General features: G+C 33.2%; 5 protein-coding genes across 5 annotated transcripts; 4 read left to right on the top strand and 1 right to left on the bottom strand.

Moving 5' to 3' along the window:
* Positions 1 to 34,598: 34,598 nt before the first annotated feature.
* On the top strand, positions 34,599 to 53,331 carry LOC132760198 (RNA cytosine C(5)-methyltransferase NSUN2-like). The gene is made up of 10 exons (XM_060752114.1): positions 34,599 to 34,739; positions 46,405 to 46,488; positions 47,218 to 47,354; positions 47,864 to 47,965; positions 49,615 to 49,720; positions 50,145 to 50,216; positions 51,105 to 51,186; positions 51,857 to 51,978; positions 52,624 to 52,679; positions 53,207 to 53,331. Exons 1-10 carry the CDS (start codon positions 34,716 to 34,718, stop codon positions 53,304 to 53,306), a joined length of 885 nt encoding a protein of 294 aa, XP_060608097.1. The 5' UTR covers positions 34,599 to 34,715; the 3' UTR covers positions 53,307 to 53,331.
* A 1,519-nt stretch (positions 53,332 to 54,850) lies between these two features.
* On the top strand, positions 54,851 to 65,043 carry LOC132760200 (RNA cytosine-C(5)-methyltransferase NSUN2-like). The gene is made up of 11 exons (XM_060752117.1): positions 54,851 to 54,946; positions 58,384 to 58,511; positions 59,174 to 59,271; positions 59,565 to 59,805; positions 60,138 to 60,230; positions 60,826 to 60,958; positions 61,655 to 61,726; positions 62,270 to 62,408; positions 62,968 to 63,010; positions 63,897 to 64,021; positions 64,436 to 65,043. Exons 1-11 carry the CDS (start codon positions 54,851 to 54,853, stop codon positions 64,471 to 64,473), a joined length of 1,206 nt encoding a protein of 401 aa, XP_060608100.1. The 3' UTR covers positions 64,474 to 65,043.
* Positions 65,044 to 69,349: 4,306 nt separating this feature from the next.
* Positions 69,350 to 78,856, bottom strand: LOC132760196 (major facilitator superfamily domain-containing protein 8-like). The gene is made up of 10 exons (XM_060752112.1): positions 78,527 to 78,856; positions 76,855 to 77,011; positions 76,179 to 76,422; positions 75,242 to 75,355; positions 74,673 to 74,867; positions 73,847 to 73,955; positions 73,171 to 73,305; positions 72,138 to 72,256; positions 71,076 to 71,578; positions 69,350 to 70,382 (listed from the first exon to the last, which is right to left on the bottom strand). Exons 1-10 carry the CDS (start codon positions 78,619 to 78,621, stop codon positions 70,167 to 70,169), a joined length of 1,887 nt encoding a protein of 628 aa, XP_060608095.1. The 5' UTR covers positions 78,622 to 78,856; the 3' UTR covers positions 69,350 to 70,166.
* A 1,085-nt stretch (positions 78,857 to 79,941) lies between these two features.
* Positions 79,942 to 91,627, top strand: LOC132760197 (maltase A3-like). The gene is made up of 11 exons (XM_060752113.1): positions 79,942 to 80,465; positions 81,299 to 81,478; positions 82,848 to 83,011; positions 83,435 to 83,560; positions 84,253 to 84,360; positions 85,041 to 85,159; positions 85,697 to 85,883; positions 86,649 to 86,837; positions 87,170 to 87,301; positions 87,712 to 87,802; positions 90,767 to 91,627. Exons 1-11 carry the CDS (start codon positions 80,219 to 80,221, stop codon positions 90,994 to 90,996), a joined length of 1,773 nt encoding a protein of 590 aa, XP_060608096.1. The 5' UTR covers positions 79,942 to 80,218; the 3' UTR covers positions 90,997 to 91,627.
* Positions 91,628 to 134,184: 42,557 nt separating this feature from the next.
* Positions 134,185 to 140,188, top strand: LOC132760201 (uncharacterized). The gene is made up of 5 exons (XM_060752119.1): positions 134,185 to 134,332; positions 137,770 to 137,838; positions 138,333 to 138,436; positions 139,037 to 139,669; positions 139,760 to 140,188. The coding sequence occupies exons 1-5, from the start codon at positions 134,185 to 134,187 to the stop codon at positions 140,186 to 140,188; spliced, it is 1,383 nt and encodes a 460-aa protein (XP_060608102.1).
* The last annotated feature ends 3,991 nt before the right edge of the window (positions 140,189 to 144,179 follow it).

Genomic DNA, 144,179 nt, shown 5'->3' on the forward strand with positions numbered 1-144,179 from the left:
CAGTTTATCATATATTAGGTGATTGAAGCATAAGAAAAAAAAAGTCAATAAGTGGCCTCTACTATTTTCTAAGAACTCATTCACGATAATCCTCGCCTTTCCGATGTAAAAATGTAAAGTCGTGAATCAAGGGATTTGAAATAATTGGGTGCAAGGGTTGCCATATAATAACAAGTGTCGTACATAACACCAGGACCTCTACCATAGTCAATGTCAGACTCAGAGGTCAACCCTTTACATGGGTTATGTTTTCCATTTCGCAACTTCCCTATTTTTAAATAAGTTTGCACAAATATTCATCATGTTAAGGCAATTTACCATTCCTTACACCCATACTCCTACAACCAACGTTTATATCAACTTAAGACGTCAAAATTTAACATTGTCTGTATTTTCCTTGTCCAGAAAATAATGCCGAATGAGAGATTCAAATAAAACTAGAAATATAAATAGATTAAGTGAATGCAAAAGAAATATAACTTCATGTTATTTTCTTTTTAATTTTCTGAAAGGCCTTATCACTAAGCATCCGGTATATCTTAAAAAATAAGTGTGATTTCCTCTTTAAATAAAACGTCTTATTATTCTGGAAAAGACAATAACCAAACATCTAACAAAGCTTGCTAATTACATCCCAATAAAAGTCAGGATTGCTTATCCCTAGTCACAGAAAAGTTTTCAAATTGCTTTTGAATTTTGAAATTAAATCGAAATTACGATTTTAAATTTTAGTAAAATAGTTTCGTAATAAATGATATCGATAGCCCTGTTTGAGAACCTTGATATTTATGAAATATTCCGTTCGTTTAAATTGTTTACGTGGCTACAATCTTTAGAAAATCTTATTTACTGAGATACATATACCCGTAAAATGTTGCATTTGGTACGTTTCCATCGAAATGTGGATAATTTACTGACAAATCTCTTATCATAGATTTTCTTGTGAAAATAATTGTTATGGACTGTAATATCAAGATCCAAATATGATGTACTAAAATTTCATACCATTTTAAAATATCTTGAGAAAAGGTGAACTCTACCATTTTGGTAGTCGTTTTCAGAATATTCATGATAGGGATAATGTGTTTACAATGTGCAAGGACAAACAAATCTGAATCTTCGGACTACGTCATTAGAGAGGACTACACAATTCAAATGAGTCGGGCTTTGAATGCGAGACCTAGAATTTTCCTCTGTTTTGACTATAGCCATGCTGGTTTTCGCGTTCCAAGTTCGACGCAATTGATTACTGTAAAGCCTCGTGATAATGTGTCCAAAGATTCTGTAAATGGAGTAAAAACGTCGATAATATAGGTGTGTTTTGTATATGATGCCGATAATATTTAAAAGAAAACATACAATTTACAATGATAGGATGAAATAATATGCACTGCGTTGATGGATTAAAGCTACTTTGTGCCTGGAAGAATAAATCGCATTTGTACATTTTCGTTGTTCCTGTTCATTCCATTCCAAAAGTGTTTTATGTGGGTATGTTCTCTTAAAAATGTGTCTTAAATCTCAAACAATTTGAAAAAGAGGTGCGAAGATGGCCCTATGTCGCTCACCTGACCCATCAAACTCATCCGAGCAATTACCTAGACAAGCATCCTGATAGTTGAGTCAAAAATATGACCTCTAGAGTGAGTGAGCAGTGTGACCTAGTTTTGACCCCTTGTGACCCATATTCGAACTTTACCTAGAAATAACCAAAACAGACTTTTAGACCAATTTCTAGGATATTTCGATCAAAACCACTAAAGTATTTACAAGATTTTTTCTATTTTTAGCTCCTTTGACCTAGTCGTTCATCCGCAATGACCCATGTTCTAAATTATCCGAGCAATAACCTAGACAAGCATCCTGACCCAATCTGATGACAATTGAATAAAAAAAATGTGACCACTAGAGTGTTAACAAGGTTTGGCGCCTGTTACTTTTGTACTTTGTCGGATATGTGGCAAAAATCACCCTCTATAAAATGTAGTGCACACATTTATTCACGTGCAAGCAACAATCTACACTATGAAAAGTCTGCAGTCGAGTTGATTTTGCCCGAGACCTGGAGGTTAGACCGGTGTCCCTCCATTATGAAAAGTTAAGAAAGGAGCTTCCTTTTCAAACTATGCGCATGTTTGAAAAAAAAATAAAATACACCATGGACCCTGGCAACACTAGTAATGGACAATTTCGCGTGGCTGGTTTTCGCATCGCTATGCAAAGATATAACAAACTGTTTTAAAGACATGAAGAAGAAAAAGAAGAAGAACGTTTATTTTCACTTAAACTACAAGTTTCTCATGATTAACATATATACAAGCATACATATATAATGACATGAAAGTAAACATGATATATTGGATGGACGAAACAAAATATAGATGACAAGAATAACAAGAACTGTCGAAGGACAGTAACGCTCGACTATTCGAAAAGTTGTTACAAGGGTGTTTCATTGAATATAATAATTCTTACTTATATGAATACATAAAATTGTCCGAAATGGTACAAAGGCTTGTTATTAAGATCTTTTATCGAGCATACTATATCCATGAATAATCTTAAATGTGTATTTTTCTTTTTTAATATAACAAAATTCATATTGAAAAATGACATATACATGTATTAAATGGAAAGTTTGAAGCATGCTGTACGTATATAATAATTGTTTTATATCTTTAATCACTGCTTTATTATTATGAATGCATAAAATTGTTCAAAAAAAGGCACAAACCCTTCAGTAGTTATGGAGATACCAGCTTACACGCAAAAACTTAACCAAGAATTTCTAAGTCAAAAAAGGGCATCATTATGCAAAAACGCACATCAGAGTTATAGGATTTGTACCAATCATCTTAGATAATCACAGAGAACAAGTGTGTAAAGTTTCAGTCCATTCCATTTAGTAGTTATGGAGATACCAGCTTACACGCAAAAACTTAATCATCGAAAAAGGGACATAATTATGCAAAAAGCAAATCAGAGTAATGGGACTTGTGCCAATCATCTTAGATAATTACAGAGAACAAGTGTGTGACATTTCAATCCATTCCCTTCAGTAGTTTTGGAGATACCAGCTTACACGCAAAAACCAAAAACTTAACCACACACACACATATATTATATACGAGGGTTGTCCAAAAAATTCGTGCACTGATGTCTCCCTTTATATATACTTTATCTGTCTATAAATTCTTTGTATCCTACGGATCTACTTGAGCTTACGGGATCCAGTTGAATTTCGGAAATAGATATATAGTTATCTGGTCCAAATCAGTGAAGAAGACAATAAAAATGTCATCGTTGATTTGTGAACATGATAACAGAGAACAAACTCTATATATGCGAATGCTGAACCTGTTTCAATATGTAGAGCAGTTTGTGACTGTATATCAAGCTGTACTGAAACCATCATTTTTTGTGATGGTTGATGAGCAGTGGAATTTTTTTCTATATAAACAAAGAAGGCAGGAAGCGTGCATTATTCTTCAACAATGCACTCGCCGTTCTTATTATCTCTCAGTGTATTTTCAGACCGAGACACAAACTCCCAAACTCACAATGATAATATCCCTTTGCAGAATTTCTTTATTTTTCGATCATTATAATTTCTGTCTGGCAAAATATCTTAATACACTTTTCTTTGAATTGCAGTAACATTTCTTTTAAAAATTGAGCTAAACCGACTTGAACGGTTGATGTTGTGACCACTTAACATTAACCATTGACGGAAAGGTCTGATAAAATCCATCTCTTATGTGAATTTTTTCTTTTATTTTTTTTTCTTCATCACATCACTATGTACACTTGTCTTGTCACCACACGTTAAGAACTAATATTTCTCTATTCTAATCACAAGATATAATTATTTGAATAGCATTAACACAACTTCCTCAAAACAAACAAGTCTAGCCCACGTGCGAATATCCGTTAAACCTGAATGATTTTCTTGCAATTTTATGACACAATTTGTCTGACCCAGTAACCCGGTAACACTCAATTCATTTCAATATTCTATTCGGCAAAAACATATAAATGTTCATCGCCAATATAACATATATACAACAAGTAGAAAGAGAAAAGCATGAAGTCATATTAATTAAATCAATCAAATTCTGTCAAAGAGATACTATAGATGATCTATAACACACACAAGTTTGCTTCTTTAAAAAGAAGCATGCGAGAGGTATTTTTGCTGCTGTGGTAGATTTGTTTAATTCGAAAATATTTGGGGATATTATATGGCATAAAAGATACAATGATTGGTTATAAATTACAATTATTAAACAAAATAGAATTTATTATATATATTGCAATGAAAGTTTGTTTTACATTTCATCTTTTTTAATGTTTTAAAAAATTATATGCCGGAGAAATGGACTTTTTTCTTGGCGCATTAGGGATACTTTTTCTACAAAAAAAAATGTAAAATTACTTAATGTAAATTAAATGAAATATATCATTTACATTTGTATTTTAAATTCAGTTTCATTTGTAGAAAAAGTATATATACATATTCAAAGTAGTATCAAAATAAAAGTTTCTTGTAAAGTTCAATAAGCAAATTTTCGGTCACTGTTTTGTTAAATATAAGGAAGCATTTCCTCTACATTTTCCAAAACGGGTATAAAGTATGTTAATCAAACAATTTTAAGTCCAGGGTTTATATAAAAAATGTTAATATTATTTGATTGGAATAAACAGTATACACTGTTATACTGTTATATAATGTTTATTTCCCTTTGCGTTATTCAGACATACCGGTTCAATACACGGTTCACTCGGTCATATAATAGTGTTTGTTTGTTTCATTTTACGCCTTTTCCCAACAGTATTTCAGTCATATAGGCGGGTAGTTTCCTAACCATCGTTCCTGGAGAGTTACACCAGTACTAGACAACCTTCCTCCGCGCTAAACTACCAAAGCATCTCCTGGGGATCGAACCCACGCCAGAGAGGTAACTGGATTAGAAGTCATCGACTCTAACCCCTCGTTAGTGCAGCTATAATGTTCACTGTTACTATTTATCGGAACATGAAATAGTAAAACGTTATTCAGAAAACAATACGGTAATCGATTTATAAAGTTTATAAGATTAAACGGAATGGAACATCCACGTAGTGCTAAGTAACGTAAATGATATTTTCCGATTTTTCTAATTACCGATTTTTTCACTTCGATGTTAATTTTTCGTTTAAGTTAAGCCGTATTTTGAAACGGGGCATGCGCAAAACAATTTTTGTAGACTGCTCCTAATGATTTTACGCTTAAAATGAGATTCATTCACTACAATCAGATACGCCAAAATGGATGCCGCCAGCAATCAGTGAACACTATGGAGAGGTCTGATGAGCTCTCCAATAAGATAAATTCCATATTACACAAATCATGCCTGATAATATTCGCTCCAAAGATTAGCTTTGTAAACGTATTTGCAAGTTTATTAATATCATTACTTTGTTGACAATTTGCAAGAAATTTGAATTTAGACAAATTTGGCCAATGAAAATAATAAAATATTAAGTCTAAGCTGTCTGTTAAAAGGATATTTTAAGAGGACATGATACTCATTTTCTATACTATTCATATAACATTTAATGCATATTCTTTGACTTCTATTAATGTTTCTATATCTCCCTTCTTCAATAGCTAAATTATGAGCTCTGGACAAAGCAATTCTATAGCTATCATATTTTACACAACATAAATATTTTACTTATTCAAAACTGGAGCTAAATAAAACAGTAAGTATCAAGTTAAGGAGATACTTTGAGCTCTGAAAACCATTGCTGTAGATATTGGCCATAAATAGTTCTTATTACTGTTTGAATTAGTGTGTTAGTGATTTCTGTATTATCCCATAAATAAGAGATATCCTAGATTATCTAGTAATTGTTTAACACTTGCAGACCAATTATTCACTAATACTCCATGGTCATCACTAATATTAAATACTTTCAAAAACTAAAGAATTCGAAGTTTTTCATAATTCTGAACCAATATATTTTCAATCGCAACTTTTTTCGACCCTTTCCGTCAGTCTTCGGATAAGGAGCCCCGAACACAATAGTATGAATACACAGAACGGATAGGGTATTCCGGTCTAACCTACGCTAAGAAACTAAACATGTAAACAAAAAGTGATTTAATGCTGGAGTCGTTTATGGGTTTGTTTTCCAATATATAAAGTAAAAGTCAACTCAAAATAATTAATTCATAGATATAAATGTAAACAGTACATTATTATATACTTATTATTATGGTTGCAGAAACCGAAATTACAAAAATGTTGACGAACTTTCAAAACGTTTTTTAAAAATTTCAAATGATTTTTTTTTTATATCGGGTGCCTTATGGATACCCCAAATTTCACATCTATATTTCAGAATCGAAGTGATCATGGAATCAAATAACTGAACTTTTTCTTTAATGTCTCATGATACGGTTTCAAATAGTGAAGTAAGCGAAAACAGAGTTTCATAGCTTGTCTAGACAATGACTTTTGTGCTAAGAAAAAACTTCCATTAGCAGACAGAGTAAACACCTTCTTTTTTTTTTTTTTTTTTTTTTTTGAGTATACAAAAACATACATACATTGTGTATTGTGGTTTTCACATTAATTTTCGCACTCTTATCAGAAAGAAGAAACGCATTCAGCAGAGTTTGAAAATGTGCGCCATACGTTATCATTTCCGGAAAATGCCCCGCTGTTATTCTAGCCAGAATGGGCATGAATGCTCAGATGACGACATTTTACAACTTTCTTAAGTCAGTGTTTTTCAGTTAATATACATAAATGTAAACGAAAAAAGTGAATTTAGAGAAGAAGCCGTACGTTATCACAATCAAACCGGTGGAAAATTCTCTCGCTTCGAATCTGGTGACGCGCATTTCAGATGAAGTACGCTGCTAACACAAATATCTAATAACTTCTTACCAGAACAATTTAATCATTTTATCCAAACAATCAATCATTTTATCCATAGAAAATCTATAAGGAATATCATTTATACTAAACTAAACCGATTCATTTTATCTTAAGTTGAAATATATCAAAATTAAGCAGTACATTCTAAATTATCAGATCGATCACAAACACCTAGAATTAAGATCGCCAATTACCGACACTTTTTCATAATCACTATATTTACGAATATACTGTTCAAGTGATCCCAAAAACTCTACTTCATCTGACATAAAATACACAGAATTGCCGGGAAGGATAAATAAAAAGCATATAAATAAATCATACTCACATATCACTGTTTACACAAAACGCGCGTCACTGACAGCCAAAATTAACCAATCAAAAATCACATCAATTAGATACTTTGACAAAAAAAGATTAAACGCCAAATAATAATAATCAAGCAATTACGCATTTCGGCAGATTAAATTGATTTTATTATATATTTTGTTTCTCTTTCTTGTTCTTGTATTACATTATATTGGCATTATGGATACGCCTATTGTATAACTATATCTTTTCATATAATATATCCATACACTGTTGCCCTCAATTGTTCACGTGACTTTTTATTATTATTTATTATTACACAAATGTATTAGTCTCATGTTTTTGTATTGTAATGCAACCTGGGATATATATTCAATAAAACTTGAAACATTGTTATTGATGCCTGCTTTCTAATTAAGAGGCATATTAGCAGTATGCTGGAAACGATGATCTGGTCTGAAATACAAAAAAGTGGCTCACGGTCTCATCTAAAACAAAAGATGTAACCGACGACAACATATTTCATTTTTATTGTTAAAGACGATTGAGGCATGGAAAAGGACTAAGTTTAATGACAGCTGTGGAAGTGATGTCAAAATCATATATATATTTTTTGACCAATAAGGTACTAATATATTCCCCTAAAATTAGGCGCGAAGTGATGAGATGGATTGCCTTATAGTTTTATAAACTCTGAGCATATAAATCGTAAGTTAAAAAACAAGAGCTGTCACAAGAGACAGCGAAGGTCGACTTATTAAATACTGAACGCAGTAAGGAAGACAAAACTATGAAAAGAAAAATCAATTATGAAATATCTCTCTGTATCAGTATCAAGAGATACCACTCAAATGTTCTGTATTTTTGCACAACATAATGCATATTGTATATGACCTTGTCAAATAAATGTTAAACAGAAATTTCAATGCAATTTGAAATCTGAAGTCAATCCCTTAAAAAACAAAAAATGGTAAGAGCAAAAAGACTTTGAAGTTATTTACGTAAAATTATAAGTTTAAGAGGAAATAGCTCTTGAAAAAAAGATGCTAGAGTTATGAACATTGTCATGCATGATTTGAGTAATGACAAAAAAACAAATAATTATCTTAAGTCTAGAGTAGATACCATTTATAATAACAAATGCTAAAAAATCAATTTACAGTTGAATTTCAAAAATGAAATGGAGATAATTCTAGGAATGAAGGAGCTTGCGTTTTACAACTTTTATCTATAAATTCTGTTATTATTTTATATAAAATATTGACCGAAAATACGATCAGGTCTATGTATCAAAAACTATTATTGCTGTTATTAAATGATTTTTTTAAATAAAATGATAAGGAATGAAATGTTTTGTAATGAAATATTAGACGTTTGTGCAGCAAATGTGAAAAAAATTCCAATTAAGTATAGAAAGAACGCATGAACATATAACCAAGAGTGCATCTACGAAAATATATATAAGATTTACAAGGTTCATAACTTATATCAAAATACTAATAACTTTATTTTAATGATTTTTGCAAAAAAGTTTTAAGAAATAAATGTTCTCTTATAAGACAAGAAATGTTTGTGGTGAAAAGTATCAAAATAAAAGAAAGAATTATAGCAAAAAATTAACCTGAAACAACAAACTACGAAAATAAGATCTAGATCTTTATAAGAATATGTACCATACGAAAATAAAATCATAACAGTACTCTACGAAAATAAAATCTTTAATATATGTAAAAAATAATACCTGTATGAAAATACTAACATGTACGAAAATAAGATCATAAAGAAAATGTGATTTATACGCAAAAATAAGATCTGTACGAAAATAATACGCACGAATATAAGACCTATATGAAAATAAGATCTGTGTGAAAATAATGTCTGTTTTTTACTAAAAAAATTAAGAAAAATAAGATCTGTGAAAATAAAAGCTGTGTGAAAATAATATCCTTGTGAAAATAAGATTCATACGAAAATAAGATCTGTACGAAAATAATGTCTGTATAGGAATAAGATTAATACAAAAAAAATATTTGTATGATAATAATATCTTTATCAGAAGGATATGAAAAAGTGTGTGTCAATTACGATAAGTACGGAGTAAGAAATCCAATAATCCAATCATCTTATTAGCGCATTGATTGCTGCCGACAGTCTTGTGCACATGCCATACGTTGTGTTATTTATTTTTCCTTCTCTCAAATAGAAAATATCTTGTTCATGCATTATCTAATAAAAGCACTTAAAGCAATAAAGTTATATACTTTTCTTTTATTATTTTCATATTAAATTATACACATATTTCAAATATCTTTGGTAAAAATCATTTCCATATTGATATCTTATTTTCATATAAATATCTTATTGTTTATAGATTTTGATTCCTTTTTCGTTCATACAAAGACATTTGTATTATTTTCGTATAGATCTTAATTTCGTAAGGATATTATTGTCATGCAACTTTTATATTCACGGATCTTATAAAAATATCAAATAGACATTTGGATAGACAGATGACAGCTTGGAAAGACAGGCACCGGGGGTAGGAGGGGTAATCAGCCTTGCTACATGTCTCATCCGAGACACCTACATACCAGCTACAAACAGAAATAACAAACAACGACCCCAGAGCCTTCCGAGAAGGGGAGGATGAAAGGCTCCCACAAAAACAAAAAAACAACTGGATTTAAATAAAACCCGGACACGACGGGGCAATCGCATAAAATTTTTGCAAGGGGGAAAAAGGTGTTTTTTAAAACCCAGGAGACTGAAGACCCACCAAGCAGATCGAATTTGGGGCCCAGCATAAACAGCATGAGCAGCGCAAATTTTCCCCAACCTAAAAAATAAAGGAAGACCCCAAACCAGATAGTCACCATAGTCCCTAAAAAATTTAAAACTCATGATGAAGGGGCGGACAGCCAGGATCTTTAACTTTTTCAGAAAATTAGAAAAAAAGACGCGAGCAACACAGACTTTCAACCACCCAAAAAAAACCCCCACTACAGAAGGGAAAAGCCGGAGCCCAAGTGGCCTACCGGGGAGACAAAAAAATCAGCAGCTGTTTTAGGGTAAAATTTTATACCAATTTGAAACCCCCCAAAGGTGAAGTAGAAAAGGAAAACTTAACTCTCAGCCTACACATATGTCAGTTGAGAAGGAATGGTTTTGGCATTCCCAAGAGAGGAAAGCCCTTTAAAGCCCTTCAAGCCAAATCGAGATTAAAGCGCCTACAAGGGACAACGCGTTCATTAAAAAAGCAGTAATAAAAAGCGACGAACAGATAGATTGGTCCAGCGATTGAAAAGACACATTCAGAAAGAAGCTAAAGAGCCTGGACCAACACTCTGTGAGGCTAAGGAAAAATGCAGGAAGTCAAAGAGTGAAAGAAAGCAGCCGTTTATCTCCAAACCCAAAACCAATGTTTCCCCAAAACCCTCCTGCTCACTGATGAGAATCAGGAAGATTGACAAAACAGCAAAGTCGGAAAACCGATGGATACCGAGAACAGCACACCCTGAACCCCAAAGAGAAAACACCATAGGGGAATGCCGCAGATTCCACCTAGGGAACCCCCCTTTACACACCCATTCGCGTTGATAGCTAACACTGAGAGAATTTCAGGGAAGTATGAAAAAACCCAACCGGGGTTCCCCCCGGGCCCAGGGGGGAAACCCCTTGAAGAATTTCCCCTAAGCTGTTGAAGAAATTTGGGGAAACCTCAAAAGGATCGTCGGGGTGAAAAGGGGAACAGAAACATAAATTGCGGGAAGGGGCGAAAGAAGGATCCCTTTAAACACCAAAAAGACAAAATGGGAAAATATCACCCCCAAGAAGGGGGGCTTTCCGGGGTTTTTCTTTAATGTTTTAAAACAAAACCCAGCCTTTAAACACAGCTCACAAAAAAGCAGGGTAAAAAACAGTGACCTCGGGGCATTTTGGGTTTAGCCCTTTCCCAAACCCTATGGATCTTTTTCCATACAAGGTGATTTTATGTCATGGACCACTTTTTCCTTATCCTAGAAAAGGGTTTAAAGAACTGATCCCAATTACAAACAGCAATGTCGCTTGTTTTAAATTCATCCAGCTTTACCCATTTGACCGTTTAAAAAGGTAAAAGGGGTTATATTTTACAGGTTTCTCAGTCCAGCCCTTTCTTTTTTTGTCCTTGGAATTAATCTCATTTTAAAAGGCCAGAACAGGAGAAAAGGGGGCCCCAAAAATTTTTTTAATCTGGCATCAGGAGTCCGCAACCAGAAGTTTATGGACGACAAACCAAAACCACAAAAAACCCAAAAAATCCAGGAAATTCTGGTTTTTTCGAAAAAAGAAAGCATCCTAGGAAAAAATTTTAAAGGGCCAAAAAATTTAAACAGAAACCTTTACTCGGGGAAAGGAAAAAAGATACGCACATGGGACCTAAGGTTTAAGGGCCAAAGGGAACCCCCAAAACATTATAGACAATCCTATAAAGGCCCCTTGGGGGAAGTTTTGATGCTACCCTTAAGGGGGACAAGAAGCAATCAACCAGGCTCCAGGTTAGACTGAGCCAGAATCTGAAGACTATAGACAAGACGTGACTTCCAGGAAAGTTTAAGGTGGATCTACCAACACTCGCTACTACCAAGGCTTACAATATCAACAACAGATCCTTAGAGCGTCAGATTAACAAGCACAGTCGGAAGTGGTTGGCCTCCCGTAATGTTTCACAAACCCTAGGTCTGTACATTGTAACAGGGAACTCCAGCTACCAGTCTCTTCGTTGGTGAAAAGGTCAAGGTCTCCAAGGCTAGCTTACCAAACACTAAAAGGACTCTCCTGGTGAATGCATTCGAGGAACAGTATCGAGCTAAGGACTGGTTGAAAAAGTGGTCAGTTCAGTCAATAGTAGAATCAGCTGAGTCACCGACTCAAACATGCTGACATTGTTGGTACCAAACAACAGTAGGCACCTAGGCATTGAATGGTTGAACGTCAGAGGTTCTCAAACATATCCAAACAAAAACAGAAATCTTGAATCCAGGCTTAGATTAGGAATGGTTGAATGAGAGCAAAGGATGGCAAAAAATAGTAACAGATAAAACCCACCGGGTAAAGATATCTGCAAAATGAGCCATTCGTAAAAAGCACTGTTTCCCTTTCTCCCCCACGTTACAATTTCTACAGACACCACCCCAAATTTCTCCTTTCGCTTGAATCAAAAACGAATCCAGTTTTATTTTAATGGGGCAAAAAGGGGGAACACTGGGCAGTTTTTATTCTCCCTCAACGGGGCTTTCAAAAGGGGCCTTATGGGTGGGGGCCCCGAAGAGTCTTGGGGCCATTTACCCAAAATCCCCTGAGGGGGAAATTTAAAAAACCCATAGAAAACTCCCTCAGAAAGAAAACAGGATTTCATTTGTTCCGAGGGAACCCGGATCTAATGGGGGGTTTCCCATCTAATTAAATGTTAAGATGCTGACCGAGATAGGAATAACTGGCCATCAGAAAAACCAGGCCATCTGCCTCAGTCAGTAGTGCAAGCTGAAAAGCATCTTGTTGGTTGTGGCTCAGAAGAGATGAAAAGAGCTGGTGCTAACTGTCAACACACAGTGGTTTGATCCCCACTGTGGCCCACCATGTATGTATGAACACCTACGCTTACGATGTGACAGTTCATTTGCAGTACGAAATTGTATGCAAAACATATCAAAAATAATCTTATTTAGGAAACCCGATTTTATTTTCGCCTTTTGAAGCTATTTCGTACGAGAGTAATTTTCGAATGCTTCAAACTTCCCTTTTTTTTTTTTTATAATTTTTTTTTATTGTTCTAATAATTTTAATTTGCCTGTAAAATCATTCAATTGAATATATATAACTTTACATAATAATTTCAAACAGATAAATGCACTATTTCAATTATTTTTTTTAAGCGCAATCTTATTTTCGCGAAATTTAGCATATTTTGATATCCATCTACAGTACGATGCAGTCAATTTGTTTAAACATTTCACATGAATGTTCGGCGCTTATATACTTCAACCAATTTGCATAGAACATTGAAGACATGGGAATGTGTCGTACTTAAGTGAGAATGCATGAGTGTAAACCGTCTCCAAAAATCAGAAATAAAATCATTACATAGATTCGGATCCCGGTTTTTTTCAGTAATTTTCCCAAATCCTGGGGGTATTTTATCGACGCGTTGTGTTCCGCAAAATCGATCAAAGTGTCTTTGATGGTCTCCAAAGTACTAACCGTCGAAAGACCGTCTATGTCTAGGAGACCGTCGAGACCGTCGATTAGTAGTTTATCACACACAATCGACGGTTCTCCGCGATGAATTGATAAGAAATAATTTAGAAATAATTAATAATAGGTCAATTACATTTTTCTTTTTTACGACGATACTTTATTTATGTCAATATTTAAGGATATTAATGGGCAGAACAGAAACTGTCTGTTCTGTTCTGTTTATGGGTCAATATTTAAGGATATTAATGGGGAAAGAAATGATTAGATAAAAAATGGAAAAATATAAAAAAAATATGGGAAAATAAGAATATTGTTATGCAGCAAATTAGATAAACAAATTAACAATGAAATATATTGAAATATAAAAATGTTTATTGAAAATTTATAAATAAATATCAAGGTCTTATATTTTATTTAGATCTATATTATTATTGTAAGTAGAGTTAGTAAGTAGTGAGTAGTAGTAGTAGTAGTAGTATAGTAGTAGTATAAATATAAATTCGTGAGGTTTATGCATATTTGCATATATTCTAAAGACCAAAGAAGACCGTCAATGGGAGAGACCGTCGATTGTAGTTTATAGATAAAGACGGTCTCGTGGTATAGTTTTATCGGTTGATTAGCAGATTACTATACAAATCGACGGTCTCGTGATTATACATTAATTTGATGGATATTACATAGTTATCAATTAATTTAGCCGGTTAGAAGCAAATTCTCTAAGATAATGATTTATTGATTTCAGTGTTTTTTTATAATTTGTAAAATAACAAATACGATTATAAATGAATAAGATAAAACATAATTAACATGCCATTTTTTTTATTTCTTTTTAAGACAATGAAATATATTGGAATATAAAATTGCTATTAAATTTATTAAAAAATATCAATGTCTAATATCTTTATTTATATCATAAGTAATAGTAGTAATTAGTAGCAGTAATATAATTTCGATGTTTTAGCTTAAAAAATACAAAAATAAATTTGTGAGTTTATGCACATTTGTATATCTTCTAAAGACCGTCGAAGACCGTCAATGGTGAGAAGAGACCGTCGATTTGTAGTTTATAGACCGTTGATTGTAGGAGGACCGTCGATTAGTAGGTTACTATACGAATGACGGTCTCGTGTAAATCTATATTGCCAGCCAATAAGCATTTTTTCTAAGACGATAGTTTTTTGTGTCAAACTTTTTTGTTGATTTGTAAAAAAGAAAGTAAAAATATTCCTAAAAAAAGATATAATATAATTAATATGATTTTTTTTTGATGACTGTCAATTAATTGATAGATCATTGTTATTTTTCCAGATTTCCCCTTTTTGTATTTATGAGTTGTTTTTATTTGTATTTTTTTTAATACTACCTTTATCGATAATATTATCATTTGTATAAGTAATAAATAGTATAGTCAGAATAATTTAAACAGAAAAATTGTTAATTTGTAAGTTTGCACACAATTGTCTAAGACCGTTGAAGACCGTCAACAGGGAGAGACCGTCAATTATAGTCTACAGTAGTTTGATAAACATTGACGGCCTCATGGAGACGGTCGACGGTCTCGTGATTATACATGAATTTAATGGATATTATATAGTTATTAATTAATTTAGCCGGTCAATAAGCAAATTTTTTTTTAATTTCTTTTCCTTTTTATTTATTTATTTTGTTTTCTTTCCCTTTTCTTATTTTCTTGTTTAAGGTCTCAGATGTTACATGAACTCCCTCTATATTATTATTATAAGTAGTAGTATATTCTCGATATTTTTAATTTAAAAGTCTATAAAAATGTGTTAGATTACGCACAATTGTATATAATCTCGTGGTATGGTTATATCTCAAAAGACCGTTGACTGTAGGAGACCGTCGATTAGTAGGTTACTATACGAATCGACGGTGTCGTTTTATTAATCTATGTTGCCAGCCAATAAGCATTTTCTGTAAGACGATACTTTATTTGTTTCAATTTTTTTGATGATTTGTAAAACAAAAGCAAATAAAATATTCCTTTAAAAAGGATATGATATAATTAATATGATTTTTTTGATGACAGTAAATTAATTGATAGATCATTGATATTTTTCCAGATTTCCCCTTTTTGTATTCATGAGTGATTTTTATTTGTATTTTTAACTATTAACTTCATCGATAATATTACCATATGTATAAGTAATATTAAAGCAGTATACTCAGAATAATTAAACAGAAAAAATTGTTAATGTAAGTTGCACACACAATTGTCTAAGACCGTTCAAGACCGTCAAGAGGGAGAGACCGTCAATCATAGTCTACAGTAGTTTGATAAATATGACGCCCGTGGAGACCGTCGATTAGTAGGTTTTACACACAAATCGACGTCTCGTGATTATTACATGAATAAATGGATATTATGTAGTTATTAATTAATTTAGCCAGTCAATAAGCAAAACTTATTTTTTTTTTCTTTTTTTTTTCTTTTCAGTTTTCTTTTTTGTTATTTTTATTTTCTTGTTTAAGGTCTCAGATTTTATTACATGAACTCCCTCTATATTATTATTATATAGTAGATAGTATAATCTCGATATTTTTAATTTAAAATCTATAAAAATGTGTTAGATAACGCACAATTGTATGTATTCTAAAAGACCCTTAAAAGACCGTCAATTGGAGAGAGACCGTCGATTAGTAGTATTATAAATATAGACGGTCTCGTCGTATGGTTATATTCTCCAAAGACCGTTGATTGTAGGAACCGTCGTTTAGTAGGTTACTATACCGAATCGACGGTGTCGTTTATTAATCTATGTTTCCAGCCAATAAGCAATTTCCTTCTAAGACGATATTTTATTAATATACATAACAAGTTTCAAGGCAATAACACGTGAGAGGAATGCAACATAGATATTTAGTATTGGGTTAACATTGGTAACATCTTGACATAAATAGTCTAGTTAAAATTTATATGTATTTTTGATTTAGTGTTTTATGTAAATTCGAGGTGGAAAGCCGGACTTTAAACCGAACCTTGAACAGTTGAATGTTGTGACCACTTAACATTAAAAACCCATTGACGGGAAAGTCTGATAAAATCCATCTCTTATGTGAATTTTTCTTTTTTTTTTTTTCTTCATCAATCACTATGTACACTTGTCTTGTCACCACACGTTAAGAACTAATATTTCTCTATTCTAATCACAAGATATAATTATTTGAATAGCATTAACACAACTTCCTCAAAACAAACAAGTCTATGCCCACGTTGCGAATATCCGTTAAACCTGAATGATTTTCTTGCAATTTTATGACACAATTTGTCTGACCCAGAACCCGGTAACACTCAATTCATTTCAATATTCTATTCGCAAAAACATATAAATGTTCATCGCCAATATAACATATATACAACAAGTAGAAAGAGAAAGCATGAAGTCATATTAATTAAATCAATCAAATTCTGTCAAAGAGATACTATAGATGATCTATAACACACACAAGTTTGCTTCTTTAAAAAGAAGCATGCGAGAGGTATTTTTTGCTGCTGTGGTAGATTTGTTTAATTCGAAATATTTGGGGATATTATATGGCATAAAAGATACAATGATTGGTTATAAATTACAATTATTAAACAAAATAGAATTTATTATATATATTGCAATGAAAGTTTGTTTTACATTTCATCTTTTTTAATGTTTTAAAAATTATATGCCGGAGAAATGGACTTTTTTTTGGCGCATTAGGGATACTTTTTCTACAAAAAAAAAAATGTAAAATTACTTAATGTAAATTAAATGAAATATATCATTTACATTTGTATTTTAAATTCAGTTTCATTTGTAGAAAAAGTATATATACATATTCAAAGTAGTATCAAAATAAAAGTTTCTTGTAAAGTTTTCAATAAGCAAATTTTCGGTCACTGTTTTGTTAATTAAAATATAAGGAAGCATTTTCCTCTACATTTTTCCAAAACGGGTATAAAGTATGTTAATCAAACAATTTTAAGTCCAGGTTATATAAAAAATGTTAATGATAATTATTTGGATTGGAATAAACAGTAACCACTGTATACTGTTATATAATGTTTATTTCCTTTGCGTTATTCCAGACATACCGGTTCAATACACGGTTCAACCGGTCATATAATAGTGTTGTTGTTTCATTTACGGGCCTTTTTTTTCCCAACAGTATTATTCAGTCATTATAAGCGGGTAGTTTCCTAACCATCGTTCCTGGAGATACAAAACCAGTACTAGACAACCTTCCTCCCCGCTAAACTACCAAAGCATCTCCTGGGGATCGAACCCACGCCAGAGAGGTAACTGGATTAGAAGTCATCGACTCTAACCCCTCGTTAGTGCAGCTATAATGTTCACTGTTACTATTTATCGGAACATGAAATAGTAAAACGTTATTCAGAAAACAATACGGTAATCGATTTATAAAGTTTATAAGATTAAACGGAATGAAACATCCACGTAGTGCTAAGTAACGTAAATGATATTTTCCGATTTTTCTACGTACCGATTTTTTCACTTCGATGTTAATTTTTCGTTTAAGTTAAGCCGTATTTTGAAACGGGGCATGCGCAAAACAATTTTTGTAGACTGCTCCTAATGATTTTACGCTTAAAATGAGATTCATTCACTACAATCAGATACGCCAAAATGGATGCCGCCAGCAATCAGTCTGAACACTATGGAGAGGTCTGATGAGCTCTCCAATAAGATAAATTCATATTACACAAATCATGCCTGATAATATTCGCTCCAAAGATTAGCTTTGTAAACGTATTTTGCAAGTTTATTAATATCATTACTTTGTTGACAATTTGCAAGAAATTTGAATTTAGACAAATTTGGCCAATGAAAATAATAAAATATTAAGTCTAAGCTGTCTGTTAAAAGGATATTTTAAGAGGACATGATACTCATTTTCTATACTATTCATATAACATTTAATGCATATTCTTTGACTTCTATTAATGTTTCTATATCTCCCTTCTTCAATAGCTAAATTATGAGCTCTGGACAAAGCAATTCTATAGCTATCATATTTTACACAACATAAATATTTTACTTATTCAAAACTGGAGCTAAATAAAACAGTAAGTATCAAGTTAAGGAGATACTTTGAGCTCTGAAAACCATTGCTGTAGATATTGGCCATAAATAGTTCTTATTACTGTTTGAATTAGTGTGTTAGTGATTTCTGTATTATCCCATAAATAAGAGTATCCTAGATTATCTAGTAATTGTTTAACACTTGCAGACCAATTATTCACTAATACTCCATGGTCATCACTAATATTAAATACTTTCAAAACTAAAGAATTCGAAGTTTTCATAATTCTGAACCAATATTTTCAATCGCAACTTTTCGACCCTTTCCGTCAGTCTTCGGATAAGGAGCCCCGAACACAATAGTATGAATACACAGAACGGATAGGGTATTCCGGTCTAACCTACGCTAAGAAACTAAACATGTAAACAAAAAGTGATTTAATGCTGGGAGTCGTTTATGGGTTTGTTTTCCAATATATAAAGTAAAAGTCAACTCAAAATAATTAATTCATAGATATAAATGTAAACAGTACATTATTTATATACTTATTATTATGGTTGCAGAAACCGAAATTACAAAATGTTGACGAACTTTCAAAACGTTTTTTAAAAATTTCAAATGATTTTTTTTTATATCGGGTGCCTTATGGATACCCCAAATTTCACATCTATATTTCAGAATCGAAGTGATCATGGAATCAAATAACTGAACTTTTTCTTTAATGTCTCATGATACGGTTTCAAATAGTGAAGTAAGCGAAAACAGAGTTTCATAGCTAGTCTAGACAATGACTTTTGTGCCTAGAAAAAAACTTCCATTAGCAGACAGAGTAACACCTTCTTTTTTTTTTTTTTTTTTTTGAGTATACAAAAACATACATACATTGTGTATTGTGGTTTTCACATTAATTTTCGCACTCTTATCAGAAAGAAGAAACGCATTCAGCAGAGTTGAAAATGTGCGCCATACGTTATCATTTCCGGAAAATGCCCCCGCGGTTATTCTAGCCAGAATGGGCATGAATGCTCAGATGACGACATTTTACAACTTTCTTAAGTCAGTGTTTTCAGTTAATATACATAAATGTAAACGAAAAAGTGAATTTTAGAGAAGAAGCCGTACGTTATCACAATCAAACCGGTGGAAAATTCTCTCGCTTCGAATCTGGTGACGCGCATTTCAGATGAAGTACGCTGCTAACACAAATATCTAATAACTTCTTACCAGAACAATTAATCATTTTATCCAAACAATCAATCATTTTATCCATAGAAAATCTATAAGGAATATCATTTATACTAACTAACCGATTCATTTTATCTTAAGTTGAAATATATCAAAATTAGCAGTACATTCTAAATTATCAGATCGATCACAACACCTAGAATTAAGATCGCCAATTACCGACACTTTTTCATAATCACTATATTTACGAATATACTGTTCAAGTGATCCCAAAAACTCTACTTCATCTGACATAAAATACACAGAATTGCCGGGAGGGATAAATAAAAAGCATATAAATAAATCATACTCACATATCACTGTTTACACAAAACGCGCGTCACTGACAGCCAAAATTAACCAATCAAAAATCACATCAATTAGATACTTGACAAAAAAAGATTAAACGCCAAATAATAATAATCAAGCAATTACGCATTTCGGCAGATTAAATTGATTTTATTATATTTTGTTTCTCTTTCTTGTTCTTGTATTACATTATATTGGCATTATGGATACGCCTATTGTATAACTATATCTTTTCATATAATATATCCATACACTGTTGCCCTCAATTGTTCACGTGACTTTTTATTATTATTTATTATTACACAAATGTATTAGTCTCATGTTTTTGTATTGTAATGCAACCTGGGATATATATTCAATAAAACTTGAAACATTGTTATTGATGCCTGCTTTCTAATTAAGAGGGCATATTAGCAGTATGCTGGAAACGATGATCTGGTCTGAAATACAAAAAAGTGGCTCACGGTCTCATCTAAAACAAAAGATGTAACCGACGACAACATATTTCATTTTTATTGTTAAAAGACGATTGAGGCATGGAAAAGGACTAAGTTTAATGACAGCTGTGGAAGTGATGTCAAAATCATATATATTTTTTTGACCAATAAGGTACTAATATATTCCCCTAAAATTAGGCGCGAAGTGATGAGATGGATTGCCTTATAGTTTTATAAACTCTGAGCATATAAATCGTAAGTTAAAAAACAAGAGCTGTCACAGGAGACAGCGAAGGTCGACTTATTAAATACTGAACGCAGTAAGGAAGACAAAACTATGAAAGAAAAATCAATTATGAAATATCTCTCTGTATCAGTATCAAGAGATACCACTCAAATGTTCTGTATTTTTGCACAACATAATGCATATTGTATATGACCTTGTCAATAAATGTTAAACAGAAATTTCAATGCAATTTGAAATCTGAAGTCAATCCCTTAAAAAACAAAAATGGTAAGAGCAAAAAGACTTTGAAGTTATTTACGTAAAATTATAAGTTTAAGAGGAAATAGCTCTTGAAAAAAGATGCTAGAGTTATGAACATTGTCATGCATGATTTGAGTAATGACAAAAAAACAAATAATTATCTTAAGTCTAGAGTAGATACCATTTATAATAACAAATGCTAAAAAATCAATTTACAGTTGAATTTCAAAAATGAAATGGAGATAATTCTAGGAATGAAGGAGCTTGCGTTTTACAACTTTTATCTATAAATCTGTTATTATTTTATATAAAATATTGACCGAAAATACGATCAGGTCTATGTATCAAAAACTATTATTGCTGTTATTAAATGATTTTTTTAAATAAAATGATAAGGAATGAAATGTTTTGTAATGAAATATTAGACGTTTGTGCAGCAAATGTGATAAAAATTCCAATTAAGTATAGAAAGAACGCATGAACATATAACCAAGAGTGCATCTACGAAAATATATATAAGATTTACAAGGTTCATAACTTATATCAAAATACTAATAACTTTATTTTAAATGATTTTGCAAAAAAGTTTTAAGAAATAAATGTTCTCTTATAAGACAAGAAATGTTTGTGGTGAAAAGTATCAAAATAAAAGAAAGAATTATAGCAAAATTAACCTGAAACAACAACTACGAAAATAAGATCTAGATCTTTATAAGAATATGTACCATACGAAAATAAAATCATAACAGTACTCTACGAAAATAAAATCTTTAATATATGTAAAAAATAATACCTGTATGAAAATACTACATGTACGAAAATAAGATCATAAAGAAAATGTGATTTATACGCAAAAATAAGATCTGTACGAAAATAATACGCACGAATATAAGACCTATATGAAAATAAGATCTGTGTGAAAATAATGTCTGTTTTTTACTAAAAAAATTAAGAAAAATAAGATCTGTGAAAATAAAAGCTGTGTGAAAATAATATCCTTGTGAAAATAAGATTCATACGAAAATAAGATCTGTACGAAAATAATGTCTGTATAGGAATAAGATTAATACGAAAAAAATATTTGTATGATAATAATATCTTTATCAGAAGGATATGAAAAAGTGTGTGTCAATTACGATAAGTACGGAGTAAGAAATCCAATAATCCAATCATCTTATTAGCGCATTGATTGCTGCCGACAGTCTTGTGCACATGCCATACGTTGTGTTATTTATTTTCCTTCTCTCAAATAGAAATATCTTGTTCATGCATTATCTAATAAAAGCACTTAAAGCAATAAAGTTATATACTTTTCTTTTATTATTTTCATATTAAATTATACACATATTTTCAAATATCTTTGGTAAAAATCATTTCCATATTGATATCTTATTTTCATATAAATATCTTATTGTTTATAGATTTTGATTCCTTTTTCGTTCATACAAAGACATTTGTATTATTTTCGTATAGATCTTAATTTCGTAAGGATATTATTGTCATGCAACTTTTATATTCACGGATCTTATAAAAATATCAAATAGACATTTGGATAGACAGATGACAGCTTGGAAAGACAGGCACCGGGGTAGGAGGGGTAATCAGCCCTTGCTACATGTCTCATCCGAGACACCTACATACCAGCTACAAACAGAAATAACAAACAACGACCCCAGAGCCTTCCGAGAAGGGGAGGATGAAAGGCTCACCAGCACAGATTCAAGAGACAACTGGACTTATACAACGGACACTGACTGGGCAGATCGCATCAATGTTTGCAAGTGTGGAAAGGTGTGTTAGAACGCCAGGAGACTGAAGATCCACCAAGCCAGATCGAAGTGCGGTCAGCATCTACAGCATGAGCAGCGCAAAGGTTCACACCTAAATGAGATGCAGGAAGACTCCAACCAGGATATAGTGGGGCGGGAAATAAGGTCTCTGCTGTCAAAATAGTGCAAATTGTGATACAAGCATGATACTTTCAGGAAACTATCTTTAGACCATGTAGATTTCAAAAGTGAAGTGGGCCCAAAAATATCTCTGCTCATTCAAGATGGCCGCCATTTTCAAAATGGCCGCCATATAAATTTGATGTACATAATAGATCATTCATTCCAATTTTTTGCACAGACCTGAAACTTACACCAAAGCATGCATATAGTTTCCCCTTTTCTAAAATTAAATCTTTAAGCAATTTCTCTTGCATATTTCTTCAGAATCCAAGATGGCGTCCAATATGGCTGCCAATTTTAATGAAAACTGATATATCTCTTTTGTAGTATAATTTTATGCACACGGTATGAGTATTTCCATATAAAATTGTGAAATATATTAGAAAAAAATCAAATTTTAGGTTAACCACATTGTTAGTCATGTTTTTAGTTTTTTGTACAAAAAAAATCTTTAAAAAAATCAAAGAAAAAGTGCCATTTTTTCATTTTTCTCTAACATGGTTTTCTAGGTCTATGTACAAAAATTCCAAAAGTTACATAGTTTCTTAAAGTGTATTTGATATTCAATCAACACTATGTTTTATTGTATAATTGTAACAAAAACAAACAAAAATGTGAAGGTTTTATACTTATTAAAAGTGGGTGGGGTAAATTTATCAGACAATTGTAGTACAAAATAACGTTTTTTTTTAAGAATTCTTATGCAAATATTCACTGTAAAAGTATTTTATTGTATTAAGGTATTTTTGTTTTACTTCAGGTCTAGAGGCTGTACTAAAATATCAATAAATGCAGATACAATCATATGTATAAATTCAGTTATTAAATGTGTTTGCATGATATAAGTTGTTTCAATAGTCATAATATAACTTGATAATTGTACTGAAAGAAGACTGAATATTCATCAACGAACCATATGTTAGATAAAATCGTGCCTGGACCTTAGTGAAATATGTTGTCTATTTATGAATACAATTACTTCCTGCACAATTTAGTCTTGCTAAAAGCTTGTAACAGAATGATTCAAAGTTATATTTACTTGCACATCATTGTAACCAAGTATAATTGAATAAGTACCGTCCATTTCTAATAACTTATGTAGACATGATATTTTCAAAGGAAACAAAAATTTAGGCGACTGATACATCATATTATCTAATAACTAGGTGTGCTAAAATAGGTATCAATAAAACCGCTTGACCCACATAACAAACATAGCTTATACTTTGGAATATAAACTAAATGTATTCCTACTTTATTTTTCCCATAAAACAAGAGAGCATTGTTGACCCTAGATCACGCGCCTAAGACCCACTGCTGGAAAAGGTCTATAATTCTTTTATACTGAAGAATGCTAAAATCATATAAGGAGTATCTTTTTTTCACCAGTCATGATTTAAAGAATCATATCCAATAACTACGCTCTCAGAACTACAAGAAGACTCATATAACTATATTCCAATAAGAGTCCATGTAAACTAAGTGATTTTGACCCTATGGCAATAGTTTATAATCTTTATATAGCATCACAATGTTATGATATACGATATTTTCTCTTTTCTGTGCACATAGTTTCGGAGAAGAATTTTAATATATAAGTCAATGTTAACTAAGTGACAGGGAAAGCCATTTTGAACTGCAGGAACATGATTTAAAGGCCCTCTTGAGGAACACAGTTTTTAAAGACTTGTGTAGGGAATTGCATTGAAGTTGTTTTGTTGTTCATGTTATTAAAAAAAATCAACAAACAAACAAACTGTAATGCCTAGAGCTAAGATAGTCAAAATATAACCTTGCCAAGTAAAGAAGACCTCTTTAAAAGTTACATAAAACACTTTTGTATCATTAAGTGTACATGCAATGAAAAAAATCTTCTCAAAAATCAAAATGCATAGAGCACAGGTACTAAGCTGGCATGTAGCACTACCTTGGGTCTTTATTAATACATTTAATGAATCATGCTCATAGAGCCACCTGGGTTCACAGACTTATATAGGAAAACACATTAAAAACATCTAGTGTTAAACTTCATTGACCTGAAATAAGATATTTGGGATGTAGACTGATATAACATGCATAAATTTGTATGATGCTACTGCAGTCTAAAATGGTTTTGCAATGGTATCACTTAATTTACAAAGACTACTGTAATAAATCAGTTTTCTCTTAAACTACACTATCCGACGCATATACATTGATCATGTATCATCATAATTATGTTATAATAATGATATATCATGGACAACATGGTCCAAATTTACCAAACACAAAAGGTCACTAAGTTTATATGGACTGGTATATAGATATTGTTATTAAAGTTCTCTCGTGTGAAATAAAAAATTGAAAGCAGATATTGAGCATGTTTCTTTAAAAGCAACCGGATTCAATTATGATACAAATCATGTGTGTTATGACATAATTGACACTCCCAAAATGATCTTGTTACCTTTTTTCCAACAATGATCTAAGGTGAGTGATCCAGGGTCATCATTACCCTCTTATTGAAAGAAAAAAGAAGATATGATTACTTTAGGAAATACTAGTACACTTAGTTTGTATCTTAACTTTTCAAAAAGTTGCATGCAGGTTAGGCTATATCATTGATATATATGTTTCACATCACATACGTTTTGTTGGCTTTTAAGCCATGTTTATATTATAATTATAAAATTGTGAAGGAGTCAAAAATATGTGTTTATGGACTACCTTTATACCTTACATTCAAGTACATGTTTGCTATTTTAAGCACGTTTAGTTGATTTATTGTCTTTTCATATGTCTTTACGATTAACAATTAATATATGATATCAAATATATTGAAACAAGAATTATCATGCAAACAAATTTAATAACTGAATGTATACACATATTTGTATGTGCATTTCTTGCTGACCCACCAAATGGCCCGAAGGAAGACAAAAATACTTTCATCCAATAAAAAGTACTTTTTAAGTTGGAACATTTGCATAAGTTTGTTTGTTTGTTTGTTTCATTTTACGCCTTTTCCCAACAGTATTTCAGTCATATAGGCGGGTAGTTTCCTAACCATCGTTCCTGGAGAGTTACACCAGTACTAGACTACCTTCCTCCGCGCTAAACTACCAAAGCATCTCCCCCGGGGATCGAACCCACGCCAGAGAGGTAACTGGATTAGAAGTCATCGACTCTAACCCCTCGACCACGGAGGCGGTATTTGCATAAGAATTCATAGAAAAGTAAAAAGGCAAAGAAATAGAATGAACTTAGCTATGTAGATTTTCTGTTGTTTTTTCTTTCACAATTACCATATAAAATTATCCCACCCACTTTCACAAAATATAAAACCTACAGATTTAATGTTTTTCTTACATTCTTTACAATAAACACATGATATTAATAGAATGTCAAATACAGTTTAAGATATAAAGTAACTTTTTTAACTTTGTACATTACTTTAGAAAATCAAATTTGAAAAATATGAAAAAAATGGAATTTTTTCTTGATATTTTTTAAAGATGTTTTAGTCAAAAACTTTTAAAATGTTTACTTTTATTGAAATTAACATATAATTTGATTATCTCTGATATGTTCAAACACTTTTTTTACCATAATAAACATAATTTGTGCAACAAATTATACTATAAAAATGATATAACAGTTTTGCACAAAATCGACGGCCATATTGGACGCCATCTTGGATTTGGAAGAAGTATGAAAGAGAAATTTTGTGAGATTTAATTTTTGAAAAGGAGAAATTATATGCATGCTTTTGGTGTGAGTTAAAGGTCTGTACAAAAAATTGGAATGAATGAGCTAGAATGTACTCAAATTTATATGGCGGCCATTTTGAAAATGGCGGCCATCTTGAATGAGCAGAGATATTTTTGGGCCCACTTCACTTTTGAAAGCAACATGGTCTAAAGATGATTTCCTGAAAGTTTCATGCTTGTATCACAATTTGCACTATTTTCCCAATTTCCCGCCCCACTAATAGTCACCATAGTGCTGAAGACATTCAAGCTCATGATAAAGGGGCGGACAGCCAGGATCTTAACTTGTCAGATATGTTAGATGGAGACGCGAGCAACACAGACATCAACACCCAGAAAACAACCCACTACAGAACGGAAGCCGCGAGTCAAGTGGCCTACACAGGGAGACAAGAAATCATGGCAGCTGTTTGATGGTGACCTTGATACCAAGTGTAGCCCTCCAAGGTGAAGTAGACAGGAAAATACGTATACTCTCAGCTATCACATATGCAGTTGAGAAGGAATGGTTTGGCATTCAAGAGAGGAAAGCCCTAAAGCCCTTCAAGCCAAATCGAGATAAAGCGCCTAAGAAGACAACTGCGTTCATTAAAAAAGCAGTATAAAAGAGCGACTGAACAGGAGTAGATTGGTCTCAGCGAGTTGAAAGACATCATCAGAAAGAAGCTAAAGAGCCTGACCACAGCTGAGAGGCTAAGGAAATGCAGGAAGTCAAGAGAGTGAAAGAGAGCAGCGTTTATCTCCAACCCAAACAAGTTCTCCCAAACCCTGCTCACTGATGAGAAGTCAGGAAGATTGACAAGCAGCAAAGAGGAAACCGAGGAGTACCTGAGAACAGCACACGCTGACTCCCAGAGAGAACAACCATAGGGGGAATGCTCGCAGATCCACCTAGTGAACCCACCTACACACCCATTCGCGTTGACTGAGCTAACACTGAGAGAAGTTCATGAGGTAGTGAGAAAGGCCCCAGCCGGGTCAGCCCCGGGACCAGGTGGGATCCCTTGAAGAACTTCCCTAAGCTGTTGAAGAAACTGTGGAACCTCATAAAGATCGTCTGGTGTAAAGGAACAGTACATGATTGCTGGAAGGACGCAGAAGGATGCCTAACACCTAAAGACAAGAAGTCGGAAAATATCAGCCCAGAAGGGTGGCATTCCAGGCTTTTCATGATGTCTTGAACATACCGCAGCCATTACACAGCTCATCAGAGAAGCAGGCGTAAGTAACAGTGACCTCAGGGCAGTTTGGTTAGACCTTGCCAACGCCTATGGATCTATTCCATACAAGGTGATTGATTATGTCATGGACCACTATCATATCCTAGACAAGGTAAAGATACTGATACGCATTTACTACAGCAATGTTCGTCTTAGATTCATCACTCCAGACTTTACCACTGACCGGATCAAGGTAGAAAGGGGTATAGTTACAGGATGCTCAGTCTCAGTCATCTTGTTTGTCCTTGGAATTAATCTCATCTTGAAGGCAGCAGAACAGGAGACAAGGGGTCCCAAAATTTTATCTGGCATCAGGATGTCTCCAACCAGAAGGTTTATGGACGACTAACCATAACCACAGAATCCCACATCCAGGCAATTCTTGGTGTTCTGAAAAAAGCAGCATCCTAGGCAAGAATAATGTTCAAGCCAAGAAAGTCACAGTACCTTGTACTCAGGAAGGGGAAGATACTGCCACATGTGGACCTAAGGATTCAAGGCGAAGACATCCCGAACATTATAGACAATCCTATCAAGTGCCTTGGGGAGTGGTTTGATGCTACCCTTAAGGACAAGGAAGCAATCAACCAGCTCCAGGTTAGACTGAGCCAGAATCTGAAGACTATAGACAAGACGTGACTTCCAGGAAAGTTTAAGGTGTGGATCTACCAACACTCGCTACTACCAAGGCTTACAATATCAACAACAGATCCTTAGAGCGTCAGATTAACAAGCACAGTCGGAAGTGGTTTGGCCTCCCGTAATGTTTCACAACCCTAGGTCTGTACATTGCAACAGGGGAACTCCAGCTACCAGTCTCTTCGTTGGTTGAAAAGGTCAAGGTCTCCAAGGCTAGCTTACCAATGACACTAAAAGGACTCTCCTGGTGAATGCATTCGAGGAGACAGTATCGAGCTAAGGACTGGTTGAAAAGTGGTCAGTCAGTCAATCAGTAGAATCAGCTGAGTCACGACTCAAACATGCTGACATTGTTGGTACCACAACAGTAGGGCACCTAGGCATTGGAATGGTTGAACGTCAGAGGTTCTCAACATTATCCAAACAAGACAGAAGATCTATGATCCAGGCTGAGATTAGTAATGGTGAAGAGGAGCAAAGGATGGCACAACTAGTACAGATAAAACTCACCTGGTCAGATATCTGGCAGATGGAGCCAGTTCGTATAAGCAGCTGCTTCCTTCTCCGCAGCGTGTACAATGTTCTACAGACACCAGCTAATCTCCATCGCTTGAATCTAACCGATGATCCATCGTGTACTTTATGTGGCAAGAGAGGAACACTGGAGCATGTTCTTAGTTCTTGCTCAACAGGGCTGTCAAAAGGCCGTTATAGGTGGAGGCACGATAGAGTCTTGAGGCAGTTAGCACATACCCCTGAGAGGGAAATGAAGAAGCATAGAAAACTCCCTCAGAAAGAGACAGGAGTTTCATTTGTTCGCGAGGGCCAAGCCGGATCTACATAGGGGATTCCCATCTAATTAAATGTGTAAGATGCTGACCGAGATAGGAATAACTGGCCATCAGAAAAACCAGGCCATCTGCTCAGTCAGTAGTGCAGCTGAAAAGGCATCTTGTTGGTTGTGGCTCAGAAGAGATGAAAAGAGCTGGTGCTAACTGTCAACACACAGTGGTTTGATCCCCACTGTGGCCCCACCATGTATGTATGACACCTACGCTTACGATGTTGACAGTTCATTTTGCAGTACGAAATTGTATGCAAAACATATCAAAAATAAATCTTATTTAGGAAACCCGATTTTATTTTCGCTTTGAGCTATTTTCGTACGAGAGTAATTTTCGGCTCAAACTTCTTTTTTTTTTTTTTTTTTTAAATTTATTTTTATTGTTCTATAATTTTAATTTGCTGTAAAATCATTCAATGAATATATATAACTTACATAATAATTTCAACAGATAAATGCACTATTTCAATTTTTTTTTAAGCCGCAATCTTATTATCGCGAAATTAGCATATTTTGATATCCATCTACAGGTACCGATGCAGTCAATTGTTTAAACATTTCACAGGAATGTTCGCGCTTATATACTTCAACCAATTTGCATAGAACATTGAAGACATGGAATGTCGTACTTAAGTGAGAATGCATGAGTGTACACCGTCTCCAAAAATCAGAATAAAATCATTACATAGATTCCGGATCCCGGTTTTCAGTATTTTCCCAATCCTGGGGGGTACTAATCGACGGTTTCCGCAAAATCGACGGTCTTTGATGGTCTCCAAAGACCGTCGAAGACCGTCTATTGTAGGAGACCGTCGATTAGTAGTTTATCACACAAATCGACGGTCTCGCGATGAATTGATAAGAATAATTTAGAAATAATTAATAATAGGTCAATTAACATTTTTCTTTTACGACGATACTTTATTTATGTCAATATTTAAGGATATTAATGGGCAGAACAGAACTGTTCTGTTCTGTTCTGTTTATGTCAATATTTAAGGATATTAATGGGGAAAGAAATGATTAGATAAAAAATGGAAAAATATAAAAAAAATATGGGGAAATAAGATATTGTTATGCAGCAAATTAGATAAACAAATTAACAATGAAATATATTGAAATATAAAAATGTTATTGAATTTATAAATAAATATCAAGGTCTTATATTTTTATTTAGATCTATATTATTATTGTTAGTAGTAGTTAGTAGTAGTGAGTAGTAGTAGTAGTAGTAGTAGTAGTATAAATATAAATTCGTGAGTTTATGCATATTTGCATATATTCTAAAGACCAAAGAAGACCGTCAATGGGGAGAGACCGTCGATTTGTAGTTTATAGATAAAGACGGTCTAATGGTATAGTTTTATCGGTTGATTAGCAGATTACTATACAAATCGACGGTCTCGTGATTATACATTAATTTGATGGATATTACATAGTTATCAATTAATTTAGCCGGTTAGAAGCAAATTCTCTAAGATAATGATTTATTGATTTCAGATCATTGATATTTTTCCAGATTTCCCCTTTTTGTATTTATGAGTGATTTTTATTTGTATTTTTAACTATTAACTTCATCGATAATATTACCATATGTATAAGTAATATTATAGCAGTATACTCAGAATAATTTAAACAGAAAAATTGTTAATGTAAGTTTGCACACAATTGTCTAAGACCGTTCAAGACCGTCAAGAGGGAGAGACCGTCAATCATAGTCTACAGTAGTTTGATAAATATTGACGGCCTCGTGGAGACCGTCGATTAGTAGGTTACTACACAAATCGACGGTCTCGTGATTATACATGAATAAATGGATATTATGTAGTTATTAATTAATTTAGCCAGTCAATAAGCAAAACTATTTTTTTTTTTCTTTTTTTTTTCTTTTCAGTTTTCTTTTTTGTTATTTTTTATTTTCTTGTTTAAGGTCTCAGATTTTATTACATGAACTCCCTCTATATTATTATTATAAGTAGTAGTATAATCTCGATATTTTTAATTTAAAAATCTATAAAAATGTGTTAGATAACGCACAATTGTATGTATTCTAAAGACCCTTAAAGACCGTCAATTGAGAGAGACCGTCGATTAGTAGTATTATAAATATAGACGGTCTCGTGGTATGGTTATATCTCCAAAGACCGTTGATTGTAGGAGACCGTCGTTTAGTAGGTTACTATACGAATCGACGGTGTCGTGTTATTAATCTATGTTTCCAGCCAATAAGCATTTTCTCTAAGACGATATTTTATTAATATACATTTAACATGTTTCAGGCAATAACACGTGAGAGGAATGCAACATAGATATTTAGTATGGGTAACATGGGTAACATCTTGATCATAAATAGTCTAGTTAATTATATGTATTTTTGTTTTTAGTGTTTATGTATTCGAGGTGGAAAGCGGACTATATTTGAAGCATTTATTTAAAAGTGGTAAAAAATAATCGTTTAAATCAATCTGTTGGAGCGGATTGTTAATTAGTAATAATGGCAAATAATCAAAAACTGTTACCAGAATTGTTGCCTGAATATATTATAGCTTCCTCACGTGAAAGAATCCGAAGTCCCTGTCGGGATTCGAACCCACAGCGGTGAGAGGCAAGTGGTAATTCATTTATTATAATATATGAATTTGTTAATGAATTGTTCAGACTGATTGAGAAAATTGCATGCCATTGCACAACGTTGCATTATATGTCATTATGCATTGTTTACATACGTGTATTTGATATGATTCACGACAAAACGCAACGTTATTCTTTTTAAAATAACCTTCACATACAGTAGATATGATGCTAGTGGTATTAGTTTCGTATTAAGCAGATCTATTCGAATAACTATTCTTAACTTATTGAACTTTTATAGAAATATTCAGGTAAGATAGTTTCACCCATTTGTTTATTTATTTACTCATTTAATTTACATTTTTTACGCTGCGTTTTTATTGACGCTATAAATTATAAACGAAAAAAATGTCATACGTTCTGGATATTCATGGACCTTATAATATTTAATGTGATTATGAACAGATAGCCAGGATAAAGATTTCGTACCTGCAACAGAACTTAGTATTTCCATTTGTAGATAATTATTGACTTTTATTTATAAACTTACTTACTCGATCTATCATTATATTTGATACCTGAATAAATATGTTGTTGTTGTTGAATAAATATACAGATTTATAGCTTTAAATTGACAGATATTAAAATACTTTCAATTAATGCACCATTGTCTTAGAAAGGAAAATGGCGGACTTCGCAGGCATCTTAGCGTGAAACTGATAACGATCGCTGATTAGCTTATCTCTGTGACCCCTGCCAGCTTGATTGACAGGCGGCGTAATGCTCATTTTGTTTTATTTTACATTGCATTTAAGTGTATTTTTTGTTTGTTTATATTTGCATTTTGTATATTACAAAAACCATTATTTTTGCCTTTTTATTTGTTAATTTTACAGGTTTGATTATTTTAAAAAAAAATTTTGCATTCATTATAAAGTAGGCCCTTATATTAACAACTTTTATGTTTTAAAATTTTATTCCTGACCGATTTTTAAAACCAAAATTGTGCTATAAAGAATCAATTCTAATAAATAACTGAAATAATTTTTTTGTAACTTGATCTTGTTTTTCATATTTTATTGTCTAACTTTTCTCGTGCAAAATTGCAAAATTTATTATAAAATATTCTCTCACTTTTTTACATTATTTCATAAATTGATTGCATTAATGTTTACTATGTTCATGTTTTATTTTCACTTATGTACTTCGTAATTTGAAATTTAATAGCTGATTTAAATTTTATTTACATAGCCTTTAAGTTAGTGTTTTTTGTTTATATTTGCATTTTTATATTTCGTAAACCATTGTTTTTGCCTTTTCCATTTGTCAGTTCAACAGGTCATTTGTCAATTCAGCAGATTTGATTATTTCAAACATCGTTTTTTTGTTTTGCGTTCATTAAAAAGTAAGGCCTTATATTAACAGTTTTATATGTTTTAAATTTTTATTCCAGACAGATTTTTAAAACCAAAATTGTGCTATAAAGAAATCAATACTAATAAATTTCTGAAATAATATTTTTGCAACTTTTCTTGTGCAAAATTGCATAATTTATTATAAAATATTCTCTCACTTTTTTACATTATGCCATAAATTAATTGCATACATGTTTACTATGTTCATGTTTTATTTTCACTTATATACTTTGTAATTTGAAATTTATTAGCTGATTTAATTTAATTTACATTGCCTTTAAATGTGTGTGTTTTTTTTTTGTTGTTTATATTTGCATTTTGTATATTTCGTAAACCATTATTTTTGCCTTTTCCATTTGTCAGTTCAACAGGTCATTTGTCAATTCAACAGATTTGATTATTTTAAACATCGTTTTTCTTTGCATTCAGGAACAAGTAGGCTTTTTATGTTGTATATTTTTTATTTCTAGACAGAAGTTGACGATTTTTTCCATTCTAATAGATTTCTTTAATTATATTTTTGTTACCTTTCTAACTTTTCATGTGCAATTTTGTTTTAATACATTATCTCACATTTTTTCTTTTTATAAAGTAAGGTTGGGCCACGAGAGAGTTCCTCCCCGTGGTGTGGCCTGGATATTACATTTCGCAAACAGTAAAATCCGTTATTTATTTTATTTACATCTAACCTTTGGCGAAATGTAATAACTGGACGCTCTCAACAAATTATATTAGATTTTCCACGGAGAAAAACAATAACATTTTTAAGTTAAAGTTTATTTTATTTTTAGGAAAAAAAAATGCTTATTGGCCACATTTTACCTATTTCGCAATTTCAATTATGTAATAAATCTCGTGTAATAACCTATTAATAGATGATTCTACTTTATCTTTACATATATTAAGTCAAAAATGTATTTATTTCATTAAGACAATTAATTGATCATTGTTGAATTACAACTGAACAAACACAACATCTAAATTCTAAAAATATTTTTATAACTTTTATAAAATTTCTTTCTTTTTTTATTATTACTGTATTTTTTTCATCAAAAATACCCGTTAATCACTCTAAACTATTGACATTAATCACTGAAAATAAAAGTGTTATTGCCTATTGGTCATTCTGTCTAATTACGTTTATAATCTGGAGACCGTCGATTTGTGTTATAACCTACTAATCGACGGTCTACTACAATTGACGGTCTTCGGTCTTTGGAGACTGGGGACCGTCGAAGACCGGAGACCGTCGATTAGTATCACCCATGAATACTACGGAAGTGGACAGAATTTAGATCCAGGTGACTTCGCGAGCACGCTTTGTTCTCGGTAAAAAAGTATAAAACTATAACAAAAATGCCTCAAAAGCCAAAGAAAAAGGTAACTTATTGTATTTTTATTTACAGTTTAAGTATTCTTACATAAATAGAAGGATTTAATATCTAAAGAAACGCTGTTAAACGAGTTATTATCTCTTTAATATGCCGGCAAAGTGTCGCCGCCATTTTGGTTTTAATTTATGCACATATGAATAAATCAATTATAAGAGTTTTAAGTGCCATTTCTCTACTGTAACGCCACTTTGCAAGAATATATGTTCTTTTTTTGAAAAGTCATATGATGTAGAGGTATTATTTGGCAAGTTTTTAACAGATTCCTCGTTTAATATTAAATCTCTAGAAAGCCCTACGGCCAAAGGGGTACGGCTCATTGAATGTTCACAAAATATGTATTTGATGGTAGAAAACATTTATCCTAAGTCAGAAATGAATTCTAAGTTCATTCCCATTACACTATATACTAATATATAGACAAGGGTAACAACTCCCATAAGAAGGTGTCTATGCCCAATCAGGGTTTTTGCCTCGCAGTTTTTTTAAACGATACAGCATAAATAAAAGGGAATTATGCAATTTGTAGTCGAATGATTTATCTATCGAACCAATGTAAAACTTTTCTTATATCTCTTATACTTGACGACTACTGGCCGTAAAAGTAACAAAAAACTGTTCATTTTCGCGAGATCGACATCTATCGTGGCTACGCAGGAAACACAAAGTTACACGACTGTTGCAATCGTTGGTAGATAATATCACAAGCATTTATCATGCTGGGCAATTAAAAATAGATAAAAGTAATCAAAATATACCAATAACCTATAATGCAGGGTTCTCACTAGGACTTTAAAACATGGAGTCCATGGACTCCCAACCCTGAAAAAGTTGGAGTCCAAAAGCGTGTCGCAATTAATATGTTTACAGATTAATTAGTCATCCAATGTTCACAATAGCATTGCTGATATTTTGAATGTTCAAGAGACTTCCAAAGTAAATAGTTATTCAAAAGAAACTCTGAACTACATAGTATAATTATTGTTTTGTTGTTAATATTTATTATGAAATTATTTCATTATAATGCATCAACCCATGGAAATCTTTTCTTTTTTTTCACTTTTATACCAAATCAAATTTTTCTCTGGTTAAATAAGTCCACTCTTAAGACAAAAAGTTTGTATTTGTTAAAAAAAAAACGTAAATGTATATATGCGGAATGAATAGGAAAATCGTGTACAGATTCACACAGTGTGTAACAGACCTGGGGTAATCACTAATCGTAATCATCGATTTTTTAATTGATTACATGATTACACTGTAATCATCATGTAATTGATTACCTTGCTAAAAAAATGATTACATTAATTGTAATTAATCAATTACAGCTTAAATTCAGTCTGTAATTATGATTACAATTTGATTGATGTTGATTACTTTCAGATTTTACATGAAACTATTGAATTTCAAATGATTTATTTCACATGTTACAGTTTAACTAAGGTAGTAAAATATCAAGTGAGACATTTTAAGACATCACTCACAATGAAGAAATAAGTTTTAATCCATACAGTTAACCAAATTCTAACTGAAAGATAGACATCATTGTTTGGCTGGTATGCTAACCAAAATGTCAAATCATTGGATTTATTATGTCTTTGAAGTTCCTAAAGAAACATCTGAAAATGTGACAGCACAGTGCAAATTGTGCCTTAAGAAGATAAATGGAAACACTAAGTCACATTCAAATTTCATTACCCACATTAAGGTATGTTAAATTTTGTTTCACATATTTTGGTTAAACCTTGTTTTAAGAAGTTTCAAACAATGTAGATAACTTCTTTACTTTGTATATTCTAGAGTTTATGTCAGATGCATATTACCATATTTTAATTATATGCAACAGTTATTTTGTAAGGTGATAGACAATGTGTCTATATTATAATGGATACTGTTGTAACATTGAAGTGTTTGTAAAAAAATTGATAATTTCTTTGTAAAGTCTATTGTCTCTTTGAATTCCCATATAAAATTTTATTGTTTTCACACCTGTTTTAACACCTGTATACAGCATCAGGGGTGTGGAAATCCCATGCCCGACTTGTCGGACTGGGGACTTTATGCCTGCGGACAAGTAGATTTTTCCATAGAACTTGTCCGTGGACAAGTGAAAATCTGAGCCAGTAGGAAAAACAAAATACTGTATTTTTGTTGCTTATCAATGGGGAACATTTATTGTAGTAAGTTAAGTTATGTTTCTTGGTTAACTATGAGGAAATACACTTTTTCATATCAATCATTTCAACCCATGGAAGAACTCTTGTAGGAAAGCAGGCTCCTTGATACATGCAGGTCATATGGAGGAACCTAACTCTTTATTTAAAGTAGATTTTAAAATGCACATTTGGTAACAATTGTAAAGTTGTTTTGGTTCAAATTTTTTCAAAAGGATAATTGTTTGGACATCATTCATTGCTTTATAAGAGTTGTAGATTGTTTCCTTAAACTACAGAAATGATGTCTGGTCTTTACTAAGCAAATCTGTTCACACTTTACTATATGAAAGAACACTGTTACCTCTAATTAACTTTTGTTTAAACACATGGCCAATGTTTTGTATTTTCATATGGGCAAGTACAGTTAAGCTGCGGACAAGTAAAAATTTCTGGCCAACTTGTCCGTGGGCAAGTGGCAAAATTTCATATTTCCACACCCCTGAGCATACTGTACAATTGACACTTTTCAAAATTTCTGTTGCAGAGAGTTCATTATGAAACCTACACCAAGAAGACTGAGGACCATTCCTGCATCATTGGCCCCTGTAGAGCGTTTGTTTAGTGTTGCGGGTAAAATTTTCCGTCCAGTGATAGATGCAGTCTGACTGACAGACGGTTTCATGAACTTATCATGCTAAAGTGCAATGCTAAAATATGATAAAGTGATGTGACAGTAACTAAAAGTGTGTTAAAATGATGACTGTTGATGAGCTGGAAATCCCTTGTTTATATGATGTATATCTGTACACTGTGTAAGAGATTCATCCGATCGACGATTATTTTACCAAATATCTTCAAAAGGGGGCAAATTAAAGATCGACATTTAAAGATTTAATGTTGATTAAATAATAAAGAAACAATTCATTCGCATGTTTGGCTTGGTAACTGACAATTTTTGCGAAATTTAGGGTTTCTGGCGAACGTGAAATCGCCGATGTTCGGGATCAATTTTCAGATAGAGAAAAGTGTATGTGTACCTGGCATTTCGGCACAATATCTTAAATTCTTAATACTCTTATAGAAAGTTTTTGCAAGAATGAAACTAAAGCAAAGTTGTGCCTAGAAAATGCCGAAAATATTCGACAATCATTATAATGCCGAAAATATTCGACAATCATTCAAAATTACACTCAATTGTAATTTGAGAAAACAGTCTTTAAACTTGCGGCGCAAATAGTCGATAATTTTATCCTTTTGTCGGTAAAATTTGCTAATTTCCAATCAACTGTTGATCAAAGATATAAAATTATCACCTCGTGATATATCTGGTAATTACATGTACTTTACAGCGCGTGTATACATTAGTCTGATCACTATTGCGTGATAATGATCGGAAGCGTTATCGCTGATTGGCTAATTGCTTCACGGGTCGATGTGCATAGGACCGCCTACCTATAGACTGACACGCGCTGACGCATTTGTGTATTTGTGGTTGTAAACAATCGGGAATGTTTATGCGTCCCCGGGCAAAATTAAGCGTACGTGGAATCCTTGCTCTGAAATATATGCGTCCAGCTGCAATAAACATGCGTACCGGGACGCCGAAATAAGCGTCCCCGAGAACCCTGTAATGACAATGTGATATAAACTCACCTGCGGCTTCAAAATATTTCCCCGTTGAAAATTCTATAAAACACCGCCATCTTGATGAATATAAACAACCGTCATCTGATAAGTCGGTTTTTTTCGGAAATTTACGGGTATATTTTCGGGAAATATTTTGAATTGAAGCCGCAGGCGAGTTTAAACCCTGATTGGGCATAGACACCTTCTTATGAGAGTTGTTACCCTTGTCTATATATTAGTATATAGTGTAATGGGAATGAACTTAGAATTCATTTTTGACATAGGATAAATGTTTTCTACCATCAAATACATATTTTGTGAACATTCAATGAGCCGTACCCCTTTGCCTACGTCTAGCCAAAAGTTCTAGCCGTAAGTGAGTCACTTACGACTAGCCAGGACACACTGTATTGTCTAGCCAAGCTAAAGAGACTTGAGCGAACAGATTTTATAGTACCGCTAGACCTGTTCGCTGAAGCCAATCCTGTATCGAAAGTCAACCAGAACCGTGACATATTTATGTCATGCTGTAATTCAATAAATTTGCGTGATTTGGGCAAAAGCTATTTGAATACAGATAGTTAGATATATTTGGGACACCTCAGTCTATATTTTTGAACACAAAACATTAGATTGATGAAAAAATGCCTGAAAGTTTATCAGTGGGTTCACATTTCATAAAATTCGCCGCCATTTCTGCCCTATTTATCACGTGACCAGCGAGAATTTAGGTTCGGATACCTTTGCATAACATTTGGTGACCCCGTGACCCAAATGCTAATTATGTCTCCCCCACCTCGGGGGGAGACATATTGTTTTTGCCCTGTCCGTCAGTCCGTCAGTCCGTCCGTCCGTCCATTCTTCGTTTCCGGACGATAACTAGAGTTCCTTTTGACCTACAGCCCTCAAACTTCATAGGATGATTGGTCTTATAGAGCTGATGATCCCTATTGTTTTTGGGGTCAGTAGGTCAAAGGTCAAGGTCACAGTGACCGTTGGTCAATTTCTCGTTTCCGGATGATAACTAGAGTTCCTTTTGACCTACAGCCCTCAAACTTCATAGGATGATTGGTCTTATAGAGCAGATGATCCCTATTGTTTTTGGGGTCAGTAGGTCAAAGGTCAAGGTCACAGTGACCGTTGGTCAATTTCTCGTTTCCGGATGATAACTAGAGTTCCTTTTGACCTACAGCCCTCAAACTTCATAGGATGATTGGTCTTATAGAGCTGATGATCCCTATTGTTTTTGGGGTCAGTAGGTCAAAGGTCAAGGTCACACTGACCGTTGGTCAATTTCTCGTTTCCGGATGATAACTAGAGTTCCTTTAGACCTACAGACCTCAAACTTCATAGGATGATTGGGCTTATTGAGCAGATGATCCCTATTGTTTTTGGGGTCAGTAGTTCAAAGGTCAAGGTCACAGTGACCGTTGGTCAATTTCTCGTTTCCGGATGATAACTAGAGTTCCTTTTGACCTACAGCCCTCAAACTTCATAGGATGATTGGTCTTATAAAGCAGATGATCCCTATTGTTTTTGGGGTCAGTAGGTCAAAGGTCAAGGTCACAGTGACCGTTGGTCAATTTCTCGTTTCCGGATGATAACTAGAGTTCCTTTTGACCTACAGCCCTCAAACTTCATAGGATGATTGGTCTTATAGAGCAGATGATCCCTATTGTTTTTGGGGTCAGTAGGTCAAAGGTCACAGTGCAGTGGGGGAGACATGCGCTTTTTTACAAAAGCATCCTCTAGTTTTTAATTGAAAACATGGCTTTGCAATTATGAATAACTGTGTATTTATTCAATAACAGACATTGTACCAAAAACATGTTGGATATTTATTTTTTTGAGTGATAGTTCATGAATTATTTGTTTGTTTTTATTTATAATTGTATCCTTACTAAAAATAGTATATGGTCCATTAGTAAAATTAGATGCTAGAATTTCCAAAACTTGAAGTCCCGCGAGATCTCATTTGAAAGCAGACTCCATATTGGTAAACATTCTCTAGATATTTCCCTAACAAACAGTTGGGTACACAATGTCATAAAAGTTTCATTTAAAAACAAAACATGAATCGATTCAAAATTGATTTGTTCACCAAATGGTAATTTTTTTAGCCAAATTTCATTAAAAAGGGTGATTATAATAGGTTTTAATGTACAGCACACGAACAGCCAAATTCTGGTAGTCTTTGCAAATAGGGTTGACCCATAACTTTACTGTCGCACAACATCAAAATAAAAGTAACATATAAAGTTATGGAAGCCAGAACTATGTCTATCCGCACTTTTCAAAATTACATGAAAGTCAAAAATGCGTATGTTATTTTGTGCCTTTAACAAAGATTTTAACCAAGTCCCCCGCATAATTTGTCCTTGTGTGTTCACTTTAATAAAGATGTTCTGCATTTTGGAATATGTATTAAAGTAATGCAAGCATTGTAATCTTGATAAAAGTGTCAAAGTTAGATGTTATACAGGGCATTATTTGTCAAAATTGTGAAAGGGCCTGGACCTGTTCATTTTGTGAAAAAAGCGTGATTTGTCATAAAATTGTGGGAAAAAAAATACATATTGATTTTGGCATTACATTATGAAACCGGAAAATGTCAAGTCGGTACTTTAACCCACTTAACAGGTGCTTCAACCATTTAAATTGATAAACTATTTCTGTGTTCTTGAAATTGGCGTAAATCATGTTTAACTGGAGGGTAAACAATGTATTTCAAATACAAAGTCCAAATATTTTGTGAAATTTCTTTTGAAATTGTGAATTTTTTGCCGCCACTTTGTGGAAAAAAAGTGCAATTTTGAATTGTGAAGGGGCCTTATATCGGCCCCTGTTATAGAAGGGGAAAAAGCCTTGTTATAAGTAATTATGCCCCCATTTTGAAAAAAAGGGGGTATATTGCTTTGCACTTGTCGGTCCGTCGGTCCGTAGACCAAATGGTTTCCGAGTGATAACTAAAGAACCCTTAGGCCTAGGAACTTCAAACTTGGTATGGTGATTGGTCATGACCAGTAGATGACCCCTATTGATTTTGGGGTCAAGGGGTCAAAGGTCAAGGTCACATTGACCTTGAAAGCAAAAACGGTTTCCGATCAATAACTAAAGAACCTTAAGGCCTAGGAACTTCAAACTTGGTATGGTGATTGGTCATGACCAGTAGATGACCCCTATTGATTTTGGAGTCAAGGGGTCAAAGTCAAGGTCACATTGACCTTGAAAGCAAAAACAGTTTCCGATCAATAACTAAAGAACCTTAAGGCCTAGGAACTTCAAACTTGGTATGGTGATTGGTCATGACCAGTAGATGACCCCTATTGATTTTGGGGTCAAGGGGTCAAAGGTCAAGGTCACATTGACCTTAAAAGCAAAAACGGTTTCCGATCAATAACTAAAGAACCTTAAGGCCTAGGAACATTAAACTTGGTATGGTGATTGGTCATGATCAGTAGATGACCCCTATTGATTTTGGGGTCAAGGGGTCAAAGGTCAAGGTCACATTGACCTTGTAGGTAAAAACGGTTTCTGATCAATAACTAAAGAACCTTAAGGCCTAGGAACTTCAAACTTGGTATGGTGATTGGTCATGATCAGTAGATGACCCGTATAGATTTTGGGGTCAAAGGTCAAGGTCACATTGACCTTTAAATTAAAAATGGTTTCTGATCAATAACAAAAGAACCTTAGGCCTAGGAACTTCAAACTTGGTATGGTGATTGGTTATGACCAATCAGATGACCCCTATTGATTTTGGCGTTAAGGGGTCAAAGGTCAAGGTCACATTGACCTTGTAGGTAAAAACGGTTTTCCGATCAATAATGAAAAGAACCTTAGGCCTAGGGACTTCAAACTTGAGATGGTGATTGGTCATGATCAGTAGATGACCCCTATTGACTTTGGGGTCTAGGGGTCAAAGGTCAAGGTCACATTGACCTTGTAGGTAAAAATGCTTTCGGATCAATAACTTAAGAACCCTTATGCCTAGGAACTTCAAACTTGGTATGGTGATTGGTCATGACCAGCAGATGACCTATTGATTTTGGGGTCAAGGGGTCAAAAGGTCAAGGTCACATTGACTTTGTAGGTAAAAACGGTTTCCGATCAATTAACTAAAAACGCTTAGGCCTAGGAACTTCAAACTTTGTGTGATGATTGGTCATGACCAGTAGATGACCCTATTGAGTTTTAGGTGAAGGGTCAAAGGTCAAGGTCACATTGACCTTGTTAAAAAAAACGGTTTCTGATCAATAACTCAAGAACGCTTAGGCTAGGAACTTCAAACTTGGTATGGTGATTGGTCATGACCAGCAGATGACCCCTATTGATTTTTGGGTCAAAGGTCAAGGTCACATTGACCTTTTAAGTAAAAAAAGGTTTCTGATCAATAACTCAAGAACGCTTAGGCCTAGGAACTTCAAACTTGTATGGTGATTTGTCATGACCAGCAGATTACTCCTATTGATTTTGGGATCAAGGGGTCAAAAGGTCAAGGTCACAATGACCTTGTAAGTAAAAACGGTTTCTGATCAATAACTAAAGAATGCTTCGTCCTAGAAACTTCAAACTTGGCATGGTGATTGGTCATTCCCAGCAGATGACCCCTATTGATTTTGGGGTCAAAGGTCAAGGTCACATTGACCTTGTATGTTAAAACGGTTTCCGATCAATAATAAGAGAACCCTTAGGCCTAAGAACTTCAAACTTGGCATGGTGATTGGTCATGACCAGCAGATGACCCCTATTGATTTTGGGGTCAAGGGGTAAAGTTCAAGGTCACATTGACCTTGTAGGTAAAAACGGTTTCTGATCAATTTACTAAAAACGCCTAGGCCTAGGAACTTCAAACTTGGTATGATGATTTGGTCGTGACCAGCAGAATTTGACCCCTGTTGAGTTTTGGGTCAAGGGGTCAAAGGTCAAGGTCATGACCAGTAGATACTTTATAACCCTTATTAATTGTTTGATCACTGGGTCAGACGTCATGCATAATAACCATATCACATGACTAATTGGCTGCTGATAGGGGGCATACATGTTTTACAAACATATCTTGTTAAAGTTTAAAATAACGTCATTGCTTTTCATGCTTATGATTTGTTGTTTTAACAAATATAGATATTCGTACTTTCTTTATTGTAGCCATGGTGATTAATCACTGCATAATAGGCATATGAAGACAAAATTTTGCTGTTTCTTGGTTAAAGTTCTTGTTTAAAGACACAAAATAAAACCATGCATTTTCGATTTTCATATAATATTGAAAAGTGCCGTACGGCTAGCCAATACAGTGTGTCCGGACTAGCCGTATGTGACTCACGTTTAGAACTTTTGGGTAGCTATACGGGCCGGTACGGCTAGCCTCTTCCTAATTTTTAAGCAGCAAAATCCATGGAAAATGAAAAACCCTAACCCTCAAAAAACATAATCAGGTCTAGGAGTTCATGACATTTATGGACTGTCTGTAAATTCATGGACAGTCTAGAAATTTAAAGATTTTTCAATCCATAAATTTACAGATATTTATTATGAAAATTGATGTTTGGTTTTATACTACAGGGTTGTTGTTTTTTACTAACAAACTGACACCGAAAGTCGGGGTCTTCCCCTGGGTAAATAGCCAAGTTTTTTCCCCCAAAATTCTATTTTCCCTTTGAACTGTTAAGGGATTAAATAATTAAAAGGTAACAAATATTAAGATTTTTATTTCAGCAAATGAAACCCGCCAATTTCACAATTTTGACAAAAAATCCCTTTGCAATTATTGCCCAAAATATCCAAAAACATTGCAGAAAATTGTAAGGAGTGTATGAACATGGGGGCTGCCATTTTTTTCTTGGCTATTTTCTGTACTGAACTGTACTATTTCCGGATAAGCAAACTATTTTTATTTTTATTTGTATCTTATATAAATGCTTTATAAACAAAACAAACTGTTGGAAAGAAACATTTCTAGAAATCTGATATTTGATGTCTTAAGCCCTAAAAGGCCTATTAGGTATTTTCATAGTGATTACTCTAGACTTAAAAAGGGGCAGGGTGGAACATGTGTCAAAGGGAAACGCTCCACATTTAATACATGATTTTTAAAGACTTAGAATTTTTAGATGATAGGTATATAGCACAGACAAAGAAAAAGCAAAAGAACACTTTTATTTCAAATCATTTTTAAATATACAGGGCTCAAGCTAGGTTCAAAATTTAGGGAGAAGTCACTTCTCCCTCCAGCTGCTTTAGGGAGAAGTGGGGAGACTTTAAGGAGAAGTGAGGAGATTCATTTATCGATGTTTGTTGTATGTTATTGCAATTATGTTGACTCACTGTACATATCTTATTAAATGAATTGGATTTGTGTTACAACAGAATATTCAATTTTAATTTAAAAGTAGTTTGAAACAAGTAATAATAAGAATGAGTATCATGTAATGCAACCATTGCATTAAATGAAGATAAAAAAGACATAGTTGAATTCCTATCATGGATCAATATATCATGGTGGATTAACAGTTATTCCCTTCTGATTTACTATTAAAAGCTTGCGCCGGACATTTATATTCATATTCACTTAGTTGTAAAGGAAATGAAAGTAGATAACGAAAGAAACGGTTCTTTAATTTAACTACATTTGTAATAAATACAGTGTAATACGCCGTCAATTTTATCAAATTTAACTCGTCGACAAAAAAGGTTATCATAACTTTCATTTTAAAATTACCGTTACAGTTATATGTCGAGCGGTCCCTCGTAATTCTGACAATCATTCGATAGTGAAAATTTAATTGACGTTTGATCCGTCCATCATAAATAATTGTTACTGGTAGTTGTATGTTAGCGATTTAATGATGGTTTAATAATGTCGCCTCGATTGAAACGTGAATTGCGATTGGTTTCTCGCACGTATCGGTAATCTCGCCGTGGGCGGAGTCTAATTGTTCCTCGAGTGTCTGTTAATTAGACTTTTATGACATGTTGGTAAACAAACGGATTAAATGACATTTCGCGTTTGATTGAGATGCATGACAGTCCCTTTTTCCGGCGGCGAGGGTAAACTAAGCAAACACACACAACATGTTATTCACAGTTATTGTTGGTAATTTTCAATAATGGATCAATAAAATCGGGCGACTTCATCTTCGCTTTCATGTAGGATGTCGGCGAAGTCAGACGGAATTCGGCGACTATTTCGCCCGAATCGCCCAGTAGCTCGAGCCCTGATATATGTATTTAACAACTCATAGCATTACAATTGACCAGAATAATATATGACAGTCACATAAAACATTTTTAAGGATGAGTAAAAATAATATCATTATGGCTTGGTGGAATATAAAATTTTATGTAGTCCTGACACAAATATATTATACAAGTATTATATAAAGAGCTAGCACTGGCAATTTTTTTCTTTGAGCCAATTCTTTTCGCAGTGAAAATTGCCTGCCTGTATTTAATTTTCAAATAAGGGCAATTTTAGGCAATGTACAGCATGAGATATTTAGAAGAAAAAAAAAACAAGCTATATCCAACTTTATTTTGGTAGTAACATTTTATAACATTAAAACATCTAACTTATAATTTATAGTCAGTAAATATCACAAGCAGTTATGATGTGAAGTGACAAATTATACATCACATAACAATTAATTACATTTTTTTATTATAATTTATGTTTTCTCTTGAAAAATGAAGAGACTTAGTTGAACTTCTGACTATAAAGTTAAAGAATCCCTTGTAAACTTGGTGTCCTCAGGATCACAGAACTGCATTTGTGCTGAACCCTGCTGAGAAAAATAGTTCAGTGCAGCCATATGTATCCCAGTTTTATATATGCATAGAGTTAGATATATGTTGTTGTTTTTTCTGTTGTAGCCACAAACACCGGCCAGCCAAGCTGAAAGTGTCACAGTGCAAAATGCTGAGAATCTGATGTCAACCTTTATTAAATACTACAAGGTAATTGAGATGAATCTTCATATAAGAATCTACTTGTCACAATAAAATTGTCTTGTGTTATTGTTTAATATTCAGTGTTTTTTTTCTTTATATAACTACTACCCTAAAACGGTACCATTCCCAATAGAAAATAGACATTAAAATTCCCAATTTACAATGTTAAATTCCCAAAATGGCTGTTCAAAATGCCCACAAGGCCAAGTGATTTTTCTAAAATCATTTAAATCCAACATATTCATATAAATCACCACTCAATAGTTCTATCTGGACAGTAAAAGCTGTTAGCTATCTTTATTCATGATGTCTAATCTCATTTGTAGCTGAAAAAAATGCATTAAAAAATTCCCAATTTTAGTCAAAATAACACATTTTTTCCCAATCAGTCTGGTACCGGCACCATTCCCAAAGTAGAGAAAAAAAACGCTGATATTACAACTCTTGTGACTGAAAGTAGGTTAAAATTTTTGAGTAATTACAAGGCCTGCAAAATCTGATTTCAATTTACTTCATCTTGAATGTTTTCTTAACTTGTCTATATAGATATGATATTTATAAAGTAAATTCTTGAAGGAAGATGAAAAGTGTTATGTCAACCTTAATCTTGTTTACGGTAACATTATGGTCATATAATGTGTTACTGTAACATCATTCACTATCTTATTTTGATAATTGTAAAAATCCTGTTCTTTTTGTCATCAGTAACACTAAATGATTTTTTCTTTTCAATAGGGTATTGGCTTGGTACCAGAGGAAGAGTGGAAGCATTTCTTCACAAGTTTGTTTACAGACTTGCCATTCACCTTCAGAATCTGTGAAAATCATAGAAAGATCAACAATGTCCTTGAAGGAAAACCAGGAACTCTTGGGTATTTTACGCATTTTAACTGTGCATCTTTCAAATCACGAACATATTCAAGGTTTTCTGTTAAGTTTAAACATTCTGAAGACAATTAGACTGTATAATTATTGCCTTAACATTATGTAGATAATTAAGGAAAAGCATTACAATTTGGAAGTCACAAGCCATAGTCAAGGATTGAATGACTGGGCTAAATTCAGAGAAAAGAAACAAGATTGTCCTCACAGTGTGGTTTTTATCACTTAATTGGGTACAGGCCTTGAATTTGGGGAAAATTTATCATTAAAATTGCTGATTTAGGAAATAAAAAACTTGTGTCAGTTTAGATTTTGGGAAAAACTGCATGATTTTAAAGAGAATTTCAATTAAGAAGAGGCCTTATTTGTTATACAAGGTGAAAAATCACTGCCTCAGAATAAGTTATACATACTAGGTATTTGCGGCAAAACTGTTTAATAAAATTTTGTTTAATGCTATATAAGAAATACAGTTTTATAATGTCATAATCTTTTTCAGGCAAGCTGAAGTGTTAAGGGAGTTTCTCAGAAATAGTGTTTTCCCTAAGGTTGCAAATGTAAGTGTGAACGATGTGCCATTTGAAGTCACCCCCTTACCATGGTATGTATCTTATGTTGTTTTTATGTGTGAGATATTTGTTTAAATACTTCAAATATTGTTCTTAATTTACTTAATTTAGTAGCTAGTGATTTATGCTTTTGGCACCATTGTCCACAAGTGCAGTTTTCAAAGTCTACTAAGTCTAGAAATCATATCGGGAAGAAAAAAAACATTTCAGTTTACAAGTGTCTGTTAATAAACCTTTTAAAGCAGATTTTATGCATAATTCTCATTACTTCCTTGGTAAAACAAACTTTCCATGAATACCCTGGTGTATTATGTAAAATTCCCAATTTGAATAAAGAAGATTCATTTTTCACAACTTCTACCGTCACCATTCCTAAAAGAAGGTGGAGGGTATGTTGACTTATAGCACTTCTATATCAATATTTGTATTTAAATTGATAAAAAAAATTGAAAAATTATACGCCCGTTTCAAAAACTGGTCGTATTATATAGAGCTGTCATCGATATCGACAATATCGATGTATCGTTGATATTTTTTGTCGATCAATAATCGATACACATTTTAAAAAATCGATACTTTTGACTAATAAATTAAATGTCTAGAAATTATAAAATTCACCCAAAATATATACGGAAGCAGTTATTTATATCTAATGTTATGCTTTTGTTATATAGTGGAATTATTTCACAGCAATAATGACAAAAAATATTATCTGAAAAAAATCATGCAGTGGACAAGACACTGTACAGAACATGTTTTTGACTGAATTCATTAAAACAGGTATGAAAGTGAATGACAGACAAGTGACTATAGGATATTATCGATATATCAGTGTATCGTTGATTTTAGTCACTTGATATTGATATATCGTTGATATGCTTTGCACTGAATCAATGACAGCTCTAGTATTATAGATTCCCCCCTGGTGGGCGGGCAGGCAGCATGGCGGAGCATATCTCCTACACACACAGAGGTATTTTAATGAAACTTAATAGAAATGTTAACCACTGTAAGAAGCCGTGTCACGTGCATGAACCAGGCCTCTATGTCAAAGATCAAGGTCATTGAAAAACACTTGTCCGGAGCAAAACTTCTACATGCATTGAGGGATTTCAATATAACTTGGCACAAATGTTCACTATTGTTAGTGTTGTGTGCAAAATGTAGGTCCCTGCAGCCAAGGTCAAGGCCACACATAGGGGTTGAAAATTCAGATTAAAATATGAAATAGTGTATTGGGACCATTTAGTCATAATTTATTGAGGGATTGAAACACAAATGGTCATTATCATGACTACTGGTGTGAATGTTCACTATTGTTAGGCAGAGTGTCGCATGCAAAATTTAGGTCCCTGCAGTCACACATAGGGGTCAAAAATAAAAAAAATCACTAGAGATGATAATATTTCCAGATATATATCCGGATATTGCCCAGAGAATATCTCCTATATGCATATCTATAATGCACACATTTCTGTCAAAAGCTTCTGTGACAGGCATATATTGCAACAATGTTGCCCTTCTTTCACAATTGTTATACTTCTGTACAGTCTAGATAAAAGAAACCATAGCTCCTTACATTCCTTAGCTTTAATTACAGAACGGATTGCATATACTGATTTTTGGAACAATATTAAGTAAACTGAATTAAACTTTACCACAAAAAACTTTTTGTCAATAGGTACCCGAAACAGCTAGCCTGGAAAACAAATGTGGACCAGAAGACATTCCATCAGTGTCCCGAGTTGAAACCAATTAGTAACTTTGTAGTCCAAGAAGACAAAGCTGTAAGTATAATCTTCTGGACACTCCCTCTCTGTTTCAGGGGAAAAATACCTGTAGGAAGGGAATGTTTTATTGTTTTCCCTTGTACTGGGAATCTCAGGCAACTTGTGCTGAAAATACAATAGTTGAAATTTCCAGTGTTTCCATGCTGTTAATTATCACAAATTTTCAATTATCACAAATTTTACATATAAAATGCAAATTTCATTTGGCTAATGCTTTTGACAGATCAGATATAAATTACAAAAAGTTTTTTTTCGGGGGATCATGGACGATGTTTATTCAAGTTAATAGTGGCACAAACATACATGAATTAATGGTCTTATTAAATGAAGTCAGTGCTTGTGAGATGTCTTGTAAATCTTGAACACTAATAGGATATTATATAAAAATTATAATAATAATGCTGATATGTTTTGTTTTCAGGGCTTTGTGTCGAAGCAGGAGATTTCCAATATGATCCCACCCCTGCTTGTGGACATAAATCCTAATCACAAGGTATGATGTAGCAATTTATTTGTATGCATACCTCAACTATGTCTATACACTGGGATTACAAGAGACTGTGAAGTGCTTTTTTCTTGCAGCCCAACTTACTTGATTTTTTGTTATTGTAGTCCAGACTTGAACATATATATTCTATCTTAAAAGTTCAACTGAGTACATGTTTTAAAAAGTAGTGGCCAGATGTCTGTCATGTGTGATCATTTGTGTGTCTTAACCCACAGTGTCCGAAAACAACATGCCCTCCATAGATTTAATAACAAACTTCACTGGAATGCAGGGCTTTTTTTCACAGGTTGGGGAAGCAGCCCTGCCCTTAATTTTGGGGAAAAATAACACGGTATATTTGCAAAAGGGGAAGAAAAAAACTTGATGTGACTTAAATTTTTGGGGAAAACTGCATGATTTTAAAGAATTTTTCTTTGGGGAAGCAGCCCAATAACAGCCCCTGCTATAGAAGGGAAAAAAAAACCTGGAATGATTCTTGGCATGTCTTCTGACAGAGTGCTAGAAAAGTTGTGCATTAAACATTGTAAAATATGCTTTAAGATTCAACTATGGTCATATAAATACCCTTAATAAAATATTGAATAGGCATTCAGTTCAATTAAATGTGTGTTACTGGTCAGTAACAAACCTTTTTAATTTCCCCACTATTTACATTTTTAACAATCCTTTTTTTATTTTTGCAAGTTCAGATAGTTATACTTTCTTGTATGATAGAACTTAATGCAAAATCAATTTAAGATGTACTGGTATTGCTGAAAAATCACTTATTTCTTTTTCTCTTGTGAAATTATTTAGAATTGCAAATAAACATAATATCAAAATTCTCCTGGTATTGTCTTGAATGTTTTCTGTATTGTTTTTTTTTTGTTCTAGATTCTGGAGATGTGTGCAGCGCCAGGTTACCAGACCACACAGATCTTGGAACAAGTCTTAAACAGCCCTAAAAAGATACCTGGTAAATTATTTGTGTTGTATTTTGAGTAGTTAAGAGCAAAATCTGTTTATTTTTGTGTATACATTATATTATAGGGATTTGCATTTATTTGTAACGGCCACAACTTAAGAATGTCTGCATCGTGTAAATGCATGATGCCATTTTAAGTAGTAGAATAATCAAGTACAATTTACCGTAAAAAAGTCCTTCGATATATTTGAGGCATTACGCACTTTTTTTTGGCCGCAAAGATAATTTCTGATCTAGTTGTGTGACAGGTGTTAATTACACAGCCGTGTGTTCTGACGGCCTTTGTAAGCGTTCAAATGTGTGATAAAATACTCTGTTACCATTCAAATTGCCGTAGTGGTATTTGAAATTAAACAGTATGTATAAGTTTCATTTGAGAATTCCATGACCCAGTGTAGTGTGATAATCATATGGAATATATTTACTAAAAGCTGGTTAAGTTATCGCCCTTTCCTTTTGTTACGCCTTTTATGACTTGCTTGAAAACACCAACAACTCCAAATTTTGTCATTAAATTTGTATTGAGGTCCTGATGTGTCAAAAAGTTTTATTGCAAATCACTGCAACTTTGACTTACCAAAGTTCTACTGTATGTGATGGGTTCATTTTAATTTCATTTTAATCCACGGTTGTTATCATTATTTATGTATTGTTCTTTCAGATGGCTTCGTTGTGGCCAATGATATAGATTTTAGGATTAACTACAGGTGGTCACAAGGAACCAATGTTTTTTTCACACATGAAGATGCAAAGAAATTTCCTGACTTGTATACAACAGAAGAGGTATGCTTCCTAGTACATGTGTTATTATTTCTGAATTTCAAAATTTTTGGAACGTTCAAAACTCTTTTCTACATAACAGTGTACACACACAGTAATGCTTAATACAGGATTTTAGGATTATTTTTAAACGTTCATCTCAGATACTTTTCATCCCAAATGGTATCTTGTAGAGAAAAAAGACATGTGTTAAAATCAATGTTCAAGTCCAGAAAAACAAACTACAATTGCAGAATGTTATTGCATTATGACTGCCAGGCATAGAATAGACTTGAGAGAACGGAAACCAGATGTCTTAGTTAGGACTTCTCTGTCCTTAATCTAGACAGAGTGAAATTTAACTTTTATATATGCTGTGACTTATCTTGGTTCAAGCTACACCTTGATATTTGAGCCACTTCACGACAAAACCAACGTAATGCGTTTGCGACCAGCATGGATCCAGACCAGCCTGCGCATCCGGGCAGTTTGATCAGTTCCCATGCTGTTCGCTATTAGTTTCTCTACTTGTAATAGGGTATTTAAGCAAACAGCATGGATCCTGATCAGACTGCGCTGATGCACATGCTGGTCTGGATCCATGCTGGTCGCAAATGCATAACCCTGGTTTTGTTGTGACGCAGCTCAAATTTTGTTATTGTTTTACAGCATGACCAGGACAGCAAAATCTCTTATGACAGAATCTTCATTGATGCACCATCAAGGTGTGTAACTTTATTATAAGTAAATACATGTTGTTAGGGAGAAATACACATTTTGAACATCTTGATTATTTACAGAAAATGATACTGGTATTTATTTAAAAATAATCAATGTCGAGTTTGATGTTTTAAAAAAATATCCAGTTATTTACATGTAAATGATATTAGAATTGTATAAATACTTTTATAATAAAGTTATAACTGTTTGTTTGATTGTGTGATTGATTGTGATATAGTTTCAATGTATTTATTTTACCACAGCCATTCAGGTATTGTTGATCTGTGAAAAAATATAGCCTATAGGAGGCCAAGTCACTTGGCCCCTATTAGCATTAATGGACAAAGCTTTGGGCTTTCAAATATTTTAAAGGGATGATAAATATCAATGATATTTTGAACGATGATTTTCATCTACTGCCTTCGATAATGTAATTTTGATAACCATTTTCTGAACTGTTTCCCTTTGCTTGTTATTTCTATGTTAAACTTGCTGTTGTGATAATTTTGTGTCACTGGTTTTGTATATTCAGTGAGGATGGATCTATGAGAAGCATTAAGAAGATCAGAGGTAACTGGAATGTCACCAAGGCTCAGAAAAACCACAAGTATGTACACCCAGTGACTAGATAGGGAAATCTTAATGTTAGGAGTGAGAAAAAATAATGTATTGTGTCCTTGTAGAAATTATTAAAATGATAAAGTAATGCAAGGCAATCCACCCATGGATATGTTAAACATTGACTTTAAAAGATTAGTTATTCCTTTAGATAGAATAAAAAATAATCGCAAAAGTTGCTTTATAGGTTTTAATTTTCATTTTTGTGTACCAAACCCCTTTTTGGGAAATTGTCATTGTTAGGTAAGGTGGCCTTTTCATATAAGCTGAAAGAAATAAAGAATTTCAACAATAATTTTATAATGATATTTTAAAAATTTGTTGTCTTTTGAAGATCTAAAAACAATGCTTAGACGGGGCTTATTTCGGGATTTGAATGGAACTTTCACCCCAACATCTCTAAACCAATTGAAAATAGGCTTTTTGGCACTCTTTTAAAAGAACCCAAGTAGCTTTTTTTTGCTCCTTTTATTGAAAAGTTAAAATTTGTTTTATATGAAAAAGACACGAGGAGGGGATAAGGTGAAAGTCCCCGATTGGGGGTTTTCCATGATGTGACACAGTATGGTACATCGCGACTTTCAGTTTTTTTGGGGAAGAGACATTGTTTTACTCTTGTGCTTTATTCGGGTTTTAATGGCACTGACTAAAGCGGCAAAAGCCCCGACATTTTTTAAGCTAGTGGATAGTTTCCTGAAAATAAAGGGGCATCGAAAGAGTCCCAGTCAAATTAAACCCCCACGGGGTGTGGGGAAAAATGGTTTGTACATTTTTTTGTGGAAATGTTTTCAGAAAACGGGGGGACATTAATCAATTTGGAGAAAAAAGGGCCAAAACCCCTATTTAAATGATTTAAGGGTAAATTAAAAAATTTTGATTCAAGGGGTCATTTTATGAAAAAAAATGCTAAATATGAAGAATGGGAAAAACAGAGGAAAAATATAGATTGATTGAAAAATAGTAATGTGGTTAAAAATTTGAGTTTTGGTTTTTAGTTTTGTTTTTTCTTTTTAAATTTTTTGCAAAATTTAAAAGTATTGCATTAAAATTTTTAAAACAAAATTAACCAGAGATTAAATTTTTTATTTGAAACCTTTCCCAAGAAAATTGATTTTTAGTGCCTTAAATATTCCTGATTTTTTACTAAAATATTTGGATAGTAGAACGATACCAGCAATATTTCTAGGGGAAGAGTTCCTAGAAATTTTTGTAAAAGACAGTATTGAGATATCTTTCACATCTTTTTGAAAAGTGTAAGACCACAGCTGACTACAGGGGTTTTCTTGTCATGGCTTGGGAAGTGGGAAGCAGTCCTTCACCTTATTTTAGTGAAAAAATGATATGGTATTTTTGTAAAAGGGGGGAAAAAAACTTGATGATCATGCACCCAAAAACTGCATGATCGTCAAGTTGTTTAAAGAATTTTTCTTTTGGTTTTAGCCACCTTAAAATGGCCCCTGTGTTAGAAAGAAAAAAAATCATGGACTATAAAGCTAGTTTTAATCTTTTATCAGTTGAATATAATTGTTTGTGTATTATCAATAGTAATAATGTTGAGATGTTGATGTCGATATTTTTAGAAGCGGTTGAACTGGTTGATGTAAAGAACCGTCTACCAGACTTCCATGTGAGACCTGGAATGTCCAAGTGGAAGGTAAGCTGTTCTAATTGAGAAACTTACATTTGTAGGTGAATTTCCATTCTTTATAAATGTTATAAGCTAAAGGTTACCTAAGGTTTGACATAAATGTTGAAATAATAACACTGGTCCTCAGATATGTGTTCTGACCAATTCATGAAATGGATTATATAAGCAATGGAGAAGGTTACATTTTCTCTAAATATTTCTAGTATATGACAGTGTACTTTGTTCCATAGGCCCTTTTACTTATACAATGAAGCCATTTCCCTGATAAAAGATAAAATATACAGTACACTGCAAGTTTGATGACCCAGCATATAAATGTTAATCTAGGTAATGGTTATATTTTGTTGAATCTATCTCCCTATCTACGTTGAAATATGAACATTGTAAAGTTCATAATATATAGTGTAAAGTTCATGTTATATAGTATATTTCCCCATCTACAATGGAAATATGAACATTGTAATGTTCATACTTAATAAATAGTATATCGCCAATACAGTGGAAACATGAACATTAAAAGTTCATGGTAGTTTTATGGTAAAAAAGCCTTTGTGTTATGGGATGTTAAGGCTATATTCAGCAAGCATTGGTGGAGATAAAGAGTATATGAAAACAAGGATGTAAATCTGTGTTTTTCCAGAGCTTTGAATTGACATTAGTCATTGAGTTAAGAAGATGAAATAGCTGTACTAGAACCGTGCAGCTTTTTACTGTAAAATTAACAGTAAAAAATTAACGTTTATACTCCAATCAAAATCACCATGTGAAATACCTGAAAGGAGGCCATTCCCAGTCACTGTATGGTTATGGGAATCGGTTTCAAACTGTTCTATGGATGTACATTGTTAAGATGAAATTCGAGTATGAAGATGTGGTAAATCTGTTCCTATTTGACACAATCAACATTCCATGTTTGCATTTTGGACAACTCCTGAGAGGCCATCATCCCAGGTTACCAGTTTGTGATGGAGATACTTAACAAAGGCATTAGATACCTTACGTGAACGTTTGTAAAGTATTCTAGGGTTACTGGCATTTTTTTTTACTGGTTATTTTAAAGAAATGAATGTATAATTATATCATAAAATATTCACCTGAAGTCAAGTTTTTGGATGTGAACTGTATTATACTTGTTTGTAAAGTTATGGTTGAAAATATTTTTAATTTGAACTTTGTCCACTTTTTTGTTACTGATGATTAAAAATAATATGTGATGGGACTTTTTTTTGTAAAATTTTATATTTAAAAAATTATAAATTAAACTAGAATTTTTTTCTTTTTTTCTTTTCAAAATTGAGAAATGTTTTATATTATTATTTAAAATAAAATAAAATAATGAAAAAATTGCTTGTTCTTTTTCCATTTTTTATTTATTTTTAACTTAACTTTTTATGCTTTTGTTTGTTGTTATTACAAATAGTATTTTAAACAAAAACACTGACTTACATATGTAGAGTATTTAGTTTATATCTGGAACAGTTAACGTATAGATGGATATATTTTTTTTCCAAAATTACGTTGCATGGCTAAGTTTTAAAAATTCTAATTCTTAATTTTAAAAATTTTAATAAAAAATAAACTTTTGTATGAAATTTTTAAATTTTAAACAAAAAGTTACTTGGAAGGCAAAACATTTAAAACATAGTTAGTTTACCAGTTTTCTCATAGTCAGTTAATTTTGGGAGCAGAGCAAACAGTTTAGTGTTGCAAAATAGCTCAATTATTTTTGCATACATTTAGTTTTTATTTATTGAATATCTTTACTGCATTGTATTCTGCAGGAAAATGTAACTGTTGATTTTTTTCTATTTATAACCTGAATTGATCTTTGTTTTCTAGTCGACCTGTACCATTTGACATGACAGAGAACATCTTTGCATGAGGTATAGTGGTATGAAAAAATAAAAACTTGTGATTTTTTTTAAGTAGAAAATATTTTTTTATAATTCATTATTTACAGATAGAAATGGACTTGATATGACGACCTACGAATTGACGCTTGACATTCATTAATGGTTTTTGTTCTAGGCTTATTGTACTCATCAATTTTCATTGAAATGAAATATTTGTTATCATTTCATTGCATTTTCAGACAGTAAAGATTTTGCCATTTGAACCCTAGATGGTGTCAGGAACTTGTGTATAATATATATATATATATTTGTTTTCTATCAATAAAGGTTACTTCTTTTTTTTTAGCAGATTTTAAGTATATTGTACCATCGTTGAGGAAAAGTTTAAATGGTGACAAAGACTTATGTGTTTTTGTATCCAATGGCTTACATACTAGCTTTGAATAGTCCACTAGGATTTGATATCCCTTCCCACTCTGATGGTGAACAAGATACAGTATTTTTCCTTTTTATTATGAAACCAATAACGTGTTTTCGAAGGTCAAGAGGTCAAGCTCGTCAACAATATGAAGAATGAGGAGAAGAAAGTAATATTCACAACAAAATTGATTTGGCCATTTTGGTTATGGTGGTGAATTACCAGCCAGTCAGTAACTTGCCCCACCGAGAAGAAATTTTACTGTTTCATTGCTTCAAGAAACAGAATAACTAAAGATAAACTTTTCAGATACATATATACATGAATGTTTTGAAATGTTCATATATACTATGTATCCAGCTGTACAGATGTCAGTTACTTAGAACTGTTTTATAAGTCTTAGAACTGTTTAATCAGTCTATAGTGATTGTATATGAAATTATTTGTTTGTCAATGTAGGTGGGCAAAATATTGCTAAGTAGTTCCCATAATTTACACTATGCTTTGTTAACAACTTGTATATGTGAAGTGATAATAGATCTTTGTTTTTAGGGTCACCTCATCCCCTATGGGACACTGAGGTTTATTGCAAACTTCTAAGCTTTCAACATTTTATAAATTATGCTGACTATAAATATCGTGTTGGCCTGCTTTTTCTGTTTTTACAGTGTAATATGTAGAATGTAAAGTTGGTCCACCCTTTTATGCGCACTGTGTTTAAAGTTTGTGAAAATGCAAACTGAGCAATGTTAAGGCAACATACACATCACATTCTGTTTTTACTGTCATTTGGAATATGGCCAACAAAATTTGGGAAGTATTTTCCCTAGAAGTGACTAAATGTGATTACAAATATAGCAAACACAATCTGCAGGAAAAGTTTCCATAGAAATGACAATCTTGATAATTCTAGTCTATAATGTACAGACTGACCTTTATCTTATTTTATTCTAATATTTGATTGATTAAAATTGGTATTATCATTGTGAAATATTTTTTAATGTAATTTAGTATAAGTTATATTTATAGAATAATTTTCAAACTTAAACTTTTTTCTCAGCTATAATAATAAAAGTACATTATCTAGATTATGTATTTTATAATTCATCATGGTTTGTTGTATGCTTTGTCAAGTTGAAGATGTCATAACAATGTAACACATGTTTCTACAGGTAATGAGCCAAGGACTAGTGTTCTATGATACATTTGATTCAAGCCCCCTGTGGTTCCAAAAGGAAAACGAAGATTCACTGTTTGCCCCAACAGAGGAAGAGGCTAGCATATTAAATCTTGAAAGATGGTATTTTACATTTTTTATAACCCAAAACCTTCTGAATTTTATTATGGACAAATCTCAGTTTTATTTTTGAAACTGTCCCAATATCAATTTTAAAAATGTAAATATGAAAATTTGAGCTTTGTCATCCATCAGTATATATGGGAATAAGTTATTTTCAGTCATTTATTAAATGCCTAAAAAAAATGTTGGTGTATAATTTTATGCATCTGGTCATCTGTCTGTTTTCTTGTCCAGTCTGTATTTGCTGAATATGTGGACAGAAATTGAAACTATGTGGCAGAAATGTTAAACCTAATGAATGAATGTGCAGAGCGCAGGTTTGACCTTTCTCAGATCTAGGTCACACTTAGGTATAGGAATACACATCTTTGTGCAGATAAATACTATGCCTCTATATTTGGCATATAACATTGCCTAGTAGACCTCTATAAAAGTTTTATGAATTATGAATTTGGGGGAAGAAATGCCTCCACCTTGGAGGTCATATAGTTTCATAAGGAAAATTAAAATAAAACATTTTTCAAACAAAGTTCTTGACTGGGTAGCTACCTAGTAGAAACATTATTTTTTATTGCTCAATTTACGTTTGGGCGTATATTGCCTCACATTTACAGTGCTCTTGTTTCTTTATTTTTGGAATTTAACAAGTTTGTCTTTTACAGTCTGAGAGTGATGCCACACGATAATGATACTGGTGGATTCTTTGTTGCTGTCTTTACTAAGTGGGGACCATGTCCTTGGCAGAAACAAGAAGAAGAGGGTAAGTGTTCTAAAGTATTTCTGCATGTAGTCTCAACCTTGTAGGACTAAGATTCTTGTCGTAAATAAACCCTTGATATTCTAAAATAGACTTGCCCAGATTCCATGAATTGGACTTTCTATTATAAATTTTGGGGATATCCAGATAAAAATTTGAAGGTGATTTGCCAACAGTAAAGAGCCTGGTCAGATTGTTTTCGTGAGCAAACTGACCTGGTTCTACTGATGGTTAATCCTAATCACTTTCATTTCCAGTAGGCTAAGGGTTAAAGTGTTTTGTTTTTCCCCCTATAGCAATGGAAACTGAAGCTGCTGTAAAACAAGAAGCGAATGATGATGAAAAGAAACCTGATGCTACAGGTGATGGAGCAGAAAAGAAAAAGAAGTGCCCATACACATTACCAATCCGTGTAGATGTGAATGTTTGTTGTTCAGAAATTGAATGGGTTACTGAAGTTACAGATGAATCTTTGAAATCGACCGAAACTTCTGAAACAAGTCAGTTTGATTTGTCTCCAATGAAGATTTCAAAATCGTAAGTTCTGAAACCTTATATCTACTAAAGATAATAGGAGTATTACATTACCTAATTAGACAGAATTTTGTAAATCTGTATGAAGATGCAAGGGTTTTATAAAATTGCATAGATTGTTAGAATTGCCCTGTTCTACAGATGAAATTTTTTCCATCTCTAAACTTTATATTTTTTGGAGTCGAGACAAGTAAGTTCTTAAGGTTTATGACCTATGACTTCTTTTCTAGACCTTGTTTTGGCACACAAACTTGTGTGAGGTAATTTATGTTAGTATCTAACTGCTGGTTTTATTAATACACGAGTTAAGGCTGACAGTTACCTGACTATTTCAGTTGCATACCAAATTGGTTACAGAAGAAACTTCAGGAGCAAGCTTGTCGTTATGAGGAGGTCAAACCCACCGATTCTGAATGGGTCACATACAGGTAAATAAATATCACTCTGCACAATCAATATAATATTAATAATAAAATAAAAAAGTTAAAATTTACCAAAAGACAATCTGATATTCTTGGTATGAATAGAAATATTTCCAATAAGAGTTTCAGACAGAACATACCGTAATGAAATAATAAAAAGATGGCTAACAACACAAGTGATCTACTAGAAACAAAGCTTGTGTTTTAGGTAACATATAAATTGCACACTTTATGCATTGTTAATTGGATAAAGGTGTAACTGAAACATGCTCCACAATGCTCTATAAAGTGTGCGTGTTATACATTACCTAAAACACAAGCTTTGTTTAAGGTTTTGGTTTGTTAAATTTGTGTTAACAAACTGATTATGAAAATTTCTAGTGGTTGTTTGCATTGGCAAGGTTATATTGCATTGAGAAGATTTATTTTGAGAATCGTGCCCAAAATGCAGGACTAGTAGTATAACATGCAGGACAAGTAGAAATTTGAAACTACTCGCCCTGCAGGGTGAGTAGCTCTAAAAAAAATGTTTTCGATCCCTGTAATGATGGTAAGAACTGCAGGCAGTAATTTGTTATATTTTTTGTTTGATTATTTTAGAAGATATGTTTGATCTGAAGAAAGTTAATCCACTACCCAACATGTTGAAGTATGTGCAGGATGGCAAATATACTCTGTTCTACTTCTATAACCAAAGTGTCAAAGCTCTCATTCGATTCAACTCAGATGTTGCTGTAAGTATATATCACTATAAGTCACCATATTACTTATCAGTCTGGATAGGCAACTCTTCCTTTTTCAAACAATCGGGCCGAGAAACATTATTTTACAGTATGTTAAAATAAAAACTTTTTGTGCTAGACTTTGGTAAGTGGAGATTTTCCATCATCCATAAATCAAGCTGTAGAAAACTGTGTATAGGGGGGTATCTTCGTAACATTTGTAGTTGTAGGATGTCTTACAACTTACATTGACAAATGTATTAGATACATAGATAAAACAAACAGGGAGGAATCTGTTAATTTGTTTTTGGAAGTTTCATTTATCTCTATATTTAATTTTTGACTTAGTATCACATGAATTCTTCTGTAGTACTTGAGCTAGACCATTCATGATTTGATGAAACTTGACATAGACAGTTGAATTGTGGTATTGCACTGATGTGTGAAGTTCTGAACTCTATACCTATATAGTTCTTGAGATGGCAGGATGGGAAGGGAAAATACCCTCATATCTTTCCCGTCATAATATAGGTTTATTTGCAACCTCATATCTTTTTTTATTTCACTTAAAGGTGCTCACTAGAAATGTCACACATGTCCTCGGAATTGTTACGGTGTTACTTTTATTTAATTTTACAACCCTATTAAAACAATGTGAATGTTGTTTTTTTTATTTGTTTTTTTAAACTGAAAATAATGCACTTACAGAGAAAGAGCAAAGCTCAATGTGGGGGTATGTTAATGATGAGATGTGCTGAGGGTGGCAAAACAGATGTTAAGGTAAGCTTTAATGAATAACATAGGAAGTCAATAGGGTAACTGATTTGAGTGCTGTAATATATGATATGTTAAAAAAAACAGGAGCCAATGAAAAACAAGTTCAATGTGTGCTGAAATGTAACAAAATACAAATGTAAATTACTGTCTAAAAATGATATAGATTTTATTTTGAAATCTATTGAGAAGTTTTCCTTTACGATTTTTTGAAGTCAACTTTTTAGTAACCAGTGAATACCTAAAAGGTTACTGTTGCTGAAATATAAAAGTATGTCTTATAATGCTGTAGAATACTAGGCCTACCCTCTATTAAACTAGAGCTGGTCAAGCTTACATACCAAGCCAGGCTACACCACAAGCTGCCCAAATTTAATGTCACATAAAATAATAATGGGCAATTCCAAATTAAAACCCAATTTTTGCCATTACATAGTGATATATTCATCTGGCCAATTATAAGATATACATTTGGATGAGTTATTTGTTATAGTACATGTAGTAATAAAAAAGGTACACACATTTTGAAGTATTTGTTCATGATTGCAGAGTACGATGCCAGTGATTCAGTTCATGAACAAACGTCTAATCAGTGTGACGAGGGTCGATCTCGTACATATGCTTGAAAACAAGGAAGTTGTCATCAAAGACTTGTCTGACAAACTTCAGAAGGAGTTAGAACCTATTCGTAAGTTACAGTTCGGTATTTTATATCTTGTAGGTAAATTTTACTGATATTAGATTATAGTTGCCATTTCAACAGTACTCTATATGTTCCATGAGAGTGCTATCTAGCTAGCTTACGGAACAGTGATTGTTCTGCTCAGGTGCTCGGTCGTGCCTGAAATAATGCACGGAAGGGCACATGAGGTCTTCCTCCACTGGTAAAGCTGGAAAGTTGCCATATGACCTATACTATATCGCTGTGACGTAAAACCTAACCAAACAAAAAAAACTGTTTGCCTCTCAACTTAGGCACTGTTGGTCAGATCATGATTGTTCATTTTACACAAGTAGTACAACTGATTAGTATAAGGAAACAGACTCGAAATTATCATTACAAGTTGCTAGACTTTGTTTTGCTTGTCTTGGGTAAAAAACTAAACTTTGCTTACCTTTATTTTTTAACAAATAAAAATTATATTGTGCAATTATTTTTAATGAAAAGTTACAACTTTTTTGAACATCATTTCTAATTAGTGACCCAAAAAAATCTCATGTAATTTCTTTTATCTGGTTTATTTTAGCAGCGAATGGCCCAGTGTATTTCATCTATGAACCTAAAGGAAAGTAAGTGTCTATTTTTCATTGTAAACCATTATTTATTTTAAATTTGTGCATTGTTTAATTGCTGTATATATCACGGAATGATGAACCACGTAATTCTTGTAATTGAAGGCATCGTGTTAAAGGTGCATGTCTTAGATTCATAAATTGTTATTGACTTATCTATTTCTGATGTTTAGTATGAAACTGTAAATATATGTATCTTTATTTCTGGTTTTTAGTTAAACTATTCAAAGAATAGTTTGGCTTTCATACCTGCTTGGTTGTTAATGTTATTCTGGTAAAAGTTTTGAATGCACTTTGTGTAACTTAAATCTTATCAGTCAAAGATATTTGATTGTAACGTAAATGATGACTAAAAGTTCACTGTCCAAGGCATATAACGGTAGCATGAATTTTGAGAAAATTATGCTCTGCAAATCAAGAAAATTCCTAATATTAGTTGCATGCAACATTAATCTTCAAAAAGTTCTGAAGGTAGTTAAAACTCAAGATAAGTCTTCAGGCAATGGATTTTGAATGATTTATGGCCCTTTGTTAATGTAGAAATTTCCTATTTAAAGTGTTGGGTGTAACATTTATCTTTTTAACTATTCACCATGGTTGTAACAGGAAACAGTTATACATGTCTTCAGAATTGGAGGTAATATTTCAAGATTATAGCTCTGTCAGTGGATTTTGGATTAAGCACTGACAGTAGATGAGCATACTGTCCTACCAAAAGCTCTTGTTGCAAATTAACTGACGATTTAATATGTGGTCTTTTCAGGAATTATCCTTATCAAGAATTTTGTAATTTTTTTAGAATTTAAAAACCAAAAATAAACTAAAGGAAATATAAGTTTCCATTCATGTTGTGGAATTATAAATTTGATTATGTTTTGTTTAGGAATGCCGATCCAAAGTGCGCAATAGTAATCTGGCGTGACAAGTTCCCTCTATTCTTGAAGGATGAGTTTTACACCAGATCCGAACGTCAACATTGTCTCCGTCTGTGTGGAGTTGATCCTGACAGTATGTATTAGTATAATACCAATGATTATCTTCTTGATTGGGCCACCATGGCTTAGTAGTTAAAGTTTTCTGAGTTCAATGCATTTCTCTGCGTTTCCTGAGGGCATTATTCCTGCCTGTGCCGTAGACATGGAGTTTTTGTACTTTAGATAACTTGCATTATGTTACTATGTATAGTGTACGATAGGTTGATGATAAACTAAAATTGTCAGCATGTGCCAAAATAGTTTAAATTACAAAGTCGCTTACCAGTATATAATGCTGTTGTAACCTTAATCAGCAAATATAAGTAAATATGTTGTACATCATTATATATTTTGCTATAATAAGCACATGTATCCTGTGGAGGAAGAGGGTAAACATTCTACTTTTGTAATGTTTTATTTAAGATTTATTGTTTTGTTTTATTTTAAGTTGTTGAAGCTGAGGAAGAAGAAGAGGCCATGGAATAAGTTTGTTGTCCTCGAGGCTATTACCTTCATAATGTACGGAGTATATGGCAAGGTGTATTCCTCACGTCACAGATCAAATCAACATTCTGCTAAAAACTTAAGATTCATGAGACAAGATTCAATTTACTTACATTCTGACTTACTTGTAAAATTTTGTTACTTGGTGTTTTCAAGTGTGTTTTTTATTTTCTTTTTAATATTAGTGAAGATAAAATACAGATCATTAAAATGATCAAATAAGTAAGTGATAAGATACCATTCTCGTTAAAGGTGACTTGAGAAATCAAATTTCTTGAACTTTGAATTTTTCACCTTTGTTGAACAAATACTTGTGTGTAAAAATGAAAATTTTAATACTGATTTTTGTGTTTCAATATTGTTAACATTCATTTTATCATGAGGAAATTTAAAGCTATAGAACATAAATTCTTAAATTTTATTGTGTTATTTCTCTTTGAATTTCAAGAATCATTGTATCATTACATTTTTTATATCATCATCATTTCTCTGTAATTTCATGTAGTTTTGTACACTCTGGTCTGTAAACAATAAAGTCAGTGTCCATCAGAATCATTTTCTTCGTTATGTTTTCTTTGAAATGAATATTGTTCGTACAGGTAGTAATTTCAGAGTATCTTGCAGAATCAGTTAAGAGATTAACTTTGGAAGAAACATGTATAACGTCAGTATCACTACATTGTTACATTGTCCACCTATAAAGAGCTAAGAAACTGGAAAAGAGAGTTCACCCCATGATGGCTCTCGTGGAATTACTCATACAAACATTGGAACAGAAACGAGCTTTTTTCCGAACAAGGCTTTTTATACAGTGTCTGATCTTGAATCTACATGATAGCGCACCAGAGTACAAAATGCTCGCGATGTAGGTGAGCAATTGAAGAATGCTCATAGTTTCTTACTACATCTCTTAAACCTCACAGTAAATTTTGACCAAACTTCATTGAAAAAACATCCTTAAAAGTTAAATAAATCTATGCCGGAAGGTTAAAATTTGGAATGCCCTGAAGGGATACTAAGTACATCTCTTGGATAGAAAAATGCATTTAGATTTTCTGTAAACACCTACAAAGGTGACATGAACCACCATATTTGACTAATATAATGGGGGGGGGGGAACTATATTACAATAAACGGATTATGTATCGTTGGTAAAAAGCGACGATGAGTGGACATTACTAGGTAATTTTGCATGAATTGTGGCCCTGGGATCAAAACGAGCCCGCCTTAACGTGTCCCGACGATCTACTTTCTCGGTAAGCGGTCCGGGGCAATTCTGGCACAATGTTGAATATACCGTCAGAAATTGGATGTGACAAATTGAAATCCTATTCTAGTTTACTGAAGTATTTAAAGATAGCCGTACAGAATCGGAAAAAAAATCTGAGATCTGGTGTCCAGCGTTCCTGAGTAAAATTGAGAAAACATTACAAAAAGAAAGTATTATTTAGGAAATAATCATTGCTGATGTTTCATGACTATTACAGAACATGGTGGTCCAAACCTTGCAGTTTACAAGAAACAGTACTTTTTTAGTTAATAACTCTTTCCTTTCATGAAACAAGTATCCGGCGTTAACTTCTCAATATTTCACGTGACCTATCATACTTGTATTAATATGGGCTGCAACTAATAGGGTTTAAATTGTTACATAAAATGCTTAACAACCGACGTAAATAATATATTAATTTAGTACATTGATAATTTATGCAAACTATTTCGTGCAAGAGTTGATATTAAATTGACAGTCGGAATGAACATGCAGATGACATAAGATACCTTTATTCGTGGTCTTGTACAGAATTTACTTTAGCATGTAAGGGTAGGAAGATTTTAGACACATACTCGAATCTCACATTTTAGCTCACCAGAACCGAAAGTTCAGTGTGAGCTGGGGGATACTCTGTCGTCATGCGTCAACAATCATCTTCTCTGAAACTGATGATCAGATTTACCTGAAATTTAGTCTGTAGCATCCTTGTAACAGTCACAAATATGCTAATGCCATTTCAATTTGCCCCTATTAGGGGTCAACAGAGCTAAAAATAGAAAAAAACCTTGAAACATCTTCTACTACTAAATCAAATGATGGATGATTATCAAAATTTGTCTGTAGCATTCTTAAGTAGACTTATATCATATTTGCTCATTTTAATTTGATTGTCTCCTTTTAGGGGACTCGAAAGCTAAAAATAGAAAAAAAACCTTAAGACCTGCTATAAACCTAATTGATGATTGATCACCAAATTTTGTCTTTAGCATTCTTAGGTAGTGTTTATCAAAGTTCAACGACACGAGCCGAAAACCGATTTATTTTCCTTCAGGCCAGGCGCCGACGGTTCTCGAATGCTACGACCCTACGTAACGACTTCCAGAATGTAACTGATGTGCATGTAAGCACACAAACTGTTAGAAACATGTTGCATGATGCTGGGTTGAGGTCACGGAGGCCAGCAATTCGCATTCCTTTGACACAACGCCATATTCAAGAGCGTTTGCAATGGACGCAGACTCGTGTCACATTGAACCCCGGTGCTCTTGACTGATGAGTCAAGGTTTTGTACGGACAGACGGGCTAGTGTTTGGAGAATACCAAATGAACGCTTAGCTCCAGCATGCTTTGCAGAACACGGCAGTTTTTGCGGGGGTTCAGTCATGGTGTGGGCGGGAATAAGCGCTCAGAGGAAAACGGACATGCACATCATTGAAAACGGTACACTGACGGCAGTAATGAAATCTTAGACGTCCATACACGCACGTACGCTGGCGCAGTCGGCCCTGATTTCATTCTTATGGATGACAACGCCCGTGCACTCGGAGCCCACGTCACAAACCGATATCTTGAGGAAGCAACTATAGTCCGCATGGATTGGCCAGCGAGGTCCCCGGATTTAAATCCAATTGAGCATGCTTGTTATATGCTGCAGAAAGCAATTTCTTCACGCCACGTCCAACAAACAACAGTTCAGGAGCTAGGACATGCAATCATAGAGGAATAGGCCCAGATTCCCCATCACAAGGTCCGCAGGCTCATCAGCAGCATGCGGCGGCGGTGCCAGGCCGTAATTAATGCCCGCGAACACCATACTTGGTATTAAAAACCCTACGCCAACCATTTCCTGATTTGAAAGATTATTTTTATTCCACTATGTGATCTTCAAAATGTTGATTTCCGTCCAGCACACTCTTTCCGCAACAGTCACACGTCAAGGAACACTTCCATTGTCATTATTTTCATAAAAATTAATTCGTTACGAATTATATTTAATTCCTTTTAATCAATTTTCACATTTATTACAAATACGCAAAAGTAACGCACTGTCCTTAGCAATTTGTGAATAGTATATATACTGAAAAAAAAGAAAAGGCCATCGTTAGACTGACGTCCACGTAAGCTATCCGCGCGTAAATGATTGCGTCCATTTAGGACAGAACATATTCGGTTGTTATGTGTATAAGGGGTGTTTGTAGCAGTGGCAACATAGGTTTGTGCATGCGTGTGTGTTTATGGTATAGCAGTTTTGACCAGGCATCGTGACCCGCGCACATCCACTATCTGGTAAATCTTCCGTATGCCCTCCCTGTTGCTTGGAGACGTTGCCTCAGGTTTCGAAAAGAACGACTGCCAACAACCCTAGTAACCTCATTTGTCGCCATACCAGCATAAAGCGTTCGGATGACGTTACGTTCACGTAATTTTGGTGGAATTATAGGCATATGTAAAAGAAGGAAATAAAAAAAACTCCATTTTAATGTCTTTTCCTAATTTTGGTGGAATTATAGGCATAATGTAAAAGAAGGAAATAAAAAAAACTTCATTTTAATGCCTTTTCCTAATTGACAATAAAGTCTATAAAATACGGATTCTATTTATCCGTGCACATACGAAAAAAATCGAGTCTAACGTATTTTATTTATGTGTAAAATTGAATTATAATTATTTCTATTTCACATATAATTGTCTGCCCGAACATATGTAGTAGGGCATTGGTCATGTTGATATCTTTTTCTTCCAGAAATCGCAAGTGTTTTTTCTTCTTCTTCAGTATTATAGTATTGTATATATTCATACAAGTCGCTGAAGATAAGGAACACTTATTAACATAGAATTAATTCAAAATACTGCAATGAATGTAGTAGTAGTAAATATTAATATCTAAAGAGTCCGTACTCAAGTATATCCTGCGACTCGTGCCACGGGTCCGTACGTTTATATTCATTTCAAACATTGTGTTTCTTAAGTGCGAAAGACCGGTGGGAACATTTCAGCTGAAATCGTGATGTTGAAATCGTGAATTCATGAAGATGAAATGGTAAAAGTAAAGTAATTGCATTTTAAAGTCTAAGTTTCATGCTTACGCACGTTCACCGACTTTACAGCTATTAACCCTGGTCATCGGGCTACTGGTATCTATCTATCAATCTCCCTGGGGAGTCTTTTAACTCCGCTTAGTGCAGCCGACACTTTGGCGCAACGGAATTATACCACCCTCGCAGGTACCCATTTACACCTGGATGAAGTAAAGCAATCGCAGGTTTATTTCTTGCTCGAGGAAATTAGCAGTGCCCCTGGTGGGGTTCGAACCCGGGACCTCCCGATCCCTAAGCGCGCGTGGTGAATTTATGTAAATCCAATCGTGAATTCATGAAGTTTAAAGGTCTCTACCGGTCTTTCGTACTTCAGGCATTCACTCACTGTCAGTAAGAAAGCCTACAACTGATTTATACACCATAAGCATCTTTCACCAATCATTATTATTGCTTATGGAATGGAATAATAAGATAGGCGAGTCTCGTTACCGCCCAATTGGCGGGTCCCTGAGGACGGATATGATATTCCGATCTGAACTGCAAATATATGTCAGATATTTTTTCATATTCCATCATACATAATTATACATGTATTTTAAATTCTTAACTTAATAAATTTATGTCATTACACCCGTAACTATTTTCTTCCAACAGCATACTGTATGACATTACAGGGCGAAATTACGTCATACGCAGCATGCCATTGTATAGCACGCGACTCATCTGGCACTCCCTATGCAGGCATGGGTAAAACTAACGGAAACACCAGTCTGATATGCAAGAATAGTTTCTGTATCTTTGGCTCGTAAAAATAAAGAAATAAAAGTTATAAAACCAGTTACTATTAGTCTCCCGGAGTGAGTCAGCCATATATGGTTTCCAGAAACAATTTTAAATGATGCCAACAAGGTTATAAGGTTTAACAATATAAATATGCTCCAGTGATAATGTCCACGATACTTTTAGTAAAGGAACATTTTTATGTGAAAGATTTTGTTTTATAATACGTATCTTTAAATAACTCATCATTCGACGCAGTTTATATATTATACATTAATTTTATGTAAAAAGTCAATTGCCGAAATTGCCGAAATACGAAGACTGACACTGTATGTAACACGCGAAATCCATTCATAGAATGTTATGTAGGATGTGTTTTAATCATATTGCACAGAATAAGCGTGAAGCGTGAAGCATGCTTACAACAACAAATAAAATGAATTTTTTTCATAAATCACTATATGTATAATAATAAATAAGGCCTCCAGTCTCGGCCAAGTACAATAAATGATAACTATAAATACACTATTCCCAACGTCTACGTACTTGAGCATTGTTTATCAACATATTTAACACCATGTGCTTCAAGGTTCATTCACTATAATAGCGGGTTGCTTCAATTTAAAAGGCACAAGTCTTTTGAAAAAGATTCCAAATCCAACTATTGTGAGAGCTGTTATGCAGATTAAGGATGAGAATGTAACCCTTGGGCCATAAGCATCGTAAACTTGACTGACAAAGACAGGACCGAGAGTTCGAGCAAGGCTGCCTGCAGCCGTTAGCCATCCCATCCAGATACCCTGTAAAAGTAGGAAAACATATCATTCATATACATTGTATTCTATTTAAAAATAAATTTAAAGGAACAAATTTAAAGTCAACAACCCGGTCATATGGTCAACATATTATCATAATGAACTGCCGTATAGAATTTCCTCAATTTTTGATGTTTTATTTTTATCGCTGTAAATTAATATCTTAAAATTAAAACATAATTGAACAGAATCTGGAAATTTGATAAATATATTATATCTGTTTTGAAACCTGTTCATTCAAAAAGAATTTTTTTTCATAAGTCGATTTAAGTTCATAACGAAGTTATTATAGTATTCCAACAAGTTCATAACGAAGTTATTATAGTATTCCAACAAGTTCATAACGAAGTTATTATAGTATTCCAACAAGTTCATAACGAAGTTATTATAGTATTCCAACAAGTTCATAACGAAGTTATTATAGTATTCCAACAAGTTCATAACGAAGTTATTATAGTATTCCAACAAGTTCATAACGAAGTTATTATAGTATTCCAACTAGTTCATGACTAGTTATCATGGTATTCCAACACAAACTAAACGTTAACGCTTAGTTATCTATATCATGGTAATGCTGCAAAGAAGAATCAAAACTGTCGATTATTCGTGAGAGAGGAAACAAAACTGTCAAAAAGCACTTGACTGCAATACTTTGGATGTGTTTTAATATAAACATACCTGAGGTTTTGGTCCGAGGATCTTTGAATATATACTATACGACATCACATTACATATTGGGTAACCCACAGCAATGAAAAATGTACCTAACAAAAATTGCCATAAAAATACAGCTGGTGTAGTCATGCACCACTCATAATAGTAGGGACATCCGACTGCTTCTTGGTTAGAATGATTTGACGATCTTTCCGGCTTAAATGTTATCTCTTCTGGTAAAATGGCATCTTCTACATTACTAAACATTATCTCACCAAGTCTGTGTTTATCCCCTACAAAGCTATTCTCTTGACTATTTCTTATGGTAAATGAATTCACATTCCTTTGTACATATGAAGCTGCCTGATCAGGTTCAATTTTAGCAAATCCTCCCACTTCTTCACCAGATAAGCTGAAATTTGTTTGATGCGGCACTCGCGAAAATACAAATATATTGTTGTAAGCGGATGCATCTTCATAATCTACAACAACTGTGTCGTTGATCACACTGTCGTTAATTTTTATTTCTGAAACAAATCATAAAAGTTTAAAAGAGCACACCAATCTGCGCATTATTCATGTTCACATTTTTAAAATGAGCTATGTATAATGAATACAGAATTGTTAAAGAATAGCAATAAAAATAGCTATACAAAAGTGACATTCAGGATTTTCTATACATGTACATGTATTAGTTTACATTATATGTATAACGCGGCAATACATGTATAATATATACAAGATGAGTTGACTTATTTTTTTATTTATTCATTTATTATTTTTTTTTTTTTTTTTGGGGGGGGGGGGGGGGTTAAATAATTTGTATCTCACTGAAAAGTGAGAAAATTGCAATATTTTCACGAGCGCATGTTAACAGACGATTTTTAAAAAAAAAAAAAACATTGAGGAATACTGTAATTCCAAGTCTATAGAAGTAACCTGATGACCAATTTTCGTGCAGTCCTATCTGAACTAAACAATAATTTCTTTTGTAAATTTAAGCAGTCACAAAAATTAATATACAAGCCAAACAAAGATTACTCTCAGTGAGTGATTTATTTATTAGCATGACATGAAAAGTTTCACCTGCAATTTCCATTTCAGCATATTGTATATCTGGGTAGTGATGACCCCAGGGCAAATAAGTCACAAATCCAATAAGACACATTATAAAGCCGAATAGAAGCAAATAACGTTCATTCACTCTGTAGGTAAAAAAAGTTCATAAGTTTTCATAAGCATATATATGTGTGTTGACTGATAAATTGTATGGATCACTAGCTCTTTATTACAGAGATTTTATACTTCCGTCCAACTGTTATATGCAGTTATCATTTAGAGTAAAAATATACAAAACACTTTGTTGAACAAGACTGTTTTAAAGGGTGAGAGTAATTTAAGTAAAGTACCGGAACACCTAGGAAGCTATCTGATTTGTGCAAGGGTGCATAGTCCCCTAGTATTGAAATCAGATTGCCCAGTGTTGTGATATTCTTTCAATTTTGTATCATATGCAAAAATAAAAACATTCCCCTGTCGTCAAAATATGTAAACACAAGAAGTGTTTTTAAGCAATGTACGAGCATATGCATGTGACTCTTTTTTTATCATTATCCCTATCCCTATGTCACAATATAACCCCTGTAGAACGTAGCCAATCAATTAGCATGCTCTATTTTTATACCCGACAGACAGTGTGGTAGTAACTAATACCAGCTCTCAAGTTACTTCACTCTGGGTACTAGTATACGATTTAATATGGCATGCAACGTCTCCAAACTATCATACAAGTTAATAAGAATCGAGGTACTCTTGCTATTATAAAGCATTGTATTACAGCTTTGATCTATGTGTATATAATAGTCTTACTGTTTTTAATTAAGGTATTTTTTATTGTCAACACAAAAAAACAATGTATGGTGATAAACTATTTATACGACTAGTTATCTTAATCTATACTACACACATTCATTGTTTACCAATAAACATAAAATAAGATATCAAATATACAGTGTGATACATGGTTGATACGTTATCATCTGATTAAACGTTCGTATTGAATTAGATCTATAAATTATATATTAGTGACTTCATTGATAATCATGTATAGAAAACAAACCTTTGTGAGACTATTTTAACGACAGCAAATACAAAAATGGACACAATTCCGGACACCCCAAGCATCACTCCAATGTACAAAGTGGCTTCTGATTTCTTCCAGGCAAACATATGCATAGACATAGGCGTCGCAATACTAATACAAAACATAAAAATATTCTTAGAATACTTGTAAAGACATTTCTATAGAAATTAGAATTAGCATAACAAGTATTGAAAATTACTATCTGAAGTTATCTCTCAAAGTCAGATCACAACTTATGAATAAAATTTATTTATACAAATTTGAATATGTTTAGACATCAGTTACAAAAACTATATGATATTTCCCACTCCCCATATCCCTACAGCACATATATACATGTATATATATTTACAAATCATCGGTATACATGCGCAAGTTAACATGCCCGGCAAATTAGATGTGTTCCGCATATACATGAATTTTACATGAAGTTTACTCGTGCAAGGTATTTTTAAATGTCTTAATCGGTTGACCACACACATGATTCTTGTATCATTTAAAAGCATATAGCTTAATGGTAACATTCACGCCATAATCTGTATTTGTTTCAACAATTATGTACACACTATTACTGACATATGCATCTATGCGATTTCAACAAGAAACACATTTCAATACATTATTATTATAATAAAAAAGTAAAATCCCTTACGTTTCAAACACGGCAAATATAAAGAGAACGGAGAAGAAAATCACGATTGATGGGACAACAGCATAATAATCCGGCGACATTGTTGATGTTTCCTCTGGTACTTCATGCTCTGAAATAAACACATGAACAGCTTTTACAATGATACACACCATACAACCTACTACAAATATGTCCTCAATTCATTTGTTTTTTTACACTAATTCAGCCGAGTAAGTATAACATCAGAGTAAAAAATATCATACATAATTACAGCATTCCTTTACAACACGAGGATATATTATGCAATATGTTCAATTTATCAAACAATAGAGCAATCATTTTACAATTTTACAACAGTTGCATAATTAAGGGACTTCATTGTTGCCATAAACATTACAAATACCATTTACAGCAGATTTTCCTACTTTTGCTCGAGCTTTTATGCAAGCCGGTATTTCATCTTTTACCAGCTGTACTTTACATGAAGTATCGGCTGACTGGTATTATTTGAAAGGAGATAATTTGAGCATTGCATAGTTTACTCGAACACAAAAATCAATAACTTAATTAGAAAATATACTTAATTTTGCATTACGTATTGACCCAGCCTCGTAGTTTACAATGTTAATAAATTTTTGAGTATTTGATCACAACTCGCGACTAGAAATCAGTAAAGTTAGATGTATAACTTTCATATGCATTGTATCTCAAAATCTTTGATAGAGTATGCAAAGATGTTTAGAATTATGCTCATTTTATTGATGAGTTTTAATTTTTTGGCGAAGATAAGCCGTTTTCATCATCCTTAGTGTTCAATATAAATTATATGTGGAAATATAGATACTACCTGCAGATTGTATATTTTTATATGAGAACTGATCATCAGTAACAGTGTGTTCCTTAAAGACGACTATAAGTAGGACAATATTCACAACACCAAGGACGGCACTGAACATCCCTGTAGCTGTATACATGTCAAAGTGGAAGGCATCAGTCCGTGCAGGACCCGGATATCCAATTGGTACCAACGCCGTTTGAATCACTGGATCATACAAAGAGGCACAATCTAGTCATTATAATAAATATCGTTCGCCAAAAATTGAGATGTATTTAACCTTTCACAATTAACCTTAACCTTAATAATTTAATAATTTAACCTTTCATAAATATTACACAATAGGATGCAAATGCTACAAATAAATGAGCAGTCAGCTTAGAGAATGAAGACATAACAGTCCTAGCCAGGAGTGAAGAAAAATTAGGCAACTTGCAATCAAGGTAAAGAGACAGAAAAAAAAGATGAGTTCATCTTGATAAAACATATTTTAAAGCGCTAGATTTTGAATAAGTATATAATTGTTATGTATCGGCACGATTGTCGCTCATTCAAGATCAAATATTCATAGCTTTACTTACATGGACCAATTATAAAGCCTATGGCTTGAAATGCAGACATATTTGCCATTGCTGATGTTCTCTCATCTACTGTAGTCGCTCCAGAGACATATGACCTCACAACCGCCACATTGCCTGAATGATAGATTAATTATTACAAGAATTTCATCATTTCTTCTAATTGAATCAATATTTGCATTAATAACAATCGGTAGATAGTTGATAACTTTGTTTGACACCAGTCCTCTTGTAATATTTATTTTAAGAGTGAACGGAGCATTAAAGAAGTTCAATTATGTACGATTTGTGTCCAATAATTGTATATATAAACACACAATGTCGTGCTTAATGGTGAAGATAATTCTTCAACCCTTATGTTCCTGAATCTATGTAAAGGGTATAACCTATTATCATGGAATGAAAAAGAAATTATGATCATCCTGAGATTATGAAGATACATTTGCAAAAGTTGGTCGATCAATGACGGGGTCAGGCTAATAATATATGTTGAGGTTCGGATCGGAATATCCGACCCGAACAGACCCGCCCATTGGGCGGTCACGAGGCTTGCCTAGGGACGGATATTCCGATCGGAACCGCAAGCATAATTATGTCAAATAATTTTCTTGCATATTCTACCATATTCCATTATGTTTTAAACCCTTTACCTTAATAAAACAATTTTCCATGGTAATTTATGTCAATACACTCGTTACTATTTTCAAAATTACATCTTTCATCACGGTAAAATTTCGTCACCCTAAGCTCGCCATTGTACAGCGCGCGACTCATCTGGCATCCCCATGCCAGATGAAATTTCCAGCATGGTAAAAAACTTAACGGAAAAGCCAGTCTGATATGTAAGAATAAATGGGTTTGCAGGTTAGCTTTGCTCTAAACTGTCGGCAACGCATTTATAAATTTGGTTTCAACTCTGTAATACATGTAGTTAGAATACCTGCTCCAAATCCTATGAACACTCGAGCCATCATAAGCCAAATCTTTGCATGTTGATGAATACTTTCTAAATACATGTACAAAACATTTGCCAGAATGTTGAATATAAGAGACACTACGATTGGTTCCCGCGTTTTTGACCGGCAATTTGACCACGCCCCGAAGAAAGGGGAAGCCACAAGTTGACCAACGCTATATGCTGCGACAACCCAACCGAGAAAATTCGTACTGGCCTTTGAGTCCAGCTGAAAGACAAAGTTATGGCTGCTATATACTCATTAATATCAGCATTCAATCGGATTGAAAAATTCTTATTTGTATGTCAATTTTCTTTATACGAAAAGGAAATAACGAAACTCAGACGTATTTTGATCAGACGTACACTGTATTGAGATTCTTTTTTCATTTAAACTCTTTTAAATTTGGTATTTTATAATAGAATTTTTATATGAAATATTTCTTTTACTGAATTTAATTAATCGTAATAAAAAAGCAAACATTATAATTTTTTCAATCGATTCAATAAATCGTTATAACTTACACTCATTCAAAATCCTCTATTTTTTAACTAATATATATTGTCATTTTAAATTATACACAGTATATCTACATATGTTAGCAAAAAGCAACACTTTAGTATTTGCTATGGATTAGGCAATGAAAACGTGTATACATACGACTTCCAGGTATGGGTACAACGACGACATGCATATTGAAAATGATACGCTGCTGAGGAACATTGTTAGGTACATGACACGTATAGACCGCCATCTTGATTTGTATTTTTCTGGTGGTTCAAGTATTGTGCTATGTGTTCCGCTGATACTGTGCGTTCTAAAATAATATAAATGTCAAATATATGAGCCGTGTCACGACAAAACCAACATAATGGGTTTGCGACCAGCATGGATCCAGACCAGCCTGCGCATCCGCGCAGTCTGATCAGGATCCATGCTGTTCGCTATCAGTTTCTCTACTTGTTATAGGGTTTGTTAGCGAACAGCATGGATCATGATCAGACTGTGCGGATGCGCAGGCTGGTCTGGATCAATGCTGGTCGCAAACGCACTATGTTGGTTTTGTCGTTACGCAGCTCATATTTAATCAGTCACTACATAGTGAAAAGTGGTAAATTACTTTACTTCTGTAAATAGCTTTTTTTTCTTATTATAAAACATTTTGGGAGAAACAAGTTATTTAGGTTTTAAAGGATTTTATTACCACGTTTCTAAGGATTCGTAACACAATATACATTGTATCACATTTTTATACATGTACATGTATATGCGTATGAGACACATCCACAATTAACGTTTATATATACCTATCTCCATCTTTTTAACAGCTTGAAAGGGTGAATGAGAGGGCTAATTACACCCCAAGAAGCTTGTAATCAAATGTTATTTGTTGTAGGGCTCGTTACTATGCAACGTACACATAAGGTTATTATGCCTGCTAGTATTAAACATCTTTTGATAGAATGGGACGAAGTTTACTTTAATCGATTTGGTGGGTTTACCACTCAATTTTAATACTGATTTAGAGTCAGAAGATTTTCTGCAAGTTATAAATCGGAGTTTTGTAAATTTTGTCACGTATTCTAATGTAGAGGACAAAATAGTCCATGTTAAAATTACATATAATAAATGTGTATAATTCAAAACACATGCATTACAATTGGAACTGAATATCTGTTTTATTGATGAAATGAGTGCTATCGCAATTAGAAAGAAATAAACTTTTGAACACGTACAATATGTGTTTAAAACTACTAAACAGTAGATCACAGTAAGCGATTGCCACATTATCAATTTCGCAGTTAAAATAAGAAAACTTCATGACTGATCATTTTTCATTCGCAAGACAACACAAATTATGATATTAAATGTAAATGTTCCTTCCATATCTTGACTTTGATATACTAACTTTGCCTAAGTCAAGTAAAGACATTACTGGTTATTAATGTCATTAATTCCTGAAATATGACATTGATGGAACATGCCCACAAGTTATAATGAATTGGTGGTAGTGTTGGTGGTAGTTTCCTTTCCGGATCAAGGCAGTAAGCTACATTAAATTAACCAGAGCACAGTTCAGCCACCGCATCGTTTCTGGGCAGGCTGTCAGTACTAGTTACCTTCACTTCCGCAAGGAACTGAAACTTCTGTACATACCAGTGCATAGGTACAGTGCGAAGGACCGTACAAAAGATTTCATGATCAATCACAACGAACGTGACCTGCGCAGTCCGGGCATCGAACCAGGGTCGCACGATTCACAGTCCAACGCTCTACCCATAGAGCCAATAAAATAATACTTTTTATAAAGGAATAGCAAATATACGTTTACCTTGCTGAGATTCCAGGTGGAATGGTCCGGAGTAATTTACTAGTTTCATCATCATCGTCGTCGTCATAAGATTGTTCTGTTCGTTTAGGTCCCATGTTTTAACATTGAGCATTTGTATTTCTAAATAACTTTAAAATTATGATTAATATTTTGTTATTTTCCTTTGTTTGTATCAATATTTAAAAAATACAATGTGTATTGTATATGTCTAGATACGTATATATTATTTCTTTATAATTAACACTGTGCGCAAAATTAAGTTATTTGACAAAAACATCACGAAAAGAGGAGGTTATCTTAGTAAAAGGACGATTTAACTTTACATTTATCTGAATGAGTTGATAACACTTTAACAAGTGTATGTACATGTAAATTTATCCACCCTCACGATAAGACAAACTAGTACAAAAGCAACGATAAGAATAAAATTGTTTAGATTTAAGAATACTAGAATTGTCTCCCTTAAATACGTCCCAGCTGAAACCTCAAAATATCTTGACCATTATTTTTTTATCCGTGTATTCAGGATCTTTCGAAAATCTATTTGAAAGACCCTGGTGTAATAAAGTAAGCATATGATGATTTACGCAATAATCATCTAACAAGGAAATATCATGTTGTCATTTTCACAATTAAGTCATGAATGTTTTTTTAAATTATTAATTTACGAGCAGTATCAATGTACATATGCAATTTTCGTGTAAATTCTATTTTCTTTTTAAATATGTAAAGACAAATAACTTTACAGCATTAATTTTCGTATTCACTATGCTTTAATGTATCATCATTACACTTTTATTTTCGCCTCGAAAAAATATCGAAGTTTAGTCATTATAGTGATTTAAACTGGAGTTTATGTAATAGACGCTTATAATAATAATAAGAAAAATAAATAAACGATTTTTACAGCTCAAAGGAGCAATGAAGGGCTTGTCAGAAAATAAGAAAAAAACTTAAGTTAGTCACATTAAAACAAAATGTAGATAATAGTCTTTTTTAAGTAAATTTCCAACGTTAAGCACCAAATTTTAAAAAATGTATACGGACACACTTGATGCGCAAATTAAAGAAATCTGATATTTTATATGAAATATTCGTATATTCAGGTTTGTCTGTGTATCTTATAATGGTAAATACGATATCAAAACAAAAACTGCCATTGAATGATAATATAATGATAATGTTATATAAAGTATTTCGAGATAGATAATGAATGTGTACGTCCGTACTACCATTCTACAATTTGTATAAAATAATCTGAATTAGACTTGATATTAAAACACGGAGCTCTTTAAAGACTTAAACACTCAAGCTAGCATTTTCATTGAAAGGTTATTTATTTATCCAACTAACATCATATCGGCCGTTATCAAATTCACTTAAAACGTACATAGTAAAATTTCTGTCTTAAAGCCCCGTCGCAATACCCCTACATAGATACGCCGGAATTAAGAGGGTGTACTTATGCTAAAAAGATAAAACGATTTGAACAAAATAACTTACCATTACAAACATATTCGGAATCTTAAAAGGTGTTTTTGTTTAATAGGATAATAAGCCTTGAGAAAATTAGTTCACATCAAAAGGCGGTTTTCATAAAGAGGTCATTTCTTAAGACTAAGACGAACAGACGTAAAGGACAAGCTTATGATATCTTTGTATTACAAGGCTACGAAATAAAGACGATCAAGAATGGGCATGGACGATAAAAAATTGCCCTTTTGCGAAAGTAACAAGTGTTCCTGTTTGGTGTTTGTGTTTGTTGTGGCCGGTATTGCAGCTGTTGTATGCGTGACGTTCTTAGTAGATGATGTTCGAGACATCTATGATCATGACGGTAAAGCTGCTGGAACCCCCTGGTGGAAAACTACGATAATATACCAGATCTACCCAAGGTCATTTCAAGACAGCAATGGGGACGGAGTTGGTGATTTACAAGGTAAATTTAACATATAATAATCATTGTGCTTATCTCTTTTGTAATATTTATCTTAGTAATAAATCTGTCTATATTTCATTGATTGGATTTTCGTGTTGAGGCCTGTTATTGAGATTGTGTCAATTTTCATTGACAAATCTTCTTGTAGGTTATGCGGTATCAACGTCACTACAGAATAACATTGCACTTTTCATTACATGTTTATCTTATGAGCTCTGCGATTGTCACATGTTCTCTCGATGGTGTGTGTGAGGGGAATTATTTGGGGGAATCTTCTCATTAATTTTCACTTTATGATTCTTCTTGTTTATAGTACGAAAGTGCTTATGTTTGATATACTTTTATAAAGATATTTGTCCTTTTTAGGGTACAAATGTGATTTCTTAATAAATTGACAGGAGCCTTGTATATTAAACTATATTAGTGTTTGAAATTATTTTTTGTTCAATAAGCTTGCAGTATTTCAATTAAATCGTACCACATTACTTTGGTAAATAGGCAAACTGTGAATCAGTCTAGTAAATTGACTCTTAATAAAGAATTAAAAATAATTCAAAACACTAATCAGGTTAAAGTTTATTAAATTAAATTGATCGCGCCACGCCAGACCAATTTAGTTTTGTAAATACGTATTAATGAACTTTAACCTATACTTAACGTCACGATTATCCAATGGAAATTGACGTTACAAACGTGCAATATTATAAAATCTTAAATGAGCGTATGTACATGTATTTTTACGGTACATAGTGACTATGCTGTTACAGGCAGTTTTTTCATTTCTAGGATTAATTAGTATATTAATGACTTTACTAGAAGATTTTTATTTTCAGGAATCATTTCCCGATTATCGTACTTCAATTACTTAAACGTTGGAGCTATTTGGCTGAGCCCATTTTTTACGTCACCAATGAAAGATTTCGGATATGACGTCAGCAACTACACTGAGGTTGATCCTTTGTTTGGCAATATGAATGACTTTGATAATCTAATGAAAGAGGCAAAAAGTAAAGGTAATGAAAACACGATATTGAAAGTTTGAGAGTTATCGTAAAGTAAAATAAGCACAAGTATCTCTATGAATCGGTAAATTCCGACACCCATGTTTAAGGTTATGTTGTACTCACTCATAGTTAAAATGATATTCTGGAGAAATTCATGTTTCACTCAAATACTTAAAACGTTTTAAAAAGGAACTCCACTGAGGTGCAAAAGCTTAAACACATAAAAGTCGTATATAGACCATCTGGGGCACTTGGACAGGGGGATATGCAAAAAAATGAATACGAAATAGGCTCAGGAATATATTGAGAATCGTATTTTTTGTGGTATTCTTAGCCCGTTAAAACACTTTTCAGTTCTGGGTCTTTTTCACAATTAGAATAATTATTCCGGAGAAACGGAGTAAGTGAATGATCTGAAATTTTGCACGTAGACCTTTATCAAAAGGAATACTGATAAATAAGTTCAAGTCCAGTAATGTCAAAATCTTATTGGAGTTGCTTTTATATAAGGAAGATTTCAGAACATGATCACCTTTTGATATCAGTATTAACTTGTAATAACATCTGAAAAAACAAAATTTCAAAATCAGAACCAGGTAAGCAAAAGCTTCATTTCAGACCAGATGAATTGTGAAAAATAAATCGTTTGTTAATATATGCTATACCAGATAAGCTTCAATCTTGTTATAGTTACTGTTTAATGTAGGCGATTTATATCTACAGTTTATCGTGATGTCGCTAATTTATCAATCTGATAAAACGCGGAAGAATAAGATGTGAGAATTACGAACGGTAATGTAAAAGTATGAAAAAATCCCTAACGTGTTTGAAAAGAACTCAGAATTTCTGTATATTTCAAATATTTAAGAAAGGTTGGCTGAGTACGAGCAAATACCTAAGAATTTAAGAGTTAATATTATTTCATATTTTTTGATTTTTTGATCTACAACATGGCGCTTAAAGAAATAACTTTCACGTAAGCAATAAGAAACCAGTATAAATGAGAACAGACGTTGTCTAACATAAACAAACAGATAGAACTTCAAATGATATTTGTATGGTGTCTCGTTTAGGCCATGCACGAATGTTTGTTTAATTAAGGCTATCATGCGCAAAAAACAAAAATGGTAAACATGTTTTAATCTTTAGCCTCGATAACGCGTACACCCGAAACGCGAGAAATCTTTCCCTGTAGAGATTTCGCTATTAGATATGCTTATGTTCATATGTATCAAAATCTCATGCTTCCCTCCCTCCTTTTGTATATAATTTGATAAGAAAAAAGAAAAAAGAAACATGAATACACGCACAAAACAAAAACGATGTATAAGTTAACGCGTATTTGCTAAACATAACGTACATTCATTTATACATTCAGGTATAAAAGTGATCATCGACTTCGTACCTAATCATACCAGTAATGAAAGCATTTGGTTCAAACATAGTCGTAATGCGAAAGACTCGAGCGACCCATTCTGGGATTTCTATATTTGGAACAAGGGAACCATGATAAATGGAACGAGGGCGCCACCAAATAACTGGGTGAGTAATTGCTTTAGTAAACACAACATGTAAATGTATGTATGCAGTTTATTGTTTTGTTTTTGTTATAAATTAGACCAAAAGGTTCGAAAAAAGTGTTTTCCCCCTTGTATTCCTAAAGTCAAAGTGAAATTATAAGGACTCGTAATGGTTGTACGACATTTCCTTTGCAATATTTTGGAACTCTTAGCTTTCATCTTAGTTAAATGTGATGCACATTAACTGAAACTAATAGTACTTAAAAAAACTGAAAAAAAAAACAAAGAAAAAAACCCATCAAAAACAGACAAACCAAACACACGAACAAAAGAAAGATACTGTATGCGACAAATGTGCCAAGGTCACCAGAATCTGATAATTCAACAGCAAATTAAATAATTTTCTTCATTTTTTTTATAAAAACGGATCATATCTTTTTTACAGGAAAGCGTATTTGAAGGTTCAGCATGGGAATGGGATAACGTAAGAGGCGCCTATTATTACCATGCGTTTCTTGCCTCACAACCAGATCTCAACTACAGAAATAAACGTGTGCTTGAGAAAATGGACGTACGTATATTATAAAACATGATATTTCATATGTGGAATTTCATCTCTAATATTCTCGTTAGCTATAAATAATGAATGGCCAATTGGTTATGTGAATTAGCCCAATAAAAGCTAATTTACATGACCAAAGCATGCACATAGAAAAAACAACAACCATTATACGACAAAAACTTCAGGCAGAATATAAAATACAACATGCATTCCAGAGAGAGCAGATGTTTCCTAAATAAAAGCATTAGGTCAATAAATTTCTACTCATTACACCAATATCATTGAATAAAGTAATAGCAAGAGCATCGAAACACGAGGCTATCTGATTTGTACAGATTGCGAGTGTTTTGATGTTACTTGCTCCTTTGTTTTGGTAGTCATATATTACCATGAAATCAGTCCCTTGTTGTTCACTATTTGAAAACCCAGAAAATAAAGAAACAATATCGAGATCTGATATCATTGTTCACTTTCCTTTCTCTGCCGTCACAATAAGTAAACCTCCGCAACTGGAGTGCTGGTAACTAATACATGCACTCCAGTTAATGCACTCTGCATGTATATCCTGACATATTTTCAACAAAAAGGTCCCCAAACTATGATACAAATAATGTTTTTACCCGCACTCCAGTTGCTCGTACACATCAGATAGCCTCGTGTTTCGATGCTCTTTCTATTACTTATAGTTAACATTTATATAGGAAGTAGTCAGATTTTGGATGGACAAAGGTGTTGACGGACTTCGTATTGACGCAATTCCACATTTGTTTGAAATTGCTAATCAATCATTAGATGAACCAAAAGGTGCGGTAAGTACAGTCATTTCTTTGTCCTTTTAATTCACTCATACGTCATAATCAAACAAGTAAGAGACTTGCCTTTAATATTCCGTAAAAAGTTGTACAGACATTTCCATTGTGATATTGAATTATGTATTGACTGCATAACTTCAGATATGATAATTTTCTAACATCAAGTTTGATGTTTCACATTTATTTAGATTCATTCTGAACAATCATTTTGGCATTGGGAATTATACACATTATATCAGTTTGGTATCATGACAATATTAAAATAGTTGATCAATTAATTGATTTTATTACGGGTTTGACTAGCTGTACAATTTCTTATATTTGTATGAAGCTAAATCCTACTTGCTAAGGGACGGGGAGGGAGGATCAAAATTTGGTAACTGATACTTGTACTGGTTATCAGTACATAAAGCCTCGATTCGATCTAATTGTATCTAAATAAACAGAATTACAAATTGATTATACAGTTAAAACTAACAAACAGACATTTAATGTTTAAACTAGAATAACCTTGATCTCAGTATGTAGCTTTGGAATTACCATTCAATGAAATCTTCATTATATTAACAGAAACTTATTTTACAATATAATTTATCCGCACAAAATGCAGGTTGTGTTCTTTCTTAAATAATCTGATAAATGTTTAATATATCTATTTTACCATAATAATTATGCAGACCAATGGATTTGACGAGAATTTGCACAAGTACTTGAAAAACCAACCAGAAATCTATAGTGTTGTGAAACGTTGGAGAGCTATCCTTGATACATACGAGGCTAAAGATGATAACAGCAGGTAACCATCTGCCCTTTCCTTCCAACCTTAGTTCAGAATATCTATATGAGTTAGACAATTGACAGGCCTTTCTTGCAAAATCTAATATACAAGTAAACTTTGAAGCGTTTAAAAACACTGTGGTAACACATATTGATAGAGATAAAACTTTATACAGTGACACACATACGATCATATAGCCTAAGAGCTGTGGCAAATTCAATCAAAATTTTTGTCCAACACTTCTCAATTCAAGATGGCGTCCAATATGGCTACCGATTCTATGTGAAATGGATATTTATCTTATTATGACAGATGTAGTAGCAAAAGTTATGCCGTTTTCGATATATAAGTGTTTAAACATTTTTAGAAAAAATCAAATCAAATGTAAACAACAATGAAAGACACAGCTTTGTAGGTTTTTGTCTTAATATGACCGTCTTCTAAATATCTTATCGAACGTTATTTAATTGTTAATGTCTTGCTGTAATATCCATAATGGGTCGTTTTATACAAGCAGCACATACGGTGTATACATGCATATTTCGTCATTTGTAGATTTCTCTTGGCCGAGACTGTTGGCATACCACATGAAGCCAGATTAAAATATTACGAAGCTGGCTCTGTACCATTTTTCTTCAATCTGATACCTGCAGAAGACAAGTGTAATGCAACAGCACAATGTTTCAAAACGCTCATCAAGGATGGTGTTAATCTAACAGAAGGACTATGGCCGAACTTTGTAGTAAGCAGTAACCTGGTGCATTGACAGATGTGCTTTGTTCTTATCGTAAAGATAACTAACTTGAACAAGAGCCAGTTATTAAATGTTTACTTTTATGAAAGAGTATTTAACGATTTATTTTGATTTAAGAAAAAAAAAGACTTTTCGGTTTTTAAATGCATGCCTCCAGATGAGCAAGAAAATCAAACTTGACAAAAATGTACAAAGACTTTAAGAAAAGTAAAAAGATTTGAATAATAACTTACATGTGAATGGCAATTAATGTCTGACTTTGCCCCCTATCATCCTATTTCTACTTCTATTTAACTAACGCAGTAAGGGTAATTTTGCATATTATTTGACCTCTTTTTTTTTGATTTTAAGTGCCGTTCACAATTTGTAAAGTTATTTTCTTAATCACTTCACAGTATTCATGCAAGCTAGCATGAGGCATGCATGGTAACACCCCATGCTATGTTTCTCCATTTGTATTTAAATGATGACCTAACCTGAAGACCATATATCAAAAGTAATATATCATACAACAATGGGAGAAATATTAAAGTATTAACATGACTGTTTTACATTTATTCAAACTTAAAGAACTTATCTGTTGGTAAAAACAAATAATTCAATATTATTCATTTATTTTCTTTACCAATTTTGTAACTATAGTGGCATATGTCTTAGCGAATGATACACTCTTACTTGTTTAACTAAATGCTAGCCTAAAAGCTAATTATGTGTTTTTGGGTTGTACAAGGTATTGTATTTTTGCATTAAAAGATAGGCAATCACGATAATAGAAGAATTGCTGATAGAATCGGACAAGAATATGTTGACGCAATGAATATGATGCTTTTAACACTTCCCGGCACACCAACAACGTACTACGGGGAGGAGCTGGGCATGCGCGGTGGTGACTACTCTCGAATGACACCAAGAGATCCATATGCTATAACATCGCACGATCCAGTAAGATACATTTCCTACGTACTCGTTGGATATATAACCAGTAACTAGAAAATTAATTTAAAGGCAATGAAAATGAAATGTATACAATTTTTCTTTTAGCGATTTTAACAGGTTACATTGCCCTGTAATAACACTTGATTCGTAGGTTATACATCATTTATAAACGTCACGACAATCCACACCAATTAAAAGCGACGTTATTAAAATGCAGTATTAAGTGTCTTCTATGAAATAGTTTTGTTACTTTTTTACAACATAACAAGTTAAGTACATTGTATATTAAAGATACCACTTGTTTTAATTAATCCATTGTGTTTTTTTTCTTCTTACAGACAAAGTCTCGAGACTCAGAGCGAAATCCTATGCAATGGGACACTTCACTGTTTTCCGGTTTTACAAATTCATCCCAAGGTCCTTGGCTACCAATAACTATAAATACTGAATACATGAAAGTAAATGTCGAGGTAAAGCCAGCATGCTAAATTTTGCTAATGTTTCAAATTATGACTGAACAGATAAAAAGATCCTTGTCTCTTCATAAAATCTCCCAATGCTGAGGCGGGGTGTTATTATAAACATAGAAAAATATGAAAAAAAAGATCAATAAAGGAGAATGACGTATACAGTCTAAAACAAAACCCAGTCACACAGGACCATAGGCAAGACACCCACTAAGATAGCCATCTGATAATAAAAGAAAATCTCATGCAAAAATCTTTTATAACACCGACTGCATTTCGTGTACATTCCACTTGACCTTTAATATGAAGGTAAATAAATCCTTTGTAAATACTTACACTGCTTTAAAACGTACATATTTCTAATGTCAATAAAAAACAAAACACAATGGCTGTGATGCTAATTATAATTTCAGATTGAGAAGAATAAAACTGGTTCAAGTCTAGATCTGTATAGAACACTAGCTGTATTAAGACAGAACGAGGCATTTAAAAGTACAAATATAGGTAAGTTCATATAGAGCTATATACTCTTTAGTGTAGTTTATTCTTCACGTGATGTAAAGCCTCAGCTAACGCCACGATTGAGTTCAACATCACATGCAGTGGAATTTGGTATTTATTCTTTAATATCAGACAGGATTATCTACTGTTTTACACGGATGCTAGAAAACCTGCCGTGTAAGACATTGCGTTTTTAAAATGACGTCATTCATGTGCGCCATTTATGATTGAATAGCGTCTTTAGAATAACGTCATTTTGCCGCTATGAATAAAGTTGTAAATTCATACGCTACTATAAGAAGAAAGCTCTTAATTACAATAACAGTTTTCGAAGTTTCTTTCCGAAGTATGATTATTGATATGTTATTTGCAAGAAAAGAAGCACACAACCGGCTGTCGTAATAGACTGGAATATCTAGACCTCGGGTAAATGTTTAGCGGAAACTCGGCACAACCTCGTTTCTGCCGTAAAAAGTTACACTCAAGCTACACATTACGGTCTGTACCGGCAGCCTGGGCAAGCAAGATCCTTATACTGTCACATGGCAACAAGTATGTCTCGACCACTGAAATAACGCAAACACCCATCTTATTTATATCAGATGCTGGCTTTAGTTATCAGTTAAGTTTGAATATTTATTTGTCCTGTGAAATATAAAAGATTATCACCATCCACGAAGTGTTCGCCATTGACAAGATTGTTTCAACCGAAGCCTTAGTTGTCTCGATGGACATTTTCTTTTATTGCCCTCGGTGAGATCCGATATTTTATAATGGCAATGATGATTATTCAATGTTGACAAAATATATTCAGATATTTGAGGATTATATCGCTGCTTATATCACTGAAAATATATCAAAGAACCATAGCACCGTAAGATTATTTTTTTTACTGTATCAAGAACCTGCAATACACTATTTAAAATGAAGTATGAATGGAGTAAACAAAAAGTCACAATAATCATTAAAATGTAAAAAGTCAAGCAGATAAATATATTCATTATGTAAAGATAAAGTAGGGAATAAAGTTTGAATTTTGACCTCTGTATGTCACAATACTGTACGAGGTATGATCAAAACGTTCTCTGCCCGATATACTTCTAGCCACTACACTGACATTTCAATACCAATATCTTATTGAAGATGACTGGCCGAGTTACACGCGGTTTTACACAGATTAAGTAACATAAAACACACTTTGATCAGTAGAGAGGTGTGTTATTTAGATCAAATGGAGAAATATGAAATTAGAGTCATTAACTTCTTATGTAACAAAGGGATGTCCCCAAAGGAAAAACACGAAGACTTCATGGATGCACTTCCTATTGCACTGTGAAAAAATAGGCTGCTGAATTTAAGAGGGACAGGGGGAGCATTGGACATGATGAGCAGCCTGGGCGGCCAAAAGAGACAATAAACGATGAAACTGCCGCAGCTGTGCACACATGGTCATGTGCAACAGAAGGCGTGACCTGCGAAGAATGCTAGGGAAGTGGTTATAAGCTTTGGTTCAGTTTAGAAAATTCTGACTGATGTCTATGGCATGTCAAAGGTTTCCGCTAGATGGGTCTCCAGACAGTCGACTGACGACCAGAAACGAACCAGGCAGGCTTGATATTTCAAGATATCTCTTGTCCCGCTACGAGGAAATACCTGATTTTATCTACCGGAACGTAACTCAGGATGAAACATGGGTCCATCACTTCGATTCAGAATAAAAAAACAACAGAGCATGCAGTGGAAGCACTCTGGCTCAACCCCTCCGATGAAATTCAAGAGGGTGCCATCTGCAGGGAAGATGATGGCTTCAATGCTTTGGGATAGTCAGGAAATAATCATGATTGACTATCTTGAGCAAGGTCGTACCATAAATGGTTCGAACTATGCAGACGAACTGAGACGTCTGCGTCAAGAAATCGCGTGTAAAAGGAGGCGCAAACTGACTCATTGCGTTCATTGCACGACAATAGTCCAGCTCATACATCCTTAGTTGCGATGGCTGCTGCAACTGACTGCGGCCTTGAAATTCTTCCCAATCTCCCATATTCTCTGGACTTCTCAAAGCTTCGTGGTAGACGTTTTGGAACCAATGAAGGTGTGATGGAGGCAGTCAATAAGTTCTTTGAAGATCAAAATAGAGAGTTCTATTTTAAAGGGTTAAACAAGTTGGAGCACAGGTGGGCAAAATGCATTGATGTAGAGGGCGATTACATTGAAAAGTAATACCATTAGTTGGGTTCTCTGACTACCGGAAGTACACCGGGCCAAGAACTTTTCTATCAATCCTCGTATTAATTGTTGCTTATTTTCCAGTGTTTACTGCCTTCTAAGTTCCAACATGTAACATTCTTCATTTCTGTTTGATTGTGCACATAAATGATGACCATATTTGATTCTTCCTGTAAACCTTATTTTCCACTTATCAAAGATAAGTGCCATGGCAATCGCATTACTCGTTATTCATAATTATGTTGCAAAGTTTTCACAGCTGTTTAATCGAAGCATTAAAGATCCTATAACATTTTTATGGTTTAAAATAAAAAACATGATGCTCAAATTAAGATTTATTAAGTTCCATACAGCATTATTTAAAAAGATATTACCGAATTTAATATTTCATGAAAATAAAGGGAGGTAATTAGAAATTTGTTTTCTATAAATTCTATATATAATTTAATGATAACATTTAATATGTACATATTCTTCGATGTTTGAAAATTTTTGTATTAGCATAATTATATACATATATGATTTCACGCAAGTGTGATATACAACCACAGTTAAAAATCATACAGAATATTTAATATACTTTTGGTAGCATCTGCTGCCGTAGTCAGGTCAAGGATGTATTTGTTCTAACAACTATCCATACAACCGTGGTTTAACATGTTGCATCATCATGTCACATGAAAATTTGATTAATTTAAAGGTAAAATTATTCATAACATGTTGTTTCACTTTTTTCAGATTTTCCAAAAATGAATGTTATGAATGTATTGATATATATCAGAGGTTCAGGAACAAATCGTTATTTAGTGGCGCTGAACTTGGGAGAGGAAAATGACGGAATCAACATAGCAGGTGCAGCAAAAAACGCTACATTAACATTTTCTACAAAACCTAGACAAGGTTCCTTAGATTTATCAAACATTCAACTTAAGATTGGAGAGGGAATAATTGTCCATTTGGTCGAGTAACTAATCTGGCTGGTGTAAAGAATGATTTTATACATTTTGCCTAATTATAGATGTACATAAATTTATGCATGTAAACATTATTTTCTTTATACAAACACATATTTACAAAATTGATTCATCTTTGAGTTACATGTTCCAATTCCTATCTATTTAATAATCTCGACTTTAGTTCCTTTGATTCTCTAGGTAAGTGTATATTTGCAAAACCTTATTTGTTACCTTACAAATTTTACCATTTCATGTTTAAATATTGAATCCTGGTTAAGACGGTGCTTGTGGACATAGACGGAAACTTGCACTTACCCTACCGTCCATGAACAGGTTCAATCAAACCGAGTCTGCAACAGTTTTAATTTTGTTGTTTTGGACGTTCTTTAGGGATTTTATTTTCTCCTATTTTACACATCGATGTTTAATCGATGCACATTTGAGTTGTTTGTGTTTTTCATTACACATGTTCAATTACAAGAAGATTATATTTTATAGCCTTATTAAATCAGTATGATGGCAGAAAAGTAAAATAAGCCAAGCTTATCATTCGAGTGTGAATGCTACTTTATAATTGTAGTTTCGTTTATATGTATACATTTATTACACAGATTATACACAGATATAAAATATTGTAAAATCATGCTGACTTTCTTTTTCATAAAGGCATTGCATAATAAACGTTTCTTTGGAAACCAATAAACTATGATGTCTCAATCTCAAATGTGAACTTTCCGCACATGAGATCACCAAATTTTCTTTATATTAACGATGTGTATTAGAGATCATAGCATCTTTCTCGTTTAAACCACGTTTTATTTTGACCATAACCTGTCTCAATCTGAACAATGTATTATATAGACATAGAGTTACTTCCATGGTGTATAATGTACCATATATAACATATTTAATGTAATAAACCATGCATAACATAGGCCATGTCACTAAGATTATAGCGCATTTTTTGCTTAACACCATGCATTGTATAATATAAAATGTGTTACTTAATTATAATGCATTATTATACATAGACAAAAAAGCACATGTTCACAAAGACAAGATCAGGGATAGAAAGAATTACACTACATATCACAGTAAAACCTGATCAAAATTATGATCTTTTATATTGTAAAGTAAATTATTCAATTTATAACTATTCGTGAACTCATGCCATTTGTAGTCTATTTTAAGTAACCATTGATTTCTTTAACAGACGCGAATAAAACAAAAAGCATGGCCATATTCGTTTAATAATAACGATTATAATCGTAGGTAGTTCTACGAGGGATGTTCGAAATGTATTGCTTATTTCTATTTGGAGACTTCAAATTTCAAGTTAGCTCAAAAGTGTTCATTTCATGCCCTCGAAGTACTCCCCGTGGCTAGAAATGCAAAGTTTCAGCCGATGTATCCACTTCTTGAAGGCGTCACGGTACGCTGATTTTGGGCACAGAAATAAGGTACTGATGAAAGGCAGATCCAATTGCCTGTCGGGACTTGTATTTCCGCCCAGCAAGGAAGTATTTCAATTTCGAAAAAAAAAAAAAAAAAATGGGGCAAGGTCTGGAGAAAAAGGGGGGAGGGGCGGGGGGGATTTGAGGTAAAACAGTGACTTTTTCTTTTTCAAAATCGCCAAAACTATTGCGGAGGTATGAGCGGGGGCATTGTCATGTAGAAGACGGATATGCTTTAAATCAGTGACAGGGCGTCGTTTCTTATAATACGTTTTCAGTTTCTTAAGTACTACGTCTTTGTAGTACTTCCCAGTGATACTTTTGCCCTTTTCACCGGCACTTTTATTGCGACTCCTTCACCAGTGAAGAAAACTGCATACAAAACCTTCTTTGCACTCAAAGACCGTTTGGCAATTATTAGGCGTTTGTTGTGTTTAGTGGCCCAGATTTTGTTGCTAACTTTTCTTACGGGTTCAAAATAATATACACAAGTTTCATCACCTGTGGCGACATTGGCAAACTGTTTTTTTTGGTCATATTTTGGAAACATTTGAAGCAGTTTTTTGGCCACCTTAACCCGTTGCCTCTTTTGCTCATCGATCAACAGATGTGGCACCCATCTAGCAGAAATCTTTTTGACTTTCAAATGCTTCTTCAAAATAAAGTGAACCGTTGATAGTGATATGCTTACCTTTCGTACAATATCGGGAACTGTAAAGCTGCCAGCTCCTTCAATGATATCATTAATTTTGGAAACGATTTCGTTACTAAATGCAGATTTTGGCATATCTGATTTTGGTGCATTTTTGTTGCACTCTACACTAGACTCAAATTTCTTTTTCCATCGCCTTACTGTGTCATAAGACACATAAGAAGGCCAATAAGCAGTAGAGAGTTCAGTCATCAACTGCTTCAACAACCCAGTTTTGTGCGAGCTTTGATGTAAGCCCGTATTTCATCATTTTTGTTGACGCTTCTACCAACCATTTTTACTACAGTGGTCAATGACTGCGTGTATTTAAATGGCAAATTGTCTTACACTTAGTCTAACATTCATATTTATACACGTTGTGTAGGTATTGAATTACCCTATACAGGTAGGTATTGGTTTTTATCGTGTTCCACGTGGATTACGAGATAGAGGACAATTAGCTATTCTTTTCAAACAGCCCTCGTACCTCATTTGTTCAAGTATTTAAACCGAAAACTTGAATGTAGGTTGAGTTAATCGTTTTCAAAGGGATGCTGAATATTTAGTTACATAACTTATATGTACGTAGTCATTATTATCAATTTGAAACCTAATAATCCATTAAAAAGAATAAAAAACGTTCACAAAACGTGTGCAAAGCTTTTCCACATTTTCATGTAGCAAACTGCGCATTTGTACGAAACCGTCAATCGTCTGCTGTTGCTTGACTGACCTACAAGATAAGTTTTGTTTTCCGCTAATTGTTACGTGTTTCCTCATTGTTTCCAATAAAATATCAATATAAAAAACGAGTCAAGTAAAACAAAAAGTATTTAGTTAAAAACATGGTTCAACTGCAATACGTGCAAAAACGCTGGGTTGCCTAATAGCATCGTGCGGTTACTGCGGGCTGTAATCGAATGTTGTTACATGAAATTTGACAACCGTAATACAGTTGTATAAGTCGAACGACAGCCGTTGGACAGTCTTACGACTGTTGCGTAAGTTGTGCGTCTTATAGAAATTATATCCTTTTAAAATCCCATACATGTTGCGGTTCATCCCAATGCAGCCCATGTAATCACCCTTGAACTCTCTATCCAGCTCCTAGAAGAGGGTGTGATACGGGCCAAACAACCGACGTCGCACATTCCAGGAATTGGCTCAACAATGCCTGGCCCGTCTTTTCCGGGCTTGTTGCACAGTGATAAGCAGCGCCAGTACTATTACGTGGAGCACTTCTTCTACACGAAGTCTTCGTTATAGAATACTGAAATATAATCTTTGTAGTTGGATTACCAGTCCGGTTTGATTGAAACAATGAGGGGTGCTTTAATAAAGGTGTTGCGAATTCATGTGCGCGTGCGGTGCGCATGGGAATTTTTAAAGTTGCCCTTTTCTGTAACTTACGATCTACAAATCTGTCAAGATGTACGACGAAATTGCCTGCGACCTTTCTACGGCACAGATTTCTCTACAAATCGTTAGAACAAAATTTCGTGCGGCTGATGTGATAGAGGCTTTCGACAAAGAGGCTTTCGAAAATAGAAATTGACATGAGGAGTAAAATTAAATGTTGCAGAATTGTGTTCTTTGTAAATGCGTTTTCGGCTTCGGATTCTTTTATTTTGGAGTGGAATTCACTATAACCATATGACGTTTAATCAGGTCCATGCCATTTTGAGCACTTTCAAGTTTTAAATGGCAATTTTGTAACGTTTACTTTTCACCCTTTCTCTATTTACAAAAAAAAAAACAAAATTTGTTTATAATAAAATTTCAATACAAAGTAAACCATTATTTTAACATTTCTGTGATTTTGTTTTGATACCAAGTTTGCGTCTTTCCGTTCGAGTAAGTGCACAGAATTTCCAAGTCACAATTTAAACAATTACCTTTGCAACTGGGTGTTTATTATATAAATTACACTAGCGGTTGAGAGGAAATAAGTTAAATGTAATAAAACAAATCAGAAGTTGCAAAACACACAGACTCAGCGTTGCTGAGGCAATCTGACACTTGACAAGCTATAAAACATTGGATGGTTAAGATTATCACATTACTTACTATGGTGGCTGATTTTGAACGCTTTTGTGCGTCGTATTTTCGCTAGCGACAGCACGTCAAAGCGCCAAACGACGCGTTGTCGGACTTTCGTTTTGTCATCCTGTAGCTAACGATGCACGCCAAACGGTGTGTTGTCATGCGGCGTGTTATCGCGATGTCACATTGTCGCTTGGCACAAATCGAAGGATTGGCTTATAAGCCATGCGACAAGGCAACATTGCGACAACTTGCCAAACGACAACGCGCCGTTTGGCGTGCTTTGCTAGAGACAGGACGACAAGATGATAGTGCGACAATGCGTTTCGCTAGTGACAAGACGAAAAGGCGACAACGATATAGATTGTGTTGTTGCTATCGACAACGCTTTGCGAAAATGGCACCAAATCAGCCACCACACATTACCAGGTGTTTATAAATGATTCAGTAAATACAGCTGCTCAAATGCAACTTCTCTGCAAAATTTATACATGATCAAATACGCTGTCAGAACATTGAAGAACATAACTTTATAACTGAAATTCAGTCTGATAAATTATTTAAAAATATGTGCAGGAAATGCTTTCTCCAGTGTTTTGGATTTGTGTTTTTGGTTTTAGTGAGCGCACGTAAGTTGTCTGTCTATCAAAGAGGGATTAGAGGATAAGAGAGATTTCCCAGTGTGCATATTAAAATAAGTAGACGTAGCTAATACATTACAATATATTTTTACCAATTGTACTCCATTCAGTGACTCGAAGACGTACAGGTAAATCTTTGTAGAGAAGCGGCAAAAGCTTTCTTTCTGCATCTCGATTCGAGAGTTTCGTTGGTATCGGCATTTCCTATACGGCTTAGCGGGTTAAAAGTTAACTTAGAAATACCTGACTTCAGTACTTTGGTACGCAAATATTTCTTCTATTTCGTATATTCCTGAAAACCAGCTGCCGATGCCTTGACGAAGCGGAGGGGGTTGTCATACATACTAGGTGTTCTTGAGACCCTAATACGCATGATATTGCTTTATCAGGGCTTACAGTTTCATTATTGTCACGTGTTATTTTATGTTGAGTGTTCATTTACTTCTTTACCATGACCTATTTTCGGCTTATTATTCATTTCTGCGGCTTATACTTTGTGGGAATTGCACTTAGATTAATGATTTCCACTAAGTGCTTTAATAGTAAACTTTTAAAAGTATGAATGTTGACATATCCGGGGTCCCTAATCGATACCTAAACATGCAGGTGGACCCTCATAAAGCATAGACTACGTTCATACTTTTTGGTTGAGGTTTGTTCAGGTGTGACAAAAGTGTAAACATATATATTTACCATAAGGATATTGCAAAAATCTGTGTTTTGTGTCAATGTTATCTCTCTTATGGACTTTAGTGTTTTATTATTGTTACTATCTAATAGTCTAGCACTTAACAAAACTGTTTAAACTGGTGCTAGAGCTTATCAGAACTTAGTATATATAAATGTATATTCGAGATTTCTCTTCACAAAACATACTGAGCCAAAATTAAAACATGACACTCACAATGCCATAAAACTAATGTTACAAATCTGGTGCCAAATTACCATGTGTCAAGATTTCTTTATGGCTCAGTATTCTGATTACAAATTTACAATTAATTTCTATTTTTGAGTATCATTTTATAAAAAAAATATTTTCACTATTAAATAATCTCACAGCTGAAGTTTGATTGACGGAAATTTGTGGAGAAAGCGACGGGGACTGTATTTCAAGAAGGCAAGCGGTGACTGGTTTACATGAGTCCAAGAGACATAATATGACATGGAGTAATATATGGTATCGATTGTTTGGTAATTAGTTCAATACATTCTTTAAATAAAAAGCGATTATCACAGTATAGTCTGTCCTACTCAAGATACACATCAGCTTTTGCCTTACAGGAAGTAATATAACGAGGTAAAATCATCAAAAATAACATTTTTGTTAACTTAATATGTCACCACGAGATTTTTACAAAATTACAAGAAACTGTCAAGTTCTCTTGTGAAGGTAGATTTAGAATTCTCTTGACTCTATGACAACTCATTGTTGATTATATTAATTAGTTGTTATCGAAAAATTTCTTTTAGTTCAATATTACCTCACATTATATTACATGTAGTGCCAATTATTTCAATCAAGTTTCTTACTTTTTTCATCTCGTCCACTAATCTTTTCCTGATTGATTTTGTCTATGACTCTATGACACTAGTTTCTTTGCTCCTAATAAACAACTGTCAGTAGATTTATTCGTAGCTGTTAGGAATGGGAAGAGTATAATATCATTGAAAATCATCAGTAGCCTACAGTTCTATAGTTTTATTTCTTCTGACCTGACATTTGATTTAGTTGTTTTAAGATGTTAACATTATAGTAACATAAAATATGACTAGCATTCATTTAGATCATTAAGTTAACTTATTTTTGTCTCGTTATTTCCTTTTTTCAGGACTCGTTCACGGAAAGAAATAACAATTCATGGCGGAGGGAAAGTTGAAGATTATACTATTTCGATAACAATAATACTTGTAAATGCAAACACAATACCCAATTACAATGAAATTAGAAATCAGTATTTTGAAATTGTTGTACGTAATGCAAGAGTCATCTTGACAATATTTGAACAAGTTACAAAAACTATAAAGTAAACTATGATCAAATGAAATGAATAGTATGAAAAGAAGACTCATAAACACTGCCGGATGAAAATTTCTGCATTAAAATAAATCATATGTACTTAGAAATTTTTTTGTATAAACAGTTACCTTTTAAAAAATAAAACTTATTGCAAGGAAATATTTACTCTTTGTAGTTTTAAATTAAAAGATTCATGCCTGTTGTTAAGAAATTGAACAAACTAATCTGCTTTTTAAATGATATGAACGCATCATACATGTAGAAGATCATGGTTTGTACATAAAAATGATTTATTGATAAATAAGGCATTGCACTGATGATATGGTCCAAATAGCACATTTACATAACGGTAATACCATGATGTGATTTTGGAAATAATGAAAAAATAAAGTAAATGAGTACATGTATTGTTGAAGAAAGTTCATAAGCTTTTTTGGTATTTTCAGGTTTCATGTACTATAAAACTTTTCTTATAAAGTTACAAACTATGAAATTGGATTATAGAAACTGAAATAAATAAAATAAGACATTAACTATGAAATGTTTGTCGTTCCCTGACTCATCCAATACATATTGTCGCCCAAATTACAGGTATCTTAGGATATATATGAACAAAGTAGTACTAGTAGACGTTTATATACCAATGATTCTATTTTACTGACCTTAGAATCACATTACCTATAAAAATGCAGTTATTGTTACTTAATTTGTGTTTTTGCTGAATTCGATATACTTTCGCAGGGATTAATAACCAAACATAATTCCTTTTTTACCTTTTCCCGCCATCATTAAAAACATAGACAAAGCCACTAAAAATAGTTTGACATATTTGCCTCGTTGACTAACAGCCCGTTATTTTGCAATAGGGAAACATTTTATTCTTTATTTACTTCGGAATTTTTCATCCGGGTAATTTCTTGTAACACGTGATGCTGGAGGACAAAACAAGTAGATATGCATCGTTTTTTATACTATGTTTATATAAAATTAGTATAACATCCGTTTTTATACTGCCAAATCTTATGAAATATGTTCGGAAAACAATTTGAATTACATTTAATGAATTTTAACTAATTTTCATACAGTTGTAATTTTGCCTATATGTTTATACGAAAACTCCCGAAAACGTCCTTAAGGAAAGGATATAAAAATTCTTATGCGATCATTTTTCTGAGTTTTATAAATAATTTATTGATTATCTTTAACTATGATAAATAGCAATATTTCACAATTATCTTTTTTGAGCCAAATGTTTTGTTCGTCGTACATTTTTGTCTATAACAATTTTTCATATAATTAACAGTAGATAATATTGTATAAAAGTATAGTTTCCATTTTTATACAATGAAAAAAATGAAGACGTAGCGGCTTGGATATAATTTTATATTATAAGCTAAAAAACTTGTGACACATGTAAGATTACCATGTTATGCAAATATGTTTAAACCTTAAGTGTCGCCAAGTATGAAGAAAAATGTTTTGAATATATATCAAAATGGTCCATCATAAACACAAGTGAGTTTGTTAAAGAAGACTAGAATATGTTAAAAATGAAGCAGTCACAATATGTATGTCAAAAGAAGACATCAGGAAAGGTGCAAATGATATACTTGATTAATTATATTATTCAACAAGCAAACATTGAACCATTGAATGTCGTGAACGTCAGCTTCCTCGCATTTCGTAACATAGACACTAAAGAACTAAGAGATGTCGAATGATAAATACGTCACAGGCCAATTATAGGTATGATATTCAAACACTTAATAATGTGACCAAAATCAATACGTGAGTGCTGCAAAGTTTATTGTAAAATGACCTGATGTTATAATATAATAAAAATTTACTTGAGTGCATTAAATCGTGAAAACTATTAAAAATAAAATCTCCAGACTTGCTTAAAAAGAACAAACAAAAAAACACCATCTTAACATTGTTCTCAATTTCTGGCATCCTTTGCTTGTATATGTACAATCCTTTGTATATGGAATTTTAATAAGTGACCACTGTATATCCGAATTGTGTTTTTTCTGTGCTTTATTAGGCATGTTGAATGTTGCAAAATTCAATAAATTTGTTTTTTTGGTCTATATCCAATATTTATATTGTATAAGTCTACTTTTATATTTTGCACCATAATATTAATTCATTCCTACTGAATATTTGTTCATCATAAAAAATATTGTTTGTCAATAATTTTCTAGATGTATGTTCTATATTTGAAAATATATAGTTTATAATTAAAAATATTTATTGTATACTGAAAAATGTTTATTTGATAATTCGAATCATGGGATAGAATCACACTTAGCATATTAAAGTCTGCCTATAAATTATGCACGAATTTCTGATAAACATTATAATCTTAATTAAACTAGATTATAGTGTAATGGAAGTGATCACTATCCCTGTTAATGTCACTTGTAAATAGCGAATACTCCTTATCAATACATGTGTATACACATATGTATGTCTTAAAAAAGGAAATAGATTTTAAAGTCTTAAGGACTTACAATGGTATAATAATGTTTTTTTTATTCAAATGCCTAATAATTTAACCACCACATAAATCTATGTTAAGATATCATGTCAGGTGACTAAATGATCATCTAAATGTTCAAATACTCTTGTTCATATGAAAGATATATTTAAGAAAACTAAGAGATCATCTAAATGAACATAAGCAGTTGGTTTTTTAGAGGATGTATTTGAAGATAATGTAAGATGACCAGGGTATCATCCAGATGAACATATATATTATTTGTTATAGAACAGATATATGGGGTCACCTTAGATGACAAGGATTTCTTTTCGCTGCAAACAATCTTTTCATATTTTATCAGATATTTACATTATTTTCATATATACGGAATATTATGTTGTAGTAGCTTTCCGAGGCTTTGTATTGCAAAATTGATATCTCGCAAGACCGAAAGTCGAGTGAGATATCAATTTTTCAACGTTGCAAGTAGCAAATTGCATGGCCTAAGAAAGCTGCTACAACATAAGTTTCCTTTTATTATATACCTTATCGTTTTAAGTAAAAGGAAGACTTTTATTAGTTATTTCAGAAAATGAAATGTAGCTGTCAAGAAATAAATTCATAAATGACGGATGGTACGTAATTTTTGCAAACCCGACCACGCTGTAATAATTATGGTTCCCATTTCCAAATGTTACATTATAGTTAAGATCGGAACCAACGTCTAAAATAGTTCGGCACTTCCATATATAGTACCGTATTTGTCACTTACATAATACGAAATTTCAATACGTTGAAGCGTATTCTCGATTCAAGACTTGCGTGTTCTTAAAGGAGAAATTTATAGGTATATAAAAAAGATATGTATTTAGGCTTTAGATAAATAAATCCTTATGAAATCATTTGTACGTTCAACTTCTTTCATTAACGCAGTACAGTTTATCCTTCTTTCGTCTTTTTCATTTGAATTCATTGATTTTCCTATAAAGACTTTTCGCATAAATTAATGATGATGTCCGGAACCATAGTCCAAGCGAGTAACTAAATAAGTATGCATCGTAAAATTTGAGAAATCTGCAGCGGAAGTTGACTTTTATTAAATTCAAAATCGAACTGAGTCAAAACTATTCAGAACGTTATACGTAAAAAATCAGGTAATTCAAAGCATCCGTTAAACGTGACATAATGCCTGAATTCTTTTATACTTATTCTATTGTGTTACCTCGTAAAAAGTTGATATACGGACAGACATAACACTGTACCTTTCACTTAAAAAAAACAATGTGTTCCATACCATTCAAACATCATTTTATGAAAATATGCTAAAACATCGCTCCATTCACTAGATTTATTGGAAATAAAAAATATGTATGATTTAGCATTCATTTTTCTATGAAACTGTGAAAAAGGGACGACTTGCTAGAAATCGCTTGTTGTGATGAATGGGTGTGCACCGTTCCCATCGGCCCTGGCTATGAAAAAAACTTTACTCGAATGTTCTCAAAAAATATTCGTTGGTTTTTGAAATTTCGATTACGCGTTGGTAGCTCTTATAATTACGGGTACTCTGCGCATTATCTGATAAAAATTGGTAGAGTTACAGCAAAGTTATTGTTCAAAAGAGACCTGAATTGTTGAAAAATCTGCGTGTACCGTACCCGAAAAATCACGTGGTATGGCCATATTGACCAAGGGTCTTTGCAGATGACACTATATATCATGTGCTCTGAGCACAGTTAGTGTCAAAATAGCCATTTTCTTTATAAAAAGAAACACAAATGTCCGCCATTTTGTATTATTTCTTGTTTTTACGTGACGTCACAATTGTGACATTCTATCCGGTCGAAATTAAATCCCTTTTCAAAGAATGTTTAGACTCAGGCAAGCATACTTATTTTAAACACGATCACCTGATAATTGACAACGTGAAATACATTTACGATTTTGAAAAGAAGATGTCTATTTAAACAAATATATAGGGAAATTGCCAAGGTCCAAAATACTGTCAACCTACCTAAACTGACGCTAAAATATGTGCACTGAAAGGCACGCAGTCTCAATAATTTTATAAATGATCAATTATTTCATTCTTTTTGCAAAACTTGTGATATTATTGGAATTTGCGAGACATGGCAATCAAAGAGGTCTATTTGACTATGTAAATTTTGACAGTCCGCTGAAATTATGTAGAGGACATCGGGTATCCGGAGGAGTATCAGTGTTTGTGAAACGTTGGCTTTGTCGGTCAGCACGACATTATTGTTGTTTATGCATTTTAGATGGTATTTTCAGTTTCGTCTTGTCTGTGATATGCAGGCTTCATAAACTCAGATCCCCTTTCAAAATTCAATTTTATTTAGTTTCAACAATTGTTTTCTCGTTTAGGGCACACACATTCTTTTACTGTGTGACCATACGCCGCTTTTCGTGGAATGACACTTCTGTGTCACATTGAAGGTTCCATGATAACCGCCGTATGAACACATCTGCGGATGTTTCTAATTTCAAAATTTCACCATTTATGTGTTTAAATGTTGAATTCTGCCTAAGCCGGTACTTGGAGGCGTGGACGGTAACTTGCACTTTCCAGTACCGTCCATGAACAGGTTCAATCAAACCGAGCCTGCAACATTTTACAATTTTACCGTGTTTGGGCTTTCTTAAGGGATTCAGATTTCTCTATTTTATAGAGTATAATATTATGCAACGTATTTATTGTGAATTTGAATAAAGTATTTTTTCTCATAGAAAAATCAAAACTTAAAGGTTTTTGACATGATGGGAATGAAAATATTTTTTACAGATAAATGTACCATTTGATGTAGGTTTAAACCACTAATCTCTGTGCAAAATTTCAGATCATTAGCGCACTTCGTTTTTCCAGAATAATTAATTAAATTGCAAAAGATGACTCAAATCGGACTAAGGAAAGCATAAAAATACGATTTTCAATTTATTTCAAAGTATATTTCTTAACTATCTTTGTTTATATTTCTTTTTAAAGTGCCCCAGCTCATTTAAGTAAGAAATTCACTTTTAAACCTCTGTGGAGTCCCGTTCACAGAATAAAAATGTAATATTTTGTTTTACTTACGTGCCTCCTGGAACCCCCCCACAGTTTATGCAGTTAACACAACAAATGGAATATAATCTCTTGGAGAAAAACTTTCTCTGGTTAAGACCGACATTGGTGGGGTTACCTTTATCCTTACAGGAGACCTTAACGCACCTGTGGTTAACAGCTTAGACTTCATAATAATGTAAACTAAATATGAAGTCTACTATCATGGGGACACTTTTTCACAAAATCGTAAAAACCGCGATGATCATATAAACAACTGTGGACGTAGCTTGATAGATTTATGCTGTAAAGCTATACATATATAAAATTGAAAGATGTAGTGATACATACGGAGATCATACGTGTACTGCAAATAACGTATGTAGAGTAGTTTGTGACCTTAATGTTAGTGATTATGACATACCTGAGTTCCCTATGTATTGTGTTGTAGACTTATTTATGACCGAGAATATACCGTTAACCGAGGATATCCCGTAAAAATGTCTGTCATCATATTCGAAATATCAGTGGAATGAAAGAAAATCAGAACCATCTTCCGGAAATTTTTGAAAGGAGAATCGATGACTTAAATATTAGAATTAGCCATAGCAAATTTAAAGCTTTAATTCAGTATATGAAAGTAAGCACACAAACAAAATAACGTTAAAGTATTGAAATCAAGCAGCCGGACTGTTGGGATACTGATTGTGATCGCGCAAAATATGAGAAGTATTCGGAATTAAAGAAATTTCGTATTTCTTGAAATAGATTAGACTTACAAGAAAATATCGTGAGAAGAAATATATTCAAAACCCTATGTCGTGCAAAACGTCTTAATCTTGAACGCAAACGTCACGAGCATCTTGTTGGCGTGTGAAACAAACCCAATGAGTTCTGGAAGTGCATTGAAAACTATACATAATTCATTCGAAAGAGCTGTAAATAATATATCACCACCCAATTGGTTAGCTTACTTTAAAGACTTATTTCCTTAACCAGAATTGAATACTGAAAACGTCGTTGTAGAAACTCCCTTAACACATGCACATGATGTTGATTATTCAGTGCTAGACAGACCAATTGATGATGACGAAATTCTAAAGAGCATATATTCTTTAAGGAGATCATGTTCAGCTTGACCAGACGGAACCTGCATAGAGATGTACAAAGAAACAATTCATAACACTACCTTATCGAAATCGACTGTTTAATAGTATTCAAAACAGAGGCATATATCCGAAAGAATTGTGCAAAAGTATTTTTTTTTGTGGTTAAAAAAGAGATCTTAAGGCAAATCGAATAACTTAGGTGTTATATCAGTTTCAAATAGTCTAATCAAGGTGTTTATGAAGGTGTTTAGTAGCAGATTACATTTTAGGTGGTAGAAAGTAATTCAGTTATTACTGAAATTCAAGAAGGATATAGAGTTGGAACGATTTACAACATATCTTATACAGAAATATATATCGAAACCCGGTGAAAGATGTTACGTATTAATCATAGACTTTTACAAAGCATTTGGTAATTGTGGCCATCAAAAACTTCGGGAAAGTCTTGTTCGTAAAGGCAAAAAAAAGACAGCAAGTTTACTTGCGGTGTTTCAATCAATGTATTGCAAGCTGAAATCAAGAGTTAAATTGAGAAATGGCCTCACAGGATACTTTTACTGTAAAATTGGAACTAATTAATCAACGGTGTATCAGCTTTACAATCATTTTGCCTTTTTTATGAATGACCTGGTGAGCTACATGAAGACTCATTTCAAGAGACGTGCAAGATATACACTCATTAATGTTTGCTGATGGTGTTGCGACTGTTGCTGACACCGTTGCTAACCAACAAGATCATATCAATTGCATGGCTGAATTTTCTTCATTCATGGGCATGTCGTTTATCTCGATTAATGCAAAATAATGGTGTTTAGAAATGGTGGACCACTAAGATTAAATGAAAATGGTATTATCGTTAATGAAAAATAGAAGTTGTATCACAATATAAATACTTGGGAATATTCTGCACATCAAATTCATTTGGACTAAAACGAAGAAAATGCAATGATATCAAGCTACTAAAGCTGTCAATGCTACATTAAATCAAAAGCGTCATTTTGGATATTTTTATGACTAGGAATCATTTAAGCTGTTTGAATATGTTGTGAAGGCAATACTTCTATATTTAGCAGACATCTTACGATACCAGTATTGTCACGAAATAGAACGTGTACACATTCCTGCTTGTAAGACACTATGTAGCCTAAATCAAAATACTGCGAACTTCTTCGCCTTTAGTGACTGTGGCAGATATCCCTTATACTGTTGCCTTTATGAATGCGTTTACACAACAACTTAAAGACTGCTCAAGACAAAGTTTTCTGGCAGATATTGACTTTTTTGGTCCTTCGGGATAATTGATGCCAGCACTATTAAGTGTTGAGCAATGAGTACCGCTCACGCCGGTACTTATTCATTATCCCTCATTTACAGACTCAATCAAACCGAGTCTGCAATTTTCTTGTAATTTTGTTGTGATTAATACTTCCGAGGGATCACTTTGTTTCCAGATTTTATACTTCACAACAGCAGGTGTCAAGTGCTGTGTGGCAGCTGTAAAAAAGTTGCCCCGTACTTCACTTCAGTGTTGTTATATTTTTCTGGTCTTTCTTGATCATTGATGCCAGCACTATTAAGTGTTGAGAATTGAGTACCGCTCAAGCCGGTGTTAGGGGGCGTGAAGGATGTTGCACTTATTCATTATCCCTCATGTACAGACTCAATCAAACCGAGTCTGCAATTCTCTTGTAATTTTGTTGTGATTAATGCTTCCGAGGGATCACTTTGTTTCCAGATTTTTGTTACAGAAAGCTAAATGTTAAATCAGCAGTCAAACCCGAGAAGTACCTAACATTACAATTTTCATACAAACTAAAATGCGCACTCTCGAACTTTCGATAATTGAGAAGACGATATACATATGTGGATAGAGACTATATGTTTTGCAAATATTGCTTAAACCGTAACAAGTTATTGAGAATGAAATTGACTTTCTCCTTATTTGCCCTTTATATAACACATTACATGAAACGTATTTCAGGGAGGAATGGAAATCTATTTTACCATGTCAGCAAACGGATATTACCATCATGTCAGATAAAAGTAAAAACAGTGTTTTTGCATTAGCCAAATATATTGATAATGGATTCTTTTAACGAAAAAAACACAAACGATTTTCAATAATGATAAAATAACAAGATACGTACTTCCTACAATATAGCATTTATATTAATTTGCTTTACCTTAATGTAAATATTTGTATATATGTATACATATATGTTAAAAAAACATTTCCTTACATAATATTTATTGAAGAAAAAAAATCACAATATTAATATCTCTAAATGCATATTACTGTAATGTTTTGAAAGCTGTGCAAGCAGAAATCATTAAAAATAAGTAATGTTCTTCCAAGAAATTCACACAAGATAATCGCTTGATAGACAAAATCTAATGAGCTATTAAAAGGAACCTAATTGATAATATATGTGGATTCTTTGATTCAGTCACTGATGAATTGGAAAAGAAATCAGCAAACATGTCTTGGTTTCTGTGATATATAAGAAGTCTATATTTGAGATGATAGTAGTTATCATAATTGATATCACGAAACGACAATGATGTCTGAAGATTTTACACTTAATTCTGGTATTTCAACGTTTTCTACGCACGGCGGTTATAAACTGTCTATCCGTGTATCCAATCCTTCAAGTTATTTTTCAAACTTTGAACAAGTGTACAGAACTAGATTTCTTGTTTCCTGCATAAAATGCTTGATCATTCTTAACCAATGATTAGGGATGATATTTCATTAAACGAAAATATTTGAAAAAAAATAACATTATGAGCTTATAATCTTATGGCTCGACTAGTCTTATCTGCAAATGAGATAAGTCAAAAGACATTCACCAGCCAGAAAATAAACAACAACTTTTTTCATGATTTCTGATTGCAATAACATCATAGTTTTTCAAGAATGAAAGGATCTTTTTACATACTGCCCTTTATAATATATCTCTCTATGTAGAATTTATTTTTTAGCTCGTGTGGTTTTTCTATTGTTTCACGACCGACCAGAAATGAAGTGGTCCGAAAAAATAACCTCATATTCTATAATTTTCACCAGTCATCATTACACTTTATCAAAATTTACCATCACGATGAATTAAGATATGAAATATCTTTTATTATAATATTATCAGACAATCGCTTTTAATGACCACTGCAACCATCCGTTGCACGTACTTGCAACCATCCTTTGAGCCGTCCGTGTAAATTTCGGTAAAAGCTTCATGTCCCTTGAGATTTTGATGAACATCTTCTTCGACATTTTGAAGAAATTATTCTGTGCATTCTTTAAGGGTTCCTAAACTATATTTACTCGAAGCTTTTAACTTATGGTTTAACTGCCTTTGGTTCGTTTGAAAATACGTCGCTAAAATTTGGTTAGAAAAATACTGTTTTCGCGAGATTTGTACCATTTGATGATACTCAAGACGTTTTTCGACGTAGATAATGGGTGGGTACGCCTGCCTCTGCATAAAGACGTTCTACTGGAGATTAAGATATATCGATAGTGTATGCTAACTAAAAGTTGATTGAGAGAGGGGCGTCCGTGGCCGTGTAGTTAAGTTCATTGACTTGATATATATTGCCTCGTAGTTCGAATCCTGCAGGGTTCTTTGTTGGTGGTCTTGTGTTTGGGGATGCATTCGTTGAATACCAGCCTTTTTTGTTGATCTCGTTTTCATATTTGGATTTTCATACTTGTGAGAAAGTTTTCTATCTAGCTAACAGTACGTGGGTGTTTCTACGCTGGTGTACGTTCTTGTTTGAAATAACGCACGGAAGGGCATTTTATATCTTTCTCCGCCACATAGAAAGTCACCATATGACCTATACTGTGTTGGTGCGACGTTTGTTTGTTTCATTTTTAGCCTTTACCCAACAGTATTTCAGTCATATAGGCGGGAAGTTTCCTAACCATCGTTCCTGGAGAGTTACACCAGTACTAGACTACCTTAATCCGCGCTAAACTACCAAAAGCATCTCCCGGGGATTGAACCCAAGCCAGAGAGGTAACTGGATTAGAAGTCATCGACTCTAACCCCTTGACCACGGAGGCGGTATAAATCCCATCCTAAAAAACAAATAACAAAAAACAAACAAAAAAAAACACAACAAAAAAAAAATAAAATAAAAAACAAAAGAAAAAACAACAAACAAACAAAAGACGATTAGAAAATGTTTTTTTCAAATTTATAGCAAAACAAGAGCAAGGGGACATTCCTTACTTGGACAGTGTGAACAAGGATTAACAATGCAAGGCGACATTTTTTATCAATAGCATGGTGTTTTGTGTGTAGTGCAATAAAATTGACACTATCACAGATGTCATATTTTCGACCACTGAAAATCTTCAGATCGATATTCTTGTGTTTGTATTATTCCTGATTATTAAAGTCCTCATTTCTCAATGATGGGTTCAAATGTTACTTCTTAAATATATTTTCACTTTCAGACTGTTACTTTCCTTTTCAAAACATTCCTTTTACTGCGTTCTCTGGTACACAGGCGTTTAAAAGTCTGCAATTTTCATGTATTTTGTTGTGATTAATGCGTGAGAGGGATCACTCTTCTTCCACATTTTTATCTTGTTTTATTTACCAACCAATAGTCATATTGAATATTGCATGATTCCAAATATATTTCAATTTCACCATTTTTGGAAATTGAATGTTAAATAATGGACTGTGGTGTAAACGAAGTGAGCACAGCATTGTTTGGCGTGTACCTTTACAGTAGTCAATTTTAATACTTTCACTGAAAAAATCACACATAAAATTATGTTTAAGTATAGAATTAATATCGATTTATTATAAGTAAAGTATTAATATCGATTCACGACATTAATAACAAAAAAGTGTATAAATTCTTTTGAATTTTAAATAACGAAACTAATCAAATCGATACAATTTATACCATCTTTTGTTCTGCAACATTTTTCAAAACAGTTTATTAGTCGCTTACTATGCTGTTAATCATTTATAGTTTCTCAAATTATATTTGTCTAAAATTAAATATGTTTTCAATGATATAAATTTTCTAATATCTTTAATTCAGAAAAAGAAACTGTTTCGAAATACCTTTCGAAAGTCCTGTTTTCTGGTGTACTTTCTTTCGTCATTCTCTCAGTCTACCAAACAGTTTTCTCACACGTTCACGAAACATCGAGCTCATCATTATATAGCATAAAGGGTTTGTAATGTAAATCACCATAAAAAACGTACGGAAAGTGAATCCGATGACGTCACGCACACCATCTGGTAAATATATGCGGTTTCCAACTAGTCGGTTTCCGACGTACACAGTTACAGTGGAGGAAATGTGGATTAATGTTATCAAAAACATTATTACTGTTGTACGGTTCACCTGCTTTTGTTCTTTAAGAAGACCATCATTACGTCCTGGAAATATTCGAAAAAAAAACACACAAAAAAAAACAAAAACAAACAAACGAATCCTTTCCTACAAACGTTATGTAATATACAGTAATGTAAGTTAACTATATCCGTATAGTGTATGCAACCCAGTGAGTGTAATTAAATTATTTATTTTCTTTAAGGTACATGTATGAGTGAAACAATTATTATATCAAAACACCGAAAAAAATGAAATCCAAATTATGTAAAAATGGAAAACTGACATGAAATAACATTAACAAGAACATTGTCCTTATATCCCTCTTCCCTCAGTCCCTCAGAGGAAAACAAAATAAAGAAGCAAAAACAATAAAAACAAACAAAATCACCAACGGCAGCAACAAAATCAAGAGGTTAAAGAAGCTAAACGTACGTAACAAGATACATTTATTAAAATTTAAAATGGTACAAATCACGTTGTGTCCATATTATGGTCGGATATTGAAAGTTTTGTAACTTTTAATGATTCTGTTAATAAACACACATGCAAACTGTGCATAAACAAAATAAAAACTTACGGAACAGATAGTTATGTTTTTTTAAGAATTCTTTTACTGTTTATCAATGATATTGTGCATGATCAATTCATTCAACCAATTGACATAAACCAACATAATTCTTGACAACAGTTATTTTGGTATAATTCATTTAAAAATTCAAACAACATTTTGTAAACTGATAGAAGCAGAGAAATAGCTTCGTACACTATAAATTAATATATTTTGACAAATTGTTTGATAAAATCGTGAATAGATTTTAAAAGGAGCATTGCAATCATATGATTTGATTGAGTCCTTTGCATATATAATTCTTTTGGAATGAAGGTTGCTTACCTTTTGAATGTGTGGCGTTCTTGTTACCCTTTGAGATTTTGCAAGTTGTGTCTGAAACAGTAGACGAATTTGCTTTTTCACAATCGTCTAGATTGTTTATGTCTACTTGAATAGTACTGACTGAACTTATAACTGACGATAGTTCCACTTGTTCAACGTTTGCCACTTCTCCACTGTATTCTTTACTGTTCCGACAACCTGAAACTTCTTTCGTACAAGACTTCTTTTGTTGCTTCAATTTCAAGCGGAAACACAATGCAAAAACAATGCGTGTATAAGCGACGGCTGTAAAGATATAGCTTAAAAAAGAGAGACTCGACATAACATAGAGAACTATGCTCCAAATAGATTCATAGTCAATGATAAAACACGCCCCAGTCCTGTGGTCAAAGCGTTCGATCCCAAATGTTGGAGCAATGAGAATGGTGACTAGTATGTACAAAGAAATACAAACTAGTTTAGTTCTCGAAGTAGTTAACACATCAGAGAAAGGTCGGCAAGTTTTCATGTACCTTTCAAATGCGACCAAGCCAAGAATCAACGATGAAATCCCTCCTGTAGAAACTGTAAAGAATTCAAAGGTTCGACAGAACCACTTGGAACCTAGTCTAGCCCATACCACAGGAATGAACCTTAGCAGATTCATCGTTGCACAAACAGCAGACCCGAGAAGGTCAGATACACCCATTGAAAATACCATAAAGTCAGTGCTTGATTTCCCAGGAGAATATGCAAACGTGATAATAATCAACATATTTCCTGGTATACCTACTAAAACGATGACTCCAGAAAATACAACTTGTTCCAAAGTCACCCATTCAGGAATCTCACTTCCAGTAACGTTTGTAATGTTCATTTTAACACTCTGGATCTGTTTTATGAAGCGGAAACTTTTATTTGTCACTTGATATCTACAAACAAAATCTTGAATAATGAATTACAAATAATACTTTAAACTCACAATCGAAAAACAAACAAAACAAAAAAAAACATCAAGAAACGATAACTCTCTATTAGGCGTTGGTTGTTTGGTATCATACTTCAATACTTAAAAATTTGCTTTGTCTTATAAGTATAAACTAAACTGCATTCATAAGTATAGTTCTTTAGAAAGGACCGAACGACACAATTTCATGGAAAAAAAAAAGAAAAAAAAAAAGATTTGTCATACAAGAAATTAAAAAAGTCGAAATGCAATTGAAAACACGTTAATCATATGTGGTACTACACAGTAATAATTTTAGCTTCTGACAATTTTTTTTTATATTTTAAAGTGTATATCTTATCAAATTTGGGTACTACATAAAACATATGCATTTGATCATCAAAGCAATATTTCTTTATATATCATTTTCGTATTATATTCGTATTTTAAGTTTCTTCTTTAAATGCTTAATTGCGTACGTACTTGGTCTATATCTGATGTAAAATATAGTATCCAACAGATATGTAAGTGAATACAAACATTTACAATTTGCTTCTCCTCCCGAATGCCACTGAACGGTTTCTTTTGATATAGTCAAATATATCGTCTGTCACTAGAGTCAAATTATATCATCGCTTTTATAAAATGAAGAAAGCGTAAAATCCAAGTAAAGTTGCTGTTTAATGATGCAGAAAAGAACCCTCTTAAGAATTTACCCTCTAATTGTAATTGCATCATTAGAAATTCATTATCTGCGCTTACTATAAAAAGATGTAATGAGGTCTTTATAACGATCTATACAACCGTATTTATGCGCAAGGTTCTAAGAGAATTAATTTCATTGGTTAAATCAATTTTTTTTAATCATCAATACACAGAGTCATCAAAATTCTCCTGAAATTAGGTTAGAAAATTCATTAACCTTTAACCGAGGTAAGTGTTTCACTGAGGGGCGGAAACTTTTCAAATTGATTCTAAATATACCCTAGCTTTTTAATGACAAGCTATGACAATTGTTTATATTTTAGTTGTACTTTTTCCGATCTGGTCGAATACGGTACGACCCTAGCGGAAAAAACTACTCCATATCCAGTTATCTATCATGATCATTTTGAGTAACAAAATATGAACAAAATGACATATTCCCATGCAAAATGGGTCCTTCTGGGCTTCTTGCCGTGGGTTCTTATTGCTGGGTCGTTTGGGCATTGCGTTCAACATAATTTAAAAATATCTTTCTTCTTCATCTTTTGTGTTGTCTCCTGACATCTTGAGAGTGATATACAGACCATCATTATTATGAGTACGGATGTGAACCATGTAATTTAGGATAATATATGCAAAGTAAAGGTCAGTGGTGACTAAAGAGCAGATTTCCTACACACATGGTGGTTTCAAATGAAACTTATGAACCAGGTCTTCTCTATATTAGAGGTTAAGGTCACACTTAGAGGTTATTGAAAAAATTTTTGGAGCAAACCTGTACATAAGTCGAAGGATTTTAATGGAACTTGGCACAAATGTTCAACCTTTTGAGGCTAAGTATCTCGCACATAATCCATGCCCCTGCTATCAAAGTCAGTGTCATATAGAAAGGTCAAAGTTAAGATAAAACAGAAGATTTGTACAGGGACCAATTAGCTATCTTCTTTTAATCGACTGTAAAACAAATGATGACTTTCATGACTACAAGTGTGAAACATATCATTTAGATTAATTTTTGCAAGGTCAAGGTCACTAAAGATGATTAAATTTCCAGATATTGTCCGGATATTGCCTAAAGCATATCTCCTATATGCATATCTATAATGCCCACATCTCTGTCAAAAGTCTTTGTGATGGACGTATTATTCAAAAATGTTGCGCTTGTCCGTCGTTGGGGTCGTTTAACTAAATGAAGATATAATGCCGAATCTTGACGCATTAAAACAGCAGCAGCAGGAGAAGGGGGAGGAGCAATGACAACAACAACAGAACTACTACGATCTCCAGTAATATATGTATGTACAAATACCGTGATAACTGATCTCTGCAGAAGTTAACAATATAAGAGAATATGCATGGTAAAGTTTTTTCTCATAGCTAGTGTGAATATAACATAACGTAAGTGATTCTTTTTAAATGGAAGTTAATAAAATTAATATATTTGCATCCTTGTTAAAGTTCATCGGAAAAGAAAGATTGCTCGGTACATATAATATACACGAGGCCAAGAAAATGGCACGGTACTTAAGGAATTTCAAGTATTTGTGTTATACTTTACCAACATAGGTATGTACGATCAATATTATACCTCATTTGCATACGCCCTTCTATATTTAATATGACGTCATCCGGTCCATAAACCACATACAGACCGGGATGGTCCATAATTCTTATATGTACTGGATGACGTCATATTAGATATAGAAGGGCGAATTGTAATATATTGTACACATGTCAATAACATTTATTTTACACACGCAAACAGACATCTTGACTTTCAAACAAAACAACTCATTTTAGTAATTTCATTTAATCAATGTGTGTTGTTTTAGACAGAAAAGTCTGATTACGCATGCCACAAAATCTTACAAAATAACATTGAAGTATAATATTTTATTTTGTTGTCAAATGATTCTTTTCACTGAATTTATTGTTTTGTTTCATATAAATTTATTACATGCTGATCAAAAGTCATTAAATAGATTATAAATTTAACTAAGTTAGTTTGTGAAAATCTTAAAGTTCAAGTTTTGTTTACATTTGCCTGTTTAATTTGATAAACAAAAATTGAATAACAAAAAAGCATTATTTTATTTGCTGTATCCCTTGAAAACAATGATAATCAAAGCACAGAAGGCGCTGAATTTGTTTGGGTCTCAGAATGTAAGAAAGGTGCAGGTTGTGAGATTATATGTTTAGTGCCACCAATGCTTTCCAGCGTTTTAATTGTAGTAAATTGGCTATAAGACTAATTGCAACACTGATATTCAATCCAATGTTTATTTGACTTTAACAATTTAAAAAAAATGAGTTACCTTTACTGGGATTTGAACTCCAGACCTCTCGCTTCCTAAGCGAGCCCGAAAACCCTTCAGCCACGGTTAAATTTATATGTGAACGGCCTGAAGAAAACCATATTATTCTAAATTAGGGCTTGTAACGACTTTTAACTGTTGTTTAACACAGATGTAAATAATCCTGAAGCTTACTATAAGCATGTATATTTATAAAGAATCAAAGGGCTTCAAGTTCTTTGGTATTTTCTGATCTTTGCAATCTAAATCGTACTGTATATCTGTATGCATTTTCCTGTATAAGTTTATTTTTATGTATTATAATTCATTTTGTAAGGCACATACGGAATTCTGCATAACTAGAGTTGCATCAAAAAATCATTTATGTACTTTTTTTACGACAGCCACACTTTATCCTTGTAAATCATGGCTACTTCCTTAACAAAAACAATTAAAAAAAGAATTTAACAAAAAAAAAAATTTCCTCGACTGGGATTCGAACTCGAGACCTCTCACTCACTAAGCGAGCGCGTTACCACTGTACCACGGAGAAGTTATACACAGAATGTCTGAATAATATCAAGTCATTCTAAATTTAGAACTTCCATTGCATTCAGGTTTGTAATCCTTATTAATTTCGAGGTATTTTGTTCAGGATAAACCTGTTGTTTAAAATTGAAGTAAATATTTTAGCGAAAATCCTCTCGCCCAAACAGTCCGACATGTAGAATCTATATATTCCACTACTCGGTTTGTGTAGTATTCGGTAATCTACATGGCTAAAAATAGTATTTTCATTGATAAAATCATATTCATCCACGTAATTTGTGATTGTGCATTTATTGACAATTCTATAAGCCAACGCTATTGTTTAACTTTAAATGCGTTGTAATTTGTTGGATACTTGTAACAAAATAAAATATTTCTTTCTTTTAAATCGCTAGTTTTAAGCTGTTTTGAGAACTACTTGTTGTTAGGTTTGTCATAAACTTCTGTGTCAGAGATTGAATGTCCGCTTTGTATTTAGTTATTTTCGATCAGAAAATACCAGAAAACAATATTAAAAATCTTCGACCATTCGGGAATTACTTTGCTTGAAAATTGATGCGCCTGTCTTTGACCATCTTTACGCAGTGATCTCCCCTGAATTTTTCGGCTTTAGTGTCCAATAAAAGGGAAGTAACCGCTTCAAAAAAGTGGACTACTTTCGGCATTTGCAATTAAGAACATTAGACTCTGAAATTTCGCTACCATTATTTGTTTGGTCTGACGACCCAAACAAATAAAAATCCGACTAAGGTTTGAGATATTTCACACGCTGATATTATAAATAATTATTATTTGAAAGCAAATTATAGTAAAAGTGACAGCAACAAAAGGGATGAAAGGATTAAGATTCGGTATAATATAACAAATAAAACATGACCTTTTGGGCAAACTTACGGACTCGTTGATCAGACCTCAGAAGGTATATGTCCCTCAGCTGCGCTTCGGGTCACTAACCTCCCTCAGTTTGACCAATCAGTTCGTAATCTTGCATATTGCCATGTTTTATTTGTTTATAAAATGACTTGGCAGAAAACATATGGTTCGCTATTAAAATGTACAGAAGTTTACAAGTTAACAAGTTTATTTAATAATCAGTTCATGAATAACATGACAATATATCTATAACATATTAACATAATAAACAATAGAGGCATATATGACATGCATAATAGACATATCTCATATTTTCATACGAGGGAGAGACATTTTGTATTCCATATGTTTGAATTAGATAACAATAATGTTACAAATACATGTATATTTTTTTTGCTAAAGAGATCAGTCATATACTCAAATAACATGATCTTAAACTTCCGTTACTTAAATATTTGTTGTAAAAATGTTTAATATGCGACAGATCTTAATAGCAAAGCACACATTTTTGTAATAATTCTAAGATGTACATCAGATTGCAACTTTATCTTATATCAAATTTAATAATTATTTCTTTAACAAATAAACAAAAATGCTTGTACTTATCATATTGTTATTGTTATGTATATATATATATATATATATATATATATATATATATATATATATATATATATATATATATATATATATATATATATATATATATATATATATATATATATATATATATATATATATATATATATATATATATATATATATATATATATATATATATTCATAACAGATTTAAATAACATAATATTAGGATTTCTTATATATTGATGATCTAAATGCCTATTTCTAAGTGCAGAAAATTCTTTACATTCTAATAGATAATGAAATTCATCACAAATGCTACCAAGACAGTTACAAAGTAAGTACTTTCGCTGGTGAAGTTCTGTCCTATTCCAGCTTCCTGTTTCTACTGGAAGTCTTTATTACGAGTTACGAATAATCGGTAGTTTTTACATTTACTAGAATCGATAACGATAGAATACCACTCATTCAAATATAAATCAGACAATTTCTGTTTAACACAAGCAACTAACCATTTATGATAATTCATGGGTATCCCATATGTTCAATAAACCACAGTTTATAAGTAATTGTCGTATATGTAAGATCCATTTAAATGATTGTCTGTTGACATTGACACTGTTGCTAAAATTGTAAAGCATAACATTTTACAAAAAACATGTCAGTTTAAAAACTATTGGTACAAAAAGTTATGACCAAAAGCTTATCATTCTTGTATTAATCTCAATGTGTAATGGCTTGACACCTGTATCACCATATACAATACAGTTTGGTGTGCTTGATTTAAGACCCAATATATGTTTTAGATATTTCAGTTGAAGTTTTTCTATTATGGAATTGTTACCAAAACCCCAGCACTCACACCCATATGATAAGATTGGCTTTACTAATTTATCGAATAAATCAATTTGCATATCTATTGGTAACTGCAGATTTTTGACTTCTTAATTAGACAGTACATCGCTTTAGTAGCCTGATTAGCTATTTCAGATTTTGCTTTAACAAAGCAATCACTTCTGCTAAACGTTACGCCTAAATATCTAAAATCATTAATTATTTCTAAATTCTCATTCTTATAAGTAAAAATATATCGTACAGGTCTTTCGAAAATACAATGACTTTAGTTTTTGATGTGTTAACTGTTAATTTCCAACTATCACAATACGTTTGATATAAATTTATGGCATTTTGTAAATCAACAGGTGATTCGGATAATATGACAGTATCGTCAACATAGATAATAACAAATAATTCGAGTCAACCAATCATTTCATTGTTCAAAGTTACCCCATTTACATGGTTGTTTGTTTCGAAATATTCATGTAGATCATTCAGGAAAAATGAAAACAATAGAGGAGACAGGTTTTTTCCCAGTCTTACACCAATTGTACATGAAAAATAATCTGACTTCTAACCATTTACACATGTTTAAGCATTATTATAAATACTTTTAACGACATTGAGAAATTTTCCAGTTATATCATAAGTTTTGTCCACAAATGTGTTCTACATATAGTATCAAATGCACTTTTTAAATCTATAAATGCACAAAACATTTTTTTCTAGAATTTTGCAGTATATCAATTATCATTTTAAGTACATACATATTGTCTACAGTTTAATATCCCTTTCTAAATCAAGTTACAATTTGAAGACATAAATAATTTGCCAACACAACTCAAAATAGTTATTGGTCGATAATTGCTTGGCTCAGTAGCATCACCTTAATTTTTTAAATATTGGGTTAATAACACCAATTGTCCAACATTAGAGGATAATACCATATTTAATCAAAGCACAGAAGGCGCTGAATTTGTTTGGGTCATGTCAGAAAGGTGAAGGTTGTGAGATTATAAAACAATTTGTTTAGTATAGTGCCACCAATGCTTTCCAGCGTGTTAATTGTAGTAGAATTGCTATAAAACTAATTGCAGCACAGATATTCAATCCAATGTTTATTAACAATTTGAAAGAAAATGAGTAGCCTTAACTGGGATTGGAACTCCAGACCTTTCGCTTCCTAAGCGAGCGCGCGAACCCTTCGGCCACGGTGAATTTATATGTTAACGGCCTGAAGAAAACCATATTATTCTAAGTTAGGGTTTGTAACGACGCTAACTGTTGTTTAACGCTTATGTAAATAATCATGGCGCTTGCTATAAGCATGTTTATCTATAAAGAATAAAACAATATTAGAAATCTTCGACCATTCGGGAATTATTTTGCTAGAAAATTAATCCGCCTGTCATGTGACCATATTTACGCAGTGATCTCCCCTAACTTTTTCGGCCTAAGTGTTACATATAAAGGGAAGTAACCGCTTCAAAAAAGCGGACTACTTTCGGCATTTGCAATTAACAGCATTAGAGTCTGAAATTTCGCTACCATTATTTGTTTGGTCTGACGACCAAAACAAATAAAAAATTATATTGAATAGTTTATGATATACATTTTTCATAATGGGCAAAGAGTACTTTAAATATTCGTTTAAAATGTCATCGTTACCGCTAGCTTAATTGTTTTTGAGGGCCTTTACAGCATATTCGATTTCTTGCATTGCGATATCTTTATTTAAAGTTTCATTATTGGAATTGTCTTCAAATTGTAACTTGTTAACTAGGAAAATTAGCGTTATCAATGCTGCGTACATTTTTGAAAAATCACACAAATTTTTTAATTGTGCCGAAACAACATTACTTTAACTACCGTTCAAAATTTTCCAATACTCTCTTGGACTAGACTTTTTGAGCTTTTTTATCTGTTCTACATTTGACCTTTTGTATTTATTATTATTCCTATTAAAACACTTTTTATACAGTTTACTGGAATAGTTTAAGCTTTGCTTATTTATATCAGTTTAACGTAATTTATACAAGTATTTTGCACGATGGAAAGAACTCCGTGCTGCTTTACATTAACCGTTGAACCATTTTTGGCCTAAAATTTGCGTTCTTTTTAGGGTTATTACATGTATCATTTAATTTAACAGTTTGTGTATCAAAACTTATTTCAGCACTTTTACTGAATACAGAACATATATCAGATACTATTTGGTTACATTTTCTTGCGTACAAATATAATTATTTTCAATTGTCTCTTAGTCATCATGTATTTTGTTTACAATATCTACATCGATATTTGAAATAAATGTTTGCATTCTATTTTCATCCCATAATTTTGGTTTGTAGTTAAAACTCTCAGTACTTTTTGGCATATTTACATCACCATACTCAAAAATAATTTCAACAGGACTATGAGCATCATAATACATAGGACAAAATTCTAGGACATTTAAATGTGTAATTACTTTAAACACTTTGGCCTAGTGACCAGGTGTATTTGAATACGCATTACTCTCCTCTTCATTTGGTAATACGGACTGAGGCCCTGTATGGGGTGACAAGAGTTTTGGGATAGTTTGATCCGTTTCGGGATTTGTTGCTCCTTGTAATAAACAGTAATTGGTTTCGGGTGTATTACCTATGTTGACACGTTTCACGTATGTTTCTAGTGGTGAGCGAGCTCTTTGCTTATTTCGGTTGAGTGACACAGAGCGATCTCGATGGAACGCGGCAACACGGTTCAGAGTACTGAAGTCAATGGGTGCTTTTTGTTTTTCACGTCCTCGGGGTATGTTTGGTTGGCGATTCGGGAACTGCTTGCGCAAATTGTGTTTAGGATCATTTTCCAGTCAGCATACCTATTATTTTTCGCATCACTGTTAATATTGGGGTTAACGTGTCCAGGTGATGTAGTGTTAGTGTCAGCAGTAGATGATCGCTTCTGGTTGATTATTGATAGTGTTTTTGGATCATACAAACTACCATGTACGTAGAGTTTGTCACGAACAAGGACGCATTTATTATCTTCGTTATTGCGATTTTTATCCCTGTATTCACGCAGTACTGGATAGAGTTTACGTCGGCGATCCTCGACCTCTATGGGGAATTGTTCATTTATATAATGACCAGTTTTTTTGTTTATTCAAGTTAATGTCTATGTTTTGGGTCAAGAAATTGAGCAACTATTGGTCGAGGTTTTTTGCATATGGGCCTCCTTATCTGTGAACTCGACTAGTTTAATACTACTGACCGATATTTCGCCTTCCTTGTCAACTTAAGGCTTGTTTTGCACGTGGGTTTCGAGAAAAGTACGCAAGGTGGATTCACAATCTTCATTAGTGTGTGTAGTAGTTTGTTCATTAATACCAGTAAACAGTAAATTAGAACGCATGGATCTGCACTGTAAATCAATAAGTTTGTCTTCAATGTCGGAGTTTTGTGTTTTGAGATTGGATATTTTTCTTTTCAGATCAGAATTTTCGTTTTGGATTTCATGTACCGCTCTGGAGCACTTCTGCTTGTGTGTATGAAAATCATCATTAAAGTCACTTATTGATTGACAAAATGATTCACATTCTTTCACTCTAGTGGTCAACGCGATATTGTCAGATTTTACATCGGCAACTTCTCTTCTAACCAGAATAAGATCACGTTTTATATCGTCAATTCCGGATACTTTATTTTCTATAGACTGTAGGCGTGAGTCAAGTTTGCTTATCATTTGAATCAATATACTATTTGGTCATTTGTGGTCTGTGCAATATTACCCTGCAGCTGGTGTTTATTTCCGGGTTGTGCAATCTGGGGCTGTGCAAAAATAGATGTTTGATTGTGATTATACGGCGGTATTGTACCGGCTTGTGCCAAAATTGGTTGTGCAATATTTATGTGGTTATCCAGTGCTTGATAGTTTGGCATATGTACCTGTTGCGGCGAGTTTTGGTTCAATATCGGAGGTAAGTAGAAGTATGCATCTGCGAACTGCAAATGTTGAGATTGTTCTGTTCCGTTCATCACATAATTTCCACTGTTGTTAACACTTCTGTTTACACTATTGTTTACACTGTTGTTTACACAATTTAATTCATTTAGATGGAGGTTTGAAATATGACCATTGTCTGTGCTGCATTTTTGCATTGTTATCTTTACTTTTATCTCCCTTTTTACTGCCGTGTTTTGGCATAGTTTTATTATGCCACCGATATCTGCGATGCGGTGGCATATAGCGATTCACCTGTGTGTGTGTGTGTGTGTGTGTTTGTGTGTTTGTGTGTGTTATATAGATTATATAGTGAACTTGAAAAATCTTCTTGTGAAAAACTACTAGTCCAATTTCAACCAAACTTGGCAGGATTGTTCCTTGGGTAAAGGGCTTCCAAAGTTGGTCAAAGAATTTAATTCCATGCAGAAATCTGGTTGCCATGGCAACCAAAAGGAATTATAAGAATAAATTTAAAAAAATCTTCTTGTAAAGACCCAACAGGCATAGAGCTTAGATATTTTGCATAAGGCATTGTCTGGTAAACCTCTAACAAGATTGTTCAAATTATAGCCCTGGGGTCAAAATTGGCCCCGCCCCGGGGGTCATTGATTTTCACTATGTACATATAGTAAAAACTTTAAATACCTTCTTGTAAAAACCCAAAAGGCCTAGAGCTTAGATATTTTGCATAAGGCATCATCTGGTAGACCCTTACCAAGATTGTTCAAATTATAGCCCTTGGGTCAAAATCGGCCCCGCCCCGGGGTCATTGATTTTCGCTATATGTACATATAGTAAAAACTTAAAACACCTTCTTGTAAAGACCCAAAAGGTCTAGAGCTTAGATATTTTGCATAAGGCATTGTCTGGTAGACCTCTACCCAGATTGTTCAAATTATAGCCCTGGGGTCAAAATCGGCCCCGCCCCAGGGGTCATTGGTTTTCCTTATATGTATATAGTAAAAACTTAAAAAAATTCTTCTAGCAATTGACAAATGCTAGAGGTTAGATATCTTGCATGAAACATTGTGTTGTAAACCTCTAGCAAGATTGTTCAAATTATAGCCCTGGGGTCAAAATTGCCCCCGCCCTGGGGGTCATTGATTTCAATATATACATATAGTAAAAAATAAAAAAATCTTATTGTCTGAAGGTACAAGGCTTAGAGCTTTAATATTTGTTAAATAATATCATCTAAAGGTACTCTACCAAAGTTGTTCAAATTTTGCCTCTTGTGTCAAAATTAGCCCCGCCCGTGGGAGCCATAGGTTTATCTTATATGTTAAAACTTAAAAAAATCATCTTCTCTAAATTTACAAAGGATAGAGTAAAGATATTTTGCATGAAACATTTTGTAGTGAACCTCTAGCAAGATTGTTCAAATTATAGCCCTGGGGTTAAAATTGGTTCTGCCCCAGGGGTCATTGATTTTCATTATGTACATATAGTGAAATAAAAAATATTTTTGTCTGAAGGTTCAAGGCATAGAGCTTTGATATTTGATATATAATATCATCTATAGGTCCTCTACCAAAGATGTTCAAATGTCAAAAATTTGCACTGTTCGGGGGCAGTGATTCTCATTATGTACACATATTAAAAACAGAAAATAAAACAAATGTTTTCTGAATGGGAGAAAGCTATAGCTTAGATATTTGACTTGAAATGTTGTTTGATGGACCTGTATTAAGATTGTTACTAAACCCTTGGGTCAAAATTATGCCTTGCCCAAGGAGACAGTGACCTACTCTCTTGTCCTTTGATGTACATCAATGAAATTTTGACCATGTGCACAGTTTTAGCTGTAAAATTGAACTTTGACCTAGATTTTGATGATGTGACCTACTTTCTTGTCCTTTGATGCACAGCTATGAAATTTGAACCATGCGGTGGCATAGCATTTTTCTCAAATGCAATCTTGTTTATATAAAGTTCAAAAATAAATAAACGCTCATTTTTGATATAGAAACATTCCAGAATAACTATGAAAGTTTACTTAAATCACTGACTTAATGACTGTATTTACCCGCTGAGAAAAAATATTCGCCATATTGCATGCCTCATTTTGGAATCTCCTACACAGATTATAGAAAATATGGACTATTCCAAAAACTTTTTTTTGTGGGAGCATTATTTTTCATTAGTAACCCCAGAAGCCGTTCAGTTACATTTTTGTTATAAATTAATGATAAATGTCTCGAAAAGTCTGTATCTGTAGAGTTTGCTTGGTGTTTCTTTTATTTAAAAATAATTGCGTTTTATCATTTGTGCTGACTCATTTTACATAATTCATGGTTTTTATGTGCTTGTTGATGATTATTATAGTTTGTCATTATCACCATTTAAACATTATTAGATTGTCTAATTGCTAAATGTATTGGAATAAGTTTAATGTGCCCCAGTGAGAGTTGTCCGTGGTAAAAAAAAATGCTGACGAATTATTTTCACGTCATACTATTAAAATTTGCAGTTTAGAAATAAAATTAAGTGATACTAAATTAATCTTTTTTGGTTGAATAGTCAAAATGTTATTTACCTTAATCGACAAAACACGTGCGTATCTAGCCTAAGTGATAAGGAATTAAGACTTAGTTTCAAATTGTAGGTTGTAGGTTCAAATCTAAATGAAAGAAGTAATTAAAGTTTATATAATAATTTATGACTATTTATTATATAAATGAAACTTCTTTGCTTGCCAATCAGCTATTTTACGACTGTGTTCACATTGAAATTATGAAAAATAACATCTACAGCTACATATCAAAGCTATGATATTTTTAAAGGAAAGGCACGAGAAATTTAAGAAATGATTCACCCATTAATGCTGCATATAATTTAAAAAAATAAAGAAAAAGTATGTCGAGGATTCGAACTTGCAATTTCCTAATTGCAATGCTATTATACTTACCACCAGGCCATCGGGACGTGAGTATAAAAATAAGTATCGAGAACTTTTCTATCATTAAAGCTCAATAAGTAAATCGTAATTAATTACGGAAACTAAAGAAGATGTTTCCAAAATTAATGCGCCTGAGGTCAATTTTGCCGAACAATGTAAATTTGATAATTAGGCTTTAGTTTTCGTATCAAGTTCATAGAAAGCCTTCTCGATTTTGACATATATTAAAAGATGCTAATTATTGTTTAGGAACAATCATTAACTTTTACGGACATTTTTACTAGTACAACAAACATTTTTTCTCTTATACCTTTTTGTTTTTAATTTGACATTTGCCATTTTATTAACCATGTTTGTGTTTATCTGTACTTCACTTTAGATAAGGAAAGTTCAATTGTTGCACGACATTTTTGTGCCTGTTTTTTTATGTTCTATTTTTTCGGCTATTTGCTAGATGGGTGGTCCCAGTGGTCACGCTTGAGTACGAGGATGCGTACGTTTTTCGTTGAAGGTTCCATGATAACCACCGTATGAACACATCTGCAGACGTTTCAAAATTCAAAATGTCTTCATTACCACGATTAAATGTTGAATTCTGCTTAAGCCAGTGCTAGTGGGCGTGGACGGTAACTTGCATTTTCCATTACTGTCAATGAACAGGTCAAACAAACCGCGCATGCAACATTCAAATTGTTAAAACTTGATATCTAGTTAGTTGTATTAGTCGCTGAAAGTTATTGCATTTTAATTTTGATAGAATAAAGTGTTGCATATTTGGTATGAATAGTATTTACTGTCACATTTTAGAAATTAAATCGGTCAAATTATGTTAAATCCGAAGCCAAATAAAAAAAGAAAAAGATAATAGATTCTTAAATTCTTAAGTAGACGTATTTGATTAAATGGTCTTTGGTGTCTTTTTCAATACAGCGGATGCCATAAATCGACCTCTTTCCGTTAACATATATTTTTATATGAATTACGTTTATCAAACGTTTCAATTCTTATCCACAATTTATCTATTATAGGTCTGCCGAGTGTTAACTTACTTTATTTGTTATGTAACTTTTTATTTTCTATTTTTTTTAATATCCATGTCCTATCTGATTTGATTACAACCCATTGTCTATATTATTTCACTTAATCGAAACAAGATATAAAGTCAAGGCCGAAGGGATAACGTGTTTAACTTTAATATCATTATGACTGTTATATCAGCGACCGAAACTTATCAGAAATAGTTTATCAAGTATTTACATCAAAATTTGCCGAAAGTTATGATAAAAATCTTACATAAAAGTGCCCTGTTGCTAGTGTCAGGTAAGCGATTTTTCATGCAAAGAAAGTATTTAAAATAGCAGAATATCGACTTGAATATCAAAGTGGGTTTCCCCACTGGTAACCCTCTATTTCAGACGTATTTCTCATAAATACACGAAGTCTTGAGCAAGAAAATGAGTTCAAAATATACATTAAATGTTATGATATATAGTTTTTCTAATTTATACAAAACAAACGAATGATCGATTGTTTTGATAATGAAAACTAACAATTCTAGGAGAAGAAAATTTACATCAAGCTGTGCTTTGAAATGTAAGCGACCGCCAACTTTAAAAAAGTGGTGTATTTCAGGGAGGAAAGAAATAAAATGTGTTTGATTCAGAGGGATTTCATTTGGATGTGATAAGTTCACATACATTCATAATTAAAATTACTTATTTGAGGATGGTTAAAGACAATTGATAACTGTTGACAGATGATAAAACATTCTAGAAGCACATAGAAATAGAAACATGGACTTTTTTGACAGGCTAGTAAGATACTTAAATATGCCAAAATGTACTTAAGAGCAGTATTGCACGTGAAAGGATGTGTACTTTTTAGACTGTTAAAATTAAATAAAAAGTGTGTGATTGGTAAACTGAATTAATTGAAGAAAATTGTTTTTTATTACTCTTGAAATAAAAGTTATTTATCAATTTATCAATTTCAGCTTTGATTTGCTCTTAACAGCCCTGACAATGTCGGAATAGTTTGCAATTATAAAATTGAGGTACCACATTTGAACTATCTTTAAGAAGTAGTCTCTTCATTGAAAAATCTGACATTATCTTTTGATAATTTTCACGGTGAAATAATCAAAAATGATTTCACTGATAAACCAGTTATCCACTCAAATGAATTAAATAGTCACATTCTAACGAGGTGTTAGATATAAAATGCTTCATTAACAATAATATTGTGTAAATTTGAGACTTCAGGATAACTGCATATTTTACTTTGCACTTATTTCCACACACGTAGGGCACAAAATGGGCGCAATTTAACGAAACTATTGCCATTTGTTACAAGCGTAACACTAAGTAACTCCTACGTAACGCATGTGAATTCAGTAACATTTGTAACAAGTTTGTTGCTTGAATTTCTTATCTGTGAAATCTCATTTCACTCAAAACTCTCGTAACATTTGTAACAATGCTGTAACAATGCTGTAACAATGCTGTAACAACCTTGTAACATCTATGTAACCTTATAAATTCCGATTTTGGGTCATTTTCAAGGCTTGTTCTGTAACATTTGTAACAACCTGTAACATTTGTAACAATTATCTGTGAAATTTTCATTTCACTCCAAATTCTTGTAACATTTGTAACAATGCTGTAACAATGCTGTAACAACCTTGTAACATCTATGTAACCTTATTAATTCCGTTTCCTGACCATTTTTAAGGCTTGTGCTGTAACACTTGTAACAACCTGTAACATTTGTAACAATTATCTGTGAAATTTTCATTTCATTCTCAACCTTCGTAACATTTGTAACAATGCTGTAACAACTACGTAACAACCTTGTAACATCTATGTAACCTTATTAATTCCGTTTTCTGACCATTTTTAAGGCTTGTGCTGTAACACGTGTAACAACCTGTAACAATTGTAACAATTATCTGTGAAATTTTCATTTCACTCCAAATTCTTGTAACATTTGTAACAATGCTGTAACAATGCTGTAACAACCTTGTAACATCTATGTAACCTTATTTATTCCGTTTTCTGACCATTGTTAAGGCTTGTGCTGTAACACTTGTAACAACCTGTAACATTTGTAACAATTATCTGTGTAATTTTTATTTCATTCTCAACCTTCGTAACATTTGTAAAAATGCTGTAACAACTACGTAACAACCTTGTAACATCTATGTTACCTTATTAATTCCGATTTTTGGTCATTTTCAATGCTTGTTCTGTAACATTTGTAACAACCTGTAACATTTGTAACAATTATCTGTGAAATTTTCATTTCACTCCAAATTCTTGTAACATTTGTAACAATGCTGTAACAATGCTGTAACAAGCTTGTAACATCTATGTAACCTTATTAATTCCGTTTCCTGACCATTTTTAAGGCTTGTGCTGTAACACTTGTAACAACCTGTAACATTTGTAACAATTATCTGTGAAATTTTCATTTCATTCTCAACCTTCGTAACATTTGTAACAATGCTGTAACAACTACGTAACAACCTTGTAACATCTATATTACCTTATTAATTCCGATTTTTTGTCATTTTCAAGGCTTGTTCTGTAACACTTGTAACAACCTGTAACATTTGTAACAATTATCTGTATAATTTTCATTTCATTTTCAACCTTCGTAACATTTGTAACAATGCTGTAACAACTACGTAACAACCTTGTTACATCTATGTAACCTTATTAATTCCGATTACTGGCCATTTTGAAGGCTTGTTCTGTAACACTTGTAACAACCTGTAACATTTGTAACAATAATGTGTGAAGTTTTCATTTCATTCTCAACCTTCGTAACATTTGTAACAATGCTGTAACAACTATGTAAAAACCTTTTAACATCTATGTAACCTTAATAATTCCGTTTTCTGACCATTTTTAAGGATTGTGCTGTAACACTTGTAACAACCTGTAACATTTGTAACAATAATGTTTGAAATTTTCATTTCATTCTCAACCTTCGTAACATTTGTAACAATGCTGTAACAATGCAGTAACAACCTTGTAACATCTATGTAACCTTATTAATTCTGATTTGTGACCATTTTTAAGGCTTGTGCTTTAACACTTGTAACAAATGTTACAGGTTGTTACAAATGATACAGAACAAGCCTTGAAAATGACAAAAAATCGGAATTGATAAGGTTACATAGATGTTACAAGGTTGTTACGTAGTTGTTACAGCATTGTTACAAATGTTACGAAGGTTGAGAATGAAATGAAAATTTCACAGATAATTGTTACAAATGTTACAGGTTGTTACAAGTGTTACAGCACAAGCCTTAAAAATGGTCAGAAAACGGAATTATCAGGTTACATAGATGTTACAAGGTTGTTACAGCATTGTTACAGCATTGTTACAAATGTTACAAGAATTTGGAGTGAAATGAAAATTTCACAGATAATTGTTACAAATGTTACAGGTTGTTACAAGTGTTACAGCACAAGCCTTAAAAATGACCAAAAATCGGAATTGATAAGGTTACTTAGATGTAACAAGGTTGTTACGTAGTTGTTACAGCATTGTTACAAATGTTACGAAGGTTGAGAATGAAATGAAAATTTCACAGATAATTGTTACAAATGTTACAGGTTGTTACAAGTGTTACAGCACAAGCCTTAAAAATGGTCAAAAAACGGAATTATAAGGTTACATAGATGTTACAAGGTTGTTATAGCATTGTTACAGATGTTACAAGAATCTGGAGTGAAATGAAAATTTCACAGATAATTGTTACAAATGTTACAGGTTGTTACAAGTGTTACAGCACAAGCCTTACAAATGGTCAGAAAACGGAATTAATAAGGTTACATAGATGTTACAAGGTTGTTACGTAGTTGTTACAGCATTGCTACAAATGTTACGGAGGTTGAGAATGAAATGAAAATTTCACAGATAATTGTTACAAATGTTACAGGTTGTTACAAATGTTACAGCACAAGCCTTGAAAAAGGACAAAATTCAGAATTAATAAGGTTACATAGATGTTACAAGGTTGTTACGTAGTTGTTACAGCATTGTTACAAATGTTACGAAGGTTGAGAATGAAATGAAAATTTCACAGATAATTGTTACAAATGTTACAGGTTGTTACAAATGTTACAGAACAAGCCTTGAAAATGACCGAAAATCGGAATTAATAAGGTTACATAGATGTTACAAGGTTGTTACGTAGTTGTTACAGCATTGTTACAAATGTTACGAAGGTTGAGAATGAAATAAAAATTGCACAGATAATTGTTACAAATGTTACAGGTTGTTACAAGTGTTACAGCACAAGCCTTAAAAATGGTCAGAAAACGGAATAAATAAGGTTACATAGATGTTACAAGGTTGTTACAGCATTGTTACAGCATTGTTACAAATGTTACAAGAATTTGGACAATGCTGCAACAATTATAAAAATGTCTTGTTGATTTTCGTTCCCATAATTTTGTTTCAAGCAATCACATTAGTGCACAAAGAGAATCACAACCTTCGTATACAGATTCCGACACTATCCTTAACTTACTTTGGACTTTCAATCATTGTCTTCATTTCGTCTTCCTCTTTCAAATTGTTTGAAAGAATAATTAAATATGTTCAGGTTCAAGTTGTTTGAAATACAATTTATTTAATTGGTAAAACATGTCTCAAACTGAGATTTAAAACAAACCTATTGCGCAGAAAATGGAAATGTAATATATACTGCACGAAGTCATTATTACAAAACAATCACGTAATCATTTCGGTTTATAAAACAATGTAATTAGTTACTATTTTACCTCTCAAAGCAAAGATAACCCAACATGCAAAGATCAAATTGATATACTTTACTCTCTAGAATACAGGTTAGGCCATGAAATAAATAATATTTATGGTAATAGTCATACACAATCATGTTTACCATTACTATTGTCCAATTTACAAAAGCGGAGACTAATATATCAAAGAGAGCGGCCTCTTCTATAACATTGTTATTATATCTATCTTAACTCAAGCAATCTTTTATTTCTGGAAACAAAAAATAAAACAAGCTGCTGCCATTATAATGCATTCATTTATTCAGCTTTACAGATTTTAATTTCTTAGACTAACGTTCAACTTTATAAAACCGATTTTATTTTTCAAAGTTTTGTTTATTTAATAAAACTTTGTAAAATATGTGTAACTGCAGGTCCAAAGTGGGGAAGTAAGTGTTAAGTGCTATGTTCAAAATATTTTATTTGTGTTTCTAAGAAGGTTTCACGTGACTCCCCATAATTATATGATTTTTTAACTTGCTTTAACGGTTAACAAAATACATTAATAATTTGTTAAGTTTTATATATTTCTGTGTCCTTTTATAGGTTTATTATTTTATATCAAACTAATGAAAAACATACATTCATCAAAATGTTAATATTTAATAATGATAATAATAATAATAATAATAATAATAATAATAATAATAATAATTGTTTAATATCATTTTCTTATCACAGAAAGACCAACATGTCAAATCAGTTTTGGTCTTTGTTCTTATGAATGACGAAGTGAAACAAGGTTGGAACTCAACTCATACTTAGTACAGATTAAGAAATATAAAATGTAGGCAATCCGGCATTGAAAAGAATATTTGAATAAATAGAAGCATTCCAATCCAGATAAGTGTAGTTTTATAACAAGAAAACCTAGAGAATATATTTAATTGATAACAGTTGAAACTTGTGTTAACTGTCAATCTTGAAGAAATATGTATTAACTAGGAAATAACTGAAAAAGGAATTATCGCTCGGAATCTGTGAAACAACAATAACGAAAGTCGGTATACGAGTAATGCACGTTTGACATTGAAAGAGAAAAATGAGGTCGTTTATAAACATACACTGTAGGTTACGGTCTAAGAGTTTAATAACTGACTTTATGCGTGAAGAAAATATAAAGCAAATTTAAACTGAAACATGTCATGGTATCAATATTAGTGATGCATCAACATTTTGAGCGTAAACTTAAACGTACCTGCTACATAAAGCTGTTCAAACATATCATATTAAAATATGTCTGAATGACAGTAAATTCATGAAAGTTATTGTAATATTTCTTAAATATTAAAACAACAGGTTATTTTTTAGCAGTTGCCCTGTCCTGTTTTTGTTTGGGGTCCGCCTGGATTCCTTGCCACTGGCTCTTGTGGGGGTTGCATTCTGTGAACGCCGCCTTTCCTTGTTGATCTTATTTATCATATTTTATCTTTCTGTTCTTCCTAGAATTGACATAGAAATCATCATTTACCGTTTTCATGCATATTATCTTTTATCAGAGACGCTTATTGTCTGTACAAATGCATGCTATGAGAGAGATTGAAGTGTTAAACTAGCTTCGCTTTCATTAAAATATAGCATTAACAAGCCTTAAATAATATAAATTTCAATTTGAAGTCATAAGTAACATTGTTATTCACGCTAATATGAAGGTGTTTGTTTGTAAATTTTATTTGAGAAACCTCATCTCATCGTATCAGTTATGTATAACCATGCACCCATACTTCTCCAGATTTGTCACTTTAATATTCCATGCTCTAGATTGATTAAAGAGCAAACAAAAATGCTTTTCAAGCCTATATTTTCTAGTAACTTAAATGACATAAAAATAATAACAATGTATGAATGTATTATTTGGTTGGTGTTCATGTCGCACTATAACGGACGAGGAACTTTGACTACTACCATGTGTGCCCAGAGATGGGATGGGTTTGGGTCCTCAGCCGCCATTGATTGGGCATCTTTTTTCTTTTGTTGGGTTTAACGTTGCACCAACGCATAGGTCAAATGGCATTTTCCAGTGGAAGGAGAAACCTCAGGTGGACACTCCTAGCACAAAATCCAATATGTTTTAACTGATAATTTCAAAGAGTGCACAATATTTGCAAAGGTATTACATATGAAAAGCTTCGGTGCATTCTAGGTGCCCTGCTGAAGTGGCTGGGTTATATCTAGGATTAGTTACCATTCCTTGTAAACCTTTATTCTCGTTATTTTTATTTTTCATCAGGACCAATAATATGTTACTAAAATAATTCAGGTTCAATGCAATATTCTATAACTCGTATGGTTGATTTGAATTGCTGAACATAAAAATCAAGATATCATGACGGTGCATAATATTCTGTGATTTTCTTTCAACATTAAAGAACCTTAAATAAAATAGTTGATTACAGTCAAACGCGCCCATCCTTGTTGATCTTGTATGTAATATTTCACTCTTTTTTTCGGAGCACAATGAAATTTTGAAAAATAAAGTCCTACGTAAACCCCTACGTAGGACTTATCTATAACTTATAAAGTCCTACGTTTGAGAAACAAGCTCCTAATTAGGCTTTGTTCATCTCTTACGTAGGAGTAACATATTTGCGGATGTTTCTAAATTCAAAATTTAACATGTCTATTTTATAGAGAAAAACAGAATCACCCAAAAAGGCCCAACACGACAAAATGAAAACGTTGTGGGCTCGGTTTAATTGAGCCTGTTCATGAACGGTACTGTCAAGTGCAAACTATCGTCCACGCCCCTGGCACCGGCTAAAGCAGAATTCAACATTTAGACAATAAATTGGTGAAATTTTGAATTTAGAAAAATCCGCAGATGTTTTTATTCGGCGGTTATCATGGAACCTTCAACATGACACAGTAGTGCAAAAGCGGCGTATGGTCCTTAAGTAAAAAGATGCGTGTGCCCTAAACGAGAAAACAATGGGTAGAAGTCCTTCGTAGGAGTCAAAAAGTCTAACGTAGAAGTTAGAAACTCTTCATTAGGCTTTCTTATCGCCTACGTTGGATTTATAGTCCTACGTAGGAGCTATAAGGAGTTATCCTTTTTATAGGATTTATAATGATGTACAACTGTATTTAATAAGAAAATAAACGCTATTTGAAACTTAACGTAATTTAGCGCAAGAAACACATTGGCAGTAACAAAAGTTATCATAACAAATTAAGGACAACTGGCAGTTACAAAAGTTATCATAACAAATCTAGGACAACTTCAGAGTTACTCCAGGTAATTTGAAAAATCGGGCATAAATTTCTTAGCCGGTGCTTTGTTTGCAATTTGGCATTAAACTCGTAATTAGGTTATCATGTATGGCAAGGATGAAGACCAGAAAAAGTGTCAAGTGCCGTATGCCAGATGCCTTTACTTCAGTTATAATTTTTCTGGTCAATCGTAAACATCGATTCGTCCAAACCTTCAAACCGAGTCTACAATTCATATATTATTCTATTGGGGAAAATCTTCTTTGTATAAATCATATGGAGTACTTGCATAGCAACACAATTTAATTTCATGCAATTTTGAAGAAATTTAATGAGTAAATGAGAATACGTCGTTTTGAATCAATGATTTAATAACAAATAATTGAAGACGTTTGTATGAAGTTGTTACCGTCAACCAGTAGATATGATATTACCAAAGACTCTGCAAAGTGACAAAAGATTGAAATGATAAATTAATCAAAGTAAATTTCACATATCGTTATACATATAATGTCGCCATTTTCTACATCTATTATTTAAATTTTTCAAAGACTACTACTACTGCTACTACTGCTACTGCTACTACTACTACTATAATAATATTATTATTAATAATGATAATAATAAAATTAATAATAATAATATAATTGGTTGTTTTTTTTTTTTTTTTTTGGCAAGACGTATTGGATATGTCAGAGAATAATGGAATAAGTGCTCTAATCTCCAATCGCATTATTAACAAAGAAACCACTCCCCTTAATATACAGTATAAATGGAATTGCAGAGAGAGAGAGAGAGAGAGAGAGAGAGAGAGAGAGAGCTCGGGGGAGGGAGAGAGAGGGGGAGGGAGGGAGAGAGAGAGAGAGAGAGAGAGAGAGAGAGGGGACTTATTATTGCCTTTGCACTAATGCTCAACATTTGTATATATGGGATGTGTATTTGATGTTTTTCATCATTTGTTGCATTAAACATTTGTTCAATGTTTAATGCTAAATAAAATCTATTGTCATTGTCATTGTTTACCATTACTATTGCCCAATTACAAAACGGAGACTAAGATATCAAAGAGAGCGGCTTCTTCTATAACATTTCATGCAGGCTTTTACTTCATTCAAAGTGTACCGGACAACTTTTTGGCAATGTGCTCGGACGAAAATACCCCTAGTATTGTCAGAATAATAAAAATACTGACTGTATTTGTCAAACAAAGTGAATAAATCCTTATACTGATAGATCTTGTTTTGGACTAACCAATTAGTACTATAAAAAAACAAGCCTAAACTGTTGCTATTTTCAACATTTCCAGTAGTGTAAAAGTCACATCAATTTGCCAACCTTAACACATCAATCCAGTTTAATTAATCCAAGTTAATGTCATTAAAAACAGAAGTTTTAAATATGTTTATAAACATTACGGCAGACATGCGACATGAACAGAGTCGAAATCAATCAAATCAAGTTCATTTTCTCTTATTTTTATATAAGGCCTACCCGCTAGGAGATCAACATTGTAAATTTGCGAAGTGAAAGATAAAAGTATGATTCAATTGATAAATAAAAGATCGTACGTAGCGTAAAATAAGTAATTTCGCTGGCTTTTTTATTCCAGTAAGCATATGTTGTTGTGCACCTGGGTATTTTTGTGTGGATCTATATAGTATTTTTTGACTTATTGCCCTTGACTTAGTAAAAATTTGCAATTTTCAACTTGTGTCGCATGTAACTCAAAAACGATTTGACCTAGAGTCATGACACTTTACAGGAATGTTGATCAGCATGTGTAGTTGTGCACCTTGGTATTTTCGTGTGGATTTTTTTAGAGTTATTGCCCTTGACAAAGTAAAATTTTACAATTTTCAACTTGTGTCGCATGTAACTGAAAAAGTATTTGACCTAGAGTCATGGAACCTTACAGGAATGTTGATCAGCATGTGTAGTTGTGCACCTGGGTATTTTCGTGTGGATTTATTTAGTATTTTTAGAGTTATTGCCCTTGACTTGGAAATATTTTGCAATTTTTAACTTGTGTCGCATGTAACTCATGTAAATACTGGCTAAATCTACAAGTTAAACCCCAAGTGCACAACTACTTATGCTGAGCAACCTTCCCGTAAGGTTTAATGACTTTATGTCAAATCCTTGAAAATACTAAGTCAATAGACGAACATAGATAGTGTCATGCATAAATAAATAATGCTAGCCCCTTATGAACCCCTTTAAAGCTTAAAATTTCAGAGTATAGGCATTATCATGAACTGTGTGTAATTTTCTCATATCTGTCTGTTAAAGCCATTAGTTTTTTTTATAAAATTCTAAAAGACATGTAAAGTATTCAATATATATTTTACTATAAACATTATCATTTCAACATTATATTAATGGACCGTTGTCTTAGTAATTAAATATAAACACCTGCCGACATCAAAGCCATAAATCCAAAGGTTCGAATTAACATAACTGCAAAGTGAAAATATGTAAACATGTGTTATTTTGTAACTGGACCTGAAGCCCTATATGAGTTAACCTGTCATTTCGTTCGACCTTCATTTATGTTATTAGCATATACTTCACTGGCATATATACTTCACTGGCATATTAGAAGTGGTATTTTGTATTTAAATCTATAATAAACATACAGAGGTCACGAATGCATCTTCATGATTTAAAATATCAGAATCATGAATTTATCATTCAATTTTCACGAATACACGATTTAAGTATCACGAATGCACGACTTCAACTTTATAAATCACGATATTTTAACTTCACTAATTTACCATTTCAATTTCACGAATTCCTGATTTTAATTTCCAGAATTTACGATTTTAACTTCATGTTTCCAACTGTATGAAGTCACGTTATTTCAACTTTGTGAACTCACGACTATGAATTCGTAAATTCATGAATACTATTTGAAGATGACTTCTGGAATTCGTGAAGTTGAAATCATAAAGTTCAAAACATGAATTCATAAGGTTAATTCATGAAATTGAAATCATAAATAATTTTTCATGAAGTTGAAATTGTTTACTCGTAAAGTTAAAATCGTGAATTCATGATGTTTAGATAGTCGTGAATTTCGTATTTCATGTCGTTAATTCACGAATTTAAAATTGTGAATTCATGAAAATCATGCAGTGCAGTTGAAATGCCCAAACCAGTCTTTGCAGGCTTCTATTATTATCATAAATACATAACGGACGTACACTAGTCTATTTACATGGTAGTTTGTTTTTCCGAGAATATTCATATATAACATTTTGAAAAAACCCAACGGTTATTTGTGACAAAGGGTCATACTGATCAAAGAAATTTCAGTTAAAACTAAGAACAGCTGCATTCATAAAAATAACAGTCAACAACTCGTTATTAAAAAAGGGTTTTCAGTATCATCGATGTTGAATTACAATAAATAAATCCACACAAAATTAGAGTAAAATTTGTGTTGTATTTTCTAATATTAGCATAAACCGTTTTAGTAGCAGTTTTACCTATTCGTTGATGTATGTCTTTTATACCTCATATCTTGAAGTATGGCGTTCTTACGGCGACCTAGAACTTTTATATTCCTTTTGATTATTAATTTTAACTATATAATTATTATAAGTTTTTATTGGCTAAATAATGCTAAATCTAATAACAAATATAGTATTTGATTAATTTGATTTGATTTTATTAATATTTGACAATATCAGCCAATACACTTTAGAGAAAATGTTGGCAAACTTTGAAAACAGACCAGTCCTAATTTAAGTAAAGTTAAGGCTTTCATAAGTAGTACAATCGTCAAACAAGTGTTTAAATTCTTAAAATAGTTTATTACATTTATCAAACATTTTGAGTAGAAACCATTATTTTGCTTGTATGATTTGTTAGCTGAATGCTATCATTTGTTGTTTTTTTGACAATAATAAACAAGAAAGCATTTTATAAGGATATATTAAAAGAGATTTTGAAAAAGAGCCTAATCAATATTCAGGCTTTAGCTCAGAAATTTAATCATATAAGCCTATGTTAAATTGTCACGCTACATTTCAGTTTCTGAAATTTTAAATATATGAAGTATATTGAAACTCCTTTTTACATAAAATGAAAAAGAAAACGCATATAATAAAAGGAAAAAATGTGTTGGATGGGCATAATGCGACTAAAACAAACCTTTAATTGGTATGAACGCATTGGATACGATCATGGAATGTTTGTTTATAGAATTGATTTATTCATAATTAGACATTGCATCGATGACTTGGTCCAAATAGCACATTTACGTAACGGTGATAACCGGATGTGATTAATGAAATAATTAAATGACTGAATACTGTTGGAAAAGGCTAATAAGATTTTTGGTATTTTCAAGTTTTATGTACTGTGAATCAAGCTTTCCTTACATACTATGAAACTATAGAAACTATAGAAAAGAAAATGGGTAAGATATGACATTATCATTTAAAAAGTCTGTTATTTTTCGAATGCTTAGTGATGAATGACGATCACATAACAACCTTAGTATATTCAAAAAAATATTTTCTTTACAATGAAGCACGGGAATTGGATTCTAGCAACTTGTTACAGCTATGATACGTGTATAATCAGCTCGAACAACAAATGCTCCGTCTGAGATCAGCGCTCTATTCCCATCGCTGTATGGCGTGCGATATCATATTTTAAGGATGTTCTAAGTTATTTCATATCTTTTTTGATTTAAAAGCTAAAATAGATTCTTCAAATATTACACGCTTACTAATGAAATTCACGATCATGTTAATTTGTTCTCACTATGGTGTAAGAATAGTGTAGCCACCTTCATCATTTTTGCTAATATCAAACTTAATTTTTCATGTTGAATTAAAAGGTGTTGATTTCTAAAGTTAATTTTGCTTTATGTGTCAAATACTAGAATTGATAATTATGATGTTACAGTTGTAATTAACCGATTTCAACGATGTAGAGTATTAGGCCCAATGTTGGAATGTGGTAATATGCTGTATATAAAAGTCAACGAGTCATTTAAAATCTCTACAAGTGTATAAAAATGTTGGAGACAATGAAAATATCGATTTTGTTGTTTTTTTATCTAGACAGATTCTTATTTAATGCTTCAAAAACAGTTTTTCCGCAATAGGGAAGCTTCTTATCTTTATATATTACGGACTTTCACATCCGGTTAATGTCTCGTTCCACATGATGCTGGAGGACAATACAAGTCGGGAAGTATGGGATCCGAGATCATGTCAAAAATATGGGGAAACGAAAAACTGCTATTTTGATGTATTCCGTGAATTGTAGCACTAAATGTTATAATCTTTTAATTACATCATATATTAACGAATTCGAAAACCTACCTAAATGCCGTTTCCCTTACTTTCTTTACATAGCTCTGGGGAATTCACCTAATGGAGCGTAATAACGAACTCTATGTTTTGGCCTTTTTAATTAAAATGAAATAAAACAATTATTTCTTGTAAGAAAATAATTAAATATCATTAAATAAATAATTCCATACAAAAAAATGAAGTAAATACACGAGATTACGCAGAAATTATCTCTTTTTATTATGTAAGATGCCACTTCGACTGTTTTAATCTTATTGGTGTTCACTTAAACACTTCTATACCAACTTACAGGATCAAATAGACAAAACACCACAGCATGATATTCTCATTGTGATGGGGGACTTTAATGCCAAGGTTGGTTCTGATAACATCGGATATGAAACCTGCATGGGTTGTGAAGGACTTGGCGACTGTAATGACAATGGTCAACGTTTTTCTGACTTATGCCTGGAAAATGGACTGGTTATTGGAGGTACAGTGTTCCAACATAAGGACATACACAAGTCAACCTGGCTTTCGCCAGATGGCAGGACCAGCAACCAGATTGACCATATCGCCATCAGCAGGAAATGGAGAAGATCCATGACAGATGTAAGAGCCATCAGGGGTGCAGACGCAGGCAGTGACCACAACCTTGTGCTATGTAAGCTACAACTGAAATTGAGGAGTAGCGGAAAAAAGAATAAGCAACAGCTATTTGACTCCAACAAACTTAAGGACCTGAATGTGAAAACCCAGTTCAACTTGACACTGAAAAACCGATTTGACATCCTAGAAAGCACGCCAGCGGATGACATCAACTCCCTATGCACAAAGATCCAGAACATCTATCTGGATACCAGCCAGGAGGTTCTAGGCTACAAGAAACGAGACAGAAAAGAATGGATCTCCACTGACACTTGGAACCTTATAAGGGAGAGGAAGGTCATTAAGCAGCAGATGCTAACAGGAAGTCCCGAAGAGAGATCAAGGGCAGCATAAGCTTACTCTGAGAAGAACAAAGCTGTTAAGAAGAGTGCAAGACAGGACAAAAGAGACTACACTAACAGTCTAGCAGTGGAAGCCCAGGTTGCTGCAGAAAAGGGTGACTCCAGAACAGTCTACAAAATCACAAAGACCCTTACTGGAGAATTTACCAACAGTTCCACCATTGTGAAAGATAAGAATGGAAATGCTCCAACGAAGAATGAAGAACAACTAGAAAGATGGGCTGAGCACTTCGAAGAAATCCTTAACAGGCCAGACCCGGAGAAGGAAGCTTCTGTTAAAGACATGGGATTCCATATAGAGATGAAGCGTGGCAGTATCACCCAGCACGAAATCATAGAGGCCATCAAGCAGACGAAAGGAAACAAAGCTCCCGGGGAAGACAAAATCACTTCAGACATGTTGAAAGCTGACCCCCGAGATAGTGCAAAGCACCTTGTGGAACTATTCAACTAGGTTTGGGAAGAAGAAAGAGTCCCTGACTCATGGAAGAAGGGTGTCATCGTGAAACTGCCGAAGAAGGGAGACCTGACTCAGTGCGGCAACTGGAGGGGTATCAACTTGTTATCCGTTCCTGGAAAGATATTCTGCAGAGTTCTTCTATCAAGGATGAAGCAGTCTATTGAGAGAGTCCTCAGAGAGGAGCAAGCAGGGTTTCGGAGCGGAAGAAGCTGCACAGACCAGATCGTCATTCTTCGGACAATAGTGGAGCAATCCCTTGAATGGAACTCTTCATTGTACATCAATTACATAGACTATGAAAAGGCGTTCGACAGCATACACCACCCATCATTGTGGAAGATATTCCTAGCATATGGATTTCCGCCAAAAGTTGTCAACATCCTTAAGGACATGTACGCCAACAACCAGAGCTGTGTACGTCATAATGGACAGCAAAGCGAATGGTTCCACGTAAAAACTGGTGTACGCCAAGGCTGTGTTATTTCACCAACGCTGTTCCTTGTTGTAATTGACTGGGTGATGCGGAAAGCCACTGAAGATAGACACAGAGGTCTAGTATGGGGACTGACTGCCCGCTTGGAAGACTGTGATTTTGCTGACGACATCGCATTGCTGTTCCATGTACAAAATGATATACAGGAGAAGACAGATCGTGTCACCAAAACTGCCAAAGGTGTAGGACTAAAAATACACGCTGGGAAAACAAAGCTGATGATGGTGAAGACCAAAAGCAGCCAGAAAATCAGCATCAACAACACTGAGTTGGAAGAGGTGAAAGACTTCAAGTACCTTGGGAGTTACATCTCAGCTGATAGTAACATTGAGAAAGAGATCTCAACCAGGATTGGACTTGCAGCCCAGGCATTCAAGAGACTACAGAACATATGGAAGTCTACAGCCCTGCATACCAAAACAAAACTGAAGATCTACACATCCAATGTCCGCTCAGTCCTTCTGTACGCGTCTGAGACCTGGAGAACCAACACCAAGGTTGAGAGTAGGCTAAGAGGCTTCGAGAGTCGCTGGCAACAACATGTCACTAACGTAGAGGTCAACAGACGCTCCGGGATCACCAACATTGTTCAAGAGGTCAAGTCCAGACGATGGAGATGGCTGGGTCATGTTCTGAGGATGAACAAGCAGAGACATCCTCACAAAGTACTGAGATGGACACCACAAGGCCAGAGGAAGAGAGGTCGTCCACTAGGCACCTGGAGGAGAACCATCGAGGAAGAGATGAAGGCAGCAGGCAAGACCTGGAACGAGCTGAACTGGTTAGCTCAGGACAGGGATGGCTGGAGGAGATTTGTTGGTGCCTTATGCTCCACCTGGAGCGAAGAGGATTAGTAGTAGTAGTAAATAAATAATTCCATACAAAAAAATAAAGGAAATACACGAGATTACGCAGAAATTATCTCTTTTTATTATGTAAGATGCCACTTCGACTGTTTTAATTTTATTGGTGTTCACATTTTTTTAGTTGCAATAGATATTAAATGAATATTGATAATTTTCAAACCTTAAACGGTAAAATAATGATAGAAAAATAAAAATATCATGTATTATGTACTTCATTTGTTGTAATTCCACAGAGCTAAATCCGTAACGTACCGAAAAACGGTGTTAAGCTAGGTTTTCGAAATGGTCAATATATCAAATATGAATGCATCTAGAACATTTTATTGTTGATACTCAATCCAGGAACTAATTTGATACCTTCCCATTGGTAAAATAGTTGAGTGTAATATGGAGTTTGTTTTCACGAAAGATGATAAAAGATATTGAATTTTATCATATTGAGTAACAGTGAGGTCCATGTTTTACGAAACAATTAAATTTAATTTCATTTTCGTGAAAAATAAACAAATACAAGCTATTTACGAAAACCCTCGCTATCTGTACAGCGTGCAGTAATGTATTAATTGTTTATCAATGAGTGACGCGGTTAATACACAATTTTTCGGTGCCACATTACATGTTGTTGAGAAAAAATAACCAGAATTATTATCTTAATTTGTGATAACGAAATGAATAACTGAAGCTATTGACTGTAAGAGGAAAGCATCTGAGAAAGAAGTTCTTAAAAATGAATATGAATTTTACTTCACCCACTTTCATGTTTTTACCAAATATGAAGTATATATGACTGATATAGCACATATTGAATGTGTACAATTAAATAAAAGATAAATATCAGTAACACTACGTAAAGCTCCTTTTAAATTAGGGAGAAGATCGAAAACGTAAATTAGGGAGAAGATCGAAAACGTAACTGCGTTAACATTGTCATGACATATAGACAATAATTAATACCAGCACATAATATATTTGAACTTCACTAAGCATCTATCACATCAGCCTTACGGCAGCCATACGAACGCATTTCAACAAAAATCGCTGTGTTTCGTGCGAAAGACGTAAGACAGTCGTACGAATTCTTAAGGTCGCTAGGTTGCCACAACGTCGCAGATTGATTTCTCAACATGCACATTATTTCTGCGATATTTTGACAGATTTTTGACGTCTCGAGACAGTCTTGAGACAACCGTACGACAGACTCAAGATTTCAAGAAGTTCGGAAGTCATAATGTTTTGCGTTTGTCTTGCGACGACTGCAAGGTTTCCCTACGAACATCGTGCGGCTACCGCGGGCCGTAATCGAATGCTGTCACATGACAGTTGACAATCGTAAAACAGTCGTATACCTCTTCCGACAGCCGTGCACGACCTTTTCGTCAGTTGCGCATCTTATAAATATCATATCCTTTCAAAATTCCAAACGCTGCGGCTCATCCTTATGTACCCCATGTATTCACCCTTTGACTCCTATCACAGCTCCTTGAAGAGGGTGTGATATTGGCCAAACAACCGACGTCGTGCAATCCAAGCCCCATGTTCACAAAGATTTAAGGATCAGGATCAAGATCAGGATCAAATTAAAAAAACAAAACAAATATTCTACATTGTTTATCCTCGAAGATAAATATATAATAATAACTTGATAAAATTGGACTTGAAATGGTATATTAATGAAATTTTTAAAATAAATTTATTATTATTTTTGCAAGATATTGGCATTTTACAGTTGATCCGAATATTGATCTTGATCCTAAAACTGATCCTTATTTTGAAATGAATATTTCTAACTTTGTTTTGTTATTTGTCGATTTTATCCCGAAATAGGGTTGTTTCTTTGCGAATTAGCAATTGTTCACATTTTTAATATGAACTTTTTAATTCTAGCAAAGTATGATCAATTTTAGTTTCATAAAACAATGAAAATATAATCAGGATTATTTAATCCTGTTCTTTTCTTACTGAACACGGGGCCAGGGCTTTACGCAGAGTGTTCTCCGGCCATGTTGCGCTCTGATAAGCAACGCCAGAACTATTGCGTACGAAATATCCGTCTTAGAATACTCAAATGCAACCTTTGTGGTTGAATTGCCGTCCTGGTTTGATTGAAACAATACGGGACACTCTTATGATGGTGCTGCATTCAATCCTCAGTTTCAAATTCGTACGATGAACGTACATACATCGTACGGCAGCCGTGCTACAGCCTTGCGAATTCCTGTTGGGCGTGCGGTGCCCATGCGATTTGTTTTTCAATTTCGTACGATTGCCTTACGACTGTCTTAGCAATCGCACGTCTATTGCACGGTCATATTGCGACGACCGTACGAAATGTTGTTGCTTTTTGTACAACTTTCAAGCATAAATATCGTGCGAACAATGCAGCCGCCGTACGAACAGCGTACGTCGGCCTTTCGATCTACAAATCTGTCTAGATAGATTGCGAAATAGCCTGCGAACTTTCTACGGCACAGATTTCTCAACAAATGGTTCGAACCAAATTTCGTGCGGCTGATGTGATAGAGGCTTAAATAAGCTAAAAAGTCACATAAACAGAGATTTGTTTTATATCCACCAACGCCAGTTTTGGTATGTAAGCATAATATTTGTTCGAAGTTAAAAACGAAAA

Source organism: Ruditapes philippinarum, unplaced genomic scaffold (assembly GCF_026571515.1).
Source record: "Ruditapes philippinarum isolate M1 unplaced genomic scaffold, ASM2657151v2 ctg2588_1_1_1_1, whole genome shotgun sequence".
In the NCBI taxonomy this organism is placed as follows: Eukaryota; Metazoa; Mollusca; class Bivalvia; order Venerida; family Veneridae; genus Ruditapes; species Ruditapes philippinarum.

Excerpts from the sequence above, each read along its gene's own strand:
- LOC132760200 (XM_060752117.1), top strand. The coding sequence starts at position 54,851 with ATGTTGATGTCGATATTTTTAGAAGCGGTTGAACTGGTTGATGTAAAG. Across the intron at positions 59,272-59,564 it reads GCAGAAACAAGAAGAAGAGG|CAATGGAAACTGAAGCTGCT; the intron begins GTAAGTGTTCTA and ends TTCCCCCTATAG. Across the intron at positions 62,409-62,967 it reads GAAGGAGTTAGAACCTATTC|CAGCGAATGGCCCAGTGTAT; the intron begins GTAAGTTACAGT and ends GGTTTATTTTAG.
- LOC132760196 (XM_060752112.1), bottom strand. The coding sequence starts at position 78,621 with ATGGGACCTAAACGAACAGAACAATCTTATGACGACGACGATGATGAT. Across the intron at positions 73,306-73,846 it reads ATATTTGCCGTGTTTGAAAC|TATTGCGACGCCTATGTCTA; the intron begins GTAAGGGATTTT and ends GTTTTGTATTAG. Across the intron at positions 72,257-73,170 it reads GTTAAAATAGTCTCACAAAG|AGTGAATGAACGTTATTTGC; the intron begins GTTTGTTTTCTA and ends TTTTACCTACAG.
- LOC132760198 (XM_060752114.1), top strand. The coding sequence starts at position 34,716 with ATGCCTCAAAAGCCAAAGAAAAAG. Across the intron at positions 34,740-46,404 it reads CTCAAAAGCCAAAGAAAAAG|CCACAAACACCGGCCAGCCA; the intron begins GTAACTTATTGT and ends TTTCTGTTGTAG. Across the intron at positions 51,979-52,623 it reads ACTTGTATACAACAGAAGAG|CATGACCAGGACAGCAAAAT; the intron begins GTATGCTTCCTA and ends ATTGTTTTACAG.
- LOC132760201 (XM_060752119.1), top strand. The coding sequence starts at position 134,185 with ATGGAATTGCAGAGAGAGAGAGAGAGAGAGAGAGAGAGAGAGAGAGAG. Across the intron at positions 137,839-138,332 it reads AACTATAGAAAAGAAAATGG|TTGTAATTAACCGATTTCAA; the intron begins GTAAGATATGAC and ends ATGATGTTACAG. Across the intron at positions 139,670-139,759 it reads ACCTTATAAGGGAGAGGAAG|AGTGCAAGACAGGACAAAAG; the intron begins GTCATTAAGCAG and ends GCTGTTAAGAAG.
- LOC132760197 (XM_060752113.1), top strand. The coding sequence starts at position 80,219 with ATGGGCATGGACGATAAAAAATTGCCCTTTTGCGAAAGTAACAAGTGT. Across the intron at positions 83,561-84,252 it reads GTGTGCTTGAGAAAATGGAC|GAAGTAGTCAGATTTTGGAT; the intron begins GTACGTATATTA and ends ACATTTATATAG. Across the intron at positions 86,838-87,169 it reads CTATAACATCGCACGATCCA|ACAAAGTCTCGAGACTCAGA; the intron begins GTAAGATACATT and ends TTCTTCTTACAG.